The 140,899-nt window shown below is 32.0% G+C and overlaps 17 protein-coding genes across 41 annotated transcripts; 10 read left to right on the top strand and 7 right to left on the bottom strand.

Moving 5' to 3' along the window:
• The first annotated feature begins 5,145 nt into the window (after nt 1-5,145).
• Nucleotides 5,146-6,568, top strand: LOC114402743. 2 transcript variants are annotated; one of them, XM_028365413.1, is made up of 2 exons: nt 5,146-5,456; nt 5,985-6,568. In XM_028365413.1, exons 1-2 carry the CDS (start codon nt 5,413-5,415, stop codon nt 6,244-6,246), a joined length of 306 nt encoding a protein of 101 aa, XP_028221214.1. In that variant the 5' UTR covers nt 5,146-5,412; the 3' UTR covers nt 6,247-6,568. The 2 variants fall into 2 exon arrangements, with proteins under 2 accessions (XP_028221214.1, XP_028221215.1); XM_028365414.1 differs by having other exon boundaries at nt 5,148-5,456; nt 5,994-6,568.
• A 9,074-nt stretch (nt 6,569-15,642) lies between these two features.
• On the top strand, nt 15,643-18,489 carry LOC114403678 (probable E3 ubiquitin-protein ligase RHY1A). Its single transcript, XM_028366782.1, has 3 exons — nt 15,643-16,109; nt 16,257-16,441; nt 17,787-18,489. Exons 1-3 carry the CDS (start codon nt 15,969-15,971, stop codon nt 18,169-18,171), a joined length of 711 nt encoding a protein of 236 aa, XP_028222583.1. The 5' UTR covers nt 15,643-15,968; the 3' UTR covers nt 18,172-18,489.
• A 7,239-nt stretch (nt 18,490-25,728) lies between these two features.
• LOC114403368 (probable protein phosphatase 2C 63) lies at nt 25,729-28,638 on the top strand. Its single transcript, XM_028366290.1, has 4 exons — nt 25,729-26,238; nt 26,796-27,169; nt 27,472-27,708; nt 27,802-28,638. The coding sequence occupies exons 1-4, from the start codon at nt 25,974-25,976 to the stop codon at nt 28,045-28,047; spliced, it is 1,122 nt and encodes a 373-aa protein (XP_028222091.1). The 5' UTR covers nt 25,729-25,973; the 3' UTR covers nt 28,048-28,638.
• Nucleotides 28,639-29,923: 1,285 nt separating this feature from the next.
• Nucleotides 29,924-33,076, bottom strand: LOC114403493 (pentatricopeptide repeat-containing protein At5g02860-like). Its single transcript, XM_028366518.1, has one exon. The coding sequence runs from the start codon at nt 32,930-32,932 to the stop codon at nt 30,548-30,550; it is 2,385 nt and encodes a 794-aa protein (XP_028222319.1). The 5' UTR covers nt 32,933-33,076; the 3' UTR covers nt 29,924-30,547.
• A 6,034-nt stretch (nt 33,077-39,110) lies between these two features.
• LOC114403375 lies at nt 39,111-42,201 on the bottom strand. Its single transcript, XM_028366304.1, has 3 exons — nt 41,539-42,201; nt 40,539-40,880; nt 39,111-40,436 (listed from the first exon to the last, which is right to left on the bottom strand). Exons 1-3 carry the CDS (start codon nt 41,968-41,970, stop codon nt 39,819-39,821), a joined length of 1,392 nt encoding a protein of 463 aa, XP_028222105.1. The 5' UTR covers nt 41,971-42,201; the 3' UTR covers nt 39,111-39,818.
• Nucleotides 42,202-51,870: 9,669 nt separating this feature from the next.
• Nucleotides 51,871-59,364, top strand: LOC114401360. 3 transcript variants are annotated; one of them, XM_028363868.1, is made up of 10 exons: nt 51,871-52,086; nt 52,334-52,400; nt 52,897-53,150; nt 53,609-54,203; nt 55,263-55,889; nt 56,324-56,764; nt 57,084-57,275; nt 57,592-57,648; nt 58,427-58,489; nt 59,118-59,364. In XM_028363868.1, the coding sequence occupies exons 1-10, from the start codon at nt 52,055-52,057 to the stop codon at nt 59,202-59,204; spliced, it is 2,415 nt and encodes an 804-aa protein (XP_028219669.1). In that variant the 5' UTR covers nt 51,871-52,054; the 3' UTR covers nt 59,205-59,364. The 3 variants fall into 3 exon arrangements, with proteins under 3 accessions (XP_028219669.1, XP_028219668.1, XP_028219670.1); XM_028363867.1 differs by having other exon boundaries at nt 55,248-55,889; XM_028363869.1 differs by lacking the exon at nt 52,334-52,400 and having other exon boundaries at nt 51,878-52,086; nt 55,248-55,889.
• Nucleotides 59,365-61,941: 2,577 nt separating this feature from the next.
• On the top strand, nt 61,942-62,607 carry LOC114402709 (peamaclein-like). The gene is made up of 2 exons (XM_028365363.1): nt 61,942-62,154; nt 62,243-62,607. Exons 1-2 carry the CDS (start codon nt 62,067-62,069, stop codon nt 62,425-62,427), a joined length of 273 nt encoding a protein of 90 aa, XP_028221164.1. The 5' UTR covers nt 61,942-62,066; the 3' UTR covers nt 62,428-62,607.
• Nucleotides 62,608-69,875: 7,268 nt separating this feature from the next.
• Nucleotides 69,876-71,461, top strand: LOC114401339 (thioredoxin domain-containing protein 9 homolog). Its single transcript, XM_028363843.1, has 3 exons — nt 69,876-70,308; nt 70,451-70,609; nt 70,959-71,461. Exons 1-3 carry the CDS (start codon nt 70,009-70,011, stop codon nt 71,139-71,141), a joined length of 642 nt encoding a protein of 213 aa, XP_028219644.1. The 5' UTR covers nt 69,876-70,008; the 3' UTR covers nt 71,142-71,461.
• A 2,377-nt stretch (nt 71,462-73,838) lies between these two features.
• On the top strand, nt 73,839-77,820 carry LOC114403135. Of its 4 annotated transcripts, none has more exons than XM_028365906.1 (7): nt 73,849-74,138; nt 74,341-74,546; nt 74,865-75,144; nt 75,423-75,530; nt 76,638-76,882; nt 77,106-77,225; nt 77,353-77,820. In XM_028365906.1, the coding sequence occupies exons 1-6, from the start codon at nt 73,950-73,952 to the stop codon at nt 77,221-77,223; spliced, it is 1,146 nt and encodes a 381-aa protein (XP_028221707.1). In that variant the 5' UTR covers nt 73,849-73,949; the 3' UTR covers nt 77,224-77,225; nt 77,353-77,820. The 4 variants fall into 4 exon arrangements, with proteins under 4 accessions (XP_028221706.1, XP_028221707.1, XP_028221705.1 ...); XM_028365904.1 differs by having other exon boundaries at nt 73,855-74,138; nt 77,106-77,230; XM_028365905.1 differs by lacking the exon at nt 77,106-77,225 and having other exon boundaries at nt 73,839-74,138.
• A 4,055-nt stretch (nt 77,821-81,875) lies between these two features.
• On the top strand, nt 81,876-89,880 carry LOC114402807 (homeobox protein HAT3.1-like). Its single transcript, XM_028365487.1, has 9 exons — nt 81,876-82,042; nt 82,521-83,443; nt 85,340-85,505; nt 85,594-85,717; nt 85,804-85,916; nt 86,001-86,522; nt 86,758-87,036; nt 88,908-88,997; nt 89,083-89,880. Exons 2-9 carry the CDS (start codon nt 82,584-82,586, stop codon nt 89,389-89,391), a joined length of 2,463 nt encoding a protein of 820 aa, XP_028221288.1. The 5' UTR covers nt 81,876-82,042; nt 82,521-82,583; the 3' UTR covers nt 89,392-89,880.
• A 1,814-nt stretch (nt 89,881-91,694) lies between these two features.
• Nucleotides 91,695-97,032, top strand: LOC114403317 (TIP41-like protein). Its single transcript, XM_028366201.1, has 8 exons — nt 91,695-91,868; nt 92,018-92,203; nt 92,424-92,514; nt 92,714-92,824; nt 93,188-93,247; nt 93,352-93,393; nt 93,651-93,779; nt 96,662-97,032. Exons 1-8 carry the CDS (start codon nt 91,726-91,728, stop codon nt 96,764-96,766), a joined length of 867 nt encoding a protein of 288 aa, XP_028222002.1. The 5' UTR covers nt 91,695-91,725; the 3' UTR covers nt 96,767-97,032.
• On the bottom strand, nt 96,809-99,184 carry LOC114403318 (zinc finger protein 4-like). 3 transcript variants are annotated; one of them, XM_028366204.1, is made up of 3 exons: nt 97,914-99,184; nt 97,674-97,790; nt 96,809-97,579 (listed from the first exon to the last, which is right to left on the bottom strand). In XM_028366204.1, the coding sequence occupies exon 1, from the start codon at nt 98,640-98,642 to the stop codon at nt 98,067-98,069; it is 576 nt and encodes a 191-aa protein (XP_028222005.1). In that variant the 5' UTR covers nt 98,643-99,184; the 3' UTR covers nt 96,809-97,579; nt 97,674-97,790; nt 97,914-98,066. The 3 variants fall into 3 exon arrangements, with proteins under 3 accessions (XP_028222005.1, XP_028222003.1, XP_028222004.1); XM_028366202.1 differs by having other exon boundaries at nt 97,335-97,579; nt 97,674-99,184; XM_028366203.1 differs by having other exon boundaries at nt 97,335-97,790.
• Nucleotides 99,185-102,321: 3,137 nt separating this feature from the next.
• On the bottom strand, nt 102,322-104,763 carry LOC114401636. Of its 6 annotated transcripts, XR_003664315.1 has the most exons (5): nt 104,459-104,763; nt 104,183-104,289; nt 103,799-103,868; nt 103,198-103,215; nt 102,322-102,647 (listed from the first exon to the last, which is right to left on the bottom strand). XR_003664315.1 is itself a non-coding variant. In XM_028364203.1 (4 exons), the coding sequence occupies exons 1-3, from the start codon at nt 104,614-104,616 to the stop codon at nt 103,846-103,848; spliced, it is 288 nt and encodes a 95-aa protein (XP_028220004.1). In that variant the 5' UTR covers nt 104,617-104,754; the 3' UTR covers nt 102,322-102,647; nt 103,799-103,845. The 6 variants fall into 6 exon arrangements, 4 of the variants coding, with proteins under 4 accessions (XP_028220004.1, XP_028220005.1, XP_028220003.1 ...); XR_003664316.1 differs by lacking the exon at nt 103,799-103,868 and having other exon boundaries at nt 104,141-104,289; nt 104,459-104,756; XM_028364203.1 differs by lacking the exon at nt 103,198-103,215 and having other exon boundaries at nt 104,459-104,754.
• A 774-nt stretch (nt 104,764-105,537) lies between these two features.
• Nucleotides 105,538-111,429, bottom strand: LOC114401574 (alpha-L-fucosidase 2-like). 4 transcript variants are annotated; one of them, XM_028364120.1, is made up of 10 exons: nt 111,085-111,429; nt 110,523-110,668; nt 109,297-110,198; nt 108,972-109,104; nt 108,579-108,737; nt 107,781-108,005; nt 107,596-107,697; nt 107,301-107,436; nt 106,618-106,813; nt 105,538-106,099 (listed from the first exon to the last, which is right to left on the bottom strand). In XM_028364120.1, the coding sequence occupies exons 1-10, from the start codon at nt 111,389-111,391 to the stop codon at nt 105,781-105,783; spliced, it is 2,625 nt and encodes an 874-aa protein (XP_028219921.1). In that variant the 5' UTR covers nt 111,392-111,429; the 3' UTR covers nt 105,538-105,780. The 4 variants fall into 4 exon arrangements, with proteins under 4 accessions (XP_028219921.1, XP_028219922.1, XP_028219923.1 ...); XM_028364121.1 differs by having other exon boundaries at nt 105,538-106,131; nt 111,085-111,417; XM_028364122.1 differs by having other exon boundaries at nt 105,538-106,103; nt 111,085-111,417.
• A 3,692-nt stretch (nt 111,430-115,121) lies between these two features.
• Nucleotides 115,122-122,314, bottom strand: LOC114401573 (alpha-L-fucosidase 2-like). 6 transcript variants are annotated; one of them, XM_028364116.1, is made up of 12 exons: nt 122,162-122,314; nt 121,796-122,069; nt 121,231-121,440; nt 120,245-120,390; nt 119,020-119,921; nt 118,722-118,854; nt 118,329-118,487; nt 117,445-117,669; nt 117,259-117,360; nt 116,962-117,097; nt 116,279-116,474; nt 115,122-115,711 (listed from the first exon to the last, which is right to left on the bottom strand). In XM_028364116.1, exons 2-12 carry the CDS (start codon nt 121,830-121,832, stop codon nt 115,393-115,395), a joined length of 2,565 nt encoding a protein of 854 aa, XP_028219917.1. In that variant the 5' UTR covers nt 121,833-122,069; nt 122,162-122,314; the 3' UTR covers nt 115,122-115,392. The 6 variants fall into 6 exon arrangements, 5 of the variants coding, with proteins under 5 accessions (XP_028219917.1, XP_028219918.1, XP_028219916.1 ...); XM_028364117.1 differs by lacking the exon at nt 121,796-122,069 and having other exon boundaries at nt 122,162-122,312; XM_028364115.1 differs by lacking the exons at nt 121,796-122,069; nt 122,162-122,314 and having other exon boundaries at nt 121,231-121,624.
• Nucleotides 122,315-127,482: 5,168 nt separating this feature from the next.
• LOC114403638 lies at nt 127,483-129,663 on the bottom strand. Its single transcript, XM_028366727.1, has one exon. The coding sequence runs from the start codon at nt 129,401-129,403 to the stop codon at nt 127,817-127,819; it is 1,587 nt and encodes a 528-aa protein (XP_028222528.1). The 5' UTR covers nt 129,404-129,663; the 3' UTR covers nt 127,483-127,816.
• A 3,090-nt stretch (nt 129,664-132,753) lies between these two features.
• LOC114403639 (transcription factor bHLH113-like) lies at nt 132,754-135,400 on the top strand. Of its 4 annotated transcripts, none has more exons than XM_028366730.1 (5): nt 132,754-133,504; nt 133,626-133,736; nt 133,946-134,011; nt 134,126-134,248; nt 134,766-135,400. In XM_028366730.1, the coding sequence occupies exons 1-5, from the start codon at nt 133,169-133,171 to the stop codon at nt 134,952-134,954; spliced, it is 825 nt and encodes a 274-aa protein (XP_028222531.1). In that variant the 5' UTR covers nt 132,754-133,168; the 3' UTR covers nt 134,955-135,400. The 4 variants fall into 4 exon arrangements, with proteins under 4 accessions (XP_028222531.1, XP_028222529.1, XP_028222533.1 ...); XM_028366728.1 differs by having other exon boundaries at nt 132,762-133,504; nt 133,617-133,736; XM_028366732.1 differs by having other exon boundaries at nt 132,767-133,504; nt 133,949-134,011.
• Nucleotides 135,401-140,899: the final 5,499 nt, after the last annotated feature.

The following is a 140,899-nucleotide window of genomic DNA, read 5'->3' as shown; positions in this document are numbered from 1 at the left end:
TGTTGTAGGTTTAAAAACTTCCACTATTAGCATAGGTTTAAAATCTCTATTTAAGGTGGTTTAGAAACCCCCCCCAAAAAAAAAAAAAAACCTCCATTAGGTGTGCAGGTTAAAAATCTCTAGTAAAAAAAAATTAGTTAGCATAGTTTTAAAATCTCCATTAAAATACCTCTACTGCTAACTTAGGTTTAAAATTTCAACAAAACAACTTCCACAGTATAATGACAATATTAAAGGTTCAGCATCCGCTAATTACTTTGTAACGAATGTTACGTAAAACCTCCACAAGTTAATTTCAAAGGTCAAAAACCTCCACTTGGACAATCTAGGTCAAATAAGGTGTCTGATAAACCCAATTGAGATACCAAATGTCTCAATGAATGTGTACCTACACTTTTATTTCCCGTATCGAGTGAGTTTCAAAAATGTTTCTGCGAGTGTACTGCAAATTATCATAAAAAGTTCATCTTTGTGTCTACAATTGTATAACTGACGGTTGGTTGACCAACTCCATTAAAATCAATTGATATTCATTCTTACAACATTGACCTCTTTTTAAGATTTTATAATTGAGTTAATTATATTTTTACATGTTTTTTTATAATTAATTTGTGTGTCAGATGCTTGTGGCTTTGCGACCAACGTGATAGGTTATTGCTTGCAAAAGTACCCGGATATATAATAATATGTTGCAAAAATGTTCAAGAAAAGATTGTTAGGAGAAATAATTATCATCCATGATTTTTATAAACAAATCTTAATGTATAAGTAACATCTAAATATATATTATACTATAACTAAAATTCATAATAAATAAATATTTTTAAAAATATAAATTATATTTTATATTTATGATAAATAATTTATATTTTGTTATTTTTAATTATTTCTAATTTATTTTTAACAAATATTGAAATTCAAGTTAAACCTAAAGGTATGAAAAATTATTAGATTGAAAGAGATCAAAGATTGAAAAAAAATCCTAAAAACACTCTCATCTAGAATAATTATTTTAACTTTTTATAAAGAAAGGGATTAGTTGAAACTTGGAAGTATAAAATATTTATGGGTATTTAGAACATTGGTTAAAGAATTAAAAAATGAAAGATTTTATTGGAAAATTAATTATATGGGAGCTCATTTTTTTCATCTAAATAAAAATTATTCCTCACAAGACAATAGTTAGTCTTTGTCAATAATTTTTATATTATTTTTTAAATTCACAAATAATCATTGGAACTTTTTGAGAATCTCATGCAAAGTGTTATATTTATCATTTTTATTGTTCTTAAATGCCATCTTTCATAAATGTTTTCTTTCAAAAACCCATCATGTTGTCTTCAATTTCAACAAATAAAAAAATGTTTTCTTTCATAAGTTATACTGTGATTAATTCACATATTTAAATAGCTAGTTGTTTCATAATTTGTACTTTGATCTACTGCATACTTTCCTTTCATATTTGTTATCATGATATTGGCATGAAACCTTTACAATAAAAAATAATAAATAATCTTCATAAAAAGTTGTAAGAACATATAAAATGAGTATTCTTTTTCTAACATAATTTACTTCATAGGTCAGAATTTTGAATCCTCCACAACTTGGTTTAAGGATACAAGTTGGTACGTCGTTATCTCCTTTCATGGTTATTACATTTATATAATTATACATTTTTCATTTATATATAATTTTAAATTTTTGAATTTTACTTTTAAAAAATTATTATTGATTGTATTAAAGAAGTTGGAGAGATCGTATTCTCGTGCAATGGGTAAATTATACATGGTTTTGCTTGCGAATCCAAATTTCATTCAAGCCGGGAGTGAACAATATCTGCTCCCATATATGCTTTACTTCGGGATCATATACACATTATATTCTTGATAGATATAACTTGCTTGTCTATTTCTTTCATTTGTCTTCTTCTCCCGAAGCATTTCATTAATAATATTTCCCTGAAAAAAAATGAACAACCCCGATTTTCATCATATTAATGTTAATTACTTTATTTTATGTTGTTTACTCCGTGTGATACCCACCAATATAGTTCAAAATATTATTTGTATAAAGCTGATGTTAAAAAAATAATGTATATGTTAAATTCTGTACAAAAATAAAGTCACTTTTGCAACATGTTTCACATTGGTAAGTGGTAACTTATACATGTTGTGGTAACCTCCTTAAAAATAGTTTTGTTGCAAGAACTAACCTTTTAAATAATTAAAGATAATTACTAGAATACAGGTTACAATTTTAATGGCCCCGTATACGTATGATCGATTTACAAGTTTACAAAACCAATATTTCAAATTAAATGACATATTCGTGCACCCATATCTTTTTAGCTAGGTGCATGTACGTAAAGGTCCATTATGTGATGTTTTATTCTTGTGAGCTTTTTCAGGCTAGGTACATTTATTCTTGTAAACGTTGATATGCTGGATATTTTGAACTGGGCAATTAAAGCCCGAGAGTAGATAAATGCACCAAGGAGGGAAAAGTAGATCGAGGACGAAAGAGATTAAGATGGACCCCCCGTGAACTTTGCCCATTTGCAACACTTTGTAGTTTGTTCTCCTTCGCCTGAGAAAACTGTTAACTTTGGCCGCATCTCATTTAAAAAATTAAATAATATTTAAGTAAGTTTAACCTCAATTAGTTTTGATAAACTCCTGAGATTCAAATTAGAATCACAAAGTATCTAAGATTGAAAAAATAAAAATTACATGAATTAAAAATCAACAAAAAAAAAAACCTTAAAAGAACCAGAATTAAAAAAGAGTAAGCTTATATGAACTAAAAATTAACAAAAATTTTTTACTGGTAATCAAAATAAAAAAAATACAAATATAGAAGAACTAAATTTATATTTAAGACAAAGATGATGAGTCATAATAATTTTTTTTTAAAAAATAGTTAATATTTGTTTTTTGTTCTCTAATATCTTTCTTTAAAGAAAATCTCATTTGAAGAGTTGACGAGTACTAAATACGGGCATCAAATTAAAAATTTGAACCTTATTTGTCACATTGTAGGAAACTAGTATGTTTTATTTTTTATTTTCCTTATAAACCAAGGAGTGCAAGCCTCACCATAGAACCCAAAATCCTAACTAGGTTAACATCCTACATCCTAGACGTCAACAAGACACCAAGAAATATTATTAAATAAAAGAAAGTCAAAAGAGTACGTAATTACAAAAGCATGGGGGCATGCACCAAACCCAGGAGGAAAACTATTTGATTGAGCCTATAGTTTGAAAAACCTATCAAACCAACAGAATCCAAAAAAAGAAGAAGCAAGAGAGGCAAAAGTTTTTGCACAGGGGTTGCCTTCTCTGAAAATGCAGTTCAACCATCTGTTACGAGGAGACCAAGGGACCAAAAAATCTTTATGAAAAGCTTACACCACCAAAATCGAAGCACACTCTAGCCATAAATTGTTCCACCCATTTCTATCTGCCAATTCTATAGTTAGAATGACTCCCATAAATTCAGCACATAGAGAGTTTCTAATTCCAAAGTTATCAGAGAAACATCCATTGAAAGAACCCATATGATCTCTAAATAGTCACTACAACCAGCAATGCCCGAGCTGCCCTAGCTAACCTGTTAGTGTTACATTTAACCAGGGATGGATATACATTTGACATTGTGGGGGCAATTGCCCCCACTAACTTTTTAGTTTATTTATATTTATGTAATATGTATGTATAATTAGTAATTATTTTTATAATTTAAAAGATAGTAAAATAATTCTTTTTATAATAAAAATATTGTTCCCACAAATTTATTTATAATTTCACTCTTTTTATTGTCTCAATTAAACATTTATGTTATTCTTTGTTTTCATTTTTAGATATGAATTTCACATATTATATTTGTTTTTGTCTTAACCTTCAATTTATTAGATAAAAGAGACTCACTAATCTAGAGTTTGACAAAAAAATAAATAAAGTTTAATTAATAATTATTTTCACCAATAATCAAACTCGAATATTATTCGAGCTATTCAACTTTAATTTCAATATATTAACCACTTGTGTTTAATCACTTGATTTACATACTATATTTGTAACTAATAAAATATTTTCTTTCATTCATTTTAAGTTATCTTTCTTGTATCTTTAAATATACATATAAAGTCAATGACTAATCTCCATTGAAAAATTTACCTGATCACATTTGGTGAGAGTTCTTCTAATCAAGGATCGAGTTCATTAACACTCAAAATAAATACTTATTGATTAATTATATTTATTTATTATAAATTATGATTATAATGTAATTTATATATTATTTAAATTTTAATTATATAAAAATAAACATATATTATTTATAATCCATAAACTAAAATACTGATTTATATGTATGATGTCTCACAACTAAAATTTACTCGATCCGTCACTGCATTTAACCCATCCCAGCTTCAAAGGATTCCACTAATGAAAGAATTAATTAAATAGTATTTAACAAAATTAACTTCACTAATTGACGAATTAATTAAAAAGGTGTGTCCAAACACATATACACCATAAGAGTGTGTTGGGTGGAGCGGAAGCACTTGCATGCTAAATTTGTTTTCCCATGCACCAACTTGGGTTTTTCCCCTCTTTTGTAATTCGCTTAACTCTTTTCAGCTGCACACTTGATTGATGGTGTTAAATTGTTTCAGCTAAAAAGAAGAATAAGAAACAATTAGACACGAGATTCCATAGTCCATAGCATTTATTCTCACACGGATTCCACACGAGATAGGACTGAACCGGGCCCTTCCATGACCGATTAAGGGCTATTTTGTTTAACTTAAAAGAAATCATTTTAAAAAATAAATAAGAATTAATTCTTAAAAAAAAAACTGTTTCTTTTAAAAAAATAATAATTAGACAAACACATTAAAAAAAGAAAATTGATTATTTTATTAAAAAATGTTTTTTAAATATAAAACTTAAATGGAACAATAGCGAATAACTGTAGTAAATTAAAACGTTTGAAGTACAACATCGAATTCCATATCGTCCTACGGATAGGAAATCAAATAATTTGGAACAAAACTACCAAAAAGATTTATATTGTCTCCCATTTCTAGAAACATTTCGTATCTAAAGCAAGGTTTTATAACCGCGGATTCATTTCCATCGCACAGTTACACAAACAAAGCTTTTAGCCTTTCACATCTAAAAGGTCTTGTTTCGTGCCTCACACGTGCAATAGAACTTATTCTCCATTGGATCCTTTCCATACTTGCAGTACTAGATTATTATTGTTATAAATACTCATCTAAGGTCTTGAGGCTTTGAAAAGCGGAAACGTTAGGTGTTTTGAGACATTATTTTTGTACCACAACGTACTGCAATAATCCACATATTAGTAATACTAGCTTCCCGATTGATTCTGTTTGTTGCAGCGAATGGTTAGAGGAGGCATCACCAAAGCAAGCTTGTTGCTTCTCGGGTAAGTTATCATTAATAATTCCCTTAATGATCAATTCAAAGGCATTTCTAAGTTGTTGTCACTTGAAATACTGCATAGAATATATTTGTTTTTCTTTTTTGTTTGATATCAAGTTATTGGTGTTAAGCATTCATTAGCTTTATTGATAACAATTTTCTGTCAAAAATACTGATTGAGTGATCACTACTTAGACTATATTTGCATTGAATCAATATTTCTTTACCCACAATATGTATATATTTGTTTTTCTTTTTTTGTTTGTTATTAAGTTATTGGTCTTAAGCATTCATCAACTTTGCTGATAATAAATCTCTGTTGAAAATCATGAGTGACAGACCACCATTTAGACTATATTTGTATTAAATCAATATTTGTTTACCTTGATATGTTTGTCCATTTGAATGGTAATTAATGAATAGAGAGAATCTTTAATTGATTGCCAGAACCCTTTTCAGATTTTTATTTTAATTTTATTCTGTGGAGAACTTCAAAGACCAAACTCTAACATATGGCAAATGTATTGTCAAGGTCATGCAGGGGAGCTAAGAGAGCAAAAAGTGGACTCAGCAAATTCTCAGGCACTGCTCAACCTGCAGAAAGCTCTGGAGGAGTTTCAAAGAGTGGTGGGAAGATAGAGGATTCAGCTTTCTGGATCCCACACCCACGCACAGGAATTTACTTCCCAAAAGGGCATGAGTGGGTGATGGATGATGTTCCAGAGGATGCAGCTCGTTTAAACCAGACTTATTGGTTCAGAAATGTTGATGGTGTTGACCACCCCAGACACTAACCATAATATATGCTCCACAACATTCCAAAAATAACTGCATAATCGGGAATCATATGGTGGTGACCAATCTTTATGTGATGTGTTATTAACTAGTTTTCATACATTAGAAAATATATGAATACTATATATAGTTTAATAGAATCATATAGTCTTGGATAATTTCTTCCTGCTAAAGGCCCAATTACTTAATAAGGGCAATTGGATGGTCCAAAGTAGTTGTGACTTTTTAAGCATTCATAATGACTATCTGTATCATAATAAAGTTTATTAAGCTATCTGTATCACAAGTTTATCAAACGTGCGTGCTTAGTCTCTTTGCTTTTTCTGTTGCTATTGGTACAGTTACGGACTACGTACAATCGACATAGTTACAATCCCCTAATAAAGGAGCCAATATTAATCACTAAAAGTTCATGTCACATCTGGATGTGATTCTAATTTACATTTTACATCACTAACTTTTATGTTATAAATAAGTTGGACAGTATTTTCAAGTTTTTCTAAAGGAATCATATGAAAGCCTAGTTTGTGGTGCAGCTTAAACTTTCTGTTCAACCGTTACATTTGGAGATTGTTTTTCAGTCTAAGTCGAATATCAAGTCTAACAGTAATATGGACAAAGCATTTTCAATCATGAAAGAATTTGTGCCAAATTCAGATGTTTCTTCAAATTCTAATGTTATTTGACAGTTGATAACAACTTCTTTCAGTTGCAATGGCTTAGAAAAAAACGACATATCATTGTTAAAAAGAGATGATTACTTCATTGCCCCAACTATGCATAATGTCTCATCTGTGCCCATTTACACAGTTGTTTCTGTCCCATGTAATTACTATGCTATGCATGTATGTATCACTCTGAGTGGATCGAAAGAGAAGCTAAGAAGCACATAGGCCAAAGATTTCTATTAGTTTTATTTTATTTTTCGGGCGGGCCCTAGGTGGCAAGAAAACGGCCATTCCTATGTAGAGATGACAAATCAGTCTACTTTGGTGGACTATTTTAGATGTATAAACAAACTAAAAAAGTTATTAAATAGTATTTATTGTTTTAAATGATCTATAAGAAAAAATTTGAGAGGAAAGAACGGTAGAATACTCAACCCTTCTAAACTAATCTTTCATAAATAAAGACTTTCAACTTTAGTTTCATCTCAATTGATTTTAAATTTATTAGTTTTGTTTTTATAACTCGTTGTTCTAAATATTGAAACATAATGAAAAATTAAGAAATACAAAATTAAATAAATATTTTTATTGTTTTTTATCTTTTTATAATTTCGTATTTTAATATAAAAATGAATTATAACAAAAGGAATGAAATTAAAGAATGATTGACATTTAATATAAATAATTTAACTAACTTAATAGAAAGAGCTGTATTTGTAAAAGATTAATGTATATTTTTCGTTCTCGATCAAATATTTAAAGTTAATTTTTATCCTTTATGAAAAAAATTGTAATGTGAGACTTTTGTACAAAGTTTGATTTAAACGAATTTGAACCTACATATTATTTTTTTATTTAAATATTAAAATATAATTTTTGGGATTTAAAATACCCACAAATTTTAGTACTGTTTTTGAAAAAAAAAAAAAAAATCTCCCAAATCCAGAGGATTAAAATCATTTTCCAAAACCACCGAATCACCACCATCAACCATCAAACTGAACTTATGTTCCGTCGCGCCCTTCGTTACGTTCGCCGCTTCCGTCGCCACCTATCCGCCCCCGTCAAATCCACCAAGCGCAGCATGCGCCACCGCCACCATCAACCTTCCAGAAAATTTGTCGTTGCACAAGCCTTCACTGAGTCTCACTGTCGCTGTTACTTCCGAGAATAATTTTCATCATTTTTACATCATCTCTTTTTGATGTGATCATTGGCTACAAGCAAGGCCTTCAAATTTTGCGGGTGTTGGATGAGGAAGCAATGAGAGTAACCAACGAAGCAATGACACGTGTCATATAATCCACCACCACATAAACTCTGTTAACACCCTTACTTCCTTAAAAAAAATCACACATTTTTATTTTACAAAAATAAATAATAGATAAACTTTTTTTAGAACTAAAAACAAATTTTAAATATTTTACGGAAATAAAAACATATTATAATCTTATAAAAAAATGATAATGTCTAACTGTCTAAGGATCAATTAAAGAAAAATACAGGTAAAGGATATTAGCGTTTTTATAACGGCATGAAGTAAAACCGCGTGAACGATGCCAAGTTGACTTGTCTATATCCCGTATAGGCAAGTTTCACGCAGTAGATCTTGCAGTCATGATTAATGGCTTAAACCTTCTTTTTAATTCATTTTTTCATTATTATATCTTATTAATTTTTTAAAATAAAAAAAAATGTAGTATATCTTTTCTAGAAAACTTTCTTTCCCTTTGACGACAGGAAATGCTAAATAGAATTTCAAGCAGAAAATATTTCACTGCATGCGATTCTTAATTAATTTTATTTATCCATTGACTTCACATTCAATATTTAATCTCCAATAAAGATTAAAGACATTCAATGAGAATGTTAATATAATATTGCAGTAGAGTATCATTATCATGTCAGCATGAACATGAATATGTTAAGGAAACAGTATAATATTACATCAATATATTTTTTTAAATGCAACAATTATGTCCGGTAAAATTAATTAATTAGCTAGTTAAAAACTTAGTTATGAGTTAAAAAGTTTAAAACTTGTAAATTAGTTAATTTAATTCAAAGTGTTTAATAAGTAACTGAAAAATATTAAATGACGTAAAAAATTGTATTTGATATTTAAATATTTTTAATTTATTTTTAATAACTTGTGATCTTAAAAAACATGACAACAACTTTTTATAATAAAAACATAATAAATATTTTGTAATTTTACATATATTGTTTAAAATTAATTTTTAATGTCATGGGATTTAGCTTTGTTAGTTAAAGATGGTACGAGACTTTAGTAGTTGTGAATTCTTTGATAGTTTTTTTGGTTCTCACAGTAAAAAAAATCAAGGATAAAATATGTTTGTGATCTCTATAAAATTTTAAAAATATTAATTTTGTCCTTATAAACTTTTTCATATTAATTTGGTCCCAACAAAAAATAAAATATATTTTTGTCGGTATTTACTGGTATCTTAGTTAAATAGTTTTTTGACGTGACTACAAAATGCATCTACTTTTTAGTAGTCAAACACTTAAGAATTTTACGGTTAAACATGTTTTAACTTAAAGTAGTTATGGAATGAGTAATCTTTTAAAAAGTTTTTCATAAAACGTGCGAGTGAGGACAAAACACGCTAAAAAAGTTTCGTGTTAATTTGTAAGGACAATCATTGATCTTGAAAGTAGTTAGGGATGATTATCAAGGTCTCAAAAATGGCTACATACAAAAGGTTCTAATTGATAAAGGGTTCTCACCAACAAGGGGTTGAATGAAGTATAATCATGTGAAGTGTCATCATGTGTAAGTTACCAAAAAGTCAACAATCAAGAGCGTTACAAATTGTATCAAAGCAAATCTCTCTGCTAGTATGGTGTGGTTTAAGGACGAACTAGGTGAAAGTTAGTGGGCATGTAAAACCTCGATGAATCACATCAAAAAAGAGAGGAATTTAGAGATTGTGCAAATAAAACTGTATAGTTGAGAATGATTTAAAGGAATTATTTGATACTACTTATACCAACAAAATACATATACTTTTTGATAATTCATCACTTAAGAACTTCACAGTTAAGCATACTTGGCTTTGAGTAATTATAGGATAGATGACCTTCTGAAAAGTTTCTCATAAAGAGTGCAAGTGAGAATAAAACACGCTAAAAAATATCGTATTGATTTGTGGGAATAGTCATTGATCCTGAAAGTAATCGGGGATGATTGTCGAGGTCTCAAAAAGAACTACTTACGAAAGGTTATAATAAATGAAGAGTTGAGTGAAACACTACTCTATGAAATGTCATAGGCGCCAAAAACTTGACAATCAGGGCCGTTACAACTAATTGACTTGATTAATTTTTTTTCTCTTCTCGAGCACCCTCAAAAAGACATTAGAACCGACCGTTGTTTCATCTTTCCCTTTAATCAAGTGTGAGAAAATCACTTAGGAAGTGACAAAAATTGTAATTTTTGGGATGTTTAGTCATTAGAAATTGTTTAATTCATTTTGAGGGATTTTAATTGCCACAAATTATTCAATTCATTTGTAATTAAATTACACGTATAAATTTATTAATCACGTCAAATTCTCGTATAATTGAATTATCATTAAGAACAAAAAAATATTTGATTTATTTTTACATAAACTAAATTAATAAAAAAAAATTTATGACGATGAAATTAATATTTTTCAAATTTTATAGGGTCCCCAAACATATTTTATCTAAAAAAACATTTTTTAATAAACTAATATTGTTTTAAATCAAAATTTTCCTTTCGAAAAAGTAGAATTAAATTAAATTAACTTATATTGTTTAAAATTAATTTTTAAATTCGATTTTTTTATTAACAATATTATGTTTAAGCAATTTTTTTATAATTTTTATTTTCATTTTTTTAGTGATTAAATATTTAAATGAAAATAAAAAATAAAATATGCATTAATTCATTAAATAAAATATTAAAAAAATAAAATTCCAAGTTTTATAATAACTAAAAAATAAATACGTCATCCTTATAAGAATGTTAAAATAAGTAAAAATATTTTTAAATTGAATAAAAGGATAAAAAAATTAAAATAAATTAGTGAGATAAAATTGGGAAATAGTTTATGAAAACTAAATTATTAAAATAAGTTTATATACCAAATAAAATAGCTTATAATTTGATTAAAAGAGCTTATAAGCTCATCAAAAGCCTTACCAAACACATTATGTTTTTTCTAGTATTAAAGTTATGTTAACAAATAAAACTAAAATTATACAATTAAAATAGTAGGAATTAAATTCACAAGAGGACCAAATTTGCAAAAAAAAAGTAATAAAATAAAAATGCAATTAAGCCTAGCTAAACTAAAAGTTCTTATATTTTATTATTTTTCATGTGAATAAATTTCTTTATACTAATAAATAGTTATGAAGAAAATTTTAGAAACACTATTTCCCTCATAATGAAGTTTGTCTATAATTTAATATTTTAAAAGGTTAAATAAATTTTAATATTTTATTATTAACTTTAAAAGAATATCTGGCTTTTCGAAGATTTAATAACACTAAAAATGATCAGGGAGGGAAATCATCTCTACAAAATTCGAGTTATTATGTTATAATAGTAAAATATTTATTAGTTTTGTTAATGACTAAACTTTATAAAAAAATTTAACTTATTCTCTCTCAATTATTTTTTCATATATCCTATAACACTTAAATTTGAGGCTTTACATGAGAATTTGAACTCTGTTTAACTCAAACTAACATATTAATATATTCTCTTCAAATTTATTCGTATTAAAATAAATTTAAACGCAACACATATTAATCCCTAGTATTAAATGCAAAACACAATAATTCGTCGTAGGATTTTTTCAATATAAATATCAAGATAACAAAATTTGGAAAATAGGGATTATCTCATTCCAATCTCAAAAAATATGTTACAATCTTTAATAAAAAAATTACAAGTAAAATTCAAATATGAAATCCTATTTATCGGATGTCCCCCGAAGGGACCATATGAAATGATATTTAGACATAACTAATCAACAAAAAAAATAAAAAAAGTAATATTTATAAACGAATTACCAATATTAAAAATGATGATAAAAACAATAAGGCCAATCTTGTAATTGATTCAAATGGTTTGCCCCTATCAAGGAAAAACAAGTTAAAATAAAACAAAAAAGCTTTTTATTCTATGACACTCTATTTCTACTTCCGTGGATATTTTTCACGTACTCAAACAAACTATTTTCTTTTTTTTGTCACATATTAAAATAAATATACCTTAGGAAATCTAGATAGCCACACATAAATAAAGTTGTATATTGTTTAAAGCTACTAGCATTATAAAATATTCGAAATTGCATTGTCATTTCGTAAGTCATGTCAGGCAAAATTTTCTCGACATGCAGGGGTTTCGAAGAATTTCTCCTGTTTTTGACTGAAATAACCAATAGTGGGGAAGATTGATTCAATTGCATAGAGATTAGAAAGTTACTAAGACTGATAAAGACGGTCTATAGTGTAATGATCTTGCAAAATCTAGAATCTTATCCTTGTGGTCTAAGGGTGTGCATGGTTGGAGTTTTATCCTTTACACTATGTTTATCTTGAAACAAACGAATTAAGCTATGAAAGAAAAAGAAGAGTTTTGGAATAGAAATTAATCACATCTACCATTTGCATTATCATAGAAATAAAATAACGAGCGACGTTTATTAAGCAAGATCCATTTTAAAAAAAATAAATAAAAAAACGCTGCCTTAATGGCTATATTTGTGTTGAGGGAGAAAATCCAACTAGCTTTTTTTTTAAACCTGACAATATTAAAAAAAAAATGAGATGTTATACTTGTGCGTAAAAAGTTTCTTTATTCTATTATGTATTGTTTTAGATGTTTTTTTTATATGTATAACAACATTAAAATAAGCTATTTAAATGAGTCTAATTTAATTATTTTAGATGTAAAAAATTATATTATGTATAAGATATAAGATAATTATAAAAGGCTAAGAATAAAATTACACAATTTTATTACGTAAAAATATATTTTTATTAAAAAAAATTATATGCAATTTTTTTATTTTATTTTTTTACTATTTATTTTACTTGTGTAAATAAAAAATTATCTCGTTTTTTAATTTCTATTTATCCAAACAATACATTTATTTTTATCCCTCCTATTGTTTCCCCACCTGAATAAAATGCTAATAAGTTCTCAGTCGCATCAATAGTAATTCTCGTGGGACGTCTTTTTTTCATTGAAAAATATATAAATAATTTGTTTTCTTTCTTTCTGAACCCATTATGTTGTTAACCCTTTACAAACTTGAGCAGTCATAGGGCAACTACACAAATCTGTAAAATACGTGATGCTACTATCATTTACAAAAGTGTGCAATCATGGGGCATAATATCCTAATTGTACTGGGATTTTATTCCAAGAAAATATATACACCTCAGTGATTTACACGAAAGAGACATTGACATTTTTGAAGATATCAAGACTGTGGAAGGTGGCAAGCCTTCGTGTCATCATATTGTATTAGCATCCTGACTTTGTACCTCTGCTTTTTGGATGATCATGGAAGGATGGTCGAGGAGACATTGGTGGAAAATGAACGAGATGATACTCCTTAGACAATGTAGCCAAAGCATTAGTTAGGCTATAAAGAAAACTTGTGTGCCAAACCAGTTTTAATATATCTTTTTCCTTTCTAAAAAATGTAGCCAAAGCATTAGGTTAATTATAAAGAAGAAGAAACAAACCTGGTCTATGACAAATATTGGAAGGAGGTGATTGGAACTATTTAAACCAACTACGTTTTCTATGGGACCAAGAACATTAAACTACTTCAAAGCCTCTCCAATGCTACAGAAAGCAAGAATTTTGTAAAGTATTTCATGTTAACTATTTTCATCCCATTTAATGATACCAAATCTAAAAATATTTTTCAACTAATTGAAACTCTATTTTTTATGTTTTTATTTATGATTGATATTAAGTCACAATAGTTGTCACTTTATTAAAAAAATATTAAAATGTGATTAATAAAATTAAATAATATTAATTAATTCATTTTTTGATTAATAAAATAATTAGTTGATTTTATTTATATTTAAGTTCTAAGTCTGGGGAATATGATTGTTCATTACATTCTTTCAAAAAGAGGTCCCAAATATTTGATAATAGTATCCGATCATATTTTGAATAGAATTGTCTTAAAAAAATTATATATGTGAAAAAAACTGAATTATAATTGATTAATTTCTTAATATACATTAAATATTTATTTTATTTGTATATTTCATTTAGTCAATTTATTAGCAACTTACTAACTAAATCCGTAATTAACTGATTCAATAATTCAATTGAAAGATAATTAATTTAAATATAAAGCAGCATGTCATTAATCCAATTATATTTGAATTTAGTCTTTTTAAAAATGTCTTTAGTTTGAGTCTTGTAGAAAAAATGTCTTTAGTTTGAGTCTCATAGATAATAAAACGTGATTGAAATAGAAGATTCTATTAAAAATAATTAGTTGATTTTTTTTAGGAAAAATTGATAATCTGCAATATGAATGAATAATTCCACCATGTCATGGTGAAAGAAAAAATAGTAACATTTATTTTGGATCTGGGTGTTATCATTTAAACCAGTGAACCTCGGATATCAACGAGTCACTTTTTGTTTTCCCTATTTCATTTTGATTATGATTTAAATGACTTATTTTTATCGACCTTATATTTTTTTTTCCTCACACGATTGTACATTTCCCTGCAATAATACACTTCTTCCAAGGTAACAAAACACTCTCCCTCTCTTTCGTTCATCTCTTTTACTGCTGTTATGACCTCCAATCTAATATATTGCTCCGCTTTTCCTCGCTTGCATGGTCTCTCTGTCTAAGTGTTTTTTCATAATCAATCTCTCAAACATGATATGCTTGCACTCCTTTTTTATTTATGCATAATTAAAAGAAATAAAGTTGTGAATTAAAAAAATTAAAAATCAAATTTGATACAGTGATTTTTTAGAATTTATTTTTAAATTTTAAAAATTATTTTCCAGAATAATATTCTACCTTTTGTATTTTGAAAAGTATTTTTTAGAATACAAAATCTAAAATAGTATTTCAAAAAGTAGTTTCGAGAACCTTATTTTTATATTTTAAAAAGTATTTTCCAGAATATGAATGGAAAGTAATATTTCAGTAACTACTTTATGGAAGAATAATACAAGGATATTTTGGGTTTAAAGAGTATCTATGATAGTAAAAAATTTAAATAAAAATAAAAGGGAAGTATACTTAGAATCAAAGGGAATTGGATATAGCATTTGTCTTTTGATTGGGTTACATATCCACAAGTCATTAACAAGTAGAATGGGCCGCCAAAAAGGTTACCAAAAAATCCTCATTTTTCTTGAGAAGTTAGTCAAAAGATTATTTAGTACTACGTAATTACTAATTACGTACAATTTATTTCATAACAAATATTCATTTAAATATTTGAGATAATTTAAGAAAATAGTATATGATTTATTTACAAATCATTTTTAATTTATTATAATAATTTCTTTAGAATTCATTACAAAAAATTTATAATTTATATGAAAACAAGTTAACTTTATCTTTTCTTTAATTATAAAATAATCTAAACAAAAATATTCAATATACGTTTAATTCTAATGTGTGTTTAATTTAATCCTTCATTTTCATTTTCCCAATCGCACCAAATCCATTAAGAATACTATGTCCCTGACAAGTTCCATGACAACTTAAACAAAACCATTAAAATATCTTCTTTTGTTTAACGTGGTTTAATCGACCATTCTGTTTTCAGTAATTTATTTTGCCTCTTCGAACTTTCTCGGAAAAAAAGTGATTGGATTAGGGAAGAATCGCAGACAGTGTTCCGCTTCTTCATCGAACTTGCCGGTTGTCATTGACCTCTCTTTCTTTCCCTTTCCTTTTTCTCCATCTCTCGCAACTCTTCACCTCACCGCGTCATTCGCACGCTGAGACAGCAACCTCCGAACACTGAATCGTGATTCGCAGTGTATGACGAGCGCTTCGGAGCTATTTCACTCCAGAAGGCATCGATTGGGACGAAGTGCTCTCGATCTAGGGCTCGACACCGAACTCAACGCCGCCGATTCTCTCCGCCGCCACTACCACCTCCGCCGCCTCCGTCACCACCCGGTACGTACATTTCCTTTTCTTTCCGCCGCTATTCCACTAATTACAATTTGAAATTTCTTATATTTATTAAATTATTATTATTAGGAGCGGAAATTGAAATTGATGTTAGTGTGTTGAGGTTGTGGCTATTAATTTTGTGGTTTTTAGGAGCGTGCATCTGATAGAATTGATGGGAGCTATCGGCGGTCTTTCGCAAGCGAGAGCGTTGATTCTGAAGAAAATGTGAGAAGTAGTCTTAGAGGAAGTGACAGTGAGAGACTACCCGTGGGTGTGGTTCTTGCACGGGCAAGGCTCCTTCAGAGGTTGAGAGGGGAACCTCTATCCACAAACAGGTTTGGTTTTTTACCCCAATCTATGTATTAAGTTTGGTATGGAAAATATTTCATTTAATTAAGCTGTGTCTCTTATTTTAAAGATTTTAAAATGAGACATTATCATGTATCCTTCTAAGAACCCTTTTCATCTGCTTAGGATTTTTATAATTCTCTCAACTAAGAAATACAAACGATTTACGTCCTTCTGTTTCCTTCCAAATTCTTCCTTTTAAACACACCGATATGGATATTGGATGACATTGTATTAATGGATTACTCTGTCTCCATTATTCGTGGTCATGATATTTTACTTGTATAACTTATCCTATCTTAATTGAGTTGTGTTATCGTTGTGTCACTGATATCAAGGTAAATTCTATGTTGAGCTGCTTATGTCTTTAAAAAAATTATCAGATTATGTAGTATTGATTAGTGGGGCTTTGCTGTCAATATGATAAGTCTTTCATGATCTCGTTAAATCACTGTGTTGTAGACAACCACTTAGTGCATGTTTGGTTTGCAGTTGGAAATGTTGTGGCGCGCGTTCCCATGCTAATCCAAATGATAAAAACAAAATGAACGCAAAAGCAAGGTTCCTGATTCGTTGGCAAAATGACTTTTGCCTCAAACGTAATTTTGCAACAGAGAACCAAACTTGCACTTAAGCATAGATTAACTTATTTCCTTTGATGCACCCCTCAGGGGAAAAAGAAAATCCTTGCATATGGAAATTTGGTTTTGATGCAATATGTGTCTCGATCTTTGTGCAACCATGGTCACCATATTCACTACAGACTAGAGTGTTGATATATGGACACCTCTTCATTAGAAACACCTCGTTAACACCTATCCTTCTCTCTTTATCTCTCTTTTCTTCTTTATATCTCTAGGTGTCCAATAGCATATGACTGTCCATTAATCATATTCCTTTGCGAAAATATTAGAACATGTGGGAACTACTTTTTGGGTCAATATGTTGATGTCTTCTATGCAAACTGATTACTCTGGATTCAATTTTTCCTTCAGTGACCTAATCTATGGTAATTTTACCATTCAAATGGATTACATGCTATTAGTTTGTCTCTTGTTTTTTAGTTTAGGGTTTTGCAGTACTTAATTTGTTGAGTTTCCCATATCACATACTTGTTTCATGTAGAACTTGTCTACTCCTGAAGGAGATGCTGCTCTAGTAGTCTCTAATAATAAGATTTTTGTTATCTTCTTTCATGGATGATGATGTATCATAATAAATGACCTACTGATGTCACAGTTGAAGTCGTTTGTGTATTCTTGTTTGTTGTTAAAAAGAACTGACATTGCCCTTTGATCCAATTTGAAGTTTTTGTTTGCTTTGTTTCCTTAGGCAATATGATAGAGATTCATTTGGTGAGGATCGAGAAAGTGAATTGTCAAACGAAGATCCAACCAGGGCATCTCTAGTTTCTGACTTGACTTCTCAAATGGCAAGGTCCCAGTTCTTGCAAGAGCTAAACACAAAGCCACCTGGGCTTACTCAAGAGGCCTTGGACTGTTTGCATCAAGAAGTTTTTAGCAGCAGTGGCAATGAGATAGGATTGGAGTCCAGGGTACTGCAGGATTGCAGTATATGCTTGGAGTCATTCACAGATGGAGATGAGCTGATACGTTTGCCATGTGGACATAAGTTTCACTCTGTTTGCTTGGATCCTTGGATTCGCTGCTGTGGAGACTGTCCATACTGTCGAAGAAGTATAGTTGTAATTAACTAAATACTCACTTACCACAGAACGAGGATGAGTAGGTTGGTTTTCTAGATTGACTTTGTTTTGTTCTGTGGTTGTATGTCAGGATAAGAATGCTGTAGTGGAGCTGGTTTTTTTGTAAGGATGCTTAATACTTGTCTCTTATCTTGATATTATGTATTTATTTTTATTTTTTTTCCTTTTCCTGGTGACAATGGGAAAGATGTGGGTAGCTAAATATGGTATTGTAAGACGTGTTATAAAATAATAACAGCCACGTGAATAGTAAATAGTAATTTTAATATTTGTATTCTTATCGGGAAGATACCTATTCATTTGCATCAAGATTCATCATTCATGTGTTACATTTTAGTTAATTTTATTATGGTTTATTGAAATATGTTTGTTTGACAAATTAATACAGATGGATGTTATTATAATATTAATATTAATTTTAATGGTGCAAAGTTAATGACAAAATAAAATAGCACTAATTAAAAGGATAATATATAATCTTATATTTAAATATAAAACATTATAAATAGAATATTTAACTTTAAAATGTTACAAATATTATAATACATAAAACCAAAAAAAGGAGTATATTATAATATCTATATCTATATTATAGTTTTGTGGATAATTACTTGTATTTGAGTTTAAACACATTATATAAATAAATTTTTTATGCTTTACAAATAATTTTTACGAATAAATATAGAATATATTGACAAAGAAAAACAATAATATAGAATGTGGATCTAAAATGCAAATTTAGTAAATGTACCAGAGAAAAGGCCCAGCATGTATGCACTTTGCTCCCACGATGGACTGGATTAGAGGTAAATATAAGTAGCATTTTAGTGTGAGTTTAGATAAGATTATCGTGTTTTATAAATAATATTATCTTATATTTAGTAATATAATATATTGTTAAATAAGATAAAAAATAACAATTCCTTTACTTAAAACTATATAAAATTGTTGCTTTATAGGATGCTTGAGCTCTCATGAAGGCGTTTTTTATTTGTGTAGACTGCTTATGTATTTTTTTTAATGAAAATAAAAAAATAATATTCATCAAAAAAATTATTAAGGAACTAAGGAAGAGAAACTATAAGAGACACTATTAAAAAACTAGAAAGGAAATAATATTTTCTACTAAAATCACTTGAAAGAAATTCTCGTCCATATGAAACAAAATTACGTCAATGGTTGTATTTATATACTCTTGATGATTAATTTCTACTGAAATTTTTTTAATAATGTCTTTCTTTTCAGTTATGTTTTATTTATATACTCTTGATGATTAATTTAAAATCTTGTTTAAAGGAATGCAGTCAGTTTCACTTGACCCATGACTTATTGTTAAAAAAATAATCATTTAAATGAATTAAATAAATAAGTAAAAAATAATTTAAATAGATAAAATAAATATATTTTAGCGTAAACTCCCTGTTCTGTTAAGAAAAAAACGTAAACTGCCTGTTATAATACAATAGACTGATTCAAATAATGTGCCAAATGATAACCTCGTGGGCCGTGGGCCTGTGGCTGTTATTTCACTCTTTCTTTCTCAGATGATGGTGAGAAATTGAGGCAATATTGTTGAAAGAGGTAACGATGATCAAAGAAATGCACTTGACTGAAAACATTTTTTTTTTTTTGTAGATTGAAAACAACATATTTATTGAGGTTTTTTTTATCAGTTTTAATATTCATTGGTTTAGGTGGTAAAAAAAAGTAAAATCTTAGGTTTACCTTTTATTAATAAGAAAACCTAAAAGACCTTTATTTTTTGTATATAAATTTATTTAACCCAATTAGTCAAGTATTTTTTTTGGTAAAGAAATTAGTCATGAATTAATTTGACTTCTGAATATTTAAGATTCAAAAATTAAATTGGTATCACCATTGTCAATCTAGAAATTGGGTTCTCAAAAGGTTTCACAGTTAATATTGATATATTGAAAAAACAATGAAGTAAACATTTAGGCTACGATACGTAATCAGGAAATATATATAATCAATTACATATAGAAAGACATGTTTAACTTGTTGTTTTAATACCTTTGTGTAACAATGATAACAAGACGAGACAGACACGAATAATAACTACGTCAACCCGTTATCTATCTTCATGATAAAAATCTATCTTATCACTCACACGAGTACCCATTTGAAAACTTTTTTTTTTTTTTGTATTCGTGGCTATTAATAGATGTTCATGGATATTTCTTAAACGAAAAAAAAATCACATAATTATTTTCTGAGCTCTATACAGGCAACAATTGCAAATATCAGTACAATTTTATAAATTAATAATTTTTTATCCTACAAGAATTTATACGTACATGTCAAAATTGCAATTATGAATTTAACAAAAATAAGTTAAATTTTATTTTAACAAATTTACCAACATTTTGTTAAGATGAATTCAAAAATATTAAAGTTATGAATAATTTCTAAATAAGCTCTATGAAAATTCTTCTAATCTTCCCCCCGAGTCATATTCAACTTATATTACGTGAAGAGACTCATCATGCTAAGCTGTCATGTGCACGTAATCATTTACAAATTACAATGTCCAACCCTGGAACTCATGCCAGCTGAAGATGGCCGGTGTGATTCATGGCCAAATAGCCATTTTAGAAAATTTATTATAAAAAAAAATACTAGTATTTACCAACTTCGGATTTTTTTTTCACGTGATACCATCCTTTTATGATGCAACATGAGTTGTGCAATACTGTAATGTGACATTTTAAAAAAAAAAAAAACTGTAAAGTTTGCTGGGCTCTCATGCATGTAGCAATGTTTACGTTGTGTTCAGTTGCAACGATGGAATTAAATTACCAAAGACAGAAACCGGCAACTTGAGTTTGGTTGCTGTGATTTATGAGAGATTAACAAACTATTTGTGGGGGTTAGAGTTAAAATTTCTGTCTTTTGATTTGCAGTTAAATTGATTCTATAGGTAGAATAATTGATTTTTTAGTCAAAATATATATTATTTCTATTGTATTTTTCTTAAATTAATCAAACAACAAACCATATAATTTATTTTTGCTTTATCTCTCCTTTTTTAAAAAAATTATTTGTCTTTTATTCTTATCTACTCTATTTTTTCCCTCTAAACTAAACATACTCATTAGTAGAACACACCAATGTGTCATACATATGGTAGTTATGCAATGTTCATTATAATATTTGAAAATACTTGTGAGTTTTCACTTGAAGCAATTTTTAACTTTGCAGAAACCTTTATCTTTTTAATTTGTAAAAATCAAATGTAGTATCATAAAATTTATAATAATCTATGCTTTTAGTTTCATCAATTGAATAAGATTTTCTTAATCTTAGAAACTTTTATTAAAATTATATTATTTTGGTTGCGGTTGCTTCCTCACAACATATTACGTTAGGAAACTCATTCATGATTATTTTTTTATGAAAAGACTAAATAAAAAATATATTATATGTATAAAAAGACAAAAAAAACATTTAAATCAAAATATCAATAAGCCCACCAACAAGTGCCATATCTAGGAAGTGTTGTCGGCAAATAGATTGAAGGTTAGGTCTTTTTGATATTGTCCCAAAAGAATGTGAAACCCCACTTGCTTGTATTAGTTTATGTCCGTCCTAACTTCACTTGCAACAAGGAACAATAATCATTGTATGGATTTAGCCTGCCATTTTCTGTCTGGGCATTACTGCTCATTCCATACTCTACGACAAAGATATCATTGGTTGGTTGAAGAAACTACAATATACCATCATTTTCATTTTTTTTTAATTATATTGATAATTTTTTTGTGAGAAATAAAAGAATGTGGAATATTGTTAGACAATGGTTGAAAATTATTTATCATTTTAAACAATAATCATTTCACTGTGTTTTTTTGTATGTTTGTTTGACGAAGATACTAACAGACAATAATAAACATTAAAAATAATGATGTTTTCTTACTTCAGATAATCAAAAGATTACTTTTTCGTAATTTATTAAGTGAAATAAAATAAAGCATAAGTAATAATTACTGAGAAAGTATGTAAAAACTCAGTAGAGTAAAAGAGTAATTTAACTAAGTATCTATTCTACGTACATAAAAAAAAATATTCTCTCCACAGGGAGAGTAATATACTAATATATTAAGAGAAACCAATTTCTTAAATAAATCTGTGTGGCTTTCAAATAGAAATACACCGAATTTACTCAAAAATAGTTATTCTGATTTCTAAATTAAGGATATTTATTGAACTTTTTCATCTCAAGAATATTTATTGATCGTGTGAGGTTTTATATAAAATAAAACCTTAAATAAGGACTATTTAAATGAATACACAAAAAATAATTAAGAAGAGATAATGGATTGGGGCATTTTATTCAACGCGGAGTTGTCTTTCAAAATTTGGAGCATAGACGCAACGCAAGTGTGTCGATTCCGCGTTACGGACGGAGACAAGAACGTAAAAGATTGGCTACAACTACAAAATCCTCAAGTCAACCGTCTTCTATACATCTAATTATTGAGTAGACGACAACACAAACATTCTAAGTAAGGTGACACTATAGCACTATTTACACAAACAAAGCAAATAAATCACATGATGAGGTGCATCACCATCACAAACAAAAGAATTTCTCACTCTCTTGTCGCCTACTTCTTCCAACAATTAATACACTATTTTCAATATGATCTTTATTATTTGATAAAAATTATCAGAAGTCACAAAATTTTGTGAGTATTTTATATTTAATGAATCTCATATAATTTTATAGTTTTAAACCAATGATAAAAAATAAATAATATATTAAAAAGAGTCGTTATTAACACACCTTTTTTACTAAAAATTGTGCATTCCGTGTCATTTTTGTCCTTTTATATTTTTGCTTGTACAATTATTAAAATATGGAAGAAAGATGATTTGCCTTGATGGCACATTTAACCATCATTTTTTATCTGTGAATTTTATCACTAAGTTTTTCTTTTGGAAAACTTTATTGTCTAAAATTTTAATTTTTGTGTATTTTAGTGATGCTAACCTGTAACTAAAACAGTTGAAGAAAAAATAAAACATCATTTTGTTACCAACATGATGATGAAATGTGAAAAAAATGATGATAAAATATGTGGAAAAAAAATATGAGTGATAAAATCACAAAAATTAAAAATTGTGGTGAAAAAATTCACAACAATATAGATTATAAAATTTGTGAAATGATAATAATTAAATGGTAAAATGTGCAGTTAAACCAATATGATTCATTGATGGATGCTTTTTTTGTCTCTTCCTCACCATTTGGAATGAAGAAGAACAAAATTTAAATTTTGAATGGACAGAAAAATGAGAGGAAAGAAAATTTTGATATTTTTTTATTTCTATAAGTCTTTTTTTTCTCGTCTTTCTTTTTTCTTTTCAATCAAACTCAAAAATACATGATTATACGTATATTGTTTCTTTCCTATTTTCTTTCCCTCCATCCAATTAAATGTTGGATTTTCTTTGTTCCAAACTGGGTTTATCTTAAGATGTGTGAGTTTAGGTCTATCTCAACTCCAAAAACTAATTCAAGAAGTAAAGATTATCTCTCATTTATATATTGTGGGACTTAAATTTTTCCTAACACACCCCTCACGCTTAGCACTTCTTGAACTTGATACGTGAATAACAATGGTGGATGATCTTTCGATTAATTTTTTAATATGCCGTGATATCATATATATATATTTTTACATCTACTATGTATATTTCTATACATTACACTCGTTTGAATTTCATGCATTTTTTATTTGTAAAGATTAAATTCAGGTACCAATGATTTCCAACAATTTTGTACATTATTCAATTAGCTGAACGGGATTCCATTAGTATTTATGTTAAATGCATAAACTTTTAATTAAAAATTTATAAGATTCCATGTGAACAAGTAAAAATTACGTTGTAAGTTAAAATGTAAATAAAACAAAAGTAATATAATTGTTTCCCACTATATTAAAGATGCAAAGATTGTTAAAAAAAATGCAAATAATTTGTTAGTAGAGTATTAAAATTTGAATTTAAATTTAAATCAAATCTTAAGCAAAATGTTTAAACTAATCTTGAGGCCACTTGTTGGCGAAAGAAATCTTGTTCCTGGTCAATGGTGCTGCCCACAGAAAGGTATTAAACTAATCTTATTTTCCTTTTTTTTATATATAAAAAAAGGCTTAGATTATACACGTTATGTATGCGTGTTTTTTTGTGTGTGTGTTATGTATGCGTTTATACGGAAAAGAATTGATTAAGGGATGGTTTTGTGTTTAAATGAAAAGTAAAGAAGAGGAATTTAAAAAAAAAAAAATTGTATGGATTTCACATTTCTTTTTCTCTGTACTTTAGTTTAAATATTTTTTTAAAGTTTACTTCCACACAATCAAACTACCCCTAAGACCGGTAAGATTTATAAGGTTTAAAACTTTTAATTTTTCCTAAAAATATTTAAATTTAACCTATTTATTTTTAAAAGAGGAAAATATTGAAAGAAACGCGTGTTTTTAATTTATATTAAAAATAATAAAATAACATCTCTTTGATAAATACGGAATTTAAACATTATTAAGTTTTAATAAAAATTTGAAATATTTAAATAAATTAAAAACATATCTTATTCTTTTTAAAATATAAAATATAAGTTTGATGTATAATGTATTTACTTTACACTTGTATTTTTTAAATCTCAAGATTGATTTTTTAAAAATATAATATAATCTAAATATTTATTTTAAATTTTTTTATACTAGTTTTAAAAATAATATCAGTATATTCTAATATATTTTAACAGATTTAAACATCTGTCAAGAAAACAAATTTAAACCTTCTAATTAATAAATAAGAACGTAATTATAAGACAGTATAACAAAATAAATATAATATCAATAAATTCACTATTATTACTAAATTCTGATTTTCAATTAAACTAATTTCTAAAAGTATACCAACCATATCGTAACACTTACGTCTAATGTGGACTGAATGGTAAATTCCCCTCAAATAATTGAAGTTATTTTCACACTTCATATTTACAAACTAGCATTTATTTAAGAGAAAATATAATATATAAATAGTTTAATACAATGTTATTTAATCATAAATTATTATATATAATAAATTTATTAATTTTTATATTTATTCCATAAAGTCATACTTTTGCGGAGAAAAAAAAACCTTAAAGCCATACTAATAATTATTATTTTGGTTAATGAATAACGTAAAAGTTTTATAGCAAACTATCAATGATGTCAAGAATAAAAATAACCTATGAAACGCATAAAAAAAAGCTACGAATGATAATAATTAATTGATTAAAGTTTGGAGCTGCTATAATTATTAAACTCTCTTTATTCGATAATAATATAATAGCGTATTCCTCATTTTGTTTTTGTGCATGTATCGTAAAAAAGGAAAAAGAAAAAGTAATAAATTTAAGTAGAGGTTACTTAGCCTAGGAGGGTGAGTGGAGAAAAGAAAAGTGAAATTTGAAAGAAGTGCGGAAAGAAAAGAAAAAAGAAAAGGCGAACACATACCATAACACAACACAACACAACACAAGTTGTATTGTAATATACGCGTCAACTCAACCAACAATAACAACAACAACAACACCACCTCCAACAAGCATACATATCATATCTTTGATTCAGCTTCCAAACGCGCCATTCCCATTTCTCTCTCTCTGCTTCTTCTTCAGATACCTAACCTAATCTCCCAAACAAACAAACCAACTCAACCTTATCAATATCGTTTAAATAAATTTTGATCGCGCACGCGCTTTGAGATAGATCATGCTGCGTTTGTGCTACGGCCCTCTGGATTGCTGCTTCGGACGCCGTGGTGGCCGCGCCGCCGACGGACTTCTCTGGCACACCGACTTGAAGCCCCACGCCTCCGGCGACTTCTCCATCGCCGTCGCCCAGGCGAATTACAGTCTTGAGGATCAGAGCCAAGTCTTCACCTCCCCCTCCGCCACCTACGTCGGCGTCTACGACGGCCACGGCGGCCCCGAAGCTTCCAGATTCGTCAACAAGCGTCTCTTCCCTTATTTGCACAGTAATTCCATCGTTCCTATTCCTTTTCGTTTCTTTTAAGATCCAAAACCACTTCACCCTTACTCATTTGTTTTCTGGGTTATATGATTATTATGATATTGATATATTAGTCTGGTATATAGTATTTTTTTTATTAATTATTAATATAATATTAAATGTCTTTTATGATTTTTGAGATAATAGAATATTTTTTTAAAAATTTCTTTATTAAGTACGAAGAATATTACTGTAACATATGAATTATGATATTGATATTCTGGTATTGATTGACTGGTTTGTTTTTCTATGCTCTATGATATATAAAAAATGAAATGCCAACTGTTGTTGTCTTCTCGGTTATACTTCCTCAAATAGAGGCACGTGGTTTTGTTCGCTCGTTAGTAGGAAGAGGAATCATTCCAAAGAGGCATTTGTAGTCAATTGTACAATTGCTATCAATAAATTTCCCTTTTTTGCCCAATTTTTACATAAGCCATGTTAATTCGTACTAAATTTGTGAACAAAGAATTTGAACTAAATAAGCACCATGCTCATTTGTTTGTTGTTTTTGATTTGTAGAATTCGCCACTGAGCAAGGGGGTTTGTCAGTGGATGTGATTAAAAAGGCGTTCAGTGCCACAGAGGAGGAATTCTTGCATTTGGTGAAGCTATCCATGCCCATTAGTCCCCAGATTGCTTCCGTCGGATCCTGTTGCCTTTTTGGTGCAATTTCTAATAATGTGTTGTATGTTGCAAACCTTGGAGACTCGAGAGCTGTTCTTGGCAGGAGGGATACAGAGAGAAAGAACAGTCCGGTGGTGGCACAGCGTTTGTCAACTGATCATAATGTAGCTGATGAGGAGGTGAGAAAAGAAGTTGAAGCTCTCCATCCCGATGACTCACACATTGTGGTTTATAGCCGTGGAGTTTGGAGGATTAAGGGCATTATACAGGTATAATTAGCTGATATGTTGTCCCTTTTGGTGTCTTCCTGACTTACTTACCATTCATCTATTTTTTGTGTCTCTTCTTTCTACCCTTCCTTTACCTTCCATGGTTATTTTGAACTAGATGTATTTTTCCTACACAAAGATGACATAGAATTTGAGGTTTACTCTAATTGGTTAGAATTAAGGACTTGGATGCTCTAAGCTCTGATCTCCATGTTTTGCCTTTCATATGTGTCTGCTTCCGTTGTAAGAGAAAGGTGCAGGGAGGTTACACCTAGTTTATCTCGACAGTTTTGGTGTTGCAGGTGTCAAGATCTATTGGTGATGTGTATTTGAAGAAACCAGATTTCTACCGTGACCTGGGTTTTCAGCAGTTTGGAAATCCTATTCCTTTGAAGCGTTCTGTAATGACAGCTGAACCATCAATCATTATTAGGGAGCTTGAGTCAGAGGATTTATTCTTGATATTTGCATCAGATGGCCTCTGGGAACAATTAAGTGATGAGGCTGCGGTTCAGATCGTTTTCAAACATCCAAGAGCTGTGAGTGTCTACTGTTGCTTGCGAGCTGCATATAATGATCAACTTCGTAGAAAATCTTTCAAGGATTTTGATGTGTGTTTCTGGTACTTGCAGGGAATTGCCAAGAGACTGGTGAGAGCTGCTCTTCATGAAGCTGCAAAGAAGAGAGAGATGAGATACGATGACATAAAGAAAATTGACAAAGGAATAAGACGACACTTCCATGATGATATCACTGTGGTTGTAATCTATCTTGATCACCATGCAGGCTCCTCTAAGCAAACTGCTGTTGGCTATACAACTGCCCCAGTTGATATTTTTTCCCTAAATGCGGATGGGATGCTTGGTACAGTTGCCTAAGAGTGAAATTGCTTCAAAGGATCATACACTGACATTATTTGGGGCAAAAATTATTTATAGGTGAAGATTAATATTGTTGGTAAATGAAGGGAATTCTTGAGAAAAATATACAAAAAATTACTGCATAGATATAGTAGCTGGGAGTTGCTGACAGATTCTTTCTGGTGCAGATATGCATTTGTATAGTTGTGAAGTTTGTTTTTTGGGTTTGATGGTATCAATTTTGTTTTTCTTTGGAAAGAAAGAAAATAAAATTATATTGATTGGTTAGTCAAGTTATTTCTCACTTGGTAATATTCGTCCTGAATAATGGAGTATGAGGTACGCGTTGGTGACGTTTCACCAACTAACAGGAATTGCAGGACTGGTGAGTGGATAGTTTTCATAAGCGCATTCTTATTGCCATGGTACGTGTGTTGATTACAACCATGAAATGAAAATTCTTTCCAAATGTTGGTTGTGCCCATTTCCCACCGTAACAGGCGGAAAATTTGTGATAGAAGCTTGCATTTTAGTCATCAGACGTGTTGATTTTTTTTAGATGTTTGACATTTTCTGTGTTTTGAAATGAATGTTCACACGTATAAGCAACCGTTCGAACTCGTTTATTAGCAAATCATTTTATGATAATGTTCAATTGTTAATATTTTATAGAACGTTGAGTTGGCATTTTTGTTAGCCTTACCATAGGAATCAATAGAAACTGGAAAGTAAAATAGAAATTAGGATTCGAGGAAGGTGAATTGAATATTGAATAAACTAACAAAGCTTGTATTTAAAAGTTAAAACAAGTAAAAAGAAAGGGAATAGGCAGAAGTGTCGAAAACTGGATACTGGTAGATGCCGTGGTATGTGTGGCAAAATTGTGTAGTATTTCTTAACAAACATATGAATTGAGAATTCTTATTACGGTGGAAATGAAAATTATAAGACTAAATAGTATTTTGAAATTTAGATACACGGTGAAGATTAAATGTTAATTAATGGTGAGAAATGAAAATTATAAGTCTAAATTATATTTGAAATTTAGGTACATAATCAAGATTAAAATAGTCAAAATCATCTAAAAAAATCGTGTATATTTATTTCTTACGTTAACTATTCAATATGATTTAACCACTCAAATTTATAATTTTTAATTCTCCACAATAATAAAAAGTCTTACTTGATCTGCTTTCAGTTAATAAAATAATAAATACTTTTTAAAGAAAATGTTAAATCAAACATAATTAACCCGGTTTTGTACTCCACCATGTGTTACGGCCAAAATTTCCAACTTATTTTACCATGTGTGATGTTTTGTTTGATAAAAAAAAAAAGTCTTACTTGATCTGCTTTCAGTTAATAAAATAATAAATACCTTTAAGAAAAATGTTAAATCAAACATAGTTAACCCGGTTTTGTACTCCACCGTGTGTTATTTATCACCGCGAAAATTCCCAACTTATTTAGACTTGGTTTCTTGAAATTTGGATCTAATTGTGAAAACCAAGTCAACGGTCATCTTTGGTCCCATAGTCAATGTGGGTCTGACTCAATCACTCTTCATTTTTCCAAACTGCTCGTCTTTCTCAAGTAGGCACTAAGTTGGACCAGAAATTTGTTAGTTTGCAAGTAATAGAAATCAAAATTATGACTTTTTTCTCCATTCCTAACCACTCAATTGACTTTATATCTCCTCCTATACAAGTATTCTAATTTTCAACGTTTGTTAGAGCATTTTCTTAGACCAGAAATTTGGCGCATTTAGCCTTGAAGCTAGAGAGAAACAACCGGATTAAACAAAAATTGTCTTCTACCAAGTGCTTAACTGGAATGGGTCTCTTATAAAATAGGCTGACTTACTAAGATAAAAAAAAAAAAAGCACAAACAGCATTGCCTGCAGGAATAATCTTTAATTAATGGTGATCCAAAAATCAAGAGAATACAAAAATCTTATTTGTTGTAAAGGTTTCTGGGCCAAGAGTGTGTTATTTTTTTTCTGTCTCATCGCTTTCGTGTTCTTCAATTCATTGATCTACAAATTCGAACCCCCTCCCTCCTCCCTCTGTAACTTCCCACCCCTTGTATAACAAAGTAGTAAACAATGTTGCAGACTTTTTCTACAGATAATAACAACCAGTTATAACTTCACTGGCTGTATGCCTACCTCCCAAGCCATTTACACAACATGGATAGGCAAGGTGGAAAAGACCAAGACCCTATTTGAATAGACTTTTCAACAAGTATTTATAGGAAAAAAAATAAAAGGATAAAATGCATTGACTTTTTTTGTATAAATTAAAGCCAACTTATGCACTTTTAATTTTTATACTCTCGTTTAACTCATTCAAAAATTGAAGTGCATAAATTAATTTCAAATTATAAAAAAAAGGTTTAATTCATTTTAATTTTAATTTTTTCTCCTCTTATAAGCATTTATTGAAAAGTTTATCTAAATAGAACCTAAGGGTAGCTGACAAGTGGGTCAAGATGCTTTCCAGTAAAGGCTCCAGAGATTCATGGATCAACTTGAGACCATTTCTTTGCTATGCGCTCTAGTAACCTGCTCTTTTCATCCTCAGAAATTTGTGGATCAAGGTCGCCAAGGTTTTGAACAAAACTGCATGCCTCATCTCGCAATTTGAGCTTACAGTACCAATCAACGATGGAGTTGTAAGTATTATGGTTTGGCTTACATCCTTGCTTGATCATATACCGAATTACATCAATAGCCTCCACAAACATTGAGTCAGCAGCATAGGCTGCTATAAATGTATTGTAAGTTACAACATCCGGAACAGGTGCAGGAACTTTCATTTCTTCAATTATCCTTTTAGCCTCGTCCATCATGTCATTTCTGCAATATGCATAAATAACTATGTTGTATGAGATAACATCTGGCTCGATACCTTTGTCCAGAATTTCCCTGAAGATTTGCTCTGATTTGTGGAAATTTTCTGTGCGGCTGTACATATACATCAAGCTGTTATAAGAAGTCAAACTCAGAGTCAATCCACTCTCATACATGAAGTTTAAAATCTCATTGGCTTTGGGTACCATCTTCTTCCTCCCATAAATTGAAAGCATTGCATTCGAAGTAGTTACATCTGGCGAGATTCCTCTCTTCCTAAACTCCAAAAATGCACGTTCAGTTTCTACTAGGAGATCAACCTTGCTATTTACTAAAACAAGTGTCTTCAAAAGAACAGCATGTGTTTTAATTGTGCCAGAGTATATTTCCTCAGCAAGAGCATTCATCCTTTCGACCTCTCTACCATTGGCATAAGCATGGAGCAAAGAAGAATACGTTACCTCATTAGGTTTACATCCACCATCTTTCATTTCAGCAAGGACTTTCTCAGATTGTTCCCAAAGCCCTCCTCGAGCCAATGTTGCCAAAACAGCATTGTAAGTAGAAAGATCAGGACTCACTCCAGCCTCCAGCATTCTCTTATAAGCAGCCATTGCTTGGTCAAAGGAACCACACCTGCCATACGCACTTATCAGAGTGTTGAAAGTGTCCCTCTCAGGCGCAAACCTGGACCTCTTCATTTCTTCAAATACTCCCGATACTTCAGAGTCCATTCCATTTTGTCCAAACACTGCCAAAAGTGTATTCCAAGTAACAATATCAGGAGAACACTTGCACACCTTGATCTCCTTGAAAACTTTCACCATTTCCTCAAACTTTCCTCGATCACCATACATCTTAATGAGCGCATTGAAGGTGCATATATTAGGCTTGCAACCTACCTTTCTCATTTCCTCAAAAACTTCCATTGCAAGCTCTTCTTTCCCAGCATTCACAAACCCTGACAAAAGTGTAGTGTAGGTGTAAACATCAGGCTTTATCCCTTTATCCACCATTTTCCTTTTAAGCACCAAGGCATCCTCCAACAAACCGCCTCTAACATAAGCCGACACCAACGAGTTGTAAGTGACAACACTAGGCCGAAAGCTGTTACTCTCCATCTGTTTCAGAACCTCCATGGCTTCCTTGGGCCGCCGGGACTTACCATAAACATCCAGCAACGCGTTATACGTAACGGCGTCAGGCCTAAATCCAGCCACTTTGATCTCCTCAAAAAGATCAAGAGCTTCTTCATACAAAGAACCAGCCCTACAACAACTTATGAGAGTATTATAAGTGCACAAATCAGGGGCAAGGCCATGGCACTTCATGTCCTGAACAAGAGCAATGATCTTAGCCCAGGGCATGCCCATCTTACCATAAACATTCAAAATTGCATTGTAAGTAATCAAAGTAGGTTCACACCCCACTTCTTTCATTTTCCCAAACACCTTGAGTGCATCTCTGTATTTTTTATTATTAGCATAAGCAGTTATGAGAGAGGTGTAGCCATACACATCTACCTCAAACCCATCGGCTTCTAGATTGTGCAGCAGCGACGCCGCGCGGGAAACCCTACCCGTTTTCCCGAGAATGGAGACGATCACGGCGATCACGGAACCGTTCAGGAGCGAAACGCGGTCGTTTCGGGTACGAATGAAGTCGAAGAGGGACAAAGCGAGGTCGAATTTGTTGTTAAACCCCAAACCCTTGATAATGCCGAGAATGTCCCAGGAGAGGGAAGAGGAAGAGGGTTGGTCGAAGAGGAGGGGGAGGATTTCCTGGAAGCGGTTGGAATCGAAGGAAGGGTGGATTAGGGTTTGGAGAATTCGATGGGCTTGAGGGGAGAGGCGGTGGGGAGAGCGGGGTGTACGGTGGGTGGAGGGAGAGAGGTGTAGATGGGGTGTAGAAGAGTGGTTTTGGTTCAAAAAGAGGTCTTGAAGAAGAGGGGTTATGGAAGAGGAAGAAGGGGGGGTTGGGAAGGGTGGTTTTGTGGGTGTTGAAGGTGGTGGGTTTGGGAGGATAAGAGGGAGAGACAGCTTTTGTGCCATGGAGGACTCAGTTAAGTCAAGTGTGTGTTAGCAATCACAAACCACCCTCTGCCCTCTGCTCAATGCTTGGAAGCTCCCACAATGTTTTTATAGTGTTTCTTTTTAAAACTATATTTCACCATTGGATCCATACTCGAGACAAAGAAGAAGAAACCAACATTAATTTAAATATCATACTCACATATCATTTATTTTTAAGTAATACCAATTACCAAATATATTCTTACTTTTTTACCTTGTTATCTTTTTTCAATTTAAAAGAATTAAATCTTTTCCAGAAAGAAAGCTCAACGTATAAACTGGCTTTTCTATCCTGTATTTATTTTAGTAATTAATTATTAAAAGAATAGTAATTTTATTAACAAAAGTTTGAGATAAAGGACAGAGATCACGAAAAATAAGGGAGAAGATGAGAAACTTTTTGTAGAACAAAATTTGTTGGAGAAAAAAAAAATACGAGAAATCTAAAATTTGAAAGAACGTGGAAAAGATGGTTATGTAGAGAGGGCACTTCTTGGAGTGGGAGCATGAAATTCGTATTGAAACAAGGAAATGGAATTTATTTGAAATTTTTGAAAGGTGAGATAGTTAAGATAGTAGTGAAGTGTTTATGCAACATAATATTTTTTTTCCTTCAAAACTAAAGGTTTAAGTGAGTTGAATAGATGTTCTGAAACTCTAGAAATGTTTATAGGATTACTTACCGTATTTATTATTAACATTCTCACACATCAACAACGAGAATTAGAATTACGTCTTTTAGGATATAAATGTGTTATTTACAAGTTTGATCAATCTTGGTTATACAGCATGTGATTAATCTTGTATATACCTATAGGGATAAATAATATATGTATTGATTGTTAAAAAAATATCATTTAAACAAAAACTAATATGTGCAATATTTATATATAAGTAAAATATTAAGTGATTAAATTTGTGCTAATATTATTTAATTTTATTTTTAAAATACTGAATAAATAATGTTTATTGAAAATGGAAAATCTATCCTCTCATTCTTTTTGTTCAAAGTTCAATTCTCAAATATAGATTTAAATTATTTTAAATAAAGGAGCATTTTAATAGATAAAATACACATTATCCAAAAAAATTGTATTAAAAAGATAAAATATACTTGTAATCAATCATTGATTAATAAATCAACAGTTAAAATTGTGGTATTAACAAACTTTAAATTCTGTTTAAAAAAAACTTTAAATTAATTACAATATCAATTATTAATTTGCTGATTAATAATTTTTCCTTGCTTCGTTAAGATCCTCCAACCCAAATCTTGGCTTGACTTACTTTTATTGTTTTTATTTAGTTACATTTTTTGTGTTTTTATTTTTTTAAAAATTGATTAAATCTATCATTTTTAATATTAAATAATTTTGATTTTTCTATCGATTTTCTTATATTGTGAGTGAAGTATGGATGGTGATGGACCGAGCCACTAAAAAATTAGGGTTTCACTAAGGAAAATCTAAGAAAAATCTAAATGGCTAGATAATATTTTACCAAAGGCTAGATAATATCTGTACGAAAATTGCATTGCTGACATTTCTTACAAAAGGGGAGTCCTTCTTATAATCTAAGATTGTTAACAGGTAAACAATACAGAACATACATGTGTAAGTATGTGTTTAGATAAACATTAAAAAATTTGATTTTAAAAATAATTAATTTTGTAAGATTAATTTTTTTTGTTAATACTGATTTTCAAGTGATATAATTTATGTTTAAATATTTTTATTGTAAAAATAAGTTACAAATAAAATTTAATATCAATTTTTTATCCAATGCAAAAATTATTTAAAGTTACCTCTAAATCAAAATTAATTATGAATTCAGAATAACATAAAAAATAATCTCTATCATAAAATCAAACATTGTAAAAATTTATCTAGAATCAATTAAATTATTAAAGACTCGAAAATAATTTTTCAACTTGAAATTAAACATGCCCTAAAACATAGAAGGGTATGACATGTACAACATTTAAAAATAAACATTATAAACGAGCGAAATCCTTCAGCCACAGGAGTGGATTGGTTGTCATCTTGGGCCTACTGAGTTCACTGGTGTTAGGGCTCCTTGCTGGTTTGGATCAGTAAGTATACTAATATGATGGTCTCTTTGTTTTTAATTGAAATGCAAATAATTGGAGGCATACAAATTTAGGCACTTACTATCTACATCTCCTTTCTTCTAAGAACACCCGTTCCCCCTTTCTACCTATCAATCTCCTATTATACTATTTTTATTAAAGAAGTATATCCCTTTTGCTTTCTGGAAATGTATTTCTGGAATAACATATACATATTCCGAAAATGTATCTCTAGAACTATGATTTATAGTTTTGGAGATATACTTTCGAAATATATATATATATATATATATATATATATATAATATAAAATATCACTTAAGAATTAAGATAGTTGATGAAAAATAAAAGAAAGGTGATAAACTCTTATCTTATACACATGTTTATCATTCTTATTTTCATCTTATCTTTATTATTCTTTAAACCCTAATTTTAAACTATCTTCACCATATATTCATTATATAATACCATATTTTCATCATTATTATATAATATTTTGTGTTTTCCTTCATATGGCACTAATGCATTGCCACATGAAGTAAAACACAAAATATTATACAATAATGATGAAAATGCAATATTATATGATAAGTATATGGTGAAGATAGTTTAAAATTAGGGTTTAAAGAATAATAAAGATAAGATGAAAATAAGATTTTAGAAGAGATTTAAAGGATGAAAATAAGGCTAACAAACATGGGTATAAAATAAGTGTTTATCATCTTTTTTTTATTTTTCCGTCAATCTTCTTAATTCTCAAGTGATATTTTATTAAAAAATATGTACCTATTTTGGAAGTGTATCTCTAAAACTACGAATCATAATTCCAAAGATAGATTTCTAAAATAGGTATATGTAATTTCGGTAACATATTTCTAGAAAGAAAAATGGGTGTACTTCTTTAAGAAAAAGAGTATAATGGGTAATTGAGAGGTAGGCAGTGTGTGGGGGTGTGCTTAGAAAATTGAGGTATAAATAGTAAGAGCCCAATTTTATGGGCTAAATAACAAGGGATCCAATTAACAAGTATTTTTTTAATAAGAATTACGAATTAGAAAGTTACTTTTCCCCTCCTTACACTGTCACCGTGCCATGATAGTGTACAGGTAGAATGTGAACACAGTGTGTTTACCCGTGGTGGACAATAAATGAGAGCACACTGTGCACGTGCAAATGCCCATTTGACGATCCTCTCAACGACATATATTACGTACTGAATTTTCTATATTACAACTACCAAATTGACATTAAAGCACATGATAATGATAGTGTGAAAAGTAGCCATTTACTTATGATTTATGAATATGGTAACTATTAACTATATATGTTGGTTCTCTCCCCTGGTCGTGGCAATAGGGGTACACCATTAGAGTTATAGATAGTATTACTGAGAGTGAGTGAAATATCATGTTTTCAGTGGGATATACTCATTTTATGTAGAGATGTAAGCAATGGTACCACATGGACAGTGTCATAAATATGCATCAATTGCAGACCTTAGCAGCAGTATAATAAATTTGTCTCCATCTCCGTGCATACCATTACCAAGCTTTCTCTGCCGACACTCCTTAGAAACTAGTAGACAATTTCACTTGCTACTATTTTATGTTGCACACTCATCCTGTGCACGAATCTCTTTGAAGTTCTCACCTTGTCAACTAAATAAACAACACAGCTCCTAAGACCCTCCTGTTATGTCAGAGAAAAGAGGGTCACAAAACTCAAGGCAATTGCCTTAGAGCTTCTGGGTTTTGCTAGGAAGGCACCATGTGCATTTTCATGATTAAATTAGATATTATGTAAGTCAACCATGGAATCTAGCTTGTTCATATGCAAGGAAGGAGTAGTGTTTAAAGAAGTCAAACAAATATTAATCAGGCGCTATTATCAATATAATTTTGTCACTGAATGAATTTTAATGATTCAGTAGATCTTATATATAAAGATCAACAAAAAAATAATGTCACGTTCAAAATGCCATGGTTTTCCTTTCACTACAGCACCTCCCTCTAGGATTCCTGCAGTCGAGAAAAGCACGCAGTTAGGTGATTATAATTTGACCTTCATCAAACGGTTCATATGTGATTTTAGTAAATTCAACTTAAAAGTATCTTTAAAATACTAATCATTTGATCTTCATCGAAAGGTCCAGATTTACGATTGCGTAAATACAAAGAATTCAAATCCCCGTTGGGGTGTACTAAAGAAAGTCTTGTAAGTAGAAGGAAGATGATGTCACATTTTCTACTAAATTCAGATCTACCAGCTTATAATATGCGATAAATTGAATAAAACTTGAATGTCCTACTACTAACGAGCAGAGTAGGTGTAGTTTGTTCTATTTGGTAGTTCAAAATGTGAATATAATAAAATTAAACCCAACCTTGAACTTCATTTGACCCTTAGCTAGGTACAATTTTAAATTCTTATACTATTACTATTTTATACAGCGCTATGGTGATTATGTGCATGTGCACACAAGTACCTATACACTAGGCTTAGCATTGGCCTCTTCTTTTCCAAATTTACCGTTTTAGAATGTACGAGTCCTACCTATCGGGACCAGTTCAACAAAATTTGGTTGCGTTGTCTATGTCAATGAGTTAATTACTTTCACATCTTAAAATGGTAAAATAATGGGAAAAAAAACAAAGTTACCTGGACTTGACTCAAGTGTGATTAGGATGGACAGAGTTTAAAATCTAAAAAAAGGCAAATATAAGAGACTCATCTAGCTCTTTTTGGTAGCATTCTCCCAATTTTGACAATCTTTGTCCTCTGCATTAAACGAGTTTCTTTTTTAACCTTTTTTTTTTAATTTCTGTAATAGAATAAGTTGTTGCAAAGCCAGTTTAATTTAGAAACCCATCCAACCAACCATGAGTCACATTCCAGGTTTTCTAACCACGCATAATTAATTTAGTAAGCATGGGGATGGTGATGGCCATAAATGTGTACACATTTGACCACGCCCCCATAAAGATGTAAGAATGTACGAGTAAAAAATAAGGATAATAGTATTTTAAAGCGAGTTTTTCTATAAAGTACAGAAGTGAGGGCATATACACCCATGCTTAATTTAATTTATAGTATAATGTATTTAATCTTTAAGTCGCTAAAATTGAATGGATGGTACACCCTTAAAGGAGCTTTTTCTTAAAAGTAAAACGATCTGAAAGAAAGCAAAAGCTCAGGGAGTTTTATTAGGAAGATTGGTTTCTAGGTTAACACATTACTTTAGACTATCACAAAGACAAATCACATGCCATTATTTGGTGGGCAAACAATCATACGAATGCAATGTATGCACGATAGAGGGTAGACAACAAGATTCAACCAGTTATCACCAATTTGAAAAAGAGGAATACAAATGGAATAATTTTTTTATTTTTTTTTAAAAAACAAAGCTTAACTGATCTTGACTGCTTTGAGAATCCTCCTCTAGGAATATTGTTCAAGTTGGATAAAGAAGTAAAAGACAGTGCCTGAAAAAGCAAAAGAAAATGATAAAGACTGCCTGAGAATTGAGCAAGAAAGCGAATGAAGCTGGTAGCATCACTTGGGCATTGGAAGCACCAAACCCTCGTGGTTGGTCCTTCCATAATCACGTTCACACACACTCACAGACACGCGCCATCAGAAACATAACCAAATTTCGCTTTATTTATTCTGAATTTCACACTGGCTTCTGTTCCGTATACATTTAAAAAATTGTTATATTCCCCGTTATCAGGTTCCTATTTTCTTCCCTATGCTCATTTGACCAAGACCGTCGGAAAAAGAGCGAAGCTTCCACACATGCAGCAACCATGAGGAGGGGGGAAATTGTATATTACCTATGATCCGTTGCTGACACTAAAATTAAGTTCACAAAATAACAATTTGGGAGGTTACAGACGCACATTCACTAAGCTTCAATTGATGACTAAATGCGTTGAGAATACAACTTTCCGAGTCTTACCTTCAATTGATATGAACATTTATTTACTCAGTGGTACTATTTAGTTTTTCTTTTACACATAATTTACCCAGACAAAATAGGGAGAGTATCCAATACCATATGCTATATAATGACAAATGCAAATAAACGTCGACGAGTAAATCATGGTTACCATTTACAAGTCAGACAGCAGCTCCGTCAAAAAATAATGTGAAGAGTAACATATATCCCATCACAAGCATTCATTATCTGACAGTTTCATTATCAGGAGCACTGGCAAAATAACATCATAACACAACCGGAAACTTACAAGAGATGTTCGGTACATTGAGTATTGTCCCTGTAACTCTACTCCATTATCTCGGCTATCAAAAACAACCACGTTACCTTTTCAAACACAGAACTTCCACACCATGTAGAAGCTGTTAGTGCCAAACTGGCTGTGGTCGATGGTAGACTCTTTAATATTACCACCATCGACACTTAGATAACTTGCTAAGTAACAAAAGTTTAATGGGTCCACTATACCAAAGCTTCACCACCTTCCCTCATTCAAGGAAGGTAAACTAAAATTTTAACCTCAAATTGCTCTATTCCGAAGTGGAAAAACGAGCTCCAACTCCATAGTTGGATCCTGCATTGAGAATAAAACATTCACTCAGGTCTGTATGCATAATACCCGTGAATTTTTATGCTCTATTTACAGAACTATATAGAGGCATAAACAAACTTCCACATAGAACCAACTGAACCCCTAATCTAACATCTAAACGTTAGTAGTCAAAAACTAGTGACTGCTATTAACAATTGCCTTGAATTGATCCTACTGCCGTCTGTTAGATTTCCATCTTCCAGATCATGCTATCAATGCTGCAGTTATGTGATTTCTCCAGCGCAACAACTTTGGCCCGATGTACTGCTAGTGAGTTCTTTGCTCTTTCATCCTGAGGAAGTTCGCAAGCTTCACTGACAGAAGCTGTTCTCAAATCAGCTGGGGGAATGAAGCAATCTACTGAAAGGCCTTGAACATTGAATGCAACCTCATCGATTGTCCAGGCCTCTTCCATTCTTGTTTTAGTATGGCTCATGGCCATCTCCCCAAACCTGAAAAGAGTTACCACGGAATGCCCTGAATGGGCAATCATTATACCTTCCACGGGCTTATAATCACTAAGGAATGAATTGATTGTGGTTTCCCAATAAACTGCATCGCCCCCATTAGACTGGATGCGGGTCAGATGGGAGTCCTCAATGTGTACAAGAAGTCCAGTCTTCTGGCTAAAGTAGCCAAACAAGACATGCCTTATGATCTCAGCAGGACCCTCACTCCGAGCCTTCAATGTTTCAGGGTCAGTACAAAGCTTCAAGATGAAGCAATCCTCACCATTGATGTTCTTCTCTCCTATGCATTTGGCATCGGCAAACATACTGGCAGTGGTTCTAGGGTCAATACCCTAATCAAACAAAATACACACACTTAGAAGTTACACAGGAAAAGGTAAATAGACACTAGAACAAAAACAAACAGCACATGTATGTGTAGTAGGGAAATCAACCTGAAGTGCACGCCGCAAAGGCCTCACAGGTCCCTTTGCCGTGTGAGCCCCAAGCCAAGGTGTGTGCCTCCAAACAAGCTTGCCATTACAGCCAGCATGAACCTTGCTTCCCCCAACTGCAAGCTCTACATACCACATGTCGGGATCCATCTGCCAGAGCACAAATCCACCAGACTCTGCACACCTACTCCGGTTCTTCACTACCCTAGTTGCAGTTTCAAATTCAGAAGCCACCATTCTAACCTTTCCCATGGCATAAGCATTTCGTATAGAGTTCTGCAATTTCAGCCCCCCAGACGCTGCTGTATACTGCTGCAATATGTACTGAGCGGATGAAGTCTCCTGCAAGGGCATCCATGAACAAGACATACAAAAACAAAAAAAAGGTTAATAATAATAGCTTATCAACTGAATTTCACCGTTCAGAATAAACGGCATTTTTTTATTCTTCATTAAGAAGATGGTCCGTTGGTCCCCCTTTACAACGAAAGGGTTGAATGCAAAGCATCAATTTAAGAACATTATTTGAGTTAGGAAGCTAAAATTATCTCATAGCACATAGAACCGGGTTTTCAGGGTTTTGGTTGGTCCCTATTCAAATAACTTTTTTTTTTTATTTTCTTTGTAAATTTTGTAGTTCTCAGTAGGGCACCCTTGAAGTGAAATAATTGAAAGAAGGCACGTGACTCGCCGAGTCTCTCACCAAGTTAACAACCCTTGGAGCGAAACACCGAGAACAAGAGATAAAACTAGAAATCGCAGAGTGAATCTGGCACGGGATCAAAACACGACAAGCAGCATAAAAACATGACATAAGTTACCAGAAAAGCCATAATCTGAGTTGCTCAAGAGAAGCACATTAAGATAGGAGGAAGAAAATGAGCAAAAATCCAAAGCACATACATCCAAAGAAGAGACAGAGAGTAGTTAAATTTCACTGTAAGAAACAGCAAAAGACCAAAGGATGTTTGAGAAAAGGGAAAAATGGGTGAGAGCTTACAATGGGAGTGTCTTTGATGCTGAGATGAGGCAAGGGGTCGGTGGAGGAGACGTGAACGGGGGCGAGAGGAGCACCCATGACGCCGAGGAGGAGTCTCAGATCAGACCTCTTGTACGACGACACGGAGGGGGCACGTGACAGCTGCCCCTTCATCCAGTGTCCTAAGCCCGACCCGATTCGCTTCGGATCCCCATTTTCGGTTCCGTCCGGGTCGGGGCCCTCCATGAGAGGCGTGAGCGTCTCCCCAAGGGGGCGGAGGCTGACGGATCTCGCGACGGAGGAGTCTGGGCTGGGGCTGCGCTTCTTGCGGCGGAGGAGGCCCGTGATGGGGGAGACGGTTCGGGCGGGGCTGGTGGAGCGAGAACGCGAGGGGGAGAGTCCGCGGACCACCTCGTCTTTGAGAGCGGAGAAGAAACCCTGCTTCTTTTCCATTTGGAAGGATCAAGAAAGAGAGAGTGTGAAGAAACGGAGTGGTAACTAACCCCTACGAGACTAGGCAAGTGAAGGGAGAGAGAGAAAGAGGTTCATAGAATGAATGAGAAAACGGTTTTGGAAGAGTTGGAGGCAGTGAGTGGGTGTGAGTGAGAGGAGTTTAGTTTTGAGGAGTGTGTGCGTTTGTGGGCGTACGGTTTTCCAGAGAGAGAGAATGGTTTTGCTGCTTTATGGGAAGGCTGAAAGGTTGTGATAATACTATTATATTTCTTTTTTTGTTAGTTGCAGTTCCAAATGCGGAATATTTCCTTTTCTTCTCTTTAATTTCGTACAGACGTGGAATTAGTTTTCATTACTACTACTATCTTAAACAGACTTTGTTATTTATATTTTACATGCTAAAATAATTTTATATTATTGTCTTAATTATAATTTATTATTTATATAATTTTTAAGATAATTATTATTATAAAGTAAAAAAAAAAACTTATCTTATGTTTTGATTTGTAATTGAATGAGTAAAAATATTTTTACAGTTTAAATACATCACTTTTAAACTCATTAACTATTAGTCAATCGTTCAAATTTATCTAACTAAATTTATCAATCATATATAATGAAAAAAATACACAGGATAACAATATCATCAATTGTGAAAAAAAATATATTTAACTAGATGATTTTTTCCATGCAGCAAAAACTGTGTTAATTTAGATTTATTGTAGGTCTTTAGACTTATGTGTCAATGAATGAAATGTACTTCTATATGTAGATTTTTTTTAACAAAAAATGATGATGTTTAGTTTTATCCTGATCTTATTTTCTTTTGTTTTAATTTGGTCTCTAAAATTAAAAATGTTCCACTTTAATCCTTTAAATTAGTGTCTATGTTAAACAAACTTTATCTTTTCGTTCCTTTTTTAAACAGACAACAATTTGGTTTTACTTGGTTTTAGTTTTTTATATATATAATTTGTTAAATTTTCCTTCACTTGCAAATAAATCATTGACATTATCAAAAATAGATATGGTGAAGAGAGGATTTGAAAAAACAAGTGAAATTTGAGATTATAATTGTACTTAAAGGTTGTTTGATTACGAGAAAATAAAAAATTATACATATTATAATGTCATATGTTTTTTATTTATATATATTTAATTTTTATTATTCTAATACCGAAGTTTATTTTTTAAAATAATAAAAATATCATTCTTCAACATAATTTATCCCATGCATTGCCGGAGAATATGCTGAGAATAAAAGTTAGTCTAATTATTCATTTAAATTTTATAATTATAACATTTTTTCTTTAAAATTACAAGGGACTAAAAACAAAGATTGTATTTATAGAGAAGGGACACCTTGATTTCGATCGAATGTGGCATTTTAGACGTGGGATAGCTTGTATTTGGTGAAACAATTCCTAGAGTTGACCTTTCTCAGCAACCCGCGACACCGCGAGCGTCATTGGAGGTGTGAGTCTTCTGTTCAATCAACCACCGCCAATGTTGGAAGTGTGTGTCTTCAATCTGCTACCAACATTGTTCTAGGTGTTGGAGGTAGTTTGTGTTTATAGAAGCTTTGGTCATAACGTACAATAATGAGTAATTGTTTGTTCGATGAACAGCAATATGAAAAGTTGAATGCATCATGTTTGTTTCAATAATAATAATAATACATTGTTGCTGTATTAAATTTTAATTATAATATTTAGAATTATATACTTATTGACCTATGTATAAGAGTGAAACAAAAAAGAGAGATATTTTTTAAATATATTTTCACGTATCTTTATTTAATAAGAGCTATTATAAAATAAGCTTTTAAACAAGTTTGAAGTTGGGATAGACTTATAAATTATCATGTCAAACCTTAAAACAAAACTTGTATAGGGTAACCATGTTAGATTCAAACCTTTGTTTTAGGAAGGGGGAGAAATTCAAGTCTTATAAAAGTCAAAACCATCCATAATATACCTTTGATTTAGAAAGCGAGAGAAATTCAACTTTTATAAAAGCCCAATCCATCCCTAAAACAGAAGAACAAATAGAAAATTCATGACATTTAAGGGAATCAAATGGAAACGGTGAAAAAAAAAACGATTTTGCATAATAATAAACGGAATATACTATTTATTAACAAAAAAATGTTTTATTGGAGGTTCGTTCAGGAAGAAACAAATAAAAAAGAGAGATCAATTTTTTTTTTCAAATTAAACTGAAAATTTTATTAAACTCCGAGCTATTTTTTTAGTTCTAAAAAAATATGTTTGTAGTTTTCCATGTATTATATAGATTTTAAAGAAATTAAATTGTAAAAGATTGAAGAGGAATAAAATGTAAAAAAAAAAAGTGAAAATAAAAACAAAATGAAATACTTAATATAAAAAAGTGGCGTGACATATAAAAAGAAGAAACTACTCGAACTTGTGTATGCACATATATATGGAGGAGATAATCCAGACCGAATAGAATATATCCATTACATGCATTTTTTATTTTATTGAAGAGGCAATCTTATTAGAAATGGATGAAATTGTTATATAAAGCTATTTAGCAATACGTACCCAGGTAACTCAATTGAAAGCACTGAAAGTATTCAAGCTTTAGTAGAATTACCGAATTCTCTGGCGAGTTTATCCAAATTCTTTAGAATCATAACCATCTCCACTTTCCAGGACCAAGCTATTCCCACCAGTTTCGAACCACTATAGGAAAGGATTGTCATGATAGATAATTTACTAACTTACTATCGCCATTTTCAGCCCATTATATATCTTCTATTTTTATCATGATAGTCATCATTCCATAATCTTTGTCACCTTTGAATCATGAATCTCAGACTATATACAACTTTCCATGTCTCAGGTAATTTCTCAATTCCTATCAATCCCTAATCCTCGCCATAGAAATTTACTTAAACATTAGATTGTCATTTCAAATATATTTTCTGTGTTCACTATATAAGACTTTAGTATTCCACAGCCAAAGTTAGAAATATATAGAACATAACACATTTTTTAAAAGTTAAAAATCATAGAAATGTTTATTTATTTATTATATCCAAGCTATGTAGAAAAAATCCTAGCTTCCTCGTATCTTCTCAATTTGAGAATCTCAAATATATCAAAAATATCTTCTCTACTGAAATATAAAGTTAGAATAATCTCAATTTAATTAATTACAATTAATTAAAACACAATGTAGCCCAAAAAATAAGTAGATGGTAACGTGATCTCCTCCCTCCTATATTATGTAGACTTGATTCACGTGTTCTTTGGAGACAATAAACAAACGAACAAAATCTCTACCAATATGGCAATAACCAGATAAAAAATGATAACAATAAAAAATGCTTCGGCCAAACACAAGTATAAAGTTGATTCTCGAAGTCTTCCTCAAATGTTAGGTGATCTCCTTTTCCCAGTCATTATTCAATACAAGAAATTTGAATTAATTACTTATACAAAATTGTTACTTAATTTATAGTAAAAAAAAAAAAAGCTACAAATTAGTTTAAAAAATTGATACAAAGTCATAGTAACATAAAATGCAAAACAAAATAATTAAAAATCATAGCTAATTTGTATTTAATTCTAAAACTCCTAAATTTATGTGCCTAATTTGTAACAATGTATTATAACAATTTCGTAAAAAAAGCACAGCTAAAATATTACTGTACTTTATATCTTTGAGTCTGTTAGTTGTAACTAACTAGATATACTTATACACTTGTTGAATAAAAAAGACCACATACTTATACAATTGTTGAATAACAAAACGGAATCTTTGGATTTTTTTTCCAGAGAGAATAAGTGTTTATCTATTATTAAGTTTATAAATTATTTAAATTCAAATCAATGATTAATAAGCTATATTTCTTTCACTCTCCAACAAGATTGAAAATCATACATTTTTAGTCACATTTGTTTGTATCGTTCTGAAGATTCGTTTTTGTTATTCAACAAGTGTATAAGTACATGCTCTTTTTTTATTTATTTTTGAAACATTGTTGGTTTCCAATTTTTCAACGTGGGCTAATGTTTTTCGAGGGGAAAAAAATGGCAGTTAGAAACGGTCCGAAGATGGGGAGAAGGTTGAAACCAGACAGGTTCGTGGTGTTTGACAGGGCAAGGGGACCCACACCTTCAATTCTTTTCCCTGATTTGTTGAATTGCTGCGAAATCAATGGTGTGGATTCGTGTCTAATGCTTGTGACTTTGATCAAGAGTGAAGATGATGAAGTGGAGCAAGGTGGGTCCCACGCAGTGGATGAATAATTGAACGTGAACTTGATGGATGCGCCTCTTTCATCGCCTGCCTAACTTTCTTATTTATAAGACATCATTTTTTTAATATTCACTAATTTTTTTAGTATGACAAAAAAGTTAATTTGTTGCATAGGTCAATAAATTTATTATATACAAGTGTAATAACATGTGTGATGCACAAAATATATATATTATGTTGTAATTCAATTCATTATTAAATTTATTATAATTGATTATTGAATATAAAATAAATTTATTATTGTTTCTGACCAGAATAACTTCGTACTAATATCACAATTAAAAAAATTACACCGAATATGTTCGGTATATCATTATTTATTCATAAATCAATGATTAAAATATGGAAAGATTTTTTCATCCAATAAAAAGGAAATTGGAGGATTTTAACAAAAAAAGAAACAAACACACACATGTATTTTGTAGAGTATAAATGTTTGAACAGAGACTGTATTCGTATACTGGACCGAACGGCCGGAGTGTATCATTGAGTAGCAGAAGTAGAATGATTTGGTATAACAAAGAACAGTTAAGCATTGTTTTCTATGCCGTGGGGCCCAAATAAACGCGTTTTAACTTTATCCTTTTTCGGTGCATCCATGATCCAACTAATAGGAGGCTAAGAAAATCTCCCACCAAAATCTTAAGATTCTTATAAACCAAAAGACTCTGCGTACACCTCTGCCTTTCTTTCCCTATTTTTAATTCTCAAAAGGATACTGTTTCACTCCGAAAAACATTTACCATTTTATATATATTTGTTTTTGTTTCTACTTCCTTGTTCGAGCAAATAAGGTTTGTAAAAGTAGAAATTTAATTTAATCTAGCCTCTATCAATTTTGGCAGGCATGGCTATGACATGTCTTTGAAGTTTTTTCAACTCGACTTAAATTCTGCAAGGTTTTTAGTATTCAACAGCATAATTTTCATCTGGGATTTGTAATCTTGAATATAACTTAATTACTTAAATACAATACGAAAAAAAATTTGATGATTATTAATAGTAGTTCTTGAGCCAGTCTATGTATTTACTCAAAATTAAACATATATGAGGAATCTCTACCAAGAAAAACATATACATAAGGAATTCATGATGGAATTCTGTTGTGTATCAACTAGCATCTGCTATGGTTCCTGAGGTGCACTTTTGGATTTTAATTGCTATTCTCTATTCTATGCTACTCTTCAGTTGTAGGGCCAGATAGTTTAATTAAATATCACTTTTTTTTTTTACATAATTAAATACCAGTTATGATTCAGAATGTTGCCCTATGATCCAAAAACAGAAAGTCAGAAAGTAATCAAAGTATCGGAACCCCTATTTTGCTAACATGCACACCAACTGACACCAAATAAGAAGTTACCGGCAGGTGCGTTTATCTAAATAATTTAATTAAGATTTTTCTAATAATCTTTTATTACATTAGAGCTTATATCATAAATTAAATACTTGCATAAAAAAAAATTCACCCATAATTCGATTCAAATAGGATTATCTTCCCAAAAAAATAATTTTGGTACAAACTAAAAAAGAGCTTATACCATAAACTAAATTGTAAATTTCATTAAAATAACTTTAAAATAATTCATATTAATAATTTAAAAAAAATATATAAAAATGAGTAGAAAAACTTATAAAATGATAAAGTATTTTATAGGTTTTTTTATAAATAAAAAAAAACTGTATACAAACTCTTCCAAATGCAACTTATATATTGATTCACTATCACTGGCGTTTGCATGATCTTCAAACTTGGACTATCATAAAGGCGTGGGCCTCCAGAATTACAACTAAATAAAATGATTACTGATTAGTGGGCCAACCAATCTCATTTTTATGTATGCAGTAGACAAAATTGTTGTTCCTTATCGACAAAGGCATTCTCTTCCCAACAACCTTTTCCTTCTTCATCTTCTATATATTTTTGTTTATTACTTTCAAAAAGTAGGAGATAGACATAACAATTTTCTTTTCCCAGTCCAACTTCAGTTGGATTTGATGTTGCACCCTCCTACTTGTAAAGCCCCCATTAATAGTTTCCACTTTCCTCATAATTAAGCTTATTTAAAACCCTCAAATATTGTCACTATCAATTAGAATGAACATAAACCGTAAGTGATCCAAGTGAGTCCAGCTTAGACATATGATTATTAATTGTAATTTGACGGGTGTACATAAGTTGATTAACTTACTGTACTCTTTTCAAAGACTTCTTCAACTGCTGACTTAAATAACTATCTACCACAAGATCTTATAGTTTATAATTAATAAAAAGCTTACTCCCGTGAGTTTTGTGACAGTAACGTCATATAGGTTCGAGGCGCCTAATTATGTCGTGGGGATATATGCATGGAATTAGGACAATGAGGCTTGAACCAACCATTGTTAGCCATTAATTGACTTCTCAAAATATAACTACAGTTTTTGTAGAACGCGTGACAGATATTATATATGCAAGTTACACATATTTAATTTCTTCATTTGTATATTCCTTTGTAAGTAAGGAAATAAAAAATAATATTACACCTCTTGTGATTTTTTTAATGGTTTAAATTACACACACATATCTCATATACTAATAATCATATAAGTAAAGCATGTTGAAGAAGTGCACGTGAATTGTGAATTCAATAGGAATGATTATGTCCTTATAACAGGATCTAAGCTGGCTAATTAATGGGGATTTTTCTCAAGGTATCTTGTAAGGGAGGTTTCTCAGTACTAGACTACCAGTTACTAATGAATGTCCTGAAATTAAAGGACTTGTTCCACATGCTACTAGTCACTGGTTACATTCTTAATTTTTTCTTCTTTTCCTTTTTCAAATGCATTTTGTCACTCTTTCCCTATGTGATGGCAGCTACTTAGTTCTTTCTAACTGCCATGTTGAAATATTCTTTCCCATTTTGTTGCAACTATGTTTCTTTGTTTTGACTAGAACAGCAAAAAGAATCCATCTTCTTCTGCCTCTATTGTGCAGTGTGCTATTATATACTATATGTATCGGTGTAGAGTAATAATTTATATATGAATCAGCTGGGAACATTAAAGTAGAGTCTCTTCCATTTGGGACCCAAACCATATGCTATTTTCCTTGGTCTTGCCAGCATCCTTCCTCTTTACGCGCCACAGCACGTGCAACGCAGGTTTAGGGTCATAAAGAAAAAATATCATGACATAAAAGGGGGTGAGATGAGAAGCTTCATGTAATGTAGTATATGTTTGGATGCGGGTTAACAAATTGATTTTATAAAATTCATTTTAAAGTGATATAATTTATATTTAAATGTTTTTATTATAAAATTAAGTTATCACTAAAATTTAGTATAAAATTTTGGTTTCAACCAAAAAAATACTCAAAAGTTAGTTCAACTCAATTAATTTTAAATTCAAAATTAATCCTAAATTTTTTTATAACATAATATTATATATAAAAAAATATTTAAAATCAATTATAAACTCATCAAACAAACAATCACGTAATTAATAGAAGAATAAGTTAAACAAAACTGGGTCATCTTCTTGATGTGTGTGTGATCAGTGGTGGGCTCAGCTTTACAACTAATCTTCGAAGAAGAGGAAGAGCATCAGAGAGCAAGAAGAAAGAAAAGATCCCATTAAAAAGTGGGACGAGGTGGTCAACTTTTTCTTCTCTCTTTTTCTCATTTTTTTTCTCCAAGTTGTGTAGCTGTCAAGTCTGATACATGACCAAAGTGAGGGGCCAACGTGGTTGGGTTTTTGAGTGGCAGATTTGAAAGTTTTAATCTCACATTCAATGATGGCTAGGGCTAGGAGAAATAAAAGCATGGTAACTTGATATGTTTTTGTACCTTAGCTTACCTTTCAATTAATAATATTTTTTTTGTAAAGATATTTATATAATAATTATTAAGAAGACTTATTGAAAAGAAAGTAATAAAAAATTATCAACGGCTACTTTTGCTGTTTTATTTGACATTTTGCAACCATTTTCACAAAGTTTCTCTTATTCCATTGCGGAATTTAAGTTGACCTTGTATTTTGCTTGTGGACTTAAAAACCATGAACACAATGAGTTTCAAATATAAAATAAAGATATATTAAAAGTTTTTATAATAAAAAGTGTTGACTCTAATTTGACAAAACCTAATTACCCCGGGGAACTAATTCTTCTCCTACTAATCCCATCAAGATTATATTTGGAAAAAAAATGATTAGCCATGAAAAGTAGATCTTGAATTTGCGGGCAAGGCTTTTTTTTTTTTACTTCTACCAAACTTTGACGAAAAACTTATTTTAACTGAGTTTGGATTCATTTTTTTTTTTTTTACTTTTGTCAAAACAGATATCAGGTTCAAATTCAGGGATTTAAACCCCTTCATGCACCACACACACATATTTAATTTAGTTTTCAAAATTTATTTTTATAATAAATGTTGTTTGTTTATTTTTATGTATTATTTGGATTAAAATTTAGTTAATAATTTTGATAGTATATGAATGTCTTCATTAAACCTTGAATAGTTGAAGTTAAATTAGTATTTTAAATTTGATAAATTAAATTATTTAAAATGTTATAAATACTTTGTTGTAATTATAGATATTATTTTATTTTGTAGAAATTATAAATATGCTACTGAAATAATCCTATTTCATAGTTTTTGGCCAATGAATTTTGAATGATACGTGCATCATTCGCGTGAAACTAACTTGTCTTCATTTTCAATTGGGCTGAATCTGTTTTTGAACATGGGAACAACTATTTTCACTATCAGATTTCCTATGTACTACCAACCTTTGTAAAATTCCTCTTTTGTCCACTCACCACCTCTTTCCCTTCTCCTCAGATCTAAAATTGTCACCCCCACCCTCCTGTGACCCAACCCCTGTCCACCACCACCACACCCAACCCCACCCTAGTCCACCACAACTACGCACAGCCCCACCCTCATCCTTCACCATCGTGACGTGACCCATCCTCATCCATCGAGCATTGTTGTCATCCACCACACACAAACCACCAATATTGATGTCCATGCCTAGATTTGTGCACCCCTTGCTCCGCACCATCAAGATCTATGCACCCTTGCCCCCCTTTTTTGTTGCAACTTTTGTTGTGGTTCTTGTTGAATATGTGTTTTTGTCAATGTGTTTGGATGGCGATCGTGGGGATGCTGGACCAATAATGAAAATACAATTTTTTTGTTGTACAATGTATAAAAGAATTGTATTTTCATTGCACAAATGGAGTGAAGAAAATAACAAAACTACAATTTCATTGCTTATATGGGGGTAAACAAATTATAAAAACAAAATACAATTTTGTTGCAAACTTATAAAATAGAATCGTGTTTCCATTGTGCTGTGTTTTTTTCACCCCCGTATAGGTAATGGAAACACGATTTTGCTGTGTTTCCGCCAAAAGGTCAATTTTGGAATACTTCAAAAAGGCACCCACGTGGTAGTGCCAATAGCAACTCCCTTTGAACATTTTAGGAAATTGGGCTTTCATGGATTCACCGCACTTCTGGGTTTGGAGAAATCCCAAAATAAGACCCATTTACAGGCCCAAAGAAAAAACAACAGCAACTGAAAGAAGAAGAAATGAAGAATCAATAGCCATTAGGACGGGAAGAAAAACTCGAGAAAAAAAAAAAGAGACAGGAAGAGATAACTGTTTGAATCAGACTCAGACCGTGCTTTGCATTGTGACATACATACTCTTATCTATTTTGGTTTGCAAATTTACGGTTTCCGCGTTGGGATTCTGTAAGTGTTGATCGTAGAGTTTTTCCAATCACTTTGTGCGATCACCATGGTCATCGACATCGAATCCTTGGAAGACAGGTGCGCCTCATCAACTCTATATCAAAATTTACTGAATTATCACTGTTGCTCCCTTTGCATTGTCTTTCTGATCATTATTTTTGGGTTGTAAAGAACAAAACAAAAAAGAATAACAATGGGAAGCAGGCTTCATCCACAGGCTGTCTGCTTATCGTTGATAGTTTCCGCAATTGCTAATGAAATCATTGTTTGCCTTTCTTCATTATTGTTTCCTTTCTAATTAAGCTAATATTGGCTTTGGTTCTAGGTATATTGATTTTTGCAGGAGACATGATGTTTTGCCTAATTCTTCTATTTTGTCAAGCCTTTTCAAGGTCTGTTGTTTATTTCCATCACAAAGTTTACTGCTAGAGTACAGAAAACCATTTCATCATCTTTGTTATATTCAAATATATGCAGCTTTGCCCTTGTTCCTAGTTTAGTAACTAGGGACAAGACACACACACACATATATATGTGAGTGACTTTTGGTGATTTTGAGAAATGAGAACAATAAATATATAACATTAGATCATATTTGAACGGTCAAGATTAAAACAAAAATACATATGATCTTTTTATGTGGTTATGTGACTACCGACTACCTTATAATCTTGACCATCCACACATGATCCAAATTTATAGTTCTCATTTTTTACAATAGCTAAGTGTTCTCATAGTAGTCTCCCCTGTATATAGAACAGTGTATATATATTACTCCATTTCTACATGTGTTTACTCTCCTCGTGTAGGGGGCAGTGAATGTATTCCATTTTCCACTTTATTCTATTTATGGGGGGTAAGAATCTAAACCTGACCATGATCTTGCAGGCTGAGGTCAAAAAGTCCAACCATGAGCCGTGTAGCATGGAGATTTTAATTGATGACCTAAAGGATGTTGATATTGCTCCACTTCTTGACTTGTGCATGAACTTTGATACTTCTGAAATAGAGGCTGTTGATGTACGTAATGAATCATCATCTGTATTAAATGGAGAATATGCATTATCATTGATGCGTGCTATTAATCAAAAGCTTCGAGTAGTCCATCTACAGGATTCATCATTTGGAAAAGACTTCTTACGGTATATTACGATGTTTATGATGAATTATCTTTGAATAAATGACATAATTTCTGATTCTTACTCACCTTTGTTTTCACCTTAACAAATTTGAAATGGTAATATGGAATTTCTAGCCTTTGGAATTCTGGAAATTCCAAACGATCAACAATTTTCATGTTACTGAATATGGTAGTTAGGTTTTTAAGATTAGATAAAAATCTGTGCTAGGTGTTATCATTCAATGGGTGTGACATTATTATCCTGATATTGGCTCTTTTATCACTAAGGATTACCTTTGGCATTGGCAGTAGGTTAGTAGCCAATTAACATAAATTGCATGAGGTGCTTTGTTTGCCTAAAAGTCTAAATGTTTAATTCATTATTGGGAGAACTGGCCTTTCATGGTTTGCACTTTCTGGTGTGTTAGATTTTCTTTGCAAATTTTCCTTTTCATGATTAATGTTGAATCTTATCATTAGGGATATTTCACAACGAGGTTTGGCATGCCAAGTTTTGACATTGAGGTGTTCACGTTTCCGGAAGCTGAACTTAATGGGGGAGTTCATGCATATACACACCCTAAATCTTGATTTCAGTTCTTCCCTTACCAGTTTCCAGGAAGACTGTTTTAATTGTATGCCCAACCTAATGCGCCTCTCAATGTGTGATACACAGATTACAAATCTTTGGACGACTGTTGCAGCTCTCTCTAAGCTTCCATCTTTGATTGAATTAAGGTTTCAATATTTGCAGTATTGCAATGATGCTGTGACATCTTTTATCCCATCCAGTGGGAAGTCTGATGACACTGCTGATTTTAGCCCGCTTGATAGTGTTCCTTTTATTGGTGAACCACACACTGACACAACAGAACTGACAGATCCTAACTTTAATGCTGAAGATCCTCTAAGAAATTTTTATTCCTTTGATGAAGAAGTTATAAATCCTGATGTTCAAAGCATGGTTGAGGATTCTTCAGATGATAGTGAAGTTGGCTTTACTAGTCGTCATCATAAATACTGGTTTGCAGATGTTTTTCCTGGGTGGAGTTCAGAAGTGCCTCTTCAGAATGAGGTAGTCAACTTGGCCACTTCCCCCCTTGTAGTAGATTCCCTTCACACTCTTTGTTTTGGATGAATCAGAGAGGAAAGAAACAGAGGGATGGGATAGAAATAAATCACTTCTTGAGTTTGGATTGTGATAAAAATAATGAAGGAGAAAAGTTTTTTTGGCGGGGCCCACACAAAAAACTTCTCTCCCCTCATGGAGAGATTTGTGTGGGAGAGGGGTTTATTTTTTGTTAGTTTCAGCATTGCCTTGTTTTATTATGAGTATTTATAAGATAATATTTTTTATAAAAATAAAAATAAATTTGTATATAAGATAAAAAGTTGGTAAAAATATTGAGATTATCATTTTTTGGTTAAATAAAAAAAATTATATAGATAAAAAGGTTATTTAATACAATTTATTCATTTTTTCACACTCTTTGCCTCTCATCCACATATGTGGAGGTAAATTTCTCTATTATATTCTTTCTTATTACTATCCATCCAAATAACATATTTTTTCTACTTCATTTCAACTCCACTTCTATCTCCCTTATTTCTTTCTTCCATTTATCTAAAAAAAGTGTTAGAGACTTAGAGTGGTCTAAATAATAGAATAGAACAATGGTGGCAAACCCCCCTTGCAAGTGATTGTAAATAGTATGCTATCAGTTTGCAAAAAAAGATAATAGTTTGGGTTCTAAAATAATCAGTTATTACAAGTTCAGGTTTGTGAGGTTATGGCATTAGCTTGCATTTAATATTTCTTTAGGTATTGTGTAGAATGCTATTTGGTTGTGGTAATGCTTATAGCTTGGATACTGAAATAATCATATTAATTAAAAAGTATATTGGCTTTCTGTTTTGCCAATTTCCACTTTGTTTTCACGGTCATATTGTATTTTGAAAGTTTAGTAAATGACTGTATTTGTTGGATTATAATTATAATATGCATGCTTTAAGGAAAACCTAAATGAAATGCTTAATATTGAATTGCATAAAAATGATCCATGTTATTGTAAAGTTTCTTATTTGTAGTTTCTAAATCATTCTTGATCTTTAATTTTAGTGGTTTACATTACAGAATGAAGATGGAGAAGAGTCATTGCAAGGTGCTTTTACAGACCGTATTGCTGATGTTTCTATGAAGTATATGTCTTGTCATGCATCACCAATATGCTATGAGAAGCATTACAGAGAGTTCATGATAGCTTCATTGCCGAATCTAAAAAATTTAGATAATATGCCAATCAGAAAGATTGACAAGGAAAGGGCTACCAGAATATTTTCTCAATACTTTGAATATCTTCCATATAAATGGAAGCACAAAGAGAGTGTTGTAAGTATCTTACAGAAGAGAGAAATAAAATCAGGCCACAATAAGGTGCAATCTTCTAAGCATAGGCCATCATATCCTTCTGGAAAGTCCCAATATTTTTATACTAGGTCTCTTTCTGCTGCTAAATTGGGGTCTTCAACTTGGCCTATTTTGCATCCCCTTTCTTTAGTAGGATGTGAATTGGACAAGGGCTTTCATCCAAGGCAGTTTGAGTACCATCCATCTGACTCTAGTTTGATGGTCTTTGGAACTTTAGATGGTGAAGTAGTTGTCATCAACCATGAGACTGAACATATTGTGAGTTATATCCCATCACTTGGAGCAATGAATAGTGTTTTGGGTCTCTGTTGGCTCAAAAAATATCCCTCTAAGGTATGCGTTTTTTGCATAAAAATTGATTTTATAGATTATACTTGGTAGTTGGTATGGTTATTAAGTTATCTGGTGGCTAGTAGCAATATATATATTACTGCCAATAATTGAGGTGATTGTCCCAAAGTACTACATCAGCCTTTACAGAATCTGTTGTTTTTCATACATAGCCTTGTAAAGCAAAAGTAGTTTTAACAAGAGAGATTTGATATTTTTGTGATTTTCTGCTCTAATGCTAGTACATCCTTGCCAGTTATTAAGATAATTGATATTTAGTAACCGTTATCAAAATGGCTGTAAGATTATTTATCAAAGGCATTAATTCAGTTAAGTATCCCATTCTGCATTGTTAGTTTTAGAGCATTTACTCCTTCAGTGATTTTTGTTTGGACAGCAATTTCTGATTCTTTTCATTTCTTCTTGTTGCATGTCAGCTTATAGCAGGATCAGACAATGGTTCCTTGAAATTGTATGACATCCACCACATACCAAGAAAAGTTACTGGCATACATGGGAATTTTGGTTGTGTTACCTTTGATGAATTTGACCAGTTGACATCTGTTCATGTTAACTCTACGGATGAACTATTTCTTGCAAGTGGTTACTCAAAAAATGTTGCTTTATACGACATCAACAGTGGGAAGCGCTTACAAGTGCTCACAGATATGCATCGTGGGCATATTAATGTAGTCAAGTTTGCTAATCATTCCCAGTCAATTTTTGCCACTTCATCATTTGATCACGATGTCAAGATGTGGGACTTGAGACAAAAACCAATACACCCTTGCTTCACTGTTTCAAGCTCCAGAGGAAATGTGATGGTTTGCTTTTCTCCAGATGATCAATATATTCTTGCATCGGCGGTTGATAATGAGGTGGTAATTTTCACTCAGTAGTGTGATTAGTTACTGGTAATTGCATGTGAAGTGCAATTTTTTGTTATATATATACGAATGCTCGGCAGTCATATAGTAGTGTGATTAATTAGTAGTTACTGGTTACTCAGTAGAGTAGGTCTTGCAACAATGTGAAATCTGGTTCAGCTTTAAAACCAGTAACAGTTTCTATAGGATTTTTGTTATCTATATGGTACATTAACTTAAATTGATTCAGTACATGCCTGTCTTTCTCTTTGGAAAATTTTATCTCAAGAACACATTGTTGTTGTCCAGGCTGACATGTAAGTTTATACAGGTTAGACAATATCAGGCTGTTGATGGTAGGCTTCACTTAGTTTTTGATATAGCTCCCACTGAAAGTTCTCAAAATTACACCCGTTCTTATTACATGAATGGGAGGGACTACATCATAAGTGGGAGTTGCGATGAACATATCCGTATTTGCTGTGCTCAAACAGGGAGGCGCCTGAGAGATATATCCCTTGAGGTAAATCAATCATCTATACATCCACAAAATGGAGGATAAGAGAGTTTTACATTTACCCCGGGGGGGGGGGGGTAGGGTAAAAAATCTAAATTACAAACATGCACTTACATGATAAGACTGCACCATTTTTTGAAGCTACACTTTCCTAACTTACCTGTTTATATTCCCTTCCCTCCAATATGTTTTCTATCAAACAAGAAGCGTCTCAAAAGCCATCTGAAAAACGAACATGAATAACTAATATCTGATTATTGTGTTTTCATTTTATTGAACTATTGTTTCATTGTACTAAAATTACTTGTGTGCTTCTATGCAGGGAAGAAACTTAGGAAATTCCATTTTTATTCAATCTTTGAGGGGGGATCCTTTCCGAGTAAGTTACTTTTTTAAGCTTTTCCCAGCCTTCTCTAGGTTAAAGGAAAAGTAAAAGGCTTATAGGGGTTATGAGCACTGTGTGGCTTTTTTATAGTTAAATGTATTTCACTATCATTTTTGGACATTTTATGAATTTTTTTCACTTTTTTTTTTTTTTTTTACATATTTCTTCTTAAATTTCGCCTACTTTGGTTTGTTGTTTCTGTGGTGAAACTATCAAAATCTCAAGTAGCTTTCATATCAAATTTCTTACTGTATATTTTTATTTTCCTAACTAAGGATACCTTACAGTTGCTTATTATTATGGTGTTAAGAGTTATGACAGTTATTTTGGCATGCCTGATATTGCGACAGCCACCTATATGTGTGACCTTCTACATGTGTCTTTTCTGAGTTTTCTCTATAACCATTTGTAAAATGACTTAAAGTTTTCTGTTTCTAAAAATCCATTCACGGCATGAAAATTGAAATTGCTGATTTGAGTAAATTATATATGCGAATTACTTCTGATGCAAAAATATGTGGAGATTAGTGACAACCGCGATAATTTCCTGCCTTCTTGGTGTGAACTTTAACATGATTAAAAGTGATTGTCTAGGTGCGAAATGCTTTTCCGAAAGGAAGGAAACAATTATATTTTTATCTTTACGAACAACTCATTTCTTCTGCATCATGTATTTCTATTCTTTTTCCTTTGATATTATGAATAGGATTGAGTACCACGGTGTTTTTTAATTTGAGTTCTCCTTGTTTCTTTTAAATCATGTTGTGTACAGGATTTCAATATGAGCGTGTTAGCAGCTTACATGCAGCCAGGCTCCAAGTCTAAAATTGTCAAGGTTGCACCATATTTTCTTATATGCATTATTCTATAGCACCACAATCTCAATGATATGTTCATTGTTCTCTTAGTTTTTCTCTCGCTTATCTGGAGTGAGTAGAAAAAGAAGGAAAATGAAATTGAGGTAGTTGGATCCATTATTTTCGAATACTCCCAAATCTGGGTGGGAAGAAAATAGAGACAGTAAGCTACATTTCGAATTTAATTCACCGAGTTTCATTTTCTGGAACTAAATAGTTTACAGTCTTATTGCTCTTTTTTTTTACCATAAAATATTTTAACGAAAAAATTGTCATAGAATTTGTAGGGTTCTCTAAGTTTTTGGTTGTTGCTACCTTTAATATTAATTGGTAAAAAGTGCTACTACCATATTTAAAATTAAAATGCATATCATAACCAGATGTAATAAAAATATATTATTAATCAAACAGTTGAGTTTTTCTCCCTATATTTTTTTCACAGGTATATAGTAAAATGTTCTTTTCAACATTCATTTTTCAATTTCCACGGATTTCCATTCCGTCGAAATGCAAGAAAAATTTTGCATTCTCAAATTGAGAGGGATGAAAGATTTACTAAGCAGGAGTTCAGTTTTCTCAAATTTTAATTTTTGTTCATTTTTGCAGATAAACTTACTAGCATCTAGTAGCCATGCCAACAAGGATGATTCTGATGATTTGCGACCTTGCCGGTTCCACAGTATGGGAGGTTGATGTACGATTTTGTATGTATTTTTCTGTAGAGCTTACAGTCTGTGTTTGTAGAATTATAATTTGGGCGGCATGGCCTAAGCTTTGCTTACTTGTAATGAAAATTCAATGAGTTTAAATAAAAAGCATCTGTAATGACTCAATAGTTGCATTGATCTGACAACAGTTCTTGTGAAAGCTTCGTTGCACGATGACATGATATGATGAAAGCCAATATCTCATGTGATTCCCGTTGGGAATAATCTTTTTTTAACATGATGAAATGGAGAAAAATTGTCCGTTCCTTATATTTTAACCTTTTTTTTTACGGATTATATTTTAACTCTTAAGAGATATATTTTTTTAAAATCCATTGGCATTTTTAGTTAATCTCTAAGAACAAAAATTCTTGCTCATCACCATTCCTCTTAAGTTTGGATTTGAACCTATAATAATTTCTAAATTTTAGCTTATGAAATGAACATTCTCTCTCTATATATACCTTTTCATGCCAAAAATCATTATGCTTCACACATAAATAAGTTTGTAGGTGGCCTAATAGCGAATATTGGATAAATATTTATATTATTTTAAATTTGAATTTAGGTTTAATTCAACTTCTGATTGGATTATAAAATTTATCTTCCATTTATATATATTATTTTAATATTATTTTTAGTCAATGTTAAGATTTGAGTGTTTTTGTAAATATAAACTAAATTAATAAACTCACAAAATTTAACACAATAATTAAGATAATATAAAGGTATAATCTAACGAACTAAATCAATAAAAAAACATAATTTATATTTATAGTATAATAGTTTATATAAGTTACTGTACATGTAGTACATTGTAAGTTAAAAAAAAAGCGGTATACATATACATATATAACTTTATTTTAAATTTATTTATGAAAATGAAAATCTCTTTATTAATAAATAATACAAAATAATTATTACAAGACTTATATTATTTGTATAATATTTTTAAAATATATTTATAACGTTATTTTTCTATATTTGATGATGTTAATCATTTTATCTTATAAAAAATATTATACAAATATAACTTCTCTTGTTATAAAATTAAAAAAATCAATAATAGCAAAGAAGTTAAGAAAAAAAATTGATAAAAGTAATGAAGCAATATAGTAATGAAAAAAAATATCAAAAAAAGTGTTGTAGGGAATAAACTAGTAGTACTATAAAGGAAAGTACCTTGAATAGTGGGATACAGGTAGCAGAAATAAAAGTGAGAGAGAGGAAGGGCAAGGCAACAAGCACAAAGCGACAAAGAAGGATTGTCAGAATACGCGTAATAGTGACTGAGCGCCTTAATCAATATTTAAGGCTGCCTCTCCACCGCCGAGGCACCGACTCGGCCTATATTTAATGACAATTCATATTTACCGCATTCTTTTCATTTCTTAGTAAAAAGAGAGAATTAGTTTATGCATGTGTGATCCAAGATTCAATTTTTTAAATAATATTTTGAGTTTAAGTTTTTTTTATTTATATTATTTTTCTCTAAATAATTCTTAATATATATTAATTCTTAATTTAATATCTGAACTATATTATTTTTTTAGAAGACCGGTTTTTAGAATATGATTTTTCACTTTCGTTTCTTTTTTTTAGTTAAGAAGTTGGATTGACCCAACCAGCTTTTTGTATTGGTTTTTTTTTAAATATTATTTAATTTTTTAAAAAGATAACATTTTTATTTAATAATTTATTTATATCAAGATACTCATAAATAAAATATATATACAATAATATTTATCTAATGAAAAAATGAATATGAATGTATATATATACAATAATATTTGTCTAATGAAAAAATGAATATCAACGTAGGATGGAATAATTATTTTTTTTTTGTTATGATCTTGTTGTCTATATATTTCATATTTTTATAATATTTCTTTGTTCATTTCAGTAGAAATATAATTTATAAACGGACCATCTTTACATTCTTCCTTTTCCTTAAATCAAGATCCAATTAATCTCTTTCATATTTTTAACACATTAATACACATTAATTTGTCTGGCAGAATCTAATTATGAGAATTGTTTTTATCCAATACAAATTTTAATTATTTTAACAAACTAGTAACCCGACTAGTCTTAATAATCCATATAGATGTTGCATTAGAATGATTTAATTGAAAGGAGACATGTTGGCTATACAACATTCAAACTATGATTAGATTCATCATTTTTATGTTTTAATTATTATTATTACTACATTTCATTATCTTTGTTTTATTATGTTTCATTTATTATGTTTGTTTTTCTAATTGTTAGTATTTTTTATTGTTTAAGTGTCTTAATTTCTTCATATAATAATGTACTAATTACATATTCATTTTTAATCAATATATTTTTTAATCACTTTATTTTTTTTATTTTAAGACTTTTACTTAATTATTATCATTTTATTTAATTATAGCATTTTTAAATTTAATAAAATAAAATTAAAAAAAAAACAAAGGTGGGAAATCGGGTGCTAAAAATAAGACTTCTCACATGATAGTACAGTTCAGAAATTAAATTGAGAATTAATATACATGGGAAGTTATTTGAAGATAAGTAATGAAAATAAGAAAAAATTTCAGAAACCGTGATAGGAAGAAAGAATTCCAATAGTTACTCTGATCAAAATTAATTATTGATAAAATTAATAAATATTGTATATCAATAATATAATAATAAAAAATACAAATAAAAGACTATTCACTGAATCAGTCTAAGGAGAATCACTCACTAGTGATCCCCAATTTAATTTTGAAGGTTCATCACTATAAATACATGCTCTTGCTAATACCATAGCAAGCCTCTTGAGACACACCTACTACAGTTGCTAAAGTCCTTGCTTGCAACAATGAAGCTTGTCTTTGGCACCCTAATATTATGTTCTCTTCTTCTAAGCTTCTCTTTCTTGGAGCCAGTCATAGCCTATGAAGACTCATGTAAGATTTTTCTGTGACTGCTATAAAAAAGAAATATAAAATGAGTGAATATTTTGATGTGATGTATAATTTTGTGTGTTGATGGCAGCTTATTGCAGCAACAAGTGTGCGGACAGATGCTCATCGGCAGGGGTTAAGGATAGGTGTGTGAAGTACTGTGGAATATGCTGTGCTGAGTGCAAATGTGTTCCTTCTGGGACCTATGGGAACAAGCACGAGTGTCCTTGCTACAGGGACAAGCTCAACAAGAAGGGCAAGCCCAAATGCCCTTGAACTTCAACTCAAAGACCAAGTCGAATAGAGACTTAAGAGTAGTAGTTTTTGCATGTGGTTGTATTCTTGTTTTCAATGTCTGTTGGGTATGTTAGATCTGAACAGGAATAAATTACACATCCTCTCTGTCTCAGTTTCGACTTTTTGACCTGTTCATCAACCTATAAACATTTTTTTTTATCTGTTTTATAATTAATTTTAGGCTAAATGTTAGCTTTGTTTTTTTTTTATATTTTAAAAATTTTATTTCGATTGTTTTTGAGAAATTCTATTTTAGTCCTCTCTTTTGAAACATTAAATATATTTTAAAAAAATATAATGTGTCTCTTAATCTTGATTAAGATGATGATGCAGTATTTTAATTTAAATGACATCATTTTAAATGATTTAATTTTATCCTTGATGCTTTTAAATGATTTTGTTTTAATACTTTTATTTTTTAAAATAATTTTATTATGATCTATCAAGTTTATTAAATAATCACATTTTATATATATATATATATATATATATATATATATATATATATATATATATAAATAATGTGAGAGTCTAATAAATATAATTAAAGACTATCAAAAGTGACACAAAGAGTTAGAGGCTCCTGAGTCTTTGATTATTGTCCCTTTTATTGTGGTGAAAAAGTTATATATTTTATTTTATTAATTTAATAACTTTATTTTAATTAACATTGGAACTCTTTCTAAATACAAATTTCAATATTAATTTTTTAAATATGTTTTTAAAATTTAATTTCTTTAAAATTTATTTTTAATCAAATATCTTTAGTATTTGGATAAACTAAACTGAGTTATATTACCACAAACTTGCTCATCTATACCATCGTTATAAAGTATTAAAATCCTATACCAATAACACACCCATGATATTTTGGCTATTTCTCCCATAAATTTGAACAAAGGTAAAGAGCCAAATCATAAGAAGTCTTTAATTTATTTAATCTTGTGAAGTTTTCTCTTTGAGTTAAAAAGTAAAAATATTTCGATCATCTTTGTATAATTAAAAATACAAATATAAATTTACTATCTAAAAACAAATATAAATTCATTAATTCTCTAACAGTTTAAAGATGCTTCTTTAGTCTTATGTTTTTTTGTTTTGAATGTGATTCGTCTATCTTTTTCAATTATAGTAGTAATCTGACATAATGTATAACTCCATTCTTGTTTGAACTTCTTCAGAAAATTCAATGAAAAATTGTCACTATCATCAATTGTAAGTGTCATTGCTTTGTGTTTTACATCATAAAGACCAGCATCTGGCTGAGCTTACAATGGGATTAACAAAAATATTATGATCGCCCAACATTGTTTCATTGGCGCTAAAGTTACAATAATGCGAGTATACTATGTATGGTTGAGTAGTAGTCAACCAAACAAAATTGATGCAAGTATACTAACCAATATGAACATGTTACTGCCATTGTTAGCCATCGTAAAAGCTTGTTTGGTATCAAATTGGGGTGCTAACTGGGATCATGGCGCACCAAATACATTCTTGTTATTAACCTGATTGTTTCATCTTTGATTGAATGGCAATAGAACTTATTGGCAAAATGAAATTCATAATGGGGTCCCCAACATCATTTTTCTCCTAACTTCTTCTTCCAATTTTCGTCGTCGTACCAATGTCATTTTGTCAGCAAATATCTTTCTACGTATTTCTTTATTCTCCAATTCCCATCCTATTTCCAACTTTGGTTGGAATGCTTCATTGCCATTAACAAACATCGGCATTGGAAACAACATTGGATGTTGGAACATTACCGAAAAAACAACTTGACACAAACTATTACCCTATAAATGAACTAATGTGAGAAAAAAGAAATTAAACAACAGAACAAATGGGTATCTTGAAAGGAAATAAAGAAAATCAAGTGTTACCTCCCAATAAGTTTTTGGATACGTAGGCTGTCAATAGAAAAATGATGTAACATTAGTCATGGTGCCCTTTGATTTTGATCAACGCGATTATTGAACTCCATGGAAAAAGTTGAAATGTTAAAAGAAGGAAAAGACTCGAGAAAATTAAAAAAAAAAAAAAAACAGTGCCTATAGAAATCAGAGTGTATATGTGCTGCGGTTGAGTTTGAAAGTGTGATTAAATATAAAAAATGGGTGGGTGAGTGTTTTTCTTAACTATGATCAAATCTTGTTAATTTACCAAACCCATCTTTTTTAGCTTGAAAATGAATAAAAAAATAAAAGAAAAGAAAAGAAGATCTTCTTCCAATTTTAAATGGGATTAGAGTAATGAGATTCACTTATGCATTTCTTCCAAAGCTAGTGAGATTTTTACTGAGGATTTCTTTTACTTTTTAGTCAAAGTTATTAAAAAATAGTTTGACTTGAAAAAACATTAAATATAAATAAATATTTAATGTGTTAAAGATATGAAATATTATTTATTTCAAGTTTTAAGGATTAAATATTTATTAAGTATAGATATTTGGTAATATTAAAAGAATAACAAAATCAATAATCGTAATTACAAATAATTATCATGAAATTAATATAACTAGTATTTTGACTTGTGGGTTAAATTATAATTTATATTCATAACAAACATTTAATTGTAATATAATATTACTTTTAATTATTTTGTTTTTTTAAAATAATTTATATCGAGAGATAAAGATAAGAAATGATAATTTGAAATGATTATTTACGAAAAATGCGTGTGGAAAAAATAACATTTCAATTGGGTTTGTCAAGATTAATTAAAAATTAATTATCAAAATATTTTTATTAAAAATATATAAGTTAATTAACAACGTTTAACATTTTCAAATTGATTTTTTTTTCACTTTTTTACTAATTTTCCAACTTATTAGCAATTTCTCTACGATTTTTAATCAATTAAATGTATTTAATGCTAAATTTGAATATAAATATTGAAAATATATGGCATCAAAAAGGTAATTTAAAATCTTGAGTAGTAAATGAGATCACTACTTTAATATATATTTTTCCTTTTGTTTCACATCAAGAATATCATAAATAATTTATTATATTTGATAAACCTTTTTTTGTTATTTTTTTATTGAAATAATGATAAGAATATATTTTTAAAATATTAAATATAATTTTTAATGAAAAATTAATTTTATTATTTGACTGAGCTAAAGTAATAGATAAGTAAATTACAAACTAAAAGACCATTCATTTTTATACTGAGCTAAAGTAATTTTTAAATCTAACTTGATTAAATTGGTTTTGGGTATATTTTTAATTTTCACTTTACAATTTTTTTTAATTTTAAATAAGTTAGATTTATAATTTAAAAGTTCTTAAAAATATATTTTATTTTATCACTGATACCAACAATTGATATAAATAATTACGATTTGTATTATTTAATAAGTGTTACAAGAATAAATCTAATCATGAGTATAAAATAAATTATTTCAAACTATTTCGTACCAATATCATAATTAATAAAAAATATATTTTATCACTAATACAAAATTTATTCGATCCACGGGCTATACATTCAACATGATAATATGTATTTTACTTACATAAATGTATTTAATCATTTTAATGTATAATATTGAATACAAAAATCTTCACAAATATATGATAAAAAAATAAATTTAAAATATTGATTATTAAATAAAACCTTTTTAAGGAAAAAATATTTTTTTTATTCTTTGACTATTATTTTCAAAGTTAATTAAATAAACTCACAAACAAAATTTAAATATTTAAAATGAAGAGATATGTAGCATAATAAAGTGAGACGTTATTCATCGTTAGGTTGAAATAAAGTAGATTTAAATATAATATGCTTAAATTAACTTTGAATAGAATATGTCTTTAGTTTTTCACTTTACACGTTTTTATTTTAAATAAGTTAATTTTGAAAATAAATTATTTAAATACTTGTTTCGTCTTTGTAATTTAGTATTTTTTTTTTAGTTTTGTTTGTAATTTTTTTTGCTAGGTGGAATTCGTCTAAACTCTAAACCATTCATTCTACTCTAATAATATTTTTTTTACTTGTTTTTTATTTTCTAATTATATAAAGGTGAAAACAGTACTTAAATCTTTTTTTTTAAAAAAAAAAATTGCCATTCTTTCAGTACCCTTCTTTTTAGAGGATTTCAATGCCTCTGTCACCTAATCTAATTATATACCGACATGTTTGTGTTATTTTATATTTTACCGAATATTAAGAAGTGACACATTGCATTAAGAGAAAGTAATTATTTGTGTTATTTTTTCTTTAAAAAATTACTTCACATTACTTATCTTGGTTATCTATTTATTTACTTATTATTTTACATTAAATATAGTTGTGGGGAGGACAAAGAGGTTCGTGGTGACACCATCCATGTGCGGGTTTTCATTTTTTCTTTGATCTGGTTGCGAGGAGGATGAAGAGGTTCTGATTTTGTGGGAACTAGAGTAGCAAAAGGTGCAGTACAGAGGAAGTGGATGAACATAACAACAAATAGTGTTAACGGAAAACTGAAAAAATGATCAAATATACCGTTTAAACTTAATATAGGAAAATAAAAAATATTAAATTATAAAAGATGAAAAATCACATTTAGTCTTTATTTTATTTATATACACTTTCAATATAAATGAAAAGAATAACTTTACATTTGATATATATAAAGTTTTACACTATTAATTCATATAATTAAATCTATCTAATTGCAAATGTAAATTTATCAATTTTATAAATTATCTTAAAAATTGGTTGGCATACGTGTAAATTATATACTTCTTTACTTTAGGCTTATAAGTATTTTCCACTAGACTGTCAGACGAGATTATTTCGAGCAATCAAATTAATTTTCTAAATATTTAATACAATAGAATATCCAAGAATAAATTTAAATTCATTTTTTCTTCATTTGACGGATCTTAACACCCAAAAAAAAGAACTACAAAAATATTAATTATGCTAAAATGACTGTATCATTAATCTATCCTATGTGTTTGATGGTGGTGTAAATTTTATAATAAGGAATTAGACTCTACTTTACTATTATATCAATCGATATATATATATATATATATATATATATATATATATATATATATATATATATATATATATATATATATATATTTCATGTATGATACATATATACAACTAAGTACTGATCACTGACATTTCAGAGAAACATTTTCTTGTTTATTTGATATTACCTAGGATTCTCCAAGGGATTCCTAGATGAAATAGTTCTTAGTTCAAAATTTAAAGCACCGTCGTAGGCTCGTAACTCACTTGCACGCATCACGGCTGTCACATGTCAATAACATTATAAATATTTCTAACTTACAAAATTAATGTATTGTACTATGTATTATATTGCACAGTAGAAAAATATTATACAGTAATTATTTTTTATTTTTATCGTAATATTGAGATTATGAATCTCCCTTCTCAATCTATCGGGTTAGATTAATTTTAATCTCACTTATTATATGAGTGGTTTAAGAAAATTTTAAATATGATAAAAGTTAAATATATATATTTTTTCTAAATAGATCGATCTCACTAATGTAAATCTAATAAAATTTTGTATTACTTCACTAACCTTTTGGGTTAATTATTTTTTATTGAATGTTGATAAGTATTAACCAATTGCATGTTTATTTTTTTTTTGGAAAAATCATAAATAAACGTTAAATTAAAATTTTTTAATTTTTATTTCTCAGAGAACTTGCATTAAAATAAGTGTACCTATCATTAAATCATACACGCTGCAAGCAATGGGCAAAAACTTTAAACAGTTTTGCAGCAACTTTTTTACTGCAGAAGGTTCTAAGTATGGTTGCTACTTGCTAATGGTTTACTAGGTCCACAATATTGGTTAACAAAGTACGTATTGGCGAGTGATTTATAGAGAGATTTGGCTAACTATCAAATACTTCTCCTAGGGGCATCTTGGTGTGGCCTTTCACGTGTTGTATGGGTGAAAACATGTCATCATGACCAATAAATAAAGAACAGTAAGATTTGAATTTATGGTTTGGAATTGGGATTGTAAGATTCTCATGGCAGTAATTACAGTCTAACAGATTCTTTAATCTTTTCTCAACAGTCACGGATGCATAAGTTAGTTTCTTGTATAGATGTTGCGTTGGCTAAGGTTAATTATAGATGTTTGGCTTCTATTGGTTTGTGATGTGAGTGTTGCAATGATGTATACTACGTGCGCGTTAGGTGTATAATTTGGTCATGGGGAATATTTGTATTTTTTTAACAAAATATTACTAATAATATTTAGAACAATTGTTATTAGTTAAAGTTTTTTTTTCAAAATTAAAATTACTTGACTCATATCTTAGATCAACAATATTAGTAGATGATTTGAATGGATTAATCATATTATTTACCAAAGATAAAATGTTAGGACTTAATTATAAAATTTTAATAAATATTTTCATAAATAAAAAATCCAAAAAATAATAATATGAAAATTAATAATTTATATTATAAAAAGTTTCTCACACCACTAAAATTTCTAAATACTACAAGTGAAAGTATAAAGATTGGATTGGCAAGAGTTCAAATTTAAGTTGTTTTGGTAACCTACCTATTAAAAAAGAGAGCTTCTTTACTCTTACTCACCTCTCATAAAATCCATTCTCTCCCTCTGATATCCCTCCTTGCACCCTCCTCCTCTCATCTCTTCACCTCTTACAACTTTCATTTTTCTCTTTTTTTTCTTCTCTCCAAAGTCATATTGGGTCATCTTAGTATTCCGTTGTTCCTGCTTTTCGTAGATCTTACCAAAAAAATTCTTAATGTAAATTTTATATTATGAAAAACTAGTTTCTATAATAAATGGCATTACGGAACTAATTTCTGTAATGTAATTAGTAGTTTTTTAGCCACACTTTTTCTGAAAATATGTTCTGAAAATTAGTTATCAAGAAAAATATTTTTGTTAAAGAAAAGTGTGAGCGTGTGGAGAGAAAAAAGGAGGATGCAAAAAGAAGTCCCCCCTTAAAAATATAAGTCACAGACCCAGTAGGAGACCTGTTACCTTGATAAAAAAAACAAAAATACAACACACTTTTAACCTTCTATTAAACAAACAACATTTAAAGCCATGTTTTTTTTTTCTGTGTGAATTAAGTGATTAGACATAAATGTGTTGAAATTAAGATTTAATTGTTCATATATTAATTAAGTTTGATTCATAATGAAAATAATTTTTATCAAGTTTTATTTATCTCATAGTCAAATTTTGAATTAATTGGATCCCTTGTCCGGGATGATTAAGAGAAAAAAAACTACAAATATTTCTTAATAAACTAATCTTACTTGTTGTGTGATTATAATTATCCAAGAAAAATCTTATATATAATTATTTTTAATTCAAACTTTTTATTTAAAAATTTTCTTCCCTTATACAGACCTTGCACCGTCAATATTTCCTTTTCTTATTTGTGTTTTAAGTGAAATGTGCGGCAAAACTTAGATCCTCGTAAATCAATTCAAACAATAGGAGAAGAAGGGACTAGCGGCGAACTCAAACGGCGTCGTATCGACTCGTTGTTCATCCATTTGAGAGGCATCTGGTAGCGGAAGATGGATAAGGGTAAGATCCAAGAGGTGATCGAGAACCAAGTCCTGACGGTGGCGCAAGCCGTCGAGGACAAGATCGACGATGAGATCGCCGCCCTGGAACGCCTCGATGCCGACGACATCGAAGCCCTCCGCGAGCGCCGCCTCCAGCAGATGAAGAAGATGGCGGAGAAGCGCTCCCGCTGGATCTCCCTCGGCCACTCCGAATATTCCGAGATTCCCTCCGAGAAAGACTTCTTCTCCGTCGTCAAGGCCAGCGAACGCGTCGTCTGCCACTTCTTCCGCGAAAACTGGCCCTGCAAGGTTCCTTTCTACATAAACACATACTCACTCACTCACTTTTCATTTTCAATTCATAATTTCGATGACTTATTATAACGCTGATTGAATTTTATATATAGAAGAAAAGGAGGATTCAATGTTGTTGTTCGCGATTTTTTTGCAGGTTATGGACAAACACTTAAATATTTTGGCAAAGCAGCATATCGAGACTCGGTTTGTGAAACTCAACGCTGAGAAGAGTCCTTTTCTCGCTGAGAAGCTCAAGATCATTGTTCTTCCAACCCTTGCCCTCATCAAAAACGCCAAAGTCGATGATTATGTGGTATGTATATGATAGCAACCACTTGCTCATATTTGTTTGTTTGCCATCAATGTTAGATAAGGTTTCGGCTATTTATTTCTTTAGGCTTGTTTGGATAAACTTCTCAATAAGCCGATATAAGAGAAGAAAATAAGAACGTGAAATGAATTAAAATTTTCTCACAAGTTAAAATTAACTTGTGCGTAAGTTAAATTCTGCCTTGGGAGAATCTAAATGAGAGAACTTCTGTAGATTAGCTTATGGATTATGAAAGAAGCTTACTTCATTTTACTTTCCTTAGAAGTGCTTATTGAAAATTTTTAGTACCACTGTACAGGCAATATGATTATGGTGGTATGTGTGTTATTAGGTGGGGTTTGATGAGCTTGGTGGGACTGATGAGTTTAGCACAGAGGAGCTGGAAGAAAGATTGGCTAAAGCTCAAGTCATCTTTTATGAGGGTGAATCATCGTTCAATCATGTTAGGTCTAGTGCCAAAACCACAAGAAGTGTTCGACAGAGCTCCAGAGCAGACTCATCAGATTCTGAGTAACCTGCATTTCCTGATATGTTTATTTTATTTACCCGCACTCTCCTGAGCAACCGGGTTATACACTCTAAACTTGGTCTCAATGACTGTCTTGTGGTGTGTCTCTATCTGTAAGAGTTTATCATGATTCTATATCTAGTAGATCTTCTTGAGATCATCCTTTTTTTACAGTAATATTTTTGAGTTAGCCCCCCCTTTCCCCCGATTATAGTAACTTCATTCATCTTTGTTAATAATTTTATTTTTTGAGTTTTGAGATTTTGATACAGTGCTTAATTATTGTGTTTTGCTAATGTATTGGTATTACTACGAGTATTACTATACACAGTCCCGTGCTTCCTGTAGTGTCTAGTGTGTACCCATAAAGTAAATGTTGGCTGATGATGTTTCTACGTGGGGAACATATATGGCTATATATTGTGGTTGGAATTTGGATCATTCTAAAAAGATTACGGATTCTTCTTAAATGGGCACGGGAAATTCATGAAATTTAAGAGGAAAGCTAAACCTTTCATATTAATTCCAAAGAACAACCTTTCATAATATTAATGTTTTGGTACATTTTCTTAATTTGAATTGTTTGGATTGGCTGTGTACTAAAACATTTGAAATTTTAAGCTTAAACTCCTTTATAATTTCAAGGAAATATTCCTAATTTTACACTAAGACAAACTGAGAGTGCATATGTAGTCTCGAGCTTTCACAGATTTGACGAAGGTCTTGAATGTCAACATCCCATTGGAGCATGGTAACAAACTTTTTGGAAAGCAGTTGTATCCAACGAAAACTAACGTTCAAGTCAAAGCGTTTTTGCTTTGGAATGTGTAATTTTCACGTTCAACTTGAGTACGACATGTATCCAAAACACACTCTTAACACATTGAAGTTATAGTTCATAACATCATACTTTCTATGATTTATCAGGAGGCAAATTTATAGCAGGGTTTTAAATTGTGATAACGGTTGTGTTGTCGTCATGTTAAGACTCCAATCTCTAATCAAATGTTCAGCTCAAGATATCTGATCAGTGCGAGCCTCTTCCTGACCTAATTGGCATTAGAATACTAAATTTCTCTTCTTTATCTTTCTATTTACAGCTTTGCAAGAACGTTGCCATTTTTTTAGTTTCCACCAAGAATAATCCTAATCCGGCAAGTTGTTTCACCGTGTATTTGATATCTGAATGTACTAAGATAAGTGCTTAGTGGTAGTAGAGTTTACCTTGTATTACACAAAAAACTATTTGACTGTCCTCTCCAAAAAAGGAACTATATATGTACTTCATGAATAATGAGTATTCAACGGAGCTTTATTGCATACCAAAAAACAAATCAACTAATCATAAGTAATGTTTGTTATAATTTTTAAACTAATTAATTATTATAAAAATTAACAAATTTATCATAAAGTTAACAAACTTATCATATAATGGTTTTGTGATTCAATGATATTGAATGATAAGTTAACAAATTTATCATTTTATAAAAATATTATTTATTCTTTATAATATTAAATAAGTTTAATTGTAATTTTAATCTTACTTCAATTTTTGAGTTGTGATATTGATTCTTTTTTCTTTTTACAATTTTTAGTCCACACATTTTTTAAAATTTATAATTTTAGTTTAATTTTTAATTTTGCATGTTTGCTTTTTTTATATTTTAATTAATTAAATTATTTTTTGATAGTAACTTAAGTAAATATTTTTTGTTTAGAGTTCAATTGAATAAAATTGAGGCTTGAACTTGTAAATTCTTTAAAATGTGAGAATTAAATTCGTGAAAAAATATATAAAGATCAAAATTACATATTAAACATTAAAGAGAGATTAAAATTACACTTCAACCTATGAAATAATACAGTTATAATTTTTTTTAAAAATTTCAATTTAATAGCTCCAATTATTCAATATACTGAGAAATTTAAACAGAGAATCTTTTGTAAATATTTTATCATTATATATGCATGAGTCTTGCTTACTTTGGAGTTTTGAGTTTTTTAAGGTGTATTTTTAACAGTCTTATTTTTACCTTTATAGAATTTAAATACTTTTTACCTATGCTTTTGCTTTCACAGCACAGTCATATTAGAACATAAATAATCATAAATTTAAGAAGAAGAAAAGATATTCATTACCCCCGAGATGTAGATGGTAACTAATAAATATGCATAACATTGTATATACTTTTCATAAAAAATAATTGTGTGTAGTAAAAAAAACATTGTATATGCTTTTCATATTTTTTTTTGTCTATACACTCAATTAACTGATTCATAATTGTTAAAGAAATTGATTAGTTTTTCTTAAAAAATTAATTAATTTAGTTGATAGTATTAAACCTGTCTTGAATTTTTATATATATCAAAACAAACTTCTATCATTAACAAAGTGCTTGTAGTCAATGTGTTATATCAACTAGTTATCAAGTTAAGAAAAAAATAATTTTAATAAGAGATATTTTTATTAAAAATAATTAATATAAAAAATATTATAAATTGAGTCTTAAAAAAAGATGCAACATTATTTTAATTTTTTTAATTTACATATTATAAAAAAGATGAAGAGAGTAATGCATAAGTTAAATTATATAAAAACAGAAAAAATGTTGTGTGATTATTAAGCAGGAAGAAAAGGAAAACGTCCTACGTTTTCAATTGGTGAAGGAGGCATCTATCGTGTCCCCGTGTGTTGTTTTGACCTGTTTTTATCACCCACATACCAATTACTCTTTTATTATTGTGGCTGCAAGACAGCGTCACGGAGAGAGAAGAGAAGGAAGTGGGTGTTGGTGGTTGTCCTCCTCCCTCCTCATGGGTATGGCAACCCTCTCCTCCTCTCTTCCTCTTTTCCATCGCTACCCTAACCCTAACCCTAACCCTAATCCTTCGCTCTTCCGCCCCTCCCTTTCCCTCTCCTTCTCCTTCTCTCGCACTAAACCCCGTCGTGCCCCCTTTCTCGTTCTCGCTTCCTCTTCCCACGATTTCACCTCCAACTCCAAGGTACCCTTTCCTCTATAATTCTCTTATTCTCCGTCTTATTCTAGAATTCGTTAGTATAGCTTCGCTTCATGTTGGAGTGCAAATTTAGTTAGAGAGTTCAATTTCTTAATAATTTCGTTTCTTAATTTCATGACGTGGACTTACTTTGTGGCATTTGATATGATGATGAATTTGAGTACTGAGTGTTTTACTATACTTCTAGAAATCAGTGCTCACTGAGTTGATACAAGAGATAGAACCTCTGGATGTTAGCCACATCCAGAAAGATGTTCCGCCAACTACAACAGATGCCATGAAAAGGACTATATCTGGTATGTTGGGCTTGCTTCCATCTGATCAGTTTCACGTTGTCATTGAGGCCTTGTGGGAACCCCTTTCCAAGTTACTCATTTCTTCAATGATGACTGGGTAAGTTCAGTTTCTGTAGTTTATGGCAAAAACACTTTTGTTTGGAGTCCATAGGACTGTTAGTATGGTTGTTGCAGTATTTTTTGCTTCAAAATCTCATGAATTTTGCTATCTCGAAACCTGTTATTAGTTTCTCTGATTCCCCGACTTGTGTAAAACGGATTTGGAGAAGGGGAGAATATGTCACTACTGTTTACTTGAATGAATCTACATTGATAAATGCCCCAATTTTTCTGAAACACTTTTTTTCAGTTTTTATGCATGACCTAGTAGTGTTAATACAGAGGGAACATGGAAACCTTTTTTCCTATATTGCAGGTATACGCTGCACAATGTTGAATATAGACTTTGTCTTGAGAAAAACCTTGATATGTTTGAAGGAGATATAGAGAAGCCAAAGGCAGAAAGTACGAAAGTGGACTTACAAGGGTTGATGCATGACAGTGTAAATGTAATTGACTTTGGTAGAGATAAGAGCTTGTCTTCTAAAGTTGAAAAGCTTCATGAGGACGCTGACATTCAAGAACTTGGTGACATATCTGCAGAAGCTCTGCAATATATTTTTAATCTGCAATCTCGCTTGTCTTCCATGAAAAAGGTATTTTTTAGTTTCTTGATATTTGAAAGAGTTTAAGCATGGGATTCATGATGCATTGAATGGTCAGTGAAATGTATTTTGCATTGGACATTGTTAATTCTTGATTGTCACATATCTCATGGTAAGCTTCATCCTTTGGTTTTGCACATGCTCTTTTATTTGTGTGCTTGTTAATGATTGATTTGCATTCAAGTCCCTTAATTGCAATTAGGTTAGCAATACAATAAACTTGTTTTTCTTATTTTGATTTCTTTTCCATTTTTTGGGACATTTTAAAGGAGCTGCATGAAGTAAAGAGGAAAAGTGCTGCTCTTCAAATGCAACAGTTTGTTGGAGAGGAAAAGAACGATTTATTGGATTACTTGAGATCTCTTCAACCTGAACAGGTTTTGCCCCTTTTCAGAAAATTCCTGAGTTGTCTTTGCATTTGACCCTTTCCCCCTCAGTATATGCTTGTATAATGGCTATGTATTAACCTATTGCAACTATTTCTGGCCTTGATTTGTCATTTTGTCTTCAAATATTGCTTGGAAATGTACTTCGATTAACTTTTGTTTTTGCTGCTTATTTTAAAATACAATCAATTTTATGATATTTGGAAACCATTTGATCCAACCAATCCTAAGTGGTGGGAAAAGGTTTTTAGTTGTTCTGAAGGTTATCAAATCGAGATTCAAATTGATAATTGCCATACTGATTTTTGAATTGTGGAGCATAATTTGTAGAAGAATTTAATACCTATGCCCTGACAGTGTAAAACAGTTTTACACTGTTATCCAATAAAAAATCACCGTTTGAATTACTTTAAGATAAATATTTAAAGTTAACAAACTTATCATACATGGTGAGTTGTGATTAGATGACTGAAAAACTTTTTACACTGTTAGTGCATAGCCTTTTCTCTGTGTATAATTGTATCGAACTGTAAGATTTAGATGCTATATAGTGTTCAATATAATAAATTTAAACTACAAATAGATAAAACAAAATTATAAGTTATATGTGAGTTTGTGAACCCTTTATTTTAGAAGAATGAAAACAAAGCAATGAAATAGCCAAATAGAGTACATGCATTGAATGAATGGTTGACAAATAAAGTAGTGGAATAATCAATAGGAAAAGTTTAAAAATGCTCCTTCAATTCCTTTTCATTTAACAATTCTTGCATGGTTAGATACAAACTCATTTAAGATTCATCTTACCATATGAATCAGTAGGTCGCTGAATTGTAGGATTTCTGATCATGAATTGTAAGATTCTAATAATTTTCCGCCCCCTTAATACTTGTATTCTTTTCCATTGCTACGATGGAAGTTTGAGGATTTGATAAATCCAAGTATTCATTCAAACATTTAAAGAAGCATGTTCTCTTGTATTCCTTCGTAATTGTATTTGCGACATTATTAACTTGTGCATGCCTATTTCATTTAACTATATTTTCAGTTTATTTTCAATTTATATTAGTAATTTAGTTGGGTGTGGCTATGGAGCAGGTAGCTCAGCTTTCCGAATTTACATCCCCTGAGCTTAAGGATACCATCCTCTTTGTTGTCCATGGTCTCCTTGCTACCCTTTCTCCTAAGATGCATTCTAAACCTTCCACCATCTCAGAAAATACAACAGTTGGAGCAACAAATGTTGGGAATGAGGATTGTGCTGAGGTTGTTGAGAACTCTGCTCATCAATTTCAGCCTGTTGTTTCATTAACTCGGGACTATCTTGCTCGCCTGCTCTTTTGGTCAGTTCCTCCCCTCTTTTGATTACATTCCTTGACTTCCACACACACATTATTTATATTTGTTCTTTAATAAGCAAGAATGAGTAATTAGGGTTAATATGGTATAAAAGGGGATAAAGAATTATTTTGGAATGCTTGCAGTTATTTATCATTGTAGTGTTTATTGATGCTGATGTTCTGAAGAAACAAAACTAACGTTTTCTTACTGACACCTTTCCTAAAGGTGCATGCTTTTGGGACACTATCTTAGAGGTCTTGAGTGTCGATTGGATTTGACAGATTTGCTTTCCTTGACAAGTGATCCTGAGAATGATGCTTCTGGCAGTCAACCGATTACTTGAATGTATGGTATAAAAGGGGATAAAGAATTATTTTGGAATGCTTGCAGTTATTTATCATTGTAGTGTTTATTGATGCTGATGTTCTGAAGAAACAAAACTAACGTTTTCTTACTGACACCTTTCCTAAAGGTGCATGCTTTTGGGACACTATCTTAGAGGCCTTGAGTGTCGATTGGATTTGACAGATTTGCTTTCCTTGACAAGTGATCCTGAGAATGAAGATCAAAGTTCGGTGGTTCAATATGTATATAGACGTGTTGTTTCAACCTGATTTTTGCGATACAGACTCAAGTACCAATCACTTCTGCTAAGGAGTTATCTTTGCTTACTGAAGAATATTGCATTCCTGCAATGTACCAATTCTCGGTCTCTTCTAGTGTTAGAGCGTCGGTAGGATCGAAGGTGGTTGGCATGTAGCCATTTGTTTTGGCTGGGTGATAATATCTTAATAGAATATGGAAATGTTGTGACGAACTCTGCAGTAACAGTTCTATTTAAATAAAACAATTTAGATAGGTGATCTATAGATTTTATTTTCCTCTTATATCTCATTTGATGTCTTGATCCGGGTAATAAAGAGCAAATAATTTTATTAAAGCAACACATTGTATTAGTACTTTTAGAAAAATGTTAAAAATTTCTGCAATTTTTCCTTTTAGTTAGAAAAAGAAACTCTTGTGGAGATCAAAATAGCTGAGGCTAGAAAACACATCTAAAGGGCATGGACGGAGTAATAGACGCCGATTCCAAACTATCATTTAAGGTGTGTTTACAATCAGTATACGCCTAATGTCTTGAAAATATAAAATGCAATTAAAGTCTATCATAAAAAATAATAGGAGGACTTGTAGAAAGATATTTTAGTGAGATTTTATGTACAACTTTCTATACATGCCTTTGCCTCGATCTTATTAAGATGTAACACTTAAAACGTGCACGAGAGAATAATTATCCTAATCAAAAGATGCTCTTCATTTTTGTTCTCGTTAGATAGCTGCAACGGTTGAGGAGGACACCTCAAAATAACAGATCGTACGTTAACTTTCAACTTTCAAGAGTAACAAAACGTCGGATTCGTTGACACCAAACAACATGTAACATTTGCAACGAATTTCAAATGAAAATTCAACCAAACAAACATGCTTTCAGTCTCATCAGATTGTCGTTCCCACCGCCCAAAAGTTCAAGTTCAAACCCATTGTTGCTCTTCTTCACTCTCCGTCTTCGTGTTCCTTGCAGACCCCACCAACCTCGCCACCCTCCTACAATGCAACATTCCACGTTCTCACCTTCTCCAAATCCATGCACGCATAGATGTTGCTTTTGGGGGGTTTCCACTTTGAAGAAACAACAAAAATCCTTTATCTGAAGCCTGCATGAGGAGGTACAAGTAGACTCCATGAAGGAGACAAACACGTACAATTGCATGCATGGCTCATTGTGGCACCCATGAAGGAGTGCCATATTTGTCCAGTTGAAACTGAGATTAAATAATAACATTTATATAACATATATGTTCTTCTGACCATGAGAATTAGTAAGAAAAAGACAACTATATACTACTACATCAGGGTATTTTTTTATGTGGCAGTTAATTAACATGTTTTGTTTTAGATAAATTTGGCCAACGTTCTTTCTTTTCAACACCCAATTCTCCCAAAGTTGCGAAAAATGCCACAGCCTCAATATCCTTAATTAAGCAAGTCCAGACATATACTATCCCATTCTCGGTCATCTCCTTAACTATGATAGTGTTAGTGTGCCTTCCAAGATTGTTTTTTGAGCATGCATGTCATATTGCCATTTTCCTCCTCCAAAAATATGACTGTTAAGTGCTGCAGCATGCTCTGTTTTCTGTTGCTATATGCTGCGGGGCGCTGTACCATGTACCCGTTGTATGACACCGAAAAGGAAAAAGTAAGCAACAACACAAAAGGGGAGTTGGGAGCATACCCAGTATAGCCAATCACTACTGTTATTCATCCTTTGTTTTGTAATATATTTTTTTTCTTTCTTTCTCTTTAAGTCCCTTTAGTCTTTTCAAAAGTTTGTTTTCTTCTTCTTCTTCATTATGGTTATTAATAACTCTCTCTTTTTTTTATATTCTTTTTCTTCATTTTAATCTTAACTGAATTTTGTCCTTTTCAAAATTGAAAATGATAGACAAAAGAAGGACTTTTTAATTAATTATTATTTTATTAATTCTTATAAGTTTATGTAGAAAAAAGAAGGGCGAGTAATATGATAGAGGAAAAGAAAGAAAAAGAAATAATTTAAAAATAAAATATAAATAAATAGTCAAGTATATGATAAGAATGACAATAGTCAATTAGATTATGACAAAAAAGAGAGTCTAATGTTTTATGATATATTTTAAAACTAGTGTTTTAATATGTGTAGAGTGTGTATTGGATTTTATAAATATTTGTTTGTATATTTTAATTATAATTAATAATAAAAAAGTATTTTAAAATTTATCAATTATATTTTAAATTTATAATAAATAATTTATATTGTAATATAAGGTTATCATTACATTAAAATGAACAAACAAGTATATAAAAATAAAGATAAAAGAACGTATTTTAAGATGATTAAGAGAGATATTTTTGGCTAGTTAGGGGGATAGAGTTTCACAAGAAGGGAACATAGTGTTCAAAATTTCTAATTGAAAGAGTTGAGACTGTACTGGGGGATTCATTCTCGCTCCCAAGATATCGTATAGTAGTAAATTAGTTTAAAAAATGCTAAAAATTAAAACATGCCACATGCATGTCTTCGATCTATTAACTCATTTTGTTAAAGATTGGTGAGAGCTAGGGCGAAATTAATCAAATGTGGGGGCTGGAGCAGGCAGGTGTGAAATGAAGGAGCTATGATATTGATAATTAATTTGTCCTTTTGGGCCGTTGTGCAGTGAACAGCGTAGAGTAGAGAAAGAGTCGTCCCAATAGAGACTGTACTATGATGTTGCTTTTGGGGTTGAGTTTCCACTTTGAACAAACAACAAAAGTCCTTTATCCTGAACCTGCCTGAGGAGGCACAAATGTAGTGTTTTGTGTTGATGATAAGCAGATTAGACTGCTCCCTGTATTAATTAATGAAGGAGTGCCATCTGCTCAGCCTTAATCTATATATCCCCCTCCAAAATAAAACCAAAATTATCATATTTGATACTCAGATATGCAAGTACTCTTGTTATGGTTCTGCATGACAAGATTGCGGTGGTTTTGCTTGATGAGGTTGCGACGGTTATCTTTCTTGTCGAAGGATTCCTTGTTGGCCACGACGGTGAGTGAGAAATATCAGTGACTCATTTAGGTCGGGTGGTGATTTGGTGCATATGTTAATTGAATCTATGAGTAGATGTCATGAATCTAACTATCGGTGCATCAAAGTGGTTAATAAAAATTGCAATTTTTTCTGTTTTAGAAAAGATAACCAATAGTTAAAGTAAAACTTGACTCTAAATTTAGACTTTCACAGCATCTAATTTTCTCATTTGTGTAAGTGTTAACTCTTTCAAAAAAAAATTATTGGCTTAATTGCACATTTTTATTACTCAACTAACTTAATTGCATATTTTGTTATCATCTAAATTTTTTCTCACCCATTTTATCACAATATTTTCAGTTTTTTTTTTTTATCTTTTATTACCCAATTTTTTTCCCCACACATTTTACTATCATGTTGATGAAAAAAGAATGTCATTTTACAAAAAAAAAATGAAAAAAATTACAGCATTCGATTTTTTATTATATTTTTTAGGCACACACCAACACATTCAACAAAACATAAAATATGCAAAAATACATGACTGGTGAAATTTATAAAATAATAATAGTTAAATAATAAAATATGCAATTAATAAGTCAAATTTCTTTTAATTTTTCCATACAAGATTGGATATCTAGCAATCATTTTGTAAAATGCGTGGACACCAACAAGACTTGTACAATTGTATGAGTTATCATACTAGTTTTATTTATAAAAGATTTAATTATCTTTTGATCTGTATTGTTGTTACAATTTTTTCTTTTAATTTCCATAGTTTGAAGCATTGGACTTTGATCCTTATAGTTATATTTTTTATAATATCTTTTTGGTCCTCCTCATCCAGTTTTGACTGACATAGTTTGAAGAAACATTAACAAAAACTACAGAGATAGTAAAAAATTGTAACTATAGAGACTTCTTTTTAGGGTAAACTCTAGGAACTAAATGTGATGTTTTAAATTATTATAAAGGTTAAAAGAGAAAGTTGCTGTAACTTGTAACTCTATTGGCCAAAACAGTAATTAAATCTTTGTGAAATTAGGACTATTTTTTTTTTAAAAAAAAATACGGCAATACGTGAATATGAGTGAAACTTCCCGCACCTGAATATTTAACATTACGGAATGACCCGTAATGCAATAGGGTGCAGGGAGCAACATATGGAGGCGCAGGAAGCAACAGTCCTTGAATATTAGCTTGTTGTATTTTTTAGTGTGAAGCTGAGAAGCGCCAAACTGGGCCATTTCCCACAAAAGAAGCCCATCAGAAGGTCCAATAGACGCAAAACTCATGCCCTACGGTGTTTGTTCGAACGGTGGCCCAGATTTAGAGGAGTAAGGAGTAGTATAAATGAAGCACCGCTTTTTTCTCTCTTTGGCGCTGAGATTGAGAAAAGGGAACTCTCACGAAACTCAACTCTCTCTCTCTCTCTCTGCCTCACCCTCTTCGCTCGCACCCCATCCCCCATTTCATTTCAGATCGAACCCTTCTCCCTCCTCGCACTCCCTTTCCCATTCGCTGCGGAGTTACTCACACCCACACCGTAAGTTCCTCTTTCGCACCACTTCATTTCCTTCTCGTTTTCACCGTCTCTGGTTTCTCCGACTTGCTTTGCTTTCTCCTCTTTAAACCTTCCATCTCGTATTTCATATTCTTCTTTCAACTTGCCCTAGCTTAGCACAATCATTTACACATACTCTCTCTCGACTCAAGGGCTTTGGTTCTTTCCTTGGTCGGAGCCAACTGCTTAAATATTTACGTGAAATTGTTATGTTGTTGTGGTCGTTGTTTCGGAAGTTGTGAAGAAGATTCGGAAATGAAAATAACTTCATTGTGCTAATGCTGTTAGTTTTTACTTTGTTCGATGTTGTTTTAGTTGAATTCAATCAACAATTGGCTAATTGTACGAGTGAATGTTTTGGCTGTGCTATTTGGTTTTAATGTTTGTTTCAGTTATGTAACCTGTTCATGTACGTTGTGGAAAAGCTCAAGGATTATTCTTTGTTTTTTTTTTTGGGTAGTTGTTAGGCTCACATTCAGACTATAGTCGTGAATGCTGCGGTGGTTCGTGTTTTCTCAGAACTATGGCTAGTCCAACTGGAGAATTGACAAGCCATAACGACAGTACCGCTGAGCCGATGGCAACTGAACAATGTGAATTGTCTGAAAAAACGCCTCAGATAGGATCTGAAGGTTTAGAGAGGGAACAAAAGGAGCTTCTTACCGAGTTAACCAGTTTTGTTATTGACGAAAAATCAAATCAAGTTTCTGCTGATGTGACGGAGAATTCTGTTATTCAACTGCCTGCACCGCCTCAACATGACTTTGAAAAGAATTGCCAGACTGTAGAAGGGTCATGCCTTGAACAAAGTACCGTCGAACAAGTCTCTGTTGATTTATCTAATGATAAATCTGAAAACAAATGCAAGCCATTGTCTGAAAATGTTCAAAGTGAACCCGTAGAATCCATTCCTGCCTTCGTCGTTGACGGGCAAATGCAATCCAGTCCAGCTCAAGCTAATATGAGTTCTGTGAATGAATTGTTGGATCAACCTTCTGGAGATGTTGTGAACAATATTACCAATTGTTCAGAAAAAATGTCTAATAGCCCAAGTCATTCGCAATCGAGGCGCAAGGGTAAAAGGAACTCTAAATTATTGAAGAAGAAGTATATGCTAAGGTCGTTAGGAAGCAGTGGCAGAGCTTTGCGGTCAAGAACAAAAGAAAAACCCAAGGAACCTGAACCAACTAGTAATTTGGTTGATGGTAATAGTAATGATGGAGTTAAGAGGAAAAGTGGTAGGAAGAAGAAAAAGAGAAGAGAAGAGGGAATAACTGATCAGTTTTCTAGAATCAGATCTCACTTAAGATATTTATTAAATCGAATAAGCTATGAAAACAGCTTGATTGATGCTTATTCTGGTGAGGGCTGGAAAGGATACAGGTATGTATATTTTATCATTATCTTGTGCTTGTGCTTTGTTTGACTTGTAATCTACATTGGATTTGCATCCTGATCTATGTTAGATCTTAGCTTATGTTTATTAATATCATCTTTATTGGTTAATTGCTGGGAAACTGAAATGGAACTACATCTGGAATATTCTGGTCATTAGTGCTTTAGAGGCCTTACTTTAAAATTTCAGGATAAGATGCCCTGTAACTTACCTTTTACAGGTTAGAATGTTTATAGTCTTTTAACTGTTGTGTTTAAGTATCTGGATTATTATTAGGTTATGAGTTCTGAAACAGTAAGCTATTGTGTTCTGAATGTAGGCTACAACTCCTTTTGTTGCATTTGGATAAAATAGTTTAATAATGGGATCTTAGATATTTGGATTTGACTTTGACATTGTATTCAGATAATATATCATATATTATTTTGATAATTAAATCCTTTCCAAAAATAAATGTAAGAAAATTAATTTTTATAAATACCTTACTTTCCCTGTACTTGAATTTCCAGCTAAAGAGTGCAACAACTTGTTGTCAAGATTGCAATTAAGATTGTAATTGCGTGCTGAATCGGACATATGATCGGGAACAAGCAAGATCGTGATCTTGTGTAATCAAGGGATTTCCACACTGCTAATCCTAGAGACTGGCTCTCTGGGTTGGGTTTGTGTCTGAACCCGAGATTGCAACCTGTCTTGCAACCATAAAATCATTTTCCCCCTGTATTCCCCTGTCTTCTTTGACCACTCATTTGCACAACTTGCTTTTCAGTTCTCACTTCCCTGTCTGCTTCGGCTTGAATCCCTATCTCGCAGTCTCAGGCTCTCAGCTCCAGCATTGTTATGTGTCGTCTCCTCTCTGTTTTCCATCTGCACTGGTTTTAGTTCTTCTTCCTTTAACATTGTGCTGTGCTTGGACATTGTTGTTGTTGTTCTTCCTCTGTTTGCCACTGTTTTTCTGAACAAAATATGTCAACAAGTGGGCCTGCAGCTACTGTTACTACCTTTTTTCCCCTTATCTATGTCATTTTTAACATATGTATAATTTTGAGTCTTCTGGTGAGATCTTATGATCTGTATTACATTCTGTGTTACAATCATTCACCCCATCCCAATCCTCAATAAAATCTGGTTTTTGACAATACAATTCATGCATGAGTTTTCTGAGTGACAAAAGTATACCATTTGGATTTTTTCTTGATTATGTAAAAAAACAATTACTAATGTCTATCACTATATGCAACCTTGTATGATTTGAATTTTATCTTTAATGCTTCATGTGCTTTGGGATTCATTCAATTTGGTCCCTTGCTGTTTTCTTCTCTTACCTTTCTATCACTAAACAAATTGGCTCGAAACAAAAATTTTATGCAGTATCACAATCTTACTACAGGATTAAGCTACTGAGCTGGTAAATCAGTTGTTTCAAGCTTATCCTCTGGGTGCTACATCTTTATTTGTGTTGCTGAACAAAATATTTTTACTCAGATATTTTGGAAATTATATATACACACACATACATACATAGTTTAATCCACATGCAATTCTTATGCTGCATTAAGCATTTGTAATTGTAGGTCCTCTTCTGTATTTTTATCATGATTCTTTATTCCTATCCTTTCTGTATCTGTAGAGCTGATGATATTATGATTATATTAGATCACTCTGTATTTTTGTTGTAGTCTTCGCTAAGAATTTGTTTGATCTTGTCTTCTAGGGGTTTGTTTGCTCCTGTTTTCTTGTGAACCTGAGTATAAGGTAGTTCCACTACTAAAAAGTTGGATCATGGATTTGTGAAACTTCAAATGCTTGAAGTTGTTTTCTTTTTTATTTGTTTTTGTGGTGGATATTTTGTGTGTATTGGTTTGATTGTGATAACTTTGCAGTATGGAAAAGTTAAAGCCTGAGAAGGAGCTTCAGCGGGCTAAGTCTGAAATTCTTCGACGCAAATTGAAAATTAGGGATCTATTTCGAAATTTGGATTCATTGTGTGCTGAAGGAAAGTTTCCAGAATCTTTGTTTGATTCCGCAGGAGAGATTGACAGTGAGGATGTAGGTTAATCCTTTAAATTTAATTCCTGAATTTAGTATTCATTTCTCTAGGATTTGGAGATTGAGTACTTTAAATTTTATGGTGCAGATATTTTGTGCAAAATGCCAGTCCAAAGAGTTGAGCACTAATAATGATATAATTCTTTGTGATGGTGTTTGTGATCGTGGATTTCACCAGCTCTGTTTGGATCCTCCGTTGTTAACTGAAGACAGTAATCCCCTGGTCTACCTAAATTGATTGGTAACTTAATTATGTCAAGTTATTTATCTTTTATGTATTTACTTCTGTGGCTTACAGTTCCACCTGGCGATGAGGGTTGGTTATGCCCAGGATGTGATTGCAAAGATGACTGCATGGACCTTGTTAACGACTCCTTTGGAACAAGTCTTTCTATTAGTGACACCTGGGAGGTCAGTGGACAATTTTAGTCTCTTCTGTCAATCATTAATGTTTTGGATCTTCTTTTCCTGATTACATGTCTGATTCTTGTTTAGAGAGTCTTTCCTGAAGCAGCATCATTTGCTGGAAATAATATGGATAACAACTTGGGACTTCCTTCTGATGATTCTGATGATGATGATTATAATCCTAATGGTTCAGATGATGTGAAAATTGAAGGGGATGAGTCAAGTTCTGATGAATCCGAGTATGCTTCTGCTTCTGAGAAATTGGAGGGTGGTTCACATGAGGATCAATACTTGGGCCTTCCATCTGAAGATTCTGATGATGGTGATTATGATCCTGATGCTCCAGATGTTGACTGTAAGGTCAATGAAGAAAGTTCAAGCTCTGATTTCACATCTGATTCCGAGGATCTTGCTGCTGCATTTGAGGATAACACATCCCCTGGACAGGATGGTGGCATCAATTCTAGCAAGAAAAAGGGTAAAGTTGGTAAGCTATCTATGGCTGATGAACTGTCATCTTTACTAGAGCCAGATTCTGGTCAAGGGGGTCCCACTCCTGTTTCTGGGAAAAGACATGTGGAAAGGTTGGACTACAAAAAGCTGTATGAGGTAAGTTCATTTTCATGGCATAAGGTTTAAAATACTACTCTGTGATTCTACGTGCATGTTCTGCATTCTCATTTGAAGTAGAATATGCATTACATAAATTGACAAATGATACATAATGATAATGCTTGTAGAGTAAGCATACATGGGTGAGTATGTAGAGTCAACATTACTTATTGTCCCGTTCTTTGGCTTCATCCCTCTCCCAATATTTTAGGCAGCCATGTTTCTTGTGTAGGAGACGTACCACAGTGATACTAGTGATGATGAAGATTGGAATGACGCAGCTGCTCCAAGTAGAAAAAAGAAACTCACTGGCAATGTGACTCCAGTGTCACCAAATGCAAATGCTTCAAATAATTCTATACATACTCTTAAGAGAAATGCTCATCAGAATAAAGTTGAAAATACAAATAGTTCACCCACTAAATCCCTTGATGGCCGTTCGAAATCTGGTTCCAGGGATAAAAGGTCTGGATCTTCAGCACACAAAAGACTAGGAGAAGCCGTAGTTCAGGTAAGTAATTAAATTTGGTTTCTAAATTTATTCTGTTTAGAAAATCTTTCAATCCAGTTTATAATTTGCATACTTACCTCCTAATTGTCTTTCAATTATAGTGTCCTATAGTTATATTCAAAATTGATAATACCCACATGCTAAATCAAAGTGTGGAAAAGACTTTTGGTTGTGAGGGGGCTGGGGGAGTATTGTTTTTCTTTCAGTGGATGTCTTAGAATTTATTGGGTAAAAACTCCGGAGTTTGCCTGAAATACAGAAAGTCTATTGGAATAATGTTGTTGAAAATATTTTGTTTTACTGTACCAACACATACCTGGTCCTTTTATGGGAATACTAGTTATCATCCCTGGTGCAGTACACCATTTATTTCATATAGTATTTGTTTGTAATTTCATAAAAAAGATATTAAATTGGCTGTTATCCAAACCATGATACATATCAATAAGTAAAACATGAAAATTATTTCAAAAATGAGTGCTGAAATTTGTTGAGTTTTTCTCAACATTTTTCACATTGTAGTTTCATTAAATCCTGTTCATTATATTGTAGTTGCATTAATAATTTATATATTTTTCAAGAGCATATACGGTTATAAACCATTAATTTGCTTAAAAGAGAAACAACATTAGGTTACAAATAGTAGTTCCATCTTGATTGGGGTTGTGTTTAACGTATCTATTTTGATATGATGAAGGGGAATTAGAACTACTTAGAGATTAGAGTTACTGATTGACTGAACTAAAATTTAATCTGATTCAAGTTGGTGCTCAATATCTTGAAATCATAGATGAAAATACTAAAGTCTTGAATTTTGGGCTGTGTAAAAATTGCTAATGACAATTATTGTAACTGAACTCAGTTTTATATGTATAGCTTGATAGATTGATCAGATTTTGGTTTCATAATAAACAATCTACTACAATTATAACATTTCATATACTGGCAATAGAGAACAGAGAACACGGATGAAATCTTGAAAGACCTGTGTGAGAGAACATTTACTGCAACAAAATGAAAGGCAGAACAATCTCAGAGAGCAGGGAACAGTGAGAGAATGAACTGAACAGAATTAGTTGAACAGAATGTCCGAGATAGTGCCAGGAAACAGAGCAGGTGTGGAAACACCAGGAAGGTGCTGGAAAAAATTCAGAAATTGCAGGGGACAGTACTAGAGAATAGTGGGTCTTGTTTGACAAAATTATTTGTTTGACTTGTTAGAACGGTAAAAATATTTAAAATGGGTACAAGTATATAGAAAATATGAATGAAATAGTGAAAGTACAAATAGGTTTCTAGGAAAATTCTAGGATGCAATAATATCATCTTAGAATTTTGGCATGAGGTCTAACTCAATCCTATAAAATCCACTTGTAACGCAAGGACTGCCGAAGCTTTATAAATTTTATTTAAGCTATATCTTTTGTCAATGTGAGATTAAACACCACCATTGAGGTTGCAATTAAGGCAGCTCCTAAAGAGGCTGCAATTATGGCTTGCTAGGTGACCGCAATTAAGGCAGCTTTCCAACAAATCATCCCAGACTTGAGAGAAAAATTAGTAGACAAAGAGAGTGTCCATAGTCTTTTCCAAAACTCAAACATCATTGCAATGAGCCACCTTTATGCTACAGCTGCATCAAGCCATCATCGGCCTTCTGGATGCTTTAAAGCCTGCATCTCTTTATTTAAATGACCTGCTTGTCTCAGTGTGAATTGACCTACAGCTTGCATAGCAGCTTGTCTTGTACCATTGATTTATATATATTTTTTTCTATCTTTCCATTCAAGAGGAGGCGAACAACATGCACACATTTGCATGGATGTTATGGTAAAGGGCTTACCTTAGAATGATTATTCTTGTATTTTCAGAGACTTCACAAATCTTTTAAAGAAAATCAGTATCCAGATAGAAGCACAAAAGAAAGCCTGGCACAAGAACTTGGACTTACTTATCAGCAGGTCATATCTTTTAGCTTTTCATGTTCGGCGAACACATTTTTATTTTTATTGTGACTTTCGGAATTTGCCATTGTTTTTCACTCAGGTTGCCAAATGGTTCGACAATACACGTTGGAGCTTCCGGCATTCATCACAAATGGAAACCAATTCTGGTAGAAATGCTTCACCGGAAGCTACCGATGGCAGGGCTGAAAATGAGGGGGAGAAGCAATGTGAATCAATGTCTCCGGAGGTCAGTGGAAAAAACTCTAAAACCACAAGCTCTAGAAAACGGAAGCATTTGTCAGAACCCCTATCTGAAGCACAGCTGGATATCAATGGCTTAGCAACAAGTTCACCAAATGTTCATCAAACGCAAGTAGGCAATAAAATGAAGACAAGGAAAAGGAAATGATACTTTATGCAAGAGCCCTGTTTAACCTTTTCCTAAGGCTTCAAATTACAGTATCCATCCTTTTGTGAGATTGAGATCCCATGAGATGATCGGCTAGGATCTCGATGGATTTGTTTCCATTTAGGAAGGTAATCATAAAATATGTGCCATTGTATTTTTTAAAAATAGCTTTCCAGGTATTGATCTGGTGAGTTGTTTTAGTGTTGCCTCTCCTGCAAACACTAAACTAAAAATAGTTCAGTTATTAGTTATCAGTTTTTAAATTTTTAGATTTTTTTGTTTTTTTTTGTTTTATTTACAGAAACCCCATTCCTTGTTCCAAATGATGTTTTTTCCTCCTTTTAAGGGGGTTTACTAACAGTACAAAAAAGAAAAGAAAAAAAAACGATGAAAATAGGGGGAAAATTTATTTTTGTACCTCTGGATTCAATGCCATTACTGTATTAACCTGCAGGCAACCTTAGTAAATATTGCAACTTATGTGTTTGACTGTTCAGAACATATGGATATGGCTCTCATCTTGCATTGATTGTGTATAGTTCGACATTCAAGGTGGTTGTTTTCGGCAATGATAAAGCTGCTAAGTTGGTCGATTTTTGGGAATATCCCCATTTCCTTGAAATAAAACTTTGTTGTTATGGATCTGTGATTTGAGTAAAGAGTGGGATGGGACATCATATCTTCCAATTGCTGCATGCACGTTGATTAACTTAATAACCTCTTACTATTATGTGAGGAATGGAAGTAACACACTGATGCACGAGAGGTTGATAGTTTTGGTTGGCTATAGTCTTTTGTAAATGCCGAAGTTGGGCTTGTGATATAATCTGGTAGTGGTAACTGGGAATGAGCCAACATTAGAAGGGGGAAAATACGCATAGAACGATGTTGGCAAGAGTTAAACTTGGCTATTCTGATGACTTGCCTTCAATTTAAAAGGTGATCTACCGCAGCAACTTTATAGTCTACTGAAAAGAAATAATCTTTGACGTGACCTTTAAAATAATTACTAAAAAAACCTAATAAATTTATCAACAAAAAGTTAATTGTGATTGAATAGTGTTGTTAAAGTCATTTACATTATAGTGACTAGTTGAAAGAGAGAGACACTTTATGTCTCTCTTTGTATTTTTCAAACTAAAAAGTAAAAAAGAAAAAACAGTTGAAGAAAATAATGACATCACGTACGTTTTGAAGATTATGAAAGAAATGGAAACAATGTGTGAAAGAAATGAAAACAATCTGCACACCAAAAAGGACAATTGCTTTTATAGACATTCTATTCCTTCTTAATAAAATTAGTAAATTGGACATTGGGCTAATTGGCCTGCATTAACACGGGTTTTGAAAACATAGGTCCAAGGCCTTCTCTTCTTGTACTCTTCAAAAATCATCCTACACCCCATTCTTTTAATATTTTCAAAATTTCTAAACTAAGCATTTTTTCTGTCGACTTGCTCTTCTTTTAGAATTACCACATCATTACTGGTATTTTAAATGAGTTACGGAAGAAGTATTCTAGAATACCTTACGAATAAGTGTATTTGTTCAGTAACACCTATTTTGTAACTAAAATATCATACTTCCATCTATTCCATAATATATTAAACAATAATTGCAAAAGAGATATTCCAAAACACCTCATGAATAAGTGTTTTTCTTCTGGAACACTCATTTCATAACTAAAATATCATACTTCTGAAATATCTATCCTATAATACATTCAAAAACAATTACGGAACATGTAATTCAGAACAATAACGAGGGATATTGTGGGAGTCACACACAAGAGGATGTTTGTTTTACAGATTATTTAGTTATTTTTTTATAATATTTCAAGGAATATAACACAGGAATGTTATTCCTGGGTACGTTTAAAAAATGTTTTTAGTTAACTATTAATTGGGAATAAACTTTTGTTCACAAGGATGACTTTCTCAACCCCTCCTCTAAGAATAAATAATGAGTGAACATGAGAATATGACTTTCTCAGAAACAAAATATACCCGACAATAATTATTATATTACTTTCTAACAAATGCGGGAATGAATTTTCCAACCCATATTACTGTTAATAAAAAAAATATCCGTGGAACAAACGCTCTCAAAGTTTAAAGTGAGAAGAGGCTGTAGGTTGGTTTCTGTAGGGTGCAGAATGAAAAGGCCTAGATCCAAACTTTGTTAATTTCAAAACAACCGGCCCGACCCGCATATCCAGGCGTAGCAATGGCGTCTGTGAGGTTAGGTGGGCCGGGCCTGGTCCAAAGGGCCCATATTCAATACCCAATTCTTAATACCGTGTCTCTGTGACTGAAACTCAAAGTGAAGGTGACGATGGAATTGGAAGTTGACGAGAACGACTTGAAAGCCGCCGGCGCTGAACTCTTCGCCGAAGGTGGCCGGCGAGGCATTCGTATCAATGGCTGGTTGATCGAGACTCGGAGGCACTCCATACTGAACTCTTCCACATTCCAAGAGTGAGCTGTTCTCGCATCACACATAACCCTAGCTCCTCTAATTTCAATTTTCGAGAGTTAAACTAAGAGTTTTTATTATGTAGGCTATTGATTTGGCGTATGAGAAATCCGAGAATTTTGTTTTGATGTTGGTTGTGTGTGCCTTGCAGGTGGGAACAGAAACTCGATACGTCTCATTTACCAGAAATGGTTTTTGGGGAAAACACTTTGATTCTAAAACACTTGAGCAGTGGAACCAACATTCATTTTAATGCATTTGATGCTCTACGTGGCTGGAAACAGGAAGCCTTGCCGCCAGTTGAAGTTCCTGCGGCGGCTAAATGGAAATTTAGAAGGTGAGAGCTATTGGCATGTGCACTTTCGTGTTTATGTGTAACTCAAAATACTGTTAATTTTGTTTAGATTTATTTGACATCTTTTCTTTCTAGGAAGAAATTTTTATCTAGTATGGAATTTCCTGGTAATTGCTTGCGCTGTCTAACCCTCCTATTGAATAGGATGTGTAAGTAAATGACCATGCTGTTAGTCTCATTTTTTTTTGGGAAAAATGTGCAGCAAGCCCTCTCAGCAAGTAATACTAGATTACGACTATACATTTACAACACCTTATTGTGGAAGTGGCACTATTGAGATTGATAAAGATCTGGTACGCGTTCCTTCTTTGTTCTCCACAGACTAATCTGGTATCCTAAATGCCTTTTTTCATATGAGTCACATGTACAATTTTGCAGTATGAGTTTCTGATGCGGAGCTATATAATGGTGCTTTTGTTATAAGAAAATAAGGAAAATTGCATTAATATTCTTATTTATGCTTTATTAAGATATTTATTTTTTGTATGGTAGAATGAGGGAGAGACTTCTAAGGAAACCAGTGATATCCATTGGGAAGACTGCAAGGATCAAATTGATGTAGTTGCACTTGCATCCAAGGAGCCCATACTTTTCTATGATGAGGTGGGTAGTGAGTACCTTGAATGATTTCTGAGCTAACCTCTATGCACACAATTGTTTTTGCATGCTAATCTTTTTGTGAAACAATTTTGCATTGTTTGTGAAGAAAGAGCTCAAGTGAAAGAAAGTTCTTTACCATTGTGCTCCTTTTTAAGAATTGATCATGCTGTTAATCTGCAAAGGTGTAATAGTTTAGTGAAATCTGCAAAGGTGTAATAGTTTATATTAATGATAGTGAAGAACCAAAAATCAAAATAGATATGTTCATGTTTTTACTTGTCTGAGTGTCTGACCTAATAAATTGTTCATATTATCTTCCTTGATGGTATTTACTTTTCATCCTAAATGAATCCTCATCGTGAACAGGTGGTGTTATATGAGGATGAACTCGCTGATAATGGAGTATCACTTCTTACTATAAAAGTGGTAATCTCTAATTTGGTTTCTTCTGTTGATCGGGGGTTCGATTTTTGTTATGCAAATTAATATGATTACCAATGACTGGTGATATCGCCTTTTGGTTTTTACAGAGAGTTATGCCTAGCTCTTGGTTTCTTCTGTTGCGTTTCTGGGTGAGCTACTCCCTGTTTGTATACTAAATTAGTAAATTCCTTCTGTCTTTAAAGTAAAGTTTGGCTACCAAATTACTCTTATGATGGTTGATCTGCTAAATCATGTTTGATCTTATAAAATACTGAAGTTATTGCTAAGGATCTATAATGCACCTGACAAACTTTGAGATTAGCGTCACTGTGTCAGCACATTTACTTGCTTCACATCACTTTCCGTAAACTTGTAATTTTAACTGATTACTCTGGTACTAATACAGCTTAGAGTTGATGGAGTGTTGATTAGACTGAGAGAAACACGTATGCATTGTGTATTTGGTGGAAGTACAAATCCCATTATACTTCGAGAGAGTTGCTGGAGAGAATCTACATTTCAAGCTTTGTCTGCAGTAAGTTTGTGCTATGCATCACGTGCTATGTTCTTTACACTAATTCTGAATGATACTCTTTTTCTGTTGTTGACCGTAGTAAATACAGAAACAAAGTGAGTGGATGCTTGTCTATTGCTCTCTGTGCTGAGCTAGTATAAAATAAGGACTTTAGGTTGTTTGTCCACTGCTTTTTTACTTCCCTATACTTGTTTCTTTCTTTTTTTGTTGTATAAGATCATGGATGAAGTGCTATAGTGTTAACCAAATGGCTTCAACAACTCAAAAAGGAGGGGTTAATTCAGTTATGAAGTCAAAATTCTTTAATAAATTAATTGTGTTGTCATTTTAAGTCCCTAGATATATATTGATGTAAGACTATATATCCATTAGAAACATCAATTTTATCATGCGTAACTGAGTTGGTTAAGATATGGTCACTTGTCCTTCAAGAAAAATGACATTTAATTATGTCAAGATATTAATCCATTTTTTGGCTTATATAATCTATTATGATAAGCTAGTAATTGATTATTTTGATTCAAGCTTTTTGGAATTGAATATTTTCAATTTAATCAAAAACACAGAGCATGTTTTTAGATAATCTACTATATAAAGAGTATAATCTATTATGATAAGCTAGTAATTGATTATTTTGATTCAAGCTTTTTGGAATTGAATATTTTCAATTTAATAAAAAACACAGAGCATGTTTTTAGATAATCTACTATATAAAGAGTGTAATCTGTTAAATCAATTTAATGTGATATTTTGAAATCATCAAGAACAATTGAATTTGTTAAATGCATCTTGTAATCTATTAGTTCCTATGACAGAATGGCATGTTTATCATTTTGAAGCTTTAATCTGTTAGCAACTAAGATAATAGATTATAAGTAAATTATTACCCATTTAAATGATTGATTTTATGTCTTTAAGAGCTAATTCATGAGCTTGAAGTTTGATCTCTTGTACTTGCAAGTGATTGTCTTCATCAAAACTCTTCTTGAGATCCTTATTGAGATAATTTTCTTCTACATATGGTGATTTTTTGGGTTAACACTACTGAACCTATTTCTATCTCGTAAGTTCTAATTTACCCATATCAATCCTATAGGTAATAGGAATAGTTAATAATACTTATTGTTGTAAGAGAACCACTAATTTTCACTGGGCTTCTAACTTTTGGGTGGGAGATCTTGTTGGCATGGTAACTGGAATATATGAATAAATAATTCAGAGAGATATATGTTGAATATCTTGATTTTGATTACCAAGATTTTGCTAATGAAGTAACTGAGGAGATTAACCAAATAGTTAATTGAGTATGAAAGAGACCACTCCTGTGAAGCTACTGAATAGAGGGCAAGCTACTTTGAGTCAAGAAGGGAATGAAATAGAAATGCAAAATTGATTTGTTTTTTTTTTTTTTTTAATTGTTGGTGTAGTTTAAAAGATATAAAATGATTTATAAGTTCTGTTAGATGTGTAAATAATAAAAGGGAAATGTCAATCTTATAAAATCATCAATTTGTTTATTACATAAAATGATAAAATAAAAAAATCCTGGTCCCACACAAACTTGTCATATTTTCTTGTTTATTCTCTGCCCTGTCCCTGGTCTTTTTTGCTAATAAACAGAAGGAAAGACAGGGCTCCTCTTTAGTGAGCAGTGGTGTATCTATGATAGTTTATTTTAAAATACAACATTATCTTAATATACTAAAACTTAAAGATGAACACATCTCTAATTATTTAATTTAGAGAGGTTTTTTTCCCTTGAGAAAACATGTAATCTCAATTATTTCTCATTCTTTTTAAAATCTGTACAGTTCAAACTAGTCTGTTTTCAAGCCTTGTGACAATGACAGCCGACCAAGTGACTGGTGGTAGTGATAGACTCTGTTTTAGTTCCTTTGTTTTAGTTTTTTCTAGTATCATATTAGCTTTAGGTGGCGCTTGGTTTGAGTCCTTGTTTTCCATTTTCATTTTCTGAAAACAATTTTCATTTTCAAAGTTTTTAGATTTAGAAAACATGTTTGTTTTGCTTTGTTATTTTCTATTTTCAAAATATGAAAATATTGAAAAACTGGTTGAGGCATTTCAATAAACACCTTATCAACAACAAAAACCTTTTTGAACCCTAACGCACAACATTGTAACCACCCTCCACCGCGCCATTGAACCACCCCCTTTGCCGGTGTTGAATCTTGCCACCAACAATCGGATCAGGACACCTCGAAACCTACCTAAAAGGGAACAAAATCTTAGAAGGTTGGGTTGTGGTTGCGATAGGTGGCGGTGCGCGGCGTTTTGATGGTGGAGGTTGGGTCGCTGGAGTTTGCACTGGTGATTGTGGAGGACATGGTGGTGTGGTGGATTTGGGTTATGGTGTGGTGTTTGAAGGTGTGGGGGTGGTGGCCGTTTGATGCATTGATGATGGAGTTTGGAGGTAGGTGGTGGTGGTTTTGGGAGATGAAGGTTGAAGGAGAAGTAGAGGAAGGTTGGGTCGAGAGGGTTGGGGGGACGAGGCTGCTAATGAAGTTGGTTATAATTATGTCTCGTGCCACCACGTTTTCACTTTTAGAGAAAACAAAGTGAAAACGTTGAAAATGACAAATCCTTGTTTTCAGTTTTCATCCTCTTTTGAGAATGTTTTGTCTGAAAATGTTTTTAAAAATTAAAACAAACATTTTCAAATGCATTTTCTATTTTCTTTGAAAATGAAAACAGAAAATGATGAAACCAAGCACCACCTTAGCTTTTAGTTCCCATGTTTTTGTCTTATCCTTTTACTGCTTTTATCTGTGTCTACTTGCTTTGGCGTGGCTGTCATTTACTAGTTATAATTTATTGTTGAGCACCTTTGTAATTGTTCTTGATTGTCTGATTGATTGATGCAGAAAGGGCACCCTTTTGATTCTGGTGCGTATGGTGATCCGAGTTTCATCAGCCAGAAGCTCCCCATCATAATGCATAAGACCCAAAAGCTTGTAATTTCCTCTTAAAGTTATAAGACTGTAAATCCCCATAATGCAAAAGGGTTCTTGTTCATATTTATTCATCTTTACCATGGCTGTTTGGAACCATAAATTGCTTCTTATGAGATAAGCTCATAGATGCATGCTAATCATGTTCTGTTCTTGTACGAAAGGTTGGAGGGAGGGTTGGGGTGAGATCTAACTAATATGCGAGGGATTCATTTTACATGAAAAATTGAGAAGTTTATTACTTATATATAGGTTGAAGTTAATTCTATAATTTATGATACGAACTTATGCATTTGGTCACAATTTTAACTGTTAATTTCTAATAGCTATAACTTTTCACGTTCCTCTCAGAAGTAATCTTTCATTTTAAAGGAGCTAAACTCGTGGGGCAATGGGGCCAAAGAAAATGCATGGAACCCAGCAGACGCTCTCACTTGCAATTGCCTTTTGGAAAGGCTTTTCCGGGTTGTCTTTGTATGTTTCGTATTATGCTCACGAAACGCTATTTTAAAGCAAGTGAAATGTTTCTAGCAGATGCCACTTTCTACCCAAATAGATTGTTATTTCGAAGAAAAGCATGGCGATAGATAACTAAGCAAGACGTAGGTTGAGCAAAGTAGGAATATCTCCTACTCTAATGTTGACAAACATAAGCGTATTTTGATCAGAGTCACTTCCAAGATTTGTATTGTCGGCACAGCTATGGTTTGTGAAAGCCTGTTAATTTTGAAGTTTGAATATCATAGTGACCTAAGCGTACTGTTATAAACCAGAAATTTTCTCCGTACATGGACATTAACAGCATCAACTGTCTTGTTGGAAAGTTTCATCCTGGAAAGTTCCATTCAAATGTCATCTTTAATTAAAATCCTAAGATTAGAATTGTGGCTTTACACATGCTGGAAGCATCCTATCTTGAACGTACCTTGCATCCACTAATTGTTTGTGGTAGTCCTTGTTCTAAAGTACATGCAGGATGAAAATCAGGATTTTCATGTCGAAAAGCAAAATGTCCCTAAGTCAGTAACATGTCAAGTGAGCACTGCATATCAGGAGTTATATCAAACTTCAAGGAACTAAAATAGATAGCCAGGAGTTTTAATTGGGTTTTTCTGGTGCTAAACATGTAATCATATATAGACAATGGAAACTACAAATATCCTACCATTTACTATGCAGTACCATCCTCATCTGAGTTATTGACTCTTCCAGGTCAAGGATCTTCTACCCCTGTTCTCTTTTTCCTGCTTAGACTAACGAGCTAGCTCTTTAGGATGAAAAGGAGGATAAGGTTTCAAACTGAGCCCAAATACTGTTGTCAGAGTCTTAGGCCTAAATCAAGCTTGAGTGGCTCCTGTGGAACCAAGCGAAAGCTGCCTGGCCACACCATATCTGCTTGATCCTCGGTCGAGAAAGGTGTCCATGCCATCCCAAGTCTTGCATGTGCATTTGCATCATGAAAGCCCGGTGTCACCATGGTACCACCACCTCTGCGTGGCTTGTGCACAAGTGAATGGGGCTGAACACCAAGTGATCGAAACATAGTTGGTGTGTTCATGGAGAATCCCATTATTGCCATCGATCTCTGAGATTGGTATCTTCTGGCAGCTCCCCTTTCCCTCTTGTGCGCGTTCTGATGGCCTCCTAGTGCTTGTGAGCTAAAGAACTTCCTCATGCAGAAGTTGCATGAAAAAACTTTGGCAGTGGCTGGTGGTCTTGCTTGTGAATCAGTGTCTCCAGATGTTGATAGTGAAGAAGTTCCACCTATGCTCAGGTTCAACCACTCTTTGGGGTTGCCATCTTCGCTTCCATGATTGTCCTTGTCTCCGTTCATCACTTCACTTTGTTGTTCTTTGCCTGTTGTAAGAGTTGTTTCATCTTCTGTGATCATCATTTTCTCCCTAAATTCTCTGAAGAGTTCCGGTGATCAAGGGAAGTTGCATATATGTAAAAAGGCTCATTGGAATCCTTTTAAGGTTAGATCAAAAGCAGAAAAAAAAAACACTAATGGACAAGGGCATCAAAGTGTAATGGAAGTGAGATGGGATGTTTTTTATTTTTTTGTCATCCTAATCAGTAACCCCACCTGTTGATGCTTGGTTCTGTAGGGAACAATGCTTATGTCATCTTCACTGTTGCACCCCTTCAAGCTTAGGATTCTCCACTATCATCTTTTCTCCTTTTTCTTTTCCTCTTTTCTCCTTGCAAAGTTCTATCCTTTCCTGGCTATCTTAGGAATAGCTATAGAAATATAAGGTTGAAAATGATAAATCATTCCATCCCTTGTCAAAATCAAATCTCTCATTTTATTTGAACTGCCTGCCATGTGTATGCTCCTCACACCATCATGTAACAAATCTATATGCTATACTTTTTTTCCTTGAGTAGGATAGATATCAGATATGATCGGTTTCCACTTTGGTCACTGCTATTGCTAGTATTAATTGATTTGTTTATTTCCCACCTTTTATATTCCTATTGATAGTGAAAGTAGGATCTGACTTCTGAGTTTGAGCATATGTAAGGTGGGGTTGGGTTGGGCTGGCTTTTCATTGCTTTTTGATTTGATGTTTTCTGGGTTCTTATTTCCAATAATGGTCCAGGGCATCTACGTGGGTGTTTTCTTGTTGGGGCCTTTTCGTGTTCCTCTCCAAACTTTGTAGTTAGAGTGTGAATAATATGTACAGAGGAAGAAATGCATCAAGGGTCCAGTTGCACTTGCACCTGCCCTTAGTTTATCTTTTTTTTCAATGGTCCTATTATACAAAGCCACTTGTTTTTTACTTGGTCACTCTTTCCCTCATTAAACTGAGTCATAATGGGAAATTTCCACCGTTTCCCTTTTATGTAAAGCTGGTTGTCCACAGTCCTCACACTTTCTCTCTGAAACAGACCATAGAAAAAGACACATCACCAACCAATCACAGCTCAGCTTTGTGGAGTGTATGTAGATTGAAGATAGAAAGTGCTTGGTCCTTGGTCGTGCATTGCATAACACCGAATGCAAGGAACAGTGTCATGGTTTCTGTCTCATGGCCACTTTTGAGAACAACTAGGGGAGCATGAGATATTTCTAGATTCTGTTTTCTGCTACAGATATTTCTAAATTTTTAACGTATGGATAATTTCTATCTTCTGATTTTCGGTTGGATAATAATTTAGAGAGATAAACAAGAACGAGTCCTACTTAAATTCATTAAACAAGATGAGTTTATGAAGTAATCGAGGTCCAACAAGATCTAAGTACACATGCTGTATAAGAAAAAAGATGAGATAGAGTGTCTTCATAAACCTACAAGGAATAGGTAAGGGTAAAATGAAAGCCGTTAACAACTAAACAAGTGCTTTAGTTTTTTGTCTGCATTCACCATGATGTGATCAAAGAACACACCACTTTTTCGTCACAATCTCTATGGAATAGTTACCCTAAATGCTGGAAGATCGAATCGAACAGAACGGCATATTATTCCAGGCTAGCTGCATTAGGCAAAATTAGGGAATGATTCTGTTCCGCTCTCGTTCAGATAATCATCTCAAATTTGAGGGTTAACTTCGAGCCAAATCATATCATATACGAATATTATGTTTTACAGATTTTTAATATTTTAATTGAAGTATACTGACAGTGTGAAGGCATTTTACACTGTTATCTTTTATTGGGTAACAAAATAATAATTAATAAGATATATACTACTTATAGGAAAGAAATTATTAATAAATGTAATAATATATGATATCAATGATTATATACTAATTTTTTTCAAGAAAAATAATAATTATATATTGTCATTAAATCATAATTCATCATCATGTATAATAAATTTATTAGCTTTTATGATAATTATTTTAAAAATCATATTAATAAATTATGATTTGAAAACAATATAAAAATATTTTACATTATCATTAAATTTTCTTTTAATAATATTTCTTGCCGCTATTTATAATCTAACCAAAAGAAATATACACCAACTGCTCTTAAATCTATTAACTTGGGACTTAGGATTGGGATAGGGATAATACGCATAGAAATATATTTCATACTATTCGATTTGATGTACAGATTTCGGCCAATATACCGAAATTCAGTAACATCCAATTCATTAAAAAAAAAAAACAGTTAAAAGAACTCGTTTATACCATTGATTTTTTTGTCATAGCGGAGGCTTTTTTTTTTTTTACTAAAAGAGCGGAGGCTTTATTATTATGTAGGTTTTATTTTACTTGTAATAATTTTTTATGTTACATTTGATATGTTTTCAATTTTATATGTTCTCATATCAAATGTATTGTTATCCAATAATAGATTGTGATGTATGATAAAATGGTTAATTTTAAGAATTATATGAGTAATATGGCTTTTAATTAGTTGTAATGTAAAAATATTTATCACAGTTAAAAAAACGTAAAAATATTTACTTATAATGCATGAAAATTAAATTTAATAAAATTCATAGGAAAGTTTGAATTAAACTTAAAAAAAAATTATGTAAAGACAGGAATAAAAACACGAGGTTGGATTGTACTTTGAAAATTTTCCACTTTTTGCTACATATCAAAAACCTTTTCAGTAGTTAAAAACAAAGAAATATTATTAAAAAAATAATGATACACAAATCATCATTTTTTCTCTTTTTATTTTTTTTATATCTCTTTCTTTTTATCACATCATAAATTTTATGATAAATATATTTAATTTTTTTTTTTCTTCTCACTCTAGTTGTATGATAACATACTTGAATGTTTATCAAATATTCTCCTAAAAAAACAAGAGAAAAATGTAGTCCAAAAGAAAACTACTATTCTTCCTACCAATAGTGTCAATGACACTACCAACCCTTGTGTGAAATTCCTCTTATGCCCAAATTCCTACACACCCTTCCCTTTCCTCATACGCCTCCCACCCCAAGCCGTTGCACCACGCCACCCCCACCCTGGCCCCGTCAAGACTGAACCAGTTGTGTCTAGCGAGGAAGCAACGTCGAAGAAGGCTCTCCATCTTCAATTCACAAAACAATTCCTTCTTAGGATAACACCTATAGGAGTTGAAGGAAGGAGAAAAACAAATTATATTGCAAATAGAATAAAATTTGATAATAGCAAAATAAATTAAAAAAAGACTAATATTTTTTTTGGTAAATTAACATGTTTAGTATGTTTTTATGTATACATTTATACTTGTTTGATCAAATGCTAATGTTCTATAAAATAAAGTTTTTAAAGGGAAAATTAGATGTTAAAGTTTAATTCGCATTTGACATTAAAATCAATCGACACACAGATAATGTCTTACAAAATTAGTAAAAAAAAGTATTTGTACAACTTGTATAAAGTGATACGATCCCTTTAAATAAATTGCAATCTTTCAATGTTGTAGAGTACCATTAATTAACCTCGATTATCATAACTTAAATTTTTTTTATAATTTGGCAAAAGTTATAGTATAATGATAATGACAAGCAAAGATTACTAAAAGACAGACATTGACGTATAAGATTAATAGTAAAGTTAATTTATATTTTTAATAAAGGTTAAAAGTTATTAAAAAAAGAAGTTAAAAAGGTACTCATTCCTGAACTAATTTAGTGCATTAGTTGATAAGTGGTCGATCCACAAATTATTTCAAAATACTTGAAAGATAGGCAACAGATGTACAGAGTTCAACCAGAAACCAGATACAAGAATAATCAAGAACTAATCCTGAATGCTGTTCCAATTTGGAAAGGAAGAAGAGATTTTCTCTCGAGTAAGAAATAACACAAATTAAAAATAGCATAACAGATGAGCCTCATTCAAGAATCCTACAACCGTTACTTCGCAGATAACACTATTAATAAATTATTGGTCACCAGTACCATCAAAGGCAACACTATGCAAATCCAACAGCTTCCTCACGTACCTGCAACAGCAAGGGAAATCACAGCAGCATAAGCATAAGAGATTACATGGCATTTAAGATTTTAGACAACATTGCTACACTCCTCATCAGATAATTTTTTACGAGTTTACATTACACATAATGGATACTTTTCACAAACTATATATCCTCATGCGCATGCATTGTATCTGTTACATTGAAAATTGAAAACACCCAAGTAACAGGAATTTCCAACCATATCCAGCAAATACTTGTTTGACTAAGAATGCAACTTCTAAAAGCAGAAAGCAATGTTGATTTTTTTTTTTACGTTAAAAATACTTATAGAAGATTTAACATAAAAAGGAATAGGCAAAGGTTGTAATCATCCTTCACATGAAAGGACAGACTGTAGTTTTTTGACTACTCCCATGCCTAGCTGCCTGAGGCTTTCAAAGTGTCTTGGTAGGAAGAATTTCAAGGTAGCAACTTTACCATAAATCTCACATCTTTCAGAGCAAAGAATTTGAAGTTGGGTCAAGGAGATCATTTAAGTTAAACCATAATAATCAATGGGGATTTAGAACCTCACCTCAGGAATCAGGATCACCTGTGAAAGGAATGTAGTTTACTGATTAGTAGTATTAGAAAACTGATGAAAGGACTGTACATACAGCCCTTTCAAGGATGACTCTGGCATGGATTTTATTTCTGGTAAACTAAGCAAATTTATGTATGGAATTCAATAAGCTGATAAAAAAGGCTCAAATTGTTCCATTCAAGTGATTTTTTGTAGAATGCCTCTGTAAAACTTGTTTGTTGGGAACTATAAATTATTTTTTATTTAGGTATTAGCATTTCCAGGGTGATGTAGAAACTTAAAAACAAAAGATAAATACAGTTAAAAAATTAATAAAGAAAAACCTGCAAAAGCAACATAAGCAGGGATACAATACACTAACCACTCAAAGCATAGATTTTTCAATGCTAAAATTAATAATAAAGTATCACATGCAATGGATTGACGAAATGTATGCCCAAGCGGGGGGGAAAAGGAACAATGAATGTCCAGGAAATCTGATTACTGCTTCAGTTCATCTCCAAGAATAACCAATTACTTACTTATGTATGAATTAACTGAAAACATTATTGAATTTATAATTTTAAACAAAGGAAAAAAAAAGGGAACCTACTATGCAGCATTCTTCTCTTGCCATTGGATGATCGATGTCCTTGTGCATCACCCATCTTTTCCATTCATCCCTATAAATTTGAATCTTAATACCTTCTTATGAACCAAGCTAGACAAACTCACAAATTCTACCCATCTCATCTCTTCACATAGAACAACACACACAAACAGGACTACGACTACCTAATTTTAACATCTATCAGGCCCGCAATTTAAGGTTTTCTATCATCCAGAACATTAGTAATAATTTTTTTTCAAAACGCATTTGAAGAACATTTCTCATGTAGCTGTTAAAAAAAAAAACATTTTTGATGCGTCCTAGAACCAAACCAGCAAGACTCACAAAGAGACTACTAGCGATCTTGACAAGAACGACGGAAGGTACCATGGGACAGCTCGCAGCAAGCACGCGCACTGACAGCAATGTGTGACGTCATGCAGGTTATGCCCAGAGGTAAAAGCGAGTGTGTGCACCCTAATTGCCCCAAATTCCTGTTCAAAAAAAAAATAACACATTCTCAATATAAGCACTACACTTGCAAGAAAATTACACAAATGGATTCCAAATCACAAGTATTAAAACGACGGCTAATTCGAAATTCGTTTTGAAACGATTTCGATTTCGTTGTCGTTAATTAAGAAAAAGGAAGTTAAACAGCACCTGGAAGCAGGCATGGAAAAGCGGCGGGACTGGACGCGAGGGGCGGCGAGTGGTGGCGGACGGAGGCGGGGAAGGGTTGACGACGGCGCCGCCGGTCGGAGTGATGCCCTAGCTGTAGACATTAAGGAGCGAGACAGAGAACCTGAACGAAAAGCCATTTCTGTGTCTATCGGAATCTAATCTGAGAGATGAGAAACTCAGTTTTAGGGCTTTGCGAGGGTTTAGTGGTGGTGGTGGTGGCTGGTAGCACTGAGGGAGTGAGAATCATTACTTAGGATATATTATGATGGAGAAGATGGAACGATGTCGTTTCATTTTTTAATCTTGTAGTTCTCCTTTGCCTTTTTCTAATTTTTTTGGATGATTAAATCCATATGTTTACTTTCCTTGTAATTATTGTAATGCTTATTAATCCGATCCTTTTAATATTTTATTTTAGTATTTTCAATGTTAAATGTATAAAATGCTAAGAAATAGTAATAATAATAAAAACATTTAAAAGACATACAATATCAATAAAAATAATCTTTCATATAATTTTTAAAGAAATTATTATAAAATTAACAAATCTATTGTACATAATGATTTATAACAGTATAAAAGAATTTTAATGTATATTATTTATTCATAAATAAAGGAATTTGCTAATTTTTAAACGAATAAGAAGTAATATATTTTAGCAACTACTCATACTCATGACTTGAAACTATATTTGTACATTGCTACATAGAAGTCTGGAACAATTTTATCCGGTTTTTAGGTAGAAATGTCTTTCGTTAAACAAAAATAATATAGTATTAAACTTTTCTTTCTCTTTTGTTTTTTTTTTTTTTATGTTTCTCTAAATTCAATCAAATTTAGAACTCCATCCTATTTGTAATCTTTTTCTCTCCTCGTACATCTTTCCTTTTTACTACTCTTCACATCTAAACGAAACATTAAAATTTCATCTTATTAGTTTGTGTAAATTACTAATATAAAAGTTGAACTTTTAATTTGCTTTTGTTATCGCTACAATAACAACAAAGAACTTGCAACTTTGTATATCAAAAAAAAAAACTGTCAATTGAAGAACAATGTCAAAAACATATTTATGCCATAACAAAATGACAATAACATTACACGAGTCTTACACAGCAAAACGTAAAACAAATGTATCCATGAAAAAGTTCTCCATTAAATTAGCAAATTACATTCTCCGTGGCTAAATGACTATGGAAGAATAACATTAGGAAACAAGATAAATGTATCTTGTTCCACAAAACTACATCAAACATTGCAAAAATCAATGTATGTTCTTCAGAAGATTTATTGCAAAAGATTCAAGGATTCACTTCACTAAGGGAGTATGTCTTCGCACACTTCAACTGGTTATCATATGAGTAAACTCTGCCGGGTGATAAACTTGCTAAAACCACATTTCCTCTATAATGTAGTCTCACTTTGGAATTCTGGTTTTCTGTCCAAAGCCCAAATTCAAGCAGATCTCCTTCTTTCCAGCAAATGTTGACTGTCACCCCACCACGAGCTTTTAATCCTTTCACACAGCCATTCGCCCATTTATCACGTGGCAATGCGGGAAGCAAGTAGAGGTCCTTCGTTGTGCTTTGAACAAGCATTTCTGCAATTGCTGCTGAAAAACTGACTCCAAACAATGTTTTTTCTCAGCCAAGCTAATTCAGAATTATTAGCATGTCACCAAGTTGTTAATGCTAAAGCAACGGTCTCATCACAGGCTAGGTTCCTATTTCTGCATGTAACTTCCAAACATGTGGGTGAACTAAAGAAAAATGCTATGATGTCAAGGGTCCAATTAAAAATTTAGAATGAAATGAATTTTTCTCCACATTTAAGAACCAAAGTTTGGAGTCAATGTGAATAAGATGCAATAAATTCAACAAGATATGATAATTGTACAAATGTTTAAAATCAGAAAACAAAAAAAAAAATCTTGCAGGAGTACAATGATATCAGATAACAATGAAATTTATGAAACAGAAGTTGAAGCCTTAGTATAGAAATTGAAATTCTACCGAGAGTTTTATGATAGCTTTACTGTTTCTGCAACAGCAAAACTACCCCCTCCTTCCCCAAAAATGGAAACTGACAAGATACACAGATCACAGATGTTACAGTTCTTACATAAAGATTGGCCTTACCCAAAGTTTGCATCAATCTGGAAAGGGGGATGTGCTGTGAAAAGGTTGCTGAAAAGTCCTCCTTCCAAACCAAATCCATGATCAGGTTCCACCAAGACAATCAAGTGTTTTATCATGCGATATGCGTGCTCACTATTGTGAAGATGTGCCCACAGTGAAGCTTTCCAAGTTGTTGACCACCCTGGACCGTCATCTCCTGTAATACAGTGCAAGAATGTTAACTACTATTGAATTGTATTATTTATTTTTAGTACTGATTACTGAAGATGAAAAAGATTAGAGATTTATGACATATCGTCATATATACAAGGTTAAATATAAACACAGTAATCCCTAATTTGATAAAATTATACATAATTCCTGGAGTATCATTATAATTATCGACTAAACTAACTAGAGGCTTTTAAGACAGTACATTGTCTATCTATTTCTAATGTACTCTCAAGTCTCAACACACAAAATAACTTCAGTTATTCATAAGCAACAAACGCATGGTACCATTAGACAGTATTTTATACTATTGTGTTCCAATGCAATATTAATAATTAGATATGATTGTTCCAGTTCATCTAAGAATGTGAAATTTCTACATAATAAATAAGAGCCGTAGTGCCATACATATTGCAAGAAAAAAAACTATTATCTCTGAAAAGAGTTTAGCTCTTAAAGTTCTCATAAAATACCTCTTTTAATTAGACTAACTTCCACAGCTTTACAGAGGTCTGGAGTGTTCTCAACACTAATTGTGTGCCCCGGAAACAGTCCAAACAGATGTGAAACATGTCGATGATGTACAGTTGGGTCCTTAAAATCTTCTGCCTGCCAAATGAGTAACGTGTTATAGTTAACTTGGAATTGCTAACCTACAATAGAACTGGTCGTTGCAAATCAGAACAAGATATCAGATGACAAAAACTGGCCAAATGGACATTAAAGTGATGGAAGGAAGGAATACATATATCAAACATAATTGCATACCCATTCCATAATGGAACCATCTCTAGCAACTTTTGTTGGAGGAAGTTTAGACTGATACTCAGTGGCTCTTTTGATAATAGTATCATTATGCCTTCCCAAAACCTGGTTTTGAGAAATTTAATGACCAAGACAAAATTATGATAATTGAAACTAGTATTTGTTCGAGTATTAAGATCATTTTTCACCTCAGCAGCAGAAATGATCATAGAGAAAACTTCTTTTATGATTGAAATGTCCATGGTTGATGAGTAGCTCACACTAGCAGTTTTTCCGTCTGGCGCAGTGAACATGTGCTCTGGTGAAGTTGATGGGTTAGTTTCCAATAATCCACCACGGCCCTCAATCAACCAATCCAACAAAAATGATGTACATCCTTCCAACAAAGGATATGCTTTATTTTTAAGAAAATCCTATTATAGAAGAAAATTCAACCTTTATTGTCAGATGAAAATATAGATAAACATGCCATGATAAAATATCAGATTTTTATATCCCTCGGTAGACATATCTAACAAATAGTCTATATTTAGAACCTCAAAGGTTCATTGATAACAATGATGGTAAACAAGTTACATCCTCAAATGAAGCACCAAATCTATAATTACATTTTCTGGTTGTGGTTTCAATGTCCATTTGAACCTTATAATACTTATACAGCATGTTGCTCCCTGCAATTATTAATCATCATGGCTGAACAAGGCATTATTAGGGTTAGTATCAATTTTTGAAATCTTATTGTGTACATAAAACATAAAAACCAAAAATAGATCAACTAGTTATATAGAACCCTATTACAACATGAACATGAATAACATCTTTCAATACTTCAGGTCCAATATAGAGTTATGCCATGAAAATAGAAGCAGATAAATTAGTAAATCTAAAATTGTTGAATCTCCATAAACAGATCTTTTCACAAGATCAGATTTAGTCAATACTTTTAAATCAAGAGTTAGATAATTTACTCAAAAACCAGAACTTACCTTGTCCAATGTATACGTATAATGCTCCCATAAATGGGTACAAAGCCAAGCTCCACCCATTGGCCATACAGCCCAAACAGCCTGACCTTGACCTGGTGATGTTTTACCCCATATGTCAGAAACGTGATGTGCAACCCAACCATTTGCTTCATAGCTAACCTGTATGCGAGATCAAAGGAAAATCTGGATAGAACATATAAAATTCATAACATGGTGAGCAAATGATAATATGCTAGACTATATTTTCTTTTGCTTTTTTGCTTTGCCATAGATTTTCTGGCATTGGGAGCAGGCTACAAAGTTGTTGATAACTTACAAGCATAAAGGATGGATTTCTTTCTTAAATAGAATGCCAAGAATAATATGAAAGAAAGAGGGAAAAGAACAAAATACCTTTGCAGTTTTTTTACCAATGACTGACAAAGAGGAAATGAAATCAAATAAGGGCTCTTGACACTCGTGTAGGTTGCAAGCAAGGGATGGCCAATAATTCATTTGAAGATTAATGTTCAAGTGAGGAGCACCCCTGATGACATAAAAAAAGAAACAAATTACAAACTCTCAAGAATTCTTCATGAAGTTACTTTTAGATATATATTTAATTCTGCATATCCATTTGAAAACTCTAAGCCACCTTATAACCTAGAAATATAGCATACAATTTCTTTTTTTATTTACTTATTGCTAGAAGAGGATGAAAAGAGAAGGGAAGGCATACTCCCATGCAGGCTCAACATCTTTGTTCCAGATACCCTGTAGGTTTGCCACCTGAGTTCCAGGGCGCGAACAAGAGATTAGAAGATATCGACCATATTGAAACAAAAGCTCCACAAAGGAAGGATCTTCATCAGTTTGAAAAGATTTGACTCTTGCTGAAGTTGGAATGGTATCATCCCCTCCCATTTGAGAGATGTTAGTTTGGGAGGAAACCAATTTCCTTCTGTCCAAAACAGATTTTCCTGAAACAGTCTTGGAGCTTTTAGAGAGTTGCAATGAGACACGGTGAAATAGATTTTGATAGTCAGCCAAGTGGCGTGCATAAAGATCACCATAAGAAATTTTTTTCACAGACACCATTCTACTTAGGGACTCAGAAGCAGGATCCTTCTTAGAGTCTTCAGGCTTAGTAAATGGGCCATCAAAGGAAGAAGAAGCTGTCAAAAGCAAAATAGCCCAATCTGAACCTTCAACCCTTAACTTCTTGTCGTCCAAAACATGTATAAACCCTTTATCTTTACTAATCTGCATATCAAGAACTGCAGAAAACTGAATTCCCTGTGGATTGTCAATTGAATTCACTCTTGGTGGGATCCTACTGCCAGGACATCTCCCTTCCATTATTATCTGATTTTGGCCACTTACCCTTGAATCGTGATGCATTTTGCTATCAAAATACACTGTAAATGATAATGACCCAGGTTTGCTTGTAGATAACCTTGTCACTATCACTTGGTCCGGATTAGAAGCAAAATGTTCTCTGGTAAATTCTACATCGCCCACAGAGTATTTTATATTTGCTGTTGCAGTATCCAAATCCAGCTCCCTATAATATGACTCTTTTGAATAATTAAGATGGGAATCATGAAACTCTAACTTGATATCTCCGAGAAGTTGGTATACCTTCGTATCAAGAAATAACAGTTAAGATTAGGAATGAGTGCCAACATTGTATAAAGCTTCCTTAACTCATTCACCAACTCCATAATCCAAAGGAACACCAATAAGCACATACTTGAAAGGGGGAGGGGAGGGACCATGAATAAGAATAGTAGTTGAATAAAATCATGTGATTTGTATTGTAGACAATAGCACCTACTCAGATTCCTCTGTTCATATATCATATTGCTGGGTTGATAGCCCCTAGCATCATTCTAATTAATAAATAGCATAATTTCTCAAAACTTGGAGCAAGGATGGTTATATTAATTGTGATATATTACATACCTCAGAAGGATCTCCAGACAACTTGACAGCTGCTGCAGTAGCTTCAGAGAATTTTCTATCATCAACCAGCTTTCTGACTTCAGCCAGTGCTTGTGGAGCACTGCTGTTGGTATAGTCTCCAGGAATCCCAGTCCAAAGTGTGTCCTCTACGAAACAAATTTATATCTTCACATTTGCATGCTTCATGAAAGAGAAAGACAGTTCTAATTACAAACTCAATGAATTTTAAGAATACACCTTTTTTTTTCCGGCAAATATTAGTTTGTTAGAATGTTAGTTTTGTTAGCAAAGGGAAGCGAACCCGTGACTTTTCTCCTCTTCCCTTCTCTCTTAAACAATTAACTCACCCTATATCTCTTTAAGAATACACCCTTATACAGACTTGGTGATAAAGGGTATAAAATAAATCGCTTAAACGTAAATAAAGCGGAAGAAAACATATAGTATATTTCTGTTTATTAATAACATTTAACATTGTGTAATCACTAGCAAATGCAACAACATCGCGTTCATTAGCATTTGGATCAAAGTAACAGCAACTAAACAGAAAGTTTTTCAATACCATTGAGCTGGAGAGCTTCAGAGGGTACGGCACCCCAAACCATGGCACCAAGACGGCCATTACCAATGGGGATGGCATCGGTCCAGTGAGTTGCAGGTTCAGCAAAAGTAACCTTCAATGGCCTTGGAGGAAGTTCGCCATTCGTTAAACTTGGCTTCCACCAGTTCTTTTGTGGGGTGTTGCGCACCATAACCCGTTCTCCATCTTGCACTTCCCAAGATAATGATAATGAGCATGAAACGATGAAGTAAAGAACAAGTCGGTGGAGTAGGAGAAGCTGATAACTGTACTTGTTAGCTGTTGGCATCTCTGCATGCAACTCGTTTAGAGTTTCTACATACAACACAACATTTTATAGGACACATTATTTTGTCGTCTCATATATCCTTCTTCCTCACTATTTTAGGCTGTATTTGATTTAATAGAGAGAAATGAGAGTAGAAGAGAGATAAAAAAAAAATTGTCTTAATCCTCCTATTCATATTTGAGGAAAGAAGACTAATACAAAATAATGGCTAGTAGATAATTTAAAAATAAAAAAAAAACAGAGTGGAAATAAAATGATGTTTTATTGTTTGATTTAAGAAAAATAGTTAAGAAATGATATTTTTATGTAAAAGAAAATTGACTTTTTTGTGCTAAAATTTTGTTTTTTCTCCCTAAAAATCAAAGAATTTTTTTATCTAAAAAATTGATTTCTTTTGGGAAAAAATCGATTTTTACTGTTTGTGAAGAAAGAATTTGCAAACTTAACTCCCATCTAAATTGTTTTACCAAACAACTCCCTCGAGTTTTAACCTTTAATCCCTAAGTAAAGAAAAGAGTAAATTTTATTTTGAAATTACACAACTTTTTCATGTTTTTCTTCTACTCTTGTATTAACTCTTTAATTTTTTTCAAAAACATTATACCAACACCTCTTATTCATTACACTAAATTCTTAATTATTTTTTTAAAAATAAATTGTGTGTTAATATTAATAAAAAAAAAGTCTCTTAGATAGATGATGTAATTTACTCTAAATCAATTTTTTTAGGCAATTTACTCTAAATCAATTGTAAAGTTTATTTCATGTACACTTTTTTTGTGATAGTTTATAAATTTATTAACCGCCGATTTACACAGCTAGAAAATGCTATTTGAGATTAATAAAAAAGACTAAACTAATTTTTTTTTTATAGATATATAGACTGAAATTTATAATTTTCTCGTAAGAACTATAATTTCAAATGAAAACGATTAAAAAAATCAAATGAATAATTTAATATATTTTGTAATATTTATATTTTTTCTGCAATGTGATATTATTTTTATTAATTTAGTTAACTCAAATATTTTTTTAAAATTCTATAATTTAATGCTAAAAAGTATTTTATAATATATTAAAGTATAAATAGGACAAAAAATGAGAGGCGAATCTTGCTTCTTTTTACAATCTATTATTATTTTTTAATTGCTTTGTTTCTTATAATTTAGAAATTGTTACCCCAGTTGGTAATATGACATAAAATGTGAAAGCAACTCATTAGAATTGGCTGTGAATGGACACGAAGTAGCAATGACATTAAAGTATAAATAGGACAAAAAATGAAAAGCCATGTTATTTCTTTCCACAATCTATTAATTTTTTTACTTGCTTTGTTTCTAATAATTTAGGAATTGTTACCTGAGTGGCTAATATGACATAAAATGAGGAAGCAACTCTTTACAACTGGCTGTGAATCAACATGAAGTAACATAGAGCCAGAGATCGCTTTAAAAATTCTGACACGCATTTGCAGGTCCACACTGATGGCATTTTCTCATAAGAGGCCAAATTGTAGCCTCTCCAGTGATAGAACCTATTTTAGGTTATTGGATTTTTTTTTTATCATAAGATCTCACATAAGATGTAAAAAAAAATTCTGTTCTTTTATTTTAATGATAGATTCAATTTTAGGTTCTTCAAATACTTTTATTGGTCTCACAATAAATCCCTTAGATATATTTTACAAATTAATTAAAGAAAAAGACATTAAAAAAAATTATTTTTTTAAAATACAGTTCTTTAAGAGTTCTTCTATTAAAATTCAACCTCTATACCATAGAATTTGAAAGCATGGCTATTAATAGATCGAGTGAAGAAGAATTCTTTTAAGTTCAAGAACTCATCTCAACAATCTCCGTTAATCATACTCTTAGTTTCACTGGGCTTTCAATGTGTCTTGGTGGGAAGAATATCAAGGCAGCAACTTTTTTAGCATAAAAATCGTGCATCGTTCAGAAGCAAAGGATTTGGAGTTTGGATAAGAAGGTCATTTAAGTTAAACCATGATAATCAATGGGGATTTAGAACTTCACCTCAGGAATCAGATCACCTGTAAGAGGAATGTAGTACTTGGGGAGAGATGGCTTACTTGGGGAGAAATGACTGAGTGCATTGCTAATCCGATTCGCTTCCCTAGCTTTTGTCTCTCAGTGTCTGTGTGGGTTCAACAGAGTGTTTTTGTCATTGGTGTTCTTTCTGATCTTTACGCATATCACTGCTCCACCGGAAATTGCCTATGTCTCTATCGTACTCCAGCTTGGTGGTGGTTTCTACGGCCTGTCCTTGAGTCCTGGTATTTGACGGGCGAGTAGAAAACTGATGAAATTCAAGAATGACTCTGTCATGGATTTTTATGTCTGGTAAAGCAAACAAATTTATGTATGAAATTCAATAAGCTGATAAAAAAGCTCAAATTGTTCCATTCAAGTGATTTTTTGTAGGAAGCATTAAATACAAATACAGTAAAAATTAATAAAGAAAAGTCTGCAAAAGCAAAATAAGCAGGGATACAATAACTGCTGGGCATAGATTTTTCAATGCTAAAATTAATAATAAAGTATCACATGCAATGGATTGACAAAATGTATACCCAAGGGGGGAAAAGAACAGTGAATGTCCAGGAAATCTGACTACGCTTCAGTTCATCTTCAATAATAACCAATTACTTCACTTATGTATGGTTTAACTGATGACATTATTAAATTTATAATTTTGAATACAGGAAAAAAAAAAAAAGAACCTACTATGCAGCAATGCAGCATTCTTCTCTCGCCTTTGGATGATCGTTGTCCTTGCGCATCACCCATCTTTTCCATTCATCCCTATAAATTTGAATCTTAATACAATGATGTTGTTTTAGTTTACTTTCAATTTTTTAAGCCTGTACTTTTCTTTTTCCTTTTTCTATTTTTTTTATGATTAAATTCATAAAATTACTTCCTTGTAATTGATGTAATGCTTATTAGGCTGATCCTTTTAAAATTTTATTCTAGTATTTTCAATGATAAATGTATAAAATGTTAAGAAATAAATAAAATAAACTAATATATAATGTCAATATAAACGTTTTTACACTATCAATAAAAATCATCTTTGATATAATTTTAAAAAAAATTATCATAAAAATTAACAAATGTATTGTAAATAGTGATATATAATAACAATATAAAAAGTTAATACGATCAATATATATTATTTATTCATAAATAAAGGAATATGCTAATTTTAAAACAAAAAAGGAGTAATATTCACGAAAGAAAATGTACCTAAAAGATGAATGTTTTTGTAGAAACAACTCATAACATGAAAATAAATTTGTATATTGTTGCTATAACAATTTTATCCCGTTCAGCTAGAACTGCCTTTAGTGAAGCAAAAATAAATATATTTATACATCAGTTAAACAAAGTCATAGCGTCTTTATGAGGAATTTGATAAAAAAACGTCTTAAGGAAAAAATTATTTTCTTCTTTTATCCAAACAAATTTTAAAAATTCAACTTTTTTTCTTTTCTTCTATTTTTTCTTTGCTATTTCTCTAAATTCAATCAATTTATACATCTTTCCTTTTTACTACTCTTCACATCTAAACGAAACATTAAAATTTCATCTTAATAGTTTGTGTAAATTACTTAGACAATACTTGAACTTTTAATTAAAGAATTTGGTTTTGTTATCGCTACCTTACCATAAAAGAACTTTCAATTTTAAAGAACAACGTCAAAAACATATTTATGCCAGACAGAACATCCGTGATTCATTCGTGTGAAATTGAATTACAGAATGACAATAATATTACACGGGTTTTACACCGCAAACCGTAGAACAAATGCTTCAATAAAACAACTTATCCGTTAAATTAGTAAAAATTACATTCTCGGTGACTAAATGACTCTGGAAGAATAATATTAGGAAACAAGATAAATGTATCTTGTTCCACAAAACTACATCAAACATTGCAAAAAGCAATGTATGTTCTTCAGAAGATTTATTGCAAAAGATTCAAGGATTCACTTCACTAAGGGAGTATGTCTTCGCACACTTCAACTGGTTATCATATGAATAAACTCTGCCGGGTGATAAACTTGCTGAGACCACATTTCCTCTATAATGTAGTCTCACTTTGGAATTCTGGTTTTCTGTCCAAAGCCCAAATTCAAGCAGATCTCCTTCTTTCCAGCAAATGTTGACTGTCACCCCACCACGAGCTTTTAATCCTTTCACACAACCATTCGCCCATTTATCGCGTGGCAATGCGGGAAGCAAGTACAGGTCCTTCGTTGTGCTTTGAACAAGCATTTCTGCAACCGCTCCTGAAAAACTGACACCAAACAATGCTTTTTTCTCAGCCAAGCTAACTCAGAATAATCAGCATGTCACCAAGTTGTTGATGCCAAAGCAACAGTTTCATCACAGACTAGGTTTCTATTTCTGCATATAACTTGCAAACATGTGGGTGAACTAATGAAAAAAATACTATGGTGTCAAGGGTCCAATTAAAAATTTAGAATGCAATGAATTTCTCCACACTTTAAGAACCAAAAGTTTGGGGTTATAATGTGGATAAGATGCAATAGATTCAACAAAATAAGATAATTGCACAAATGTTTAAAATCAGAAAAAGGAAAAATTCTTGCATCCGCCGTGCAATGATTTATCAATAACAATGAAATTCATGAAACAAAAGTTGAAGCCTTAGCATGACGTATAGAAATTGAAATTCTACTAAGAGTTTCATGATATTTAAGCTTAACAGTTTCTGCAATAGCAAAACTACCCCATCCTTCCCCAGAAATGAGGATAAATATACTTTAGCTCGAGCTTTTAAATGATGAAAATGAAATAGGCAAGATACACAGCTATTACAGTTAATAAAGATCGATCTTACCCAAAGTTTGCATCAATCTGGAAAGGGGGATGTGCTGTGAACAGGTTGCTGTAAAGTCCTCCTTCGAAATCCCTTTCATGATCAGGCTCCACCAAGACAATCAAGTGTTTTATCATGCGATATGAATGCTCACTATTGTGAAGATGTGCCCAAAGTGAAGCTTTCCAAGTTGTTGACCACCCTGGACCATCCTCTCCTGTAATACAGTGCAAGAATGTTAACTACTATTGGATTGTATTATTTATTTTTACTTTTTAGTATTCAAGAGGAAAAAGAATACAGATTTCAGTCATGCTGTCATATATACAAGGTTAAACATAAACATAGCAATCCCTGATTTGATAAAGGTATACATAATTCGTGGAGTACCATTATAATTGTCTACTAAACTAACTAGAGGTTTTTAAGACAGCACATAGTCTATCAACTTTGAATGTACTTTCAAGTCTCAACACACAAAATCACTTCAGCTATTCATAAGCAACAAACACATGGTACCACTTGACAGTGTTTTATACTAGTCGATGATGAAATTTCTACATAATTAGATATGGCTGTTCCAGTTCATCTAAGAATATGAAATTTCTACATAATAAATAAGAGCTGTAGTGCCATACATATTGCAAGAAAAAAGAACAATTATCTCTGAAAAGAGTGTAGCTCTTAAAGTTCTCATAAAAGACCTCTTTTAGTTAGACTAACTTCCACAGCTTTACAGAGGTCTGGAGTTTTCTCGACACTAATTGTGTGTCCTGGAAACAGTCCAAACAGATGCGAAACATGTCGATGATGTACATCGGGGTCCACAAAATCTTCTGCCTACCAAATGAGTAAGGTGTTATAGTTTACTTGTAATTGCTACCCTACAGTAGAACTTGGTCATTGCAAATCAGAAAAAGATCTCAGTTGACAAAAACTGGCCAAGTGGACATTAAAGTGATGGAAGGAAAAAAATACATATATCAAATATAAATGCATACCCATTCCATAATGGAACCATCTCTAGCAACTTTTGTCGGAGGAAGTTTAGACTGATACTCGGTGACTCTTTTGATAATAGTATCATTATGCCTTCCTAAAACCTGGTTTTGAGAAATTTAGTGACCAAGACAAAGTTACGATAATATGAAGCTAGTATTGGCTCGAGTATTAAGATCATTTTTCACCTCAGCAGCAGAAATGATCATAGAGAAAACTTCTTTTATGATTGAAATGTCCATGGTTGATGAGTAGCTCACACTAGCAGTTTTTCCGTCTGGTGCAGTGAACATGTGCTCTGGTGAAGTTGATGGGTTAGTTTCCAATAATCCACCACGGCCCTCAATCAACCAATCCAACAAAAATGATGTGCATCCTTCCAACAAAGGATATGCTTTATTTTTAAGAAAAACCTATTATAGAAGAAAATTCAATCATTAATTACAGTAATTTATGAATATAATATACACAAATAAAAATATAGATATATGAGATGATAAAATATCAGATTTTTCATCCCTCAGTAGACGTATCTAACAGCTAGTCTATATTTATAACCCCAAAGGTTCATTAGTAACAATGACAGTAAATAAGTTGCATCCTTAAATGAAACTCCAAATCTATAATTACATTTTCTGGTTGTGGTTTCAAAGTCCATTTGAACCTTATAATATTTATATAGCATTTTGCTCCCTGGAATTATTAATCATCATAGCTGAACAAGGCATTGTATGAATTAGTATCAATTTTCAAATCTTATTGTGTACATGAAACATAAAAATGAAAAATATATCAACTAGTTATATAGAACCCTATTACAACACGAAGATGAATAACATCTTCCAATATTTCAGGTCCAACATATAGTTATGCCATGAAAATAGAAGCAGATCAGTTAGGCATGCATGAAAGGCAACTCTACAAACTATGACAGTTCATCATCAGAACGTTCGATAACTAGAGGAAAACTAAAATTGTTGAATCTCCCCAAACAGCTCTTTTCACAAGATCAGTTTTGAGTCAATACTTTTAAATCAAGGGTTAGATAATTTACTCAAAAACCAGAACTTACTTTGTCCATTGTATAAGTATAATGCTCCCATAAATGGGTACAAAGCCAAGCTCCACCCATTGGCCATAAAGCCCAAACAGCCTCACCTCGATCTGGTGATGTTTTACCCCATATGTCAGAAACTTGATGTACAACCCAGCCATTTGCTTCATAGTTCACCTGTATGCAAAATCAAAGGAAAATCTGGATTGAACATATAAAATTCATGACACGTTGAGCAAATGGTAATATGCTAGACTATATTTTCTTTTGCTTTTTTGCTTTGCCATAGATTTTCTGGCATGGGGAGCAGGCTATGACGTTATTAATAAGTTACAAGCATAAATGATGCATTTCTTTCTTAAATAAAATGCCAAGAATAATATGAAAGAAAGAGGCAAAAGTACAAAATACCTTTGCAGTTTTTTTACCAATGACTGACAAAGAGGAAATGAAATCAAATAAGGGCTCTTGACACTCGTGTAGGTTGCAAGCAAGGGATGGCCAATAATTCATTTGAAGATTAATGTTCAAGTGAGGAGCACCACTGGACGACATAAAAAAAGAAACAAATTACAAACTCTCAAGAATTCTTCATGAAGTTACTTCTAGATGTATAATTAATTCTCCATAGCCATTTGAAAACCCTAAGCCACCTTATAACGTAAAAACTATAGCTAGAAGAGGGATGAAAAGAGAAGGGAAGACAAACTCCCATGCAGGCTCAACATCTTTGTTCCAGATACCCTGTAGGTTTGCCACCTGAGTTCCAGGACGCGAACAAGAGATTAGAAGATATCGACCATATTGAAACAAAAGCTCCACAAAGGAAGGATCTTCATCAGTTTGAAAAGATTTGACTCTTGCTGAAGTTGGAATGGTATCATCCCCTCCCATTTGAGAGATGTTAGTTTGGGAGGAAACCAATTTCCTTCTGTCCAAAACAGATTTTCCTGAAACAGTCTTGGAGCTTTTAGAGAGTTGCAATGAGACACGGTGAAATAGATTTTGATAGTCAGCCAAGTGGCGTGCATAAAGATCACCATATGAAATTTTTTTCACAGACACCATTCTACTTAGGGACTCAGAAGCAGGATCCTTCTTAGAGTCTTCGGGCTTAGTAAATGGGCCATCAAAGGAAGAAGAAGCTGTCAAAAGCAAAATAGCCCAATCTGAACCTTCAACCCTTAACTTCTTGTCATCCAAAACATGTATAACCCCTTTATCTTTACTAATCTGCATATCAAGAACTGCAGAAAACTGAATTCCCTGTGGATTGTCAATTGAATTCACTATTGGTCGGATCCTACTGCCAGGACATCTCCCTTCGATTATTATCTGATTTTGGCCACTTACCCTTGAATCATGATGCATTTTGCTATCAAAATACACTGTAAATGATAATGACCCAGGTTTGCTTGTAGATAACCTTGTCACTATCACTTGGTCCGGATTAGAAGCAAAATGTTCTCTGGTAAATTCTACATCACCCACAGAGTATTTTATTTTTGCTGTTGCAGTATCCAAATCCAGCTCCCTATAATATGACTCTTTTGAATAATTAAGATGGGAATCATGAAACTCTAACTTGATATCTCCGAGAAGTTGGTATACCTTCGTATCAAGAAATAACAGTTAAGATTAGGAATGAGTGCCAACATTTTATAAAGCTTCCTTAACTCATTCACCAACTCCATAATCCAAAGGAACACCAATAAGCACATATTTAAAAGCGGGAGGGGGGAACCATGAATAAGAATAGTAGTTGAATAAAATCATGTGATTTGTATTGTAGAAAATAGCACCTACTGAGATTCCTCTGTTCATATATTATATTGCTGGGTTTACAACCCCTAACATCAGTCTAATTAATAAATAGCATAATTTCTTAAAACTTGGAGCAAAGATGGTTATATTAATTGTGATATATTACATACATCAGAAGGATCTCCTGACAACTTGACCGCTGCTGCCGTAGCTTCAGAGAATTTTCTATCATCAACCAGCTTTCTGACTTCAGCCAGTGCCTGTTGAGCACTTTTGTTGGTGTAGTCTCCAGGAATCCCAGTCCAAAGTGTGTCCTCTACAAAACAAATTTAAATCTTCACATTAGCATGCTTCATGAAAGAGAAAGACATAGCTGATTGGTTTCGCTATTCATAACATGGTGCAGCATGACCATGTCCTTGACATCTCAATTATAAAAATTTACAAATCCAATTGCCTATAGTATCGCCATTTATGAAAAAATAAAAAGAACTTTCAGACCACAAATTTCTCCCTAGGCCCTGTTTGGATAAACTTTTCTATAAGCATTCATAGGAGAAGAAAAAGTGAATTAAGCTTATCTCATAAGCTAAAATTAGCTTACACATAAAGTTAAAATAAACTTTTAAGGAAGCTTATTTGGGCTTATGGGAGAAGCTTAATCCACTTTTCTTCATTATTTTCTTATCCTGGAAGTGCTTATTGAGTAGTTTATCCAAACAGGTTCCCATTGATTCCAACAAAGATTGATAAGAACTTTAGAAAAACCATACCAACAAAATTAGCCATTCTAGATACAGAAGCTACGACCTTATGAACCACAAACCAGAATCCCATACTTCTAATTGGGACTCAAGTCTCATACCTTACAATTGGATCCTAACAAAGATCTTGAAGGAATTAAGAACAACATCTACAGGTCCGGTGTCGTTCACATTATTAATCACAAACTCAATGAATTTAAAGAATATATCTGTATACAGTCAAACTTAGTGATAAAGGATATAAAACAAAATGGTGAATGAAAAAATATAGTATATTTCTATTTTTATTAATAGCACTTAACTCTGTGTAATCACTAGCATATGCCAACAACATCTCTTTCATTAGCATTTGGATCAAAGTAACAGCTACTAAACAGAGAGTTTTTCAATACCATTGAGCTGGAGAGCTTCTGAGGGTACGGCACCCCAAACCATGGCACCAAGACGGCCATTACCAATGGGGATGGCATCGGTCCAGTGAGTTGCAGGCTCAGCAAAAGTAACCTTCAATGGCCTTGGAGGAGGCTCGTCATTCGTTAAACTTGGCTTCCACCAGTACTTTTGTGGGGTGTTGCGCACCATAACCCGTTCTCCATCTTTCACTGCCCAATATAATGATAATGATAATGAGCATGAGACGACAAAGTAAAGAAGAAGTCTGTGGAGTAGGAGAAGCTCAGAGCTGTGCCTGTTAGCTGTTGGCATCTCTCAATGCAATAGTTAAGAGTTTTTACATACAACACAACATTTTACAAGACATTACTTCTTCCTTACTATTCTAAGTTTTATTGCCTGCATGAAAAGAGTAAATTAAATTATACTTCAATTATGTGAAATTACACAGATTTTTCATGTTTTTTCTACCCTGTTTTTTTAAATTGCTCTGTTTCTAATAAGTTATCCATTATGTACCATAAATTTTAACAGTTAGATTGATCTTATTATTGTAGGTCATACCACACTTAATTTCAAACCCTTCTCCTTTGACCAGCATTCACCGTTGTTGTCATAGGCGATTATTGACGACAATGTTTCATTTTTTTCTTCTTTTCATTGTTTCTCTATTGCCATTGTCGTTTCTCTTCCTTCTTCTCCAACCACAACTTCATGGGTCCTTTTCTACTCTCCACCTCCTCTGACCCCACTCTCCTTTTGGCCCACGTGCCATCCCTGTAGCGGCCAGTCTCGCAGCATCACTATGCAGACCTAGAGCGGTCCCAACCACCTAGATCTAAGAAGAATATGATTCCAATAAAGAAATGTGCTTCCACAAGCAAAAAGCCCATAACCCCATAGCAAGACGAGAAAGAGAAAGAGTGATACCTAACAACAAGACATGATGTGTAGCTTGGTTCAAATTGTAGGTGTGCGTGGTTAGATCTTGGTCCTCCTATGTGGCTTGAAGTGAATGGCCAAAGCAGCAACGAGTAACTAATCAAAACAAGTTGCTAATATGACATAAAATGAGAAAGCAACCCATTAAAATTGGCTGTGAATGAAAATGAAGTAGCAGAGCGCCAGACATTGCTTTAAATTCGACACGCATTTGCAGGCCCACACTCACGGCATTTTCTCTAGGAACCAGGCAATGCAAGTATTCAGCATCTAACAAATATTATTGTTAATTTATATTTTTTTAAATCTTTAAAACTACTATTTAATTTTCAATTAATTATTCAATAGTTTTATTTAAAGGTGTTTTATAAAAATTAAGTAATGCAACTAGTAATTTTAAAAAGATTAAAATAAATTTTTAGGGTAAAAAAGTAATTATATTTTAAAAATAAACCCAAATAATTACACGTTAAATTATATGAAATTTATTAAAATTGTTAATGTTGTTAATAATAATAATTGATTTAAAAAACCTTCAACTCTCGGATTAAGGATTTGTTCGGTAAAATAAAAAAATTGAAATAAAATGTTAACTTAAAATTAAGGTAGATGAAAAAAATGTGAATTTTATTTTATTTCATTTTATTTCTCTTTTAAGTCAAGTGAATGAATCATCCTAAAGTACATAATAAAAATAATAATTTAATAACAGAACTCGTATATAATATGACATCAACCTCGAAAAAAATAAACTGGATTCGACAATGGCCGTGTGTTTCCATATCTTTGTTGGGATAAAAAAAAGAAAGAAAAGGGAAATGTAATAATTTGCACGTGAAAGTTGGTGAGTGGTGAGAGTTGTAGGCTGTGGGTCAAGAGCAGGGATCGGGAATGAATGACCCGCAATTCAAAGCGTAGGGCAGGCAGCGTAATCACGAGATACAGTATCCAAGATTTAATAAATAAAATATAAATTAAAAATGACAATCTTGGAAAATTGATTTTTTTTGTTATTTTCTCAGTTGTCTTATTATTGTCCACTTAATTTATGTTAATACTTAATTTATGTTAATATTTAATTTTATAATTCAATTTAAAATTGTGTAATTTTCAAAAAAACATAAAAATCAGAAAAAGGACACAGAAAAACCAAATTCCAATATTAAAAAGATACTCACAGTCACATACTCACATCACATGGTTTTTTGGTAGGTATTGATTAATCAAAAAGTAGGTATTACGGAAACCCAACTGATATCCAAACAAACAACTAATCAGTCTTGTATATTACTGGCTGCTTTACCAATTACATACAATCATAATAATCTTTTTTTTAATACTACTTATATAATAATAATAATAATAATAATAATAATAATAATAATACAAATATACATTATTTTGGTGAAATTAATTTTAAAATTATAATTTAAATGGTAGAAAAATATTAAAATTAATATTTAAATTATTTAGTGATTTATATTATAATTTGAGATTATACATTTAATAAATAAAATTATTTTTTGATGATAAAAATTAGAAATTAATAGTTTTTTATTCTTTTTTCATTTTTCTCGGTAGTTTGCTAATTTAAATACAAAATTAATCATCAAAAATATTTTTTTAGGTAATTTCATCATAAACTTGTTTGTGTTGCATTTTATGTAATTTTATTTAAACAATCTAAATGAAATAGATTATTTTAAAAATGCTTGTCACTTAATATATCTGAATATACAATTTATTTCACGTAACATATTATAATGATAATAATAATTATTATTATTTCTTTAATTAATTAACAAAATAATTTTTTTTACAACTAATTCAATCACACAATAAAATACGTGGCTTCTAAATTAACACTTTATGTGTAAGTAATTTTATTTTTATAAATGTATTTTGTGTATATTTTAACATTAAAGAGGAATAAGATGTTTATACAAACAATTTTGTATTAGCAACAAGCCAATAGTCGACAAACTCATGTTTCCAATTTGGGAAATCTCAGTTCTCAAACTCAGTGAAGATAGATATGTGAACTTGTCAAGTAATTTAACAAAGAGTTATATTATTTATAGAATAAATATTACAAAAAATTAAAATATTACTTATTTAGTATTTATTTTACTACATACTTCCGTCATTATTTTCCTTTATACTTTTCATTACCTTAAAAAGTTATAAAAATTTACTATAGATATAATCTTACCTTTAGTGTATTATGTTTTAGTATTATTTTACTTTAATAAATTAAATTTTAAACGTTCAATTTTGATGATTTGCGTTCTTAAAAGTTACATTCTGATATTTTTTGTTTTCTGTAAAAAAAATTAGAACTTTTAAATTTTGAATTAACTAATTTAATATCATCCACGTGGTTTTTTTAAAAAAAAAAAAAAAACTGAACTAGGGACCTTCTGAGAAATTGACGGCGCTGTGAGACACGATCAACCTTTGTCCTTGGTCCCTCTAGTCCTCTGTTAGGTGCTGCACTAGGGACCTCCCAAAGGAATAAAGAATGAGAAGGGAATTGTATTATTTTCTCTGCTATCATACGAGGATTCTATCCTAGCAAATGATATGTTGCCAACTCAGCAACTTTCTAAATCTCATTAGGCAAAGAGCATAGCGCAAAACTCGCTGCATCTACCGAGATCATCAAAAATTAACTATAATGTACCAAGCTTAGGGTTGGTACTTGTCTAACATGCACATATAGAATTATAGAAAGGTTAGGAATTATAATCCATAGGCTTAAAAAAACCTTTTGTTAAAGTAAAATATAATTTTTTTTACGTGAAGTCTTTAAAGTTTTCTTATTTTAGTTGATACTTTTAAGTAACAATATTAATTAATGTAGTAATAATATTGATAATTTATTAACTTGTTATTATGTCATAAAAAATTTGACAAATAATCATGTATAATTTTTTAATAAATTATATTTTTAAATTTCTCGTCAAATAATTTAATGTTATCAATTCAATAGATGGCTGTCCAATCAAATTATATTTTTTTAAAATATGGCTTAATTATTAAAATAAATTACGGGTGATTTTTCTATTGATTTTTTTTTTTATGACATGATAAGTTAATAGGCTCCTATAGCTCATCCTCATTGGTTTGATGTTTATTCTACTGACCTGTTTCAAATATTTTTTGCAAGTATCCTAAGTAAAATTGTTATCCCTAACCATTTTTTCATCGATCAATTCCACTAAAAACTTACGTGACATTGAAAAATCAATTTTTTATATAAAAATTATATGACATAACACTAAAAAAAATCTTGTCAAACTAGAGTTTTCCTGCATCGACTAATCTAATTTGGTAAAATATTTCGAAAGAGTCATACTTTGATAATTTGTTTGTAAAATTAACTCCTTTTGGTCAATTAGCCTTCATCATGGTCCACATTGAAAAATCATTTCAATCCTAATGTCTGTGTTTGTTTTGACTTAATTTTAAAGTTGCCACTAAAATATATTTAAAAAATAATTAAAATAGACATACTTTTAACAGAAACACAATAAACATATTTATTACCAATGTTCTTTGGAGGAGCCCCTAATTTTATTGTCACGTCAAAGTTAAGCTTGAACCTCTATACATTATTTGTAACAGAGGTAATAAAGTAGGTTCACTAGGTTGGCCAACTCCTCTTTTTCTTTTCTTTTTTTTTTCTTTTTGTTGTCATCCCGCCAAAAGATTAGATCGAGTGCGAATTGATATATTCTTTGAAAATAAATTGGACAAATAATAAATTCACTCTAAATAATAAATAAATAAATAAGAAAAACATATTTTAAAGAAAAAAAGTCAATGTGATGAGATAATTAAGGTCTGAATAAAGTAAAAAATGAAATATAATAAAAATCCTATTTTCATTCAAAATTCTGGAGGACTTTAACAATAATAAAAAAGTAAATAATGAAATTATCATGATGGTTAAGCTTATATTAACCTTTGGTAACTTTTTTGGACCATTATGTTATTTGTGCGAAATGTGTAGATATCAACTTTATTAATTATAAATTTGTATTCTGAACTTAACTAGTTATTGATTTCTCTTCCATAATTTGAATCAAATGACACTCGAATTAATAATTTATTGGTTAATCTTTGATGACTTGCTATTGATACAAGATTATGTATTTTGGTAGGTTATTATATGTAACATTTAGAGATTAGAGTGAGGTGAGATGAACACGTATGTACATGTAATATATAACTATTGGTCCCGCTAGATAGAAACCTAGCTTATACCTGTCCTGTTACCCGTTTCAAAATTGCCAGTAGATTCTTTTGATATTTGCGAGTATTAATGGAATATTTGTGAATACTTCCTAAAAAAATAAAAAACAATTATAAAAATAATCAACAAAATCCTTTTGTGATCTTAATTTGGACAAATAGGAGCTGCAAATACTACTATGAATACTTAAACCATTTTTTTTTATTATCCTTCCAATTTTTCTAAAACAATAGTTTAAAAACTTACAAACTCATGTCTTTTTCTCCCGTATGTAAGTGTATAAGTTTTTCATATTTTTTAAAAATAAAATTTCTAATTATCCAAAAAAAATACTTTTTTCTAAAGTATAAATTCAAATAAAACTACAATCTAAAACATATATTTTCTATAGGTATATCTATATTAATAAAAGAGCATGTAAGTAAATGTATATTAACGGATAGCAAGTACCCAAATGTACAATTATTATGATATCTGCCCCACCTTGTTTGCAGATGTCCAGATGGGTAAAGAAAATTCCGTTAAATTATCTGCATATATTTATTTTTTACATGTGACAAATTTGACCAACAGATATCCGCGGGTTCTTTTTTTCCACTTCCATTAACGTTAACTCGTCAAAATTGCATATTAAATGACTTAACTTAGTCAGTTAATTTTATTTTATCATTTTTACTTATTTGTGTAGTGTATTAATTGAACTAATTCATAATATCCATTTCTATTTAGCATAAATATTCAATAAAACAACAATATTTTTATTTAGTTTATTTTAAATAAATATTTGTTCTCTAACTGTCTTCATTAAAAGTATCGAATGCAATAGCATTTTCAACTCACTTATCATCAAGTATTATTGAAATTAATTAACCATTTTGAAATACTGAGAGTATTAAACCATCTGTTTTTCTTTTAGTTTTAATTAATAAATTGATTCAAAATTATTGAATGTGATTAAAAAGTGCCTATAAATTAATTTAGTCACAAATTTTGTATTAAAATAGAGGTCACAACACGAGAAATTAATTAATATTGTAAACTAAACGTGCCCTTAAAAGTTTAACCAAGAGTTATATATTATAGCTAGCTTTACTCAATTTTTGACATTTTAACTAAGGAATCCTATATGGAACCAGACACTATAGATGAAGCATTTTCTTAATTAGATAGTGCACCAATGGCTATTCCACATATATTGATATATATAGCACCTAAACAGCAGTATCATATAGGCATATACTAACCATGCTAGTCGCTAAGTTTAGTTCTATTACATGCATTTTTACCGAAACCTCTCCTCCTTTTCCGATCCTTTTTTTGGCGTGGGTAATTTGGTGAGAGAATTAAGGGTTTCAACTTTCATATATATATACTGGCATGCTTGCTTAGGTTGTTTTACCATGAATAAGAGGCAAATCAACTTCATCACACCACTCCATGTACCTAGTTTCAAAAGAAGAACCCTTTGCTTGGTTGGGCAAATAGCTAACCCAAAACTCTCCCCCTATTCTCCACTTCATCACACTCCCTTCCATCTCTTTGCAAAGCCTCCACCCCACTTCCTCTCCATATTCATCCCCTGCAATAACCACCGACCCGCTTTTATTAAACGCTCTATTTGCCCTCGCATATCGCCCTCTCAGCCCATGACCCGGGTCACCACCCGTTTCACTTATGGGCCTCCACGAGCCCATTTCCTGGCCCGTAGTGTTATCATGCAAAACGACGTCGAATATCGCCGCGTTCCCTTCCGCGTCTTGATCCATTCTCCAACTCCTACTCCGCGTCCTCCTCGACGACTTGGCTAACGCTTTCACATTCGAACCCTGCGACTTCTCCAAATTGCCCTCCACAACCCTCTTAGTTTCCACTTCGCTCTCTTTGTTCTCCGTCGACCGGCCCAAGCTCAGCCCAGCGCAATAAGTCGCTCCGATCTCCGGGCCCACCCAAACCCGAACCCGGGACGGAAAGTGCTTCTCCTCAACGAAATCATCCACGTCGTCGTTTTGGGTAAATCCCAACCTCGCCACGTGGAGGCGTATGTTATCGACACGTGCACGAACCTGAATGAAAGCATCGAAAAACCCAACGGTGTATTCTAGCTGCACGTGTGCCTCGAGTTGGTGGTGCGCCAGAGAGTAACGGAGAATTGACTCCTTGGCATCGATGCCAGAGAATTGACTTTTTTTAACGTTATTGCTTCGCGCCAGTTTCATGGTCATGACTGGCGCGTAACCTTTGAGAATCCAAAGACCGTGAGTCTCGTTGGCGTAAGAGAATCTGGGAGAAGGAAAAATCGTTTTTAAGCCCAATCCAACGCTGAGTTCTTTGATCATGTGAAGCTTTGTAATGATGTAACCGAGGGTGCGCATGAAGCAGAGTTCGGTGTCGACGCCCACGGTGATGAAGAAGGTTCGGAGGACGGAGGAGGCGAGTTTGGACGACGCCGTTTGGAGGCTGGGGGCGAGGAGGTAGTGGAAGTAGAGGGAGCCGGCTTCGGGGGGCGCGTGGCAGGCGCAGAGCCAGAAGAGGCGCATGGTGAAGACGAGGTTGAAGAAGGTGGAGAGGGATTCGGGTGTGTGCGAGTCCATGATCCATGCGATGGGCTCGGGATTCAGTTTCTGGAGCTGGGAACGGGGGCAGGTGCTATCGTGCGCCGTGGGGGAGTGGGATATGATTTCTTGGAGAAGTTGCAGGAGGAGAGGGAGGAAGGGCTTTTCTGATGACAGGTGGCACTTTTCGGAGACCCAGAGAGGCTTGTGGGCGTTGTGTGGGTGAAAGCCTTGCAAGCATACGGTGAAGGTCACCGCAGCTTCCGAGTCTGAGCCGGAGGTTCGCTCGGCTTTCAGGTGAATGGAACGAGTTGAGTTCTCCTTCTTCTCACTCGCGAGTTCGAACTTCATGGGTGGCGAGTCGGACTCGGTCCACTCCACCGAGTTGGGGAGCTCACATATCCATGACCAAACATCCATAGTACTGTTTGTTTAATTGTGTGTTGTGAATTGATGTGGAGTATTGAGTGTGAGGGGGAACGGGTTTTAAGGAGGGAATGAATATGATAATCGTTAGAAAATTTAAGGTTGGTCTAGCTTAATAACTAACAATTAATATTTGGTGATAAAAAGAAGGATATGATAACGGTTGGAAGCAGTTTAAGCCATGCAGGGATGAGGAACTGGTGGTTCTGAGAGGCTGTTTCTGTCTTCTTGCTTGAGGTTTTAGTTTGGATGCATTCATAAGGTTAGTTTTCTTTTACTTTCTTCTACTTTCTATGGCTGTAGAATCGAGTGGAAATTAAATTCTTGTCGTTTTAGTGTGATAACTACGTACCTAGACACCCGGATTTTGTCATGGTTAGTTTCTGGAGCCTGACGCCACGTGTGGCCCATTGAAGCTGGCAACTAAGCGTGCATGCTGTCAGGTATCTATGAATCACACAAAGAAATAAATAAAACAAAAACTTTTATTTAATTATTTGTCTTTCGTTTAATAGTAGCTTGCATGCAACTCTAGATAAGTGAGCAAAACTTATTTTTGTGATCTAGGGAGTCCTGTGACCCACAGAAGAAAACTACAAAACTAATGAAAGCGTCGAGAGTGTTTCTGAATTCTGATGCAGTAAGTCTAGCGTAGTATTTTTCATTTGTTCAATTCAATAACTAATGCAAATTTTACATATATACTGTGTAAATTTACTTAACTTGAGAAAAAATACTCATGCGAAATCGGACCTGATATTAATTAATTTTATATCTCACTAATTTTTTTTCCCCTTATGCATGCATGCATCTTAAAAATATTTTCCAACATTAAAGGAGACAACAAAATTTGTCCCACACTCCAAACACGAGAGACCTCATTCTAAGAAGAAAACACTCGATACTTCACTTATTTTGAGATATGATTTCTACTACTACATTATATATATATCTGAATATTTTCCTTGTATGAAAGTGTTTTTATGAGTTATATGAGAGCGCTTACAATAGTTATTTCATTATTCTTGAGTCACGTGTTTTATCTTAATCACATATATTTAATATTTACTTTAATTTTTAATTTCTATATTCCTTTCAAAGGAAATTAATTGGTGCTTATCCAACTAACCGTTCATCATCGAAAAGAACAATTTCAAAGCTTTAATTCATGGATTGCACTCCAAATTTCAGAAACTTTGTTATAGGCTATGGGGCCGTAATTAATTAAGAGAATGAAAGTTGAAGCTCAACTCAAACACATTATTCCTTTCAAATAACTAATTTAACCCCAGTTTGGATGGTGGGGAAATTATTGCTAGGTAGTTTAGGTTTATCATAAACCCAAACAAAGTATCTTCTTTGCTAATAACGATCGAATAACATTTTTGTATACTGGTTATAAAGAAGAAAAAGAAGCCAGGATATCCAAAGGAAGAAGAGAGAGACACCTATTTTAGTCATGCTATAGAAGATAAAAGGTTTATTCGAATAGTTTATGTGTGTGAGAGAGAGAGAGGAGGATACACAAAATATATCATGTCAAAGAAATTAAGAAAAGTAGAGAAAATGAGTGAGAAATAGTGAATTGGATTAGAACTTGATTACATGTCCATTCAAAATTTGAAAACTAACACTATTTTAGTACTTAGAATTAAAGGCACGTGCTGATTTCAGAAGCAAAGAAAAAGCTCATTGATAACCATAAGTACTAATCATTTCATTTCAGATTATATAACTTTTAAGATTTTGACATAAACATTAAAAAATATAATTAATTTTGTTAAATTTAATAATAAAAATATTAGTTAATTTTTTAATATATTTTTTTATCTCTCAACCTCATAACTTATTTACTTTTCTTATATTATTCCCACTACATATTGATTAATGTTAGTATTGGAAAAAATATTTAATACGATATTGATTTTGAAAAATAACATCTATTTTGAAAAATGATTCCAAAATGTTACTTATTGACAATAATGGTGATAAGTACTAATTAAGTAATATTATCATGACAACTGTGGTGATAACTAGTGGTAGTAATACATTGGTTTTAATGATAATAACTGAACAATTTGCAATGAAAATAAAAAAAAAACTAAAATTAATTTCTTCTATCATAAAAAAATGTCCTAAAAATGTTTCAAAATTCAGTTTAAAACTTTTCATAAACTATTTTATAAAACAATTTTAAGAAAATCGATTTTTAGAGTGTAATAGTGGACGAAAAAAATGTATGAGTGAAAGAAAGGATACGGGTAATAGAAAACTAGAAGAAGAAAACCAAAATAACTTAGAGATATGCTGTTTTATTTAAATGACTAAAAAATATTAATTTTGGAAATATTTTGTTAAAAAAAATCTCTTATTAGACATCTTTTTTTTAATTGTTACAAATAAAATAAAAAAACAATTTTTAAAAGTTCCAAAAAGACAATTCAATTCTATTCTAACATAACACATTTTAATTTAAAATTTACTTAAAAATCAAAAGTTGAAAGCTTACAATCACTTAGAACATGCTCTAAAGAAGCAAAAGTTTTTTTAAGCACATTATTTACTATTAGCCAAAATTTAGATATATTAATAACACATTTTTTAAGGTACACTATTTAGTAGTATTAGCTAAAATTTATCAAGATTCACAAAAGTATATATACCTGAAATTCTTTAAATAAAATTAAATTCGTATATTTTTCTAATTTGTAACAAATTACCGGTAATAACAAAAACAGGAGTGTATTTAAAATATGATGTTACTAAAGTTTCTCCAAAATCCTAATGTGCAATTTTTAAATGCCTATGTTCATCTTTTGTGGTAGCCTCGTTGCTCCCAAAATCCCAAAAAGGATTATCCATACCCAATCCTACAAGGTAAAGAATGCTCTAGAATGCTTAGAATTAGGTACGGTAGAGTTAGCAAGGAGGGATTCTATTGGAAAATCACGACAAATGAGTGACATAATACTACACTAGTACAGTAGTAGTACATGGTAAATCATCTAAAAATACTAGTAGTACCATTTTGCGAGTTCGTAAGTGCTTTATATTATGGTGCTCCTTAGATAGCTGTTTCTTTTTCTTTCCTTTCTGTTTAGATTTCCTACTAATATATATATATATATATATATATATATATTATGTTCAAGGGTGAGATGAAATGGCGCGTTGGAGGTCTAAAACACGGTTTTCTCGGGCCTGGTGGGTTTGACCATTGGTTGCCGAAAACCTAAGCCGTCCTTGGAAAGAGCCCAGTGCCTCCCTCCCTCACTCAGCCCAAGCCTGTAACGGCTGTCATTTACTACTTCACCCCACGCTCCTTAATTCTATCGTAATTAAAAGTTTTCTCTTTAATAATATTTCATAAGTATCAATTTTTTAGATTAATTATAAAATTAATTCTTAATATCAAATTTAATCGCATTTAAAGCTGATGATCACTTTTCTATAAATTATTATGCAGAAGAATAGGTCTTTTCTCATAAACTCCCAATCTTTTTTTTTTTTTTTTTCAAACATTGACTATTTGCTGCCTTCTCATAAACATAGTTCCAACTACAAATGTCCTCCCACACTCTTTGCCACTTGACACTTGTTCCTCTCTTTTCATGACTCCCTCTTTTCCGTTTCCCTTTCTCCCAAAAAAGTGAAAATCCAAAAATCCTCCCACATTTCTCTGTGAAAGTGAAACCAACCCAACAACAGGTCAGAACTTAGACCCACCCATTCTCATTCATTCCAAGTCCTAACCATTTGATGGAGGCCAAGAAGGAGTATGAAGTGGACCATCTGACCACACTCACAGGGACCAGTTTCTCTCAGTTACTATTCGGAGATGATGACGACGATTATGATGAAAGTGCATTGGGACTCGCTGTGGACCAGTCTTACACCCGTTCACCTCTTTTCTCCATTCACAAGGCACCCCAAATGCTTTGTTTTGCCAACCATCAAAACCAAGGTGACGTTTTGCTTCCTGAAACCAACGTAACCCCTCAGAAATCTGTCATCACTTCTAGTGACTCCTCTTCTGCTAGCGCTTCCTCCTGCAACCACACCAACACCGCCTTCAATTCCTTACCTAAGTCTAATGTCAGTCATAGTGTGGATATATATCTTTTTTTTTTCTTTGTCAGTAATTGGAGAATGATCTTGGTGGTGGTGTTAATATTTTTCTTCTCTTTTTGTCTCTTTCTGGTTGAAGAGTTTGCAGAAAAAGCGAAATGGGATGGGGCAAGAATCAGTGACCAAGGTTGGTGTTGGAAGCCAGAGACAAACTAAGAAGAACAAAGCAGAGAACCCCACCTCAACCGGACATGCAAAGGTGTGGAAAATCAACTATGGATTGTTTGCATGCCATTTTCTTTTTTCTGTCGTCACTTTGAATTAGACACTCTCAGAGTCAGAGACACAAGACCTGTCATTTTCTAATAAAATAAACGTGCTATGATTTTGTAAGTGAGATACATATTATATATTATTGTGCTATATCATCATAGTTTCATGTAGTTTGACTTATATTATTCTGAATAGCAGAGGAAGGAGAAGCTCGGGGAACGAATTGCAGCGTTACAACAGCTTGTTTCTCCCTTTAGCAAGGTGAATGAGATGCAATTTTCTTAGAACTGGAAGTTTGTGAATTTGTGTGATCAGTGAATATTCAAAAAGGGGTTGGTTGAATTAAGATTTTGAATGTTGAAATTGCATGTGCAGACGGATACAGCATCTGTGCTTCACGAGGCAATGGGTTATATAAGATTTCTTCATGACCAAGTTCAGGTCCTATGCTCTCCTTACTTGCAAAGTTTGCCTTCCTCGTACCATCAAAATCAGCATGTGAGTCCCATCCCATCTTTCATCATTCTCAGATTCTTCTACCATGTTGCAAGATTTTAAATCAAATTCACAGTTGTTTCAACGCGGTCTTTGAAATTGTGAAAAAACTGTAGACATATGCAGCTGATGTGGTCACAATTGCAATTCTGTTGCAAAGACCCTGATGATGTGGCCGAAATCACGGTGTTTTTTTTTTTTGTCACAATCTTTGATATTGCAAAAAATTATAGACAAATACAGTCATTGCGATCACAATTGGGGTTGCAAAAACCATGATGTTATTGGCAACAATTGCGTGTTTTAAAAACCTTGATCATGAGTATGGTTTATTGCACTACTAAACAAAATCTACAACCAGCGAAGGTCGGTTTGAGAGGGTAAGTTGAAGGGCCCGCTTGATGGGGACAATACTGCACATTACCTTACTTGAAAATACTGACCCGTGTTTGTGGTCACTTTGCCATTTAAGGAAAATCTTGATGACCCTAGATTTTGTGTTGTGTATGCGGTATTTCAGGGGGACGGAGTTATCAATGAAGAGGAAGTGAACAAGGATTTGAGGAGTAGGGGTCTTTGCTTGATCCCTGTGGGATGCACCGTACACGTGGCAGGTAGCAATGGTGCTGATTTCTGGTCATCTGCCGCAACAGGGAACAATGTTAATTTCACCATCAGCCAAGCAGTGAAACGAAACCAAGATCAATGAATCCTTTTAAAACAATTGTAGCCTTTTGGGAAATGGGTTCCTGTGTCTGCCCAAATTGGAGTTGTACCCAATATGGAGATGGATGGGTGAGGAGGTAAAATACAGGAAATGGCAAAGAGGGATAACATTTAAAAAGAATGGTTCAAAGTTCACACAATTGGTAAAAACCAGAGGTCATGATTTTGTCCTTAATTATGTAACATCTGTTTTGGTTTTGGTTTTGGGGGGGTCCTTTTTCTTAGGACACCTATATCTATATATCATATCAATATTCTATAGAAGGAAGGTAGGAAATATTTTATGTAGGATTTAGGGATGTGTGGTGGCCTTGAACCCTGAACTAGAAGTCTAGGATTCCATATATTTTAATTTTTAATATATATTTTGTCTGTAAATTTCGGTAGGCAAGGCAATTAATGAAGTTATTATTCCGTATATTTTTAATATATACACATCACAGGCAACGTTTTAGCAAAGGAAAAACAATACAATAATCTAGTCTTGATAGTGTTAAAATTTCACCTGAGTATATAAATAATAAGAGCATGTCCAGAGTATTCAACTATATGATATGACCGTTGAAATAATCGTATTAGGATATTTAATTCCTGGTGTCGTCACATGTGACGGGTTTTGCTGTGCTTTTTGTTTGGACTTTGGTGTATTGTACAAAATAAATAGTAGTGGTGCAAGTTCAGTAACAGTTGGTGCAACATCCGAATACGCGTGATATTATGGCACCATTTCCTAATGAGGTGATCGCGACTTCATTGATATGAATGTGATATTGGAGTTACATAGCAATTTGCTTCCCACATTATTAAAAGGGCAAATCACAATTTGTTATTTTTACATGCTTAGTTTGCTTGTTATCTAATGAGTATCACGTAGTTTCTAGTTTGGTTAACGCCTTTCTTTTTTTTCCCTCTATTTTTTCCGTTTATGATAACTGGTAAATTTTCGTGCTAAGTTTTTTTAATTTTAAAAAAATTAAGAAGGTAATAATTTTTTTAATAATGGATATTTTATTACATAAAATATTAAAGAGACAATTTTAAAATTTAAAATTATAGATTAAACTATTAAGATGTTGCTGAATCCTGCCTGCGTAGACAATTTGTGAGCGAGCTTATACATCAAAATTGACTAGCAAGTTTTATAAATGGCTACATTCTGTGCCTTTGATTTTGTTTACTGGATATTGGGCAATAAAAGCTTTTGAATATGAATAAAATCTTGGACTTGAAAAGTAAAGAATACTTTTGGGATTACGGCTACTTCAACTTATTGCCAGCCAACTAATTTTCAGGATTGACCAGGTTGAGTTAAAGCCAAATTTTGGTTAAATGTTTTCAAAATAAATTCACCATCGAATTCAGAACATTTTTTATACATACCACGGCTCATAATGAACAGAACACACCCTACTGACCAAAACAGACAGTTGCTTCCTACACCTCCTTAAATTGCCACCTGCACTCCATGTGAATTTTAAAATAAATCGAACGAACAAAAATGTGCTTAGGTGTCTCTTACACTGAACTTGCAATCCCATCAAACCCTAATCTCCACCCCTTCATGTTTTTTCGCCTCGGGATCTCCACCTCGCCTACTTTCTTCTTTGTTTTCTTTTTGCACCTACCGTATCAGCAACCGCCGACAAAGGCAAGGCAACCATCACCGTTGAAGGTAGCTTGCAACAGTTCCAGAATACAATTCTATTTGCATCAAATCCTTTTCTAGAAAACTTAATCCGGATCCTTAACAAATAACTATTGGATTAAGGTATTTGTAACATATATTCATCTGTGTACATTTTGGGAAATGCAAATCTAAAACTTGTTTTTGCATATTCTGATTAGCGAATCTGTAACACAAATTTTGTTCCATATTTCTGGATTTGTAAATCTAAAAGTGTTTAACAAAATTTGTGTTACGTATTCGGTGTTCCAAAAGAAAAAAATATATAAAAAAGTTACGTCCAACACATTCTACTGTGACTATGGAGAATGACATTTGTTGAGAGAATAACGAATGAAGAGAGGCGGTTACAGAGTAACCGTCAGAAGCAAGAGACGGTGAGGCTGAGGGGTGAATGTGGTCAGTATGAGGAAGAAGAGAAATATTGGCATATTATAAATTATGTAGGTGCAGATGGAAATTGAAGGAGGTGTAGGAAGCAATTGTCAACACCGAACGCCCGTCAACGACTCAACGGTTGACCCTTCACACTAGCCTTGGTTTAGTTTTTTTTTTTAGGAAAATATGTATGTTACATTTTTTTTTTATAGTTTCTCTTTTCTCTCATTTGGGAATGCATTTCTCACATTACTCCCACAACCAACCAAAACATTTCTTGCAACCATTTCAAATTATTTTTTCATCTTTATTTATATATTTGATCTTTATAATTCTATTTCTTTTAATCTACCATACTTCATTTTTTTTAAAAGAGAATCTTAATAGTTAAAAATAATCAATTATTACAGTTCAAATTACATTATAAACAAAAAAGTATAATTCATATATTTAAAATATTTTTAACTATGACTTTTATATATATAAAAGTCATAGTAGAAATTGTGAATAGACAATTACAAATTTAAATAAATTATAATATCATCCTAAGATTATACTACCCATCAATTGACATAGGGTTGTTTTAGTTTAACAAAAGATTTCAAGTTAGAGTCCTAAATACTCAATTACATTACATATTAAGAGAGAAAGTTTATCATTCATAATGATCCCACAAGACTTAAACATAATCGTTTTTCATGTAGGAAACATGCTATCTATAAAAAAAAAAATAGCAAATTTGCCGATTATTAGGTAGGGGCAGGTCCGTTTTTCCCCCTAAACTCATTGGTAAATTTGTCCCTCAGCACATATGAAAATTGCATGTCAAATGATAAAGAAAACTCCACGATCATCCAAATAGTTGTACTAGACAAATTATTTTGTATTTAAGCCACATGCTGCTCTTCAATTTAGAAGCTTCAATTATTCAATTACTGAACATTAGATAGTAAGGAATATTATCCATGACATGGAAGTTCTTTTGTATTTTTTTTTCTGCAAAGTTCTTTTGTAGATGATATGAAATTTGGTAGATATTTCTCTCGATGCAATCAATATAGGCACTCCGACCAGTCATTCGAAAGGCAGAAGATTAATTAACTTGGTGAAAGTCATGTTGGGACCATATATACAATTTGTAGTCAAATTCAAATATTACAGACACATACTTGAAAGAGTAGCTTTCTTGCGCTGATGTCGGTTGTAGTTTGCAGCAATAACAATTCCTATCTCTCCTGCATGATATCAGGGACTGGAAGCAACGTGAAACCAAGAAATTTGACCCGACAATTTTATCCTTGGCTTGGCCCATTCATAACCAGTTCATATTGAGTGTAAATGTAGGTGTGAATACTGAATTGGCTTAAAAGTTGTTTGCTTCAAATTTTGAATGTCATTATGTCAAGAGTGTTTGTCATGCTTGACTTATATATATATATAATAATAAGGACACCATGAATTGATGAGCATGGATTCAGAGTCTGAAGCCCAAATGACCGCCGAGGTGGCGTTAGACCACTGACCGGGGAGGATAATGTCATATTGATATTGAGATATGGATCAATCTATATATCAAAATGCTGAGAATAGAGTATAGACCAATTCAAAGTCAATTCCCAGTCTTTCCCAATACTAATTAAGAATTCCTTTTAATAAACTTCACGTGCATGGCACGCTGGCTATCTCAGCAAACTATAGTTAAGAGGTTTTAATTAATGAATTTCACTTTATACTCCTTCATGAATCATGATTCTATACAACGCTCTCTACTTATGTAAAACTATAAAAATATATACCATTTCTAACAACATACATCTTATTTGATTTTTCTTTTACAGTTATATAAATGAAGGGAAATTAAAGCAATGTAAAAAAATGATAAGTATTAAACTGTAATTTTCATAAATTATAGAGAGTGTTAGTGTAATTATTTTATCATAGTACTGACTGTTGATGTAATCAATGGTTGTAAAAGGCACTTTAAAGGTGTCATTGCTTACATTTATTATAATATAAAAAGTACTGTAAGTATCGTCGAACTTTGAAAGTATAATTTTAGAATACATTAATTAATTGAATTATATTTTTGTTCAATATTTTGAAGCAGATTGTTCGGGTTTGATTTTTATTAATGCAGGCAAAGAGGAAGTATCTACACTTATAGAAACCATTTTAGCTCTTTTAATTATTTAATTTTCCACACCTTTTACTGAGTCTTATATCAAGACTAAAGTATTATTTTCTTTGGTCTTATAATTCAATGCACTTCAAAAAGTAATAACCTTCAAATTCCGCTACCTAGACGTATAGGTCCCCACAATAATTAACTAAGGCACAAAAACATACTTTTTTTAGTTTCAATCTTCACACGCACACGCTGTATATAAATATGCCATTCATCGTGCTTTAGACCATGCAATTCCTAATTAGTATACTATCCAAATTAGCAGCTACAAAAATGAAGGGTTACTCTCTTGCAGTGGCATTTAACGCAATCTTTCTCGTCATCTTCTTACTCTTATTACTCTCATACTCCAACAATGTAGAGAGCACGAGAACTCTCAAAGATCAGTCTTCTTCTCCTGCCTTCATAGGTTTAATAATCAATCGGGCTTATTCTGGACCTAGTCACAGAGGAGCCGGTCATTGAACAAAGTCTTTAACGTTGTCTTCTATTATTTTCCTTTGCTTTTTCTACATTCTAGTGTGTTACTGTAGTGTTTTCAGGATTTGAAGGCTTCCAAGTGTATAATTAATAAAGAACTTTTCTTTCTTTGTTTATCTTTGTCTGAATGAGTGAAATACGTTTTCCAGATGATATAACGCTATTCATGCACTATATTTTTTTAGTTAAAAGAGTTCACAAATATGCATGCTCAAGTAGATGGTTATAGATTTTATCTATTAAATATAATTTGTGATGTTATATGTAGATAATTGTTCTCTTTTTTTTTTTTTTTTGTAGTCGATACATTTATCTCAGAAAAATAATGATCAAGAGTAAAATAATTGTTTTTTTTTTCAAAGAAGAAAACTTGTGAGAAAGATTAAAAAACCACTTCCTCTTGAAAACTCAAGAATTGAAAGAAATGAGAAGCAAGTTTTCAAAGTAGCATATGAGATGAATTTGAGAATGGATGGCGTGAATCGGAGAACCAATTGCTATGGTAATAAAGAAAAGTTCAAATAAGCTGCAGACAATTTAGTCCAGCACTTGTTTCAAGCTTGGATAACAGCAAATAGATAGTTCACAAATGCACAACGAACATGGCATATTGGATACATCATACGTAACGTATTGACGATGAAGACCAAAAGCGACTATGGCAGGTGGAGCCGTAGATCAAGACTGTTATGTCTTTGTAAATTGTAATCGTTACTATCTAAGCATCGATGTTGGTACTTGGTAATAAGCAGGTGTTGGCGAAAAATGCAGCGAAAACGAAAACAGAGTTTCAGAAGTTAGTTCAGAAGTTCAAGTCCTGATGACCAGTGCCTCAGAAGTTGTGAAGAGCACAGAAGTTCTAAAGCAACTTCTGAGGTTCTGAACTCAAAAACTAAAAAATGAAAACGAGAGAAAGATGGTGGTTGCAATCTATTTCATTGAGATTATTGGAAACAATGATTACAACAAGTATTTATAGCCTAAAGTTAAGTAACTAACTTTCCTAACTTCTAGGCCAAGTAACTAACAAACTAGTTACTCTAACAAACTTGTCCTAACTATACGGTTAAGACTAACACATGAGTAATTATGGATTAATCTCAACACACCTCCCTAATCCATAATCTCTACACCAGTCAGACCCAGCTTCCTTCTGAGTTCTTCAAATCTGTCCAGCTTCAGAGCTTTTGTAAAACCATCT

The sequence above is a fragment of the Glycine soja genome, chromosome 20 (assembly GCF_004193775.1).
Source record: "Glycine soja cultivar W05 chromosome 20, ASM419377v2, whole genome shotgun sequence".
In the NCBI taxonomy this organism is placed as follows: Eukaryota; Viridiplantae; Streptophyta; class Magnoliopsida; order Fabales; family Fabaceae; genus Glycine; species Glycine soja.
Note: the sequence above shows the minus strand (reverse complement) of the source record. Positions and strands in the feature narration are given on the sequence as shown.

Excerpts from the sequence above, each read along its gene's own strand:
- LOC114401574 (XM_028364120.1), bottom strand. The coding sequence starts at position 111,391 with ATGCCAACAGCTAACAAGTACAGTTATCAGCTTCTCCTACTCCACCGA. Across the intron at positions 107,437-107,595 it reads ATGGTTCCATTATGGAATGG|GCAGAAGATTTTAAGGACCC; the intron begins GTATGCAATTAT and ends CTCATTTGGCAG. Across the intron at positions 106,814-107,300 it reads AGTTAGTCTAATTAAAAGAG|GAGATGACGGTCCAGGGTGG; the intron begins GTATTTTATGAG and ends ACTGTATTACAG.
- LOC114402807 (XM_028365487.1), top strand. The coding sequence starts at position 82,584 with ATGGCTAGTCCAACTGGAGAATTGACAAGCCATAACGACAGTACCGCT. Across the intron at positions 85,917-86,000 it reads CTATTAGTGACACCTGGGAG|AGAGTCTTTCCTGAAGCAGC; the intron begins GTCAGTGGACAA and ends ATTCTTGTTTAG. Across the intron at positions 86,523-86,757 it reads ACTACAAAAAGCTGTATGAG|GAGACGTACCACAGTGATAC; the intron begins GTAAGTTCATTT and ends TTTCTTGTGTAG.
- LOC114402709 (XM_028365363.1), top strand. The coding sequence starts at position 62,067 with ATGAAGCTTGTCTTTGGCACCCTAATATTATGTTCTCTTCTTCTAAGC. Across the intron at positions 62,155-62,242 it reads CATAGCCTATGAAGACTCAT|CTTATTGCAGCAACAAGTGT; the intron begins GTAAGATTTTTC and ends TGTTGATGGCAG.
- LOC114403135 (XM_028365905.1), top strand. The coding sequence starts at position 73,950 with ATGGGTATGGCAACCCTCTCCTCCTCTCTTCCTCTTTTCCATCGCTAC. Across the intron at positions 75,531-76,637 it reads GATCTCTTCAACCTGAACAG|GTAGCTCAGCTTTCCGAATT; the intron begins GTTTTGCCCCTT and ends GCTATGGAGCAG. Across the intron at positions 76,883-77,352 it reads CTTGCTCGCCTGCTCTTTTG|GTGCATGCTTTTGGGACACT; the intron begins GTCAGTTCCTCC and ends CCTTTCCTAAAG.
- LOC114403368 (XM_028366290.1), top strand. The coding sequence starts at position 25,974 with ATGCTGCGTTTGTGCTACGGCCCTCTGGATTGCTGCTTCGGACGCCGT. Across the intron at positions 26,239-26,795 it reads TCTCTTCCCTTATTTGCACA|AATTCGCCACTGAGCAAGGG; the intron begins GTAATTCCATCG and ends TTTGATTTGTAG. Across the intron at positions 27,709-27,801 it reads TTTTCAAACATCCAAGAGCT|GGAATTGCCAAGAGACTGGT; the intron begins GTGAGTGTCTAC and ends TGGTACTTGCAG.
- LOC114403318 (XM_028366204.1), bottom strand. The coding sequence starts at position 98,642 with ATGATGATCACAGAAGATGAAACAACTCTTACAACAGGCAAAGAACAA.
- LOC114403639 (XM_028366728.1), top strand. The coding sequence starts at position 133,169 with ATGGAGGCCAAGAAGGAGTATGAAGTGGACCATCTGACCACACTCACA. Across the intron at positions 133,505-133,616 it reads ATTCCTTACCTAAGTCTAAT|AGTTTGCAGAAAAAGCGAAA; the intron begins GTCAGTCATAGT and ends TTCTGGTTGAAG. Across the intron at positions 134,249-134,765 it reads CGTACCATCAAAATCAGCAT|GGGGACGGAGTTATCAATGA; the intron begins GTGAGTCCCATC and ends GCGGTATTTCAG.
- LOC114401573 (XM_028364115.1), bottom strand. The coding sequence starts at position 121,543 with ATGCCAACAGCTAACAGGCACAGCTCTGAGCTTCTCCTACTCCACAGA. Across the intron at positions 119,922-120,244 it reads TGTCAGGAGATCCTTCTGAT|GTATACCAACTTCTCGGAGA; the intron begins GTATGTAATATA and ends CTTGATACGAAG. Across the intron at positions 117,098-117,258 it reads ATGGTTCCATTATGGAATGG|GCAGAAGATTTTGTGGACCC; the intron begins GTATGCATTTAT and ends CTCATTTGGTAG.
- LOC114401636 (XM_028364202.1), bottom strand. The coding sequence starts at position 104,616 with ATGGCTTTTCGTTCAGGTTCTCTGTCTCGCTCCTTAATGTCTACAGCT. Across the intron at positions 104,290-104,458 it reads TTTTCCATGCCTGCTTCCAG|GAATTTGGGGCAATTAGGGT; the intron begins GTGCTGTTTAAC and ends TTTTTTGAACAG.
- LOC114403317 (XM_028366201.1), top strand. The coding sequence starts at position 91,726 with ATGGAATTGGAAGTTGACGAGAACGACTTGAAAGCCGCCGGCGCTGAA. Across the intron at positions 93,248-93,351 it reads CACTTCTTACTATAAAAGTG|AGAGTTATGCCTAGCTCTTG; the intron begins GTAATCTCTAAT and ends TGGTTTTTACAG. Across the intron at positions 93,780-96,661 it reads CATTTCAAGCTTTGTCTGCA|AAAGGGCACCCTTTTGATTC; the intron begins GTAAGTTTGTGC and ends TGATTGATGCAG.
- LOC114403375 (XM_028366304.1), bottom strand. The coding sequence starts at position 41,970 with ATGGAAAAGAAGCAGGGTTTCTTCTCCGCTCTCAAAGACGAGGTGGTC. Across the intron at positions 40,881-41,538 it reads GCATCAAAGACACTCCCATT|GAGACTTCATCCGCTCAGTA; the intron begins GTAAGCTCTCAC and ends ATGCCCTTGCAG. Across the intron at positions 40,437-40,538 it reads CTTTGCGGCGTGCACTTCAG|GGTATTGACCCTAGAACCAC; the intron begins GTTGATTTCCCT and ends TTGTTTGATTAG.
- LOC114403493 (XM_028366518.1), bottom strand. The coding sequence starts at position 32,932 with ATGGCACAAAAGCTGTCTCTCCCTCTTATCCTCCCAAACCCACCACCT.
- LOC114403678 (XM_028366782.1), top strand. The coding sequence starts at position 15,969 with ATGACGAGCGCTTCGGAGCTATTTCACTCCAGAAGGCATCGATTGGGA. Across the intron at positions 16,110-16,256 it reads GCCGCCTCCGTCACCACCCG|GAGCGTGCATCTGATAGAAT; the intron begins GTACGTACATTT and ends TGTGGTTTTTAG. Across the intron at positions 16,442-17,786 it reads GAACCTCTATCCACAAACAG|GCAATATGATAGAGATTCAT; the intron begins GTTTGGTTTTTT and ends TTGTTTCCTTAG.
- LOC114401360 (XM_028363867.1), top strand. The coding sequence starts at position 52,055 with ATGGTCATCGACATCGAATCCTTGGAAGACAG. Across the intron at positions 52,087-52,333 it reads ATCGAATCCTTGGAAGACAG|GTATATTGATTTTTGCAGGA; the intron begins GTGCGCCTCATC and ends CTTTGGTTCTAG. Across the intron at positions 52,401-52,896 it reads TTTTGTCAAGCCTTTTCAAG|GCTGAGGTCAAAAAGTCCAA; the intron begins GTCTGTTGTTTA and ends ATGATCTTGCAG.
- LOC114402743 (XM_028365413.1), top strand. The coding sequence starts at position 5,413 with ATGGTTAGAGGAGGCATCACCAAAGCAAGCTTGTTGCTTCTCGG. Across the intron at positions 5,457-5,984 it reads GCAAGCTTGTTGCTTCTCGG|GTCATGCAGGGGAGCTAAGA; the intron begins GTAAGTTATCAT and ends TGTATTGTCAAG.
- LOC114403638 (XM_028366727.1), bottom strand. The coding sequence starts at position 129,403 with ATGGATGTTTGGTCATGGATATGTGAGCTCCCCAACTCGGTGGAGTGG.
- LOC114401339 (XM_028363843.1), top strand. The coding sequence starts at position 70,009 with ATGGATAAGGGTAAGATCCAAGAGGTGATCGAGAACCAAGTCCTGACG. Across the intron at positions 70,309-70,450 it reads GCGAAAACTGGCCCTGCAAG|GTTATGGACAAACACTTAAA; the intron begins GTTCCTTTCTAC and ends ATTTTTTTGCAG. Across the intron at positions 70,610-70,958 it reads CCAAAGTCGATGATTATGTG|GTGGGGTTTGATGAGCTTGG; the intron begins GTATGTATATGA and ends GTGTGTTATTAG.